We start from the raw sequence: 120,382 nt of genomic DNA, 5'->3' as shown, positions 1-120,382 counted from the left end.
CATACTAATAAGAATCAGCCACAGCCTTTTAATTGGAACGCCGGAACTCTGCCTTGTTTTACTAATATCTTAATAACACGTTTCTATGATGGACATGTTGGTTCCTTGTATTTAAAACGCGGCCACAAACTGAGGCGATAGCGATCACGTATATGCAGTCCCCGAATCGTCCAAGCCGAATAGGTTGCATGAAGTATCACTCAAAAAACATTTATTACCGTCGGTGTGTTGAGTGGTGACGGCCAGTGTGCGAATTCATTAATGGAAGTCGCGGGACCCCGAGCGGTTGGAGCCCTGCCACACCCCTCTGTCTGCGTTAAGACAACCTGACCCGACCTCTGGTGAATTGATGCGCAAAATGGCGGTTGCACGTCTGTTCCCCAACCCCGGCGCACAATCCTGAGGAAGGACGTCACGTCACCAGGGCAACGACGCTCCTGCGTAAAGGCCCGGCCCAGGGGAAAGTTCAGGGCGTCCCGGTTCTCGCCGCTCGTGCTTCTCCTAGGCCCAGTGGCAGACCAGAGCATGAGCAACTCCTGTCGTCCCTGGCCAGGCAAATGTTGGCCTAAGCTTGGCGCGAACGAAGCGCGCTATTTCCCTGCTTCCTTTAGGCCAAGCCTGCTGTACGACAGGGCCCGCCTCCGGAGCGAGCACAGACCGGGGCGGCGAGGCCAGCCGGGCGCCGGCCAGGTCCTGAGCGCGCACGCGCTCTGTTCAGCTCCGGGTGGCGATCGCCGGAGTTGACGTTAGCCATGGAAACCGAGAGCTGGCCCGGGCGGGGCCATAGTGAGCTCGTTGTTTGGACGCCCCAGCTTTTCTGCCTCCGCATTCGGGCAATAGCCAACCTCCCGGCGGGAGCGCCTAGCCCGGGTTTACCTGCAAAAATGCAGTCCCCGGGGTGCCTTCGCGTCTTCTCTTCCCTCGGTTGACTTGAGGTACGTTCGTTGTCCGATGTCCACCTTGGGACTTCTTCGGCGCTTTAATGTCCAAGCCTGTGCGGAGAACCAAGTTGTTCTTGGAGCATTCATTGCCACAAGAAACACATTTTTCGTTTTTAGTTACAAAACCTGTAAGTGCAATTATTGCGCTTGATGAACTCAGTCATTAGAGATAGTAATTCAGTGTGATTTTAACTTTACTTTGAAAGACTACTTTAGCCTGTTGAATTTGTAGCATTTTGTTTCTAAGAGACTCGTACGAAATGGAAAATGGCACAAACGGAGCTGTGTGCCTTAGATAGAACTGTACTCTCACGCCTTATCTCCCACTAAACCTCTTTTGTCCGAATTGTTCAACTCTTGGCCCCCTGAACGTGAAGTGCTCCTTCCCCCACTGATCTCGATCTCTGTCCCCACAACCTCCTGTCTGTCCAGGACCAGAATTTACTCCAGTGAATCGGAAGTTGTTTTTCATGCCGCTGAATTGGTTATCTGCTCTGTATCCATCATTTTTCACTTACTCATTTTTTACTACTTTTAGGTATTTGTTTTCTTCATTAAATCATTCCTGCAGTTAGGGCAAACACTATCCTTCATGTTATTTGGTATCCACCGCCACTCACGCCAAATCCCCAAACCTTTAGCATAGCATCCAGTTCAGATGTTGCCTTTTTATGAATTTAACTGTTTAGAGCATCTATTGGCTACTCCTAAACTTCCTACTTAAAGAGCTGCCTTCTAATTATTAACTGATGTGGAAAATATCAATCGGGGAACCTTTTCTTTTTCCTTTTTAAGAGCTTTATTGAGATGTAATTTACATTCAGTAGAGATCACCCATTTACAGAATTGTGCAACCCTTACCACAGTCAAGTTTAGAACATTTTCATCTCCCCAAAAAGAAACTACCCTCAGCAGTCACCACCTCCCTCCCCCATTAACCTTACCCCAGCAGCCATAAGCAATTACTAAGCTATTTTCCGTCCCCATAAATTTGCTTTTTTTGGACATTTCACAAAGATAGGATAATACAATATGTGGCCTTTTGTAACGGGCTTTCACTTCGTGTGTTTTCAAGGTTCAGCCATGTTGTAGAATGTATGAGTACATCATTTCTTTTCATAGCCTAGTTCCATTGTGTGGATATATCACATTTTATCCATTCATTGATGGACATTTGGGTCGTTTTCATTTTTTTTTTTTGGCTGTTAGTAATATTTCTTCTATGAATGTTTTGTGTACAGATTTTTGTGTAGACATATATGTTTTTATTTCTGTTGGGTGTATACCTAAGAGTAGAATTACTGGGTTATATGGTAACTCTATATTTAACCTCTTGAGGAACTGCCAGAGTGTTTTCCAAAGGAGCTGTATCATTTTACATAACTGCCAGATATGTTTGAGGGTTCTGATTTCTCCACAGTCTCATCAATACTTATTATTGTCTGCCATTTTTATTTTAGCCAGTCAAGAGGATTTGAAATGGTACCTAATTATGGTTTCAATTTGTGTTTTTCTAATGAATAATGATGTTGAGCATCATTTTATATTTTCTGTGCTTATTAACCGCTTGTGTATCATCTTTGAAGAAATGTCTATTCAGATCCTTTGATCAGTTTTTAAAGATTGGATTATTTGACTTCTCATTATTAAATTGTAAGAGTTCTTTATATAGTCCAGTTATAAGTCATATATATGTATATATATGATTTGCACAAATTTTCTTCCATACTATAGGTTGTTTTCACTTTCACAATGGTGAGGACCTTGTTTTTTAAACACTTTCTCACTTGTCACAGAGCACTGGATACCAATCCCCTCATGCTGGCTTAGCTATCAAAAGCTTCCCATTTTTACACTTTGTAGATTCCTCTTGGACCCAAACCCACTTTTCTCCAAAGAACCCTCTTCCCCCAAGTTATCCTTCCAGTTCTCTAGCTTCAAAATGAAATTCCCTTTCATTTGGCAATTGTTAGTCCAAACTGCACCATTTTGTAATTCCCCCCACCATTTTGCAGACCTTGGTCAAAGTAACACATTCCACGGCAGTTTGGGCTGTGAGAAACATCCTGCCTAACCACCTGACCACAATGCACAAGAACATCCTTATCATACCCTACTAAGCAAAGGCCCGACTGAAGGAACATCCCTATCATATCCTGCAACCGGAAAAAAGGGCCAAACTACCTGATCATAGGAACATCTTATCAATATCCTGCCGAGCAGTGAACCACACAGCCCAGACCCCTCCTGCCCATCCCTGTAAGTCCCCAGCCTGTGAACGGCGGTAGGCTCTGGCGTTAAGCTGCTCCCCCATCTCTGCAGGTTTTTGCAATATACCTGTGTTGCTGTAGAGCACCCCCCCCCCCCCCCCCCCCTTTTTACCCCCCCCCCCCCCTTTAAGAAAACCTAACAGCAATAGCATGGTATGATTCAAAAACTCATTCTGCCGCTAACTGACATTGTATCTTGGTTAAGTCACTTAATATCACTAGTTCTCAGTTTTTTTTGTAAAATTAATTAATTTATTTCTGGTAATTCATGTGAGTAGCAGACTTTCACCTGATACTTGATTTTAAAAGAAAAGTTTTTCAACCCAATTGAATTTGTAGTGGGTGTCAAGAAAAATGATGGGACAAGTCTCAATCATTTTAGATTTATTTGCCAAAGTTAAGGACATGCCCGGGAGACGAGCCTATGCCTTTCTCTGAAGATAATTTTGAGGTGTCCAAATTTAAAGGGGAACGGGCAGGATATTGAGAAGTACACAATTGTCATGTAAGAGGTAAGTAGGGGCAAATAGTCGTTTATGCCTTTGTCTGGCTCAGTGAATCTGCATTTTTTACATAAGATGACATAAAAGGGGCAGAGGAAAAAATGGGGGGAATCTGCATTTTACGTAAGATAACAGACAAAGTAGGGTAGGGGAACAATCAGATATGCATTTACGTCTGGTGGGCCAGGGGTAACTGCACCTGTAAGCTATCCATTGGCATTGCCATGATGAAATTTTAGCTCACTGGTAATTTCTTTGTGGGCAAAATACAGGGGAAGTGTGTAGCTTTTCATCTTGTAGCCATCCTGTTTAGAAACCAAAGGGGGAGACCCCTTTGGTTTGCATGACCCAGTTTCCAGCTTGATTTCTTCCCTTTGGCTAAATGAGTTTGGGGTCCCAAAATTTAATTTCCTTTCACATTTCCCTTCTTTTTTCTGTAAAATCTTTTGGAGAAAGCATTTTAAAAGGAATACGAGTTCCTGGCCTCTGGTTGGTTTTTCCTCCCTTTTTCAAGCTGCTTTCTTACTGCTAGGATGGTTTATTCCTAGCAGTTCAGGTCCCCAGTCTCTAGGAAGGCTCATTCCTAGAAAGTCATGTCCCATGAAGATTAAAAACAACAGGGAGAGGAAGGAAGTAAAAAAGGAAAGGGAAAAAAAAAGAGAGCGAAAATATCTAGGCCAGATTTATAGCAACAAAAGGAAATCATGCCTGGAAGCTGGGTTAGGCTATATTACTGCCTTCTCAATTAGAGCAATTCTCTAGGGAATCATTACCCTAGTCCTTTCAGTTGACATATTTGCAGGCACATCCCATAACAACACTGTAAGCAGAAACAGGACACAAATTATTATTCCTAATATAAGCAGTAAGTTTCTGCCACCAAGTTCCCCGGGATCCAAACCCACCACTCAACCAGTTGATTAACGAGGTTTTTGGGAGGACAAGGCGGGTAGATCGCCTGAGGTCAGGAGTTCAAGACCAGCTTGGTCAACATGGTGAAACCCTGTCTCTGCTAAAAATACAAAATTAGCTGAGCCTGGTGGTGCATACCTGCAATCCCAGCTACTCCAAAGGCTGAAGCAGGAGAATTCACTTGAACCCGAGAGGCAGAGGTTGCAGTGAGCCGAGATCATGCCATTGCACTCCAGCCTGGGTAACAAGAGTGAAACTCCGTCTCTTAAAGAAAAAAAAAAGTCTTTCAAAAGACTCCAGAATTTAGCTGTTTATCCACGGCATAGCATTCAGTTAAGATTCCATAGAGTATTTTCAGGATTATAATGGTAGCTATCTTTGCATCTCTGAATTCCTACTGGTACCCTCAACAGATAGCGCTTGGCTATCAAACAAACTTGATGTGTGCATACTTTTTAGAATTGCACTAGTAGTAGCAAGTGATTTTTATCCAGAGCAACTGAAAATCAAGTTCTTTCATATCATGCTTTTGAGTACTTAGGTGTGTAGGCCAGTTTGTTTTCTTTGCCAGGTATAAAGTTTTCTGTTTTCCAAATTGCAAAATGTGGTAATGCTTGGAAATGTAAAACTTTAGTATATTTCCTTGCAGATTTTGTAAAATACTTTTTAGGAACGTGGATGAATACATTGTATTTATTATTGAAAGTTTGTCTAATTTTTAAACAAGCAGAAATTAGTTTTTCTTGACAAGTTTAACTTTGTTTAATTTAGGTTATTTATAAATTAACTTTATGTTTCTTGCTTAATAATAAAAATGGAAAGAATTCCAGAATTGCTTCTACCAAAAACAGTTATTTGAAGGGAAAGTGATATTTGCTGTATTGTAACCTTTGGGTTAGAGAGAGCAGTATTATTACTGAGCACCTTGTAGGTGCTCAAAAGTTTTTAACTAGAAGTTTAAATTGTGAGAAGTAATAATTTATCTTTTAGCTGTTTCTTCATAGAATGAAGAGTAACACATTTGGCCTATATTTAACAACTATCAAAATTTAAATATTTAATCTTTTCTAGCATCTTCTAACAGTGCTTTAAGAAAAAGGTAATGGTCAGGTGCAGTGGCTCATGCCTGTAATCCCTAATTCCAGCACTTTAGGAGGCTGAGGCAGGCGGATCTCTTGAGGTTAGGAGTTTGAGATCAGCCTGGCCAATATAGTGAAACGCCATCTCTACTGGAAAAAAAAAAAAAATAGCCGGGGGTAGTGGCTCATGCCTTTAGTCCCGGCTACTTGGGAGGCTGAGGCATGAGAATCTCTTGAACCTAGGAGGCGGAGGTTACAGTGAGCCAAGATTGTGTTACTGCACTCCAGCCTAGGCGACAGACTGAGACTGTCTCAAAAAAGAAAAGGAAAGAAAAGGACAAGGTAACATAGGAAAAAAAGAAAACCGTCAGGTCAAAGAGTTAATTCCCTTCATACATGAAAAGTTCTTCCAAGTTCATAAGAAAAATGTTCAAAAATGATCACTTCAATAGAAAAATAGGCAAAGGACATGAGCCAATTTACAAACAAAAAGAAAATAGCATTTACTACACACACACACACACACACACACACGCCCAAACATATATACATACATGTAATTAATTTTTTTTTTTTTTATTTTTGAGATGGAGTTTCACTCTTGTTGCCTAGGCTGGAGTGCAGTCATGCCATCTTGGCTCACTACAACCTCCACCTCGTGGGTTCAAGTGATTCTCCTGCCTCAGCCTCCCAAGTAGCTGGAATTACAGGCACCCACCACCATGCTTGGCTAACCTTTGTATTTTTAGTAGAAATGGGGTTTGGCCACGTTGGCCACTGGTCTTGAACTCCTGATCTCAGGTGATCTGCCCGCCTCAGCCTCTCAAAGTGCTGGGATTACAGGCATGAGCCACCATGCCCTCCATAATTAATATTCTTAAACCATATTCATGAAACAATGATAGGATTTTGAGGACTCAGCTCTGATTTCTTAAATCTTGCCCAAATTCCTGTCTAAAGGGCCTAGAGAGTCATGCCCTACAAATCATAAATTCTCATCAGATGGGTTTTATTTAACCCGATATATCTTGACTTACTTTCCAGTCTGACTCTGGCATAACAAGGAAGAAAATCAAAATGTTTTACCCAAAAATATATTTCCTTGCCATACCTTGAAATTGCCCCGCAAAGTCTCTTGTGGGAAAAATCCACGTTCTTTAATGAGGATTTTTCCCCTTTCCCCTTTGTTTTCCTTCCTTCCTTGTCCAGTTCCAAGAGATAATCAGCTAAGAGCCAGGCACCCTTTTAAGTCTGATAAGAAACATTTTACCACCTGCTGTCTGAAGTCTGCTATCTGAGAGCTTCTTCTGCACAATAAAATTTAGTCTCCACAGTCCTTTATCTTCACCTGAACATTTCCTTTCTGTTGATCCCAGGTCTTCAGATAAACTCATCTTATTGTCAACCAGGAAATGTTTAAATTTACCTATAGTCTGGAAGCCCCTGCTTTGAGTTGTCCCGCCTTTCTAAACCAGACCAATGTATTTCTTAAATGTATTTGATGTCTTATGCCTCCCTAAAATATATATAACTAAGCTGTACCCCAACCACCTTGGGCACATGTTTTGAGGACCTCCTGAGGGTTGTGTCTGGGCTATGGTCACTCATATTTGGCTCAGAATAAATCTCTTAAAATATTTTACATAGTTTGACTTTTTTTACCAACAATTTCATAAAAAGGAACACTCAGATTAAAGAAGAGCTCTTAGAAGTTAAAAAAGTGAGCACAGATTTGATAAATTTCTACAGATCTGTTAGAAGATAGTCTCCTGGAAGTACAACAAAAATATAGTTAAGACAAGTGCCTCAGTGCAGAAGTACTCCTTACTGTCACCTCACCTGTTATGATGACTACTATCAAAAAGACAAAAGATGAGTGTTGGCGAGGATGTGGAGGAATTGGAACCCTTGTATGCTGGGTGGGAATGCAAAATTGTGCAGCCACTATGCCAAAACAGTATGGAGGTTTCTTAAAAAAAAAAAAATCTAGCAATTTTGCTTTTGGGTATTTATACAAAATAATTGAAATCAAGATAAAAGTGATACTTGCCCTCCCATGTTCATTGCAGCATTATTCAACTTAAATGTCCATCAACAGATAAATGGTTAAAGAAAATGTGATATAGACAGACAATGGAATATTATTCAGCCTTAAAAAAAGAAGGAAACCATGCCATATGTAACAACAGATGAACCTTGAAGGCATTATAAGTGAAGCCAGTCACAGAAGGACAACTACTACATTCCACTTACGTGAGCTATCTAAAATAGACAAACTCCAAATCAGTGAGTAGAATGGTGATTGCCAGAGAATTGGGGGAGGGAAAATGAGGAGTTGCTATTAAACAGGTATGAAGTTTTAATTATGCAAGATGAACAAGTTCTAGAGATCTGCTCTACAACATTGTGCCTGTAGCTGACAACACTATATTGTACACTTAAATGTTTAACAGTAGATCTCATTTTAGTGTTCCTACCACAATAAAAAGTCAAAATCCTAACAATACAGGAAGAAAGAGGGATTCAATAAATGAAATCAACCAATCAATAAAAATAACATGATAGATTAAAAAAAACTTTACTAAACAAAAATCAGTCACTACAACTTCTCAAAAATTTTTTGTTGAACTTAGAGAAATATATATTTAATCCAAAAATGTGGCCACTTTTGTTTTTTTTTTGTTTTGTTTAACAGATTTTTAATGTGGCGTTATATATGTCTGAGTTACATACAGTTTTGGTAACTAAGAATTCCTCTCAGTACATTGCCAAATTGATCTCTGTTTCTTATTCTTCTGAGTAATGCATAAGAAATACAACTCCCAAATAAAGCAACATTACTGTGGCTATTTTGTTGGCCCACTTTCAGAGTAGTATATGAAGAAAGCCTATGGCTTAAATCAGTGTTGCGATGTCATCTTTATCCCTTAAGTTCTCTTTTCATAGTTTTGTTTTTTTCCTAAGTCTTGAGCCATTTTTAATTTGAATATTGTAGAGATCCATACCAATGCATCAGTTCTTCTGGGAATTACTAGTCTTTCAGAACTATGTGCCAAATTCTCACTGGGGGAGTACGTTTTAGTTATTGTGAATTTGTTTTCTATGCTAGTAATTCAAGTTAGCGTTTAGAAGATTTCTCTATATAAATGAAACTGTTGTCTCCTACAAATAAAGTGTTTTCAAATTCTTAAATATTTTTAAATGTTCCAGGATCTGTAATTAAAATTAAATGTCAAAGGGTTCCAGTGAATCATAATTTTTGTCTTTATACTTCCTTAATGAGTTGTTAGTATCCGTCATGTAATCCTCTTTTATCCTAAAAAAGAAAATAGAAAGAAACACCCATGCTTTAAATCAGTCTTTAGATCTGATATGCTTGCTACCTGTCAAATTTCCCTGATAGTTTTTTGCTCGTGTACCTCTGTTCATGACATTCCTCCTTAACTGGCATACCCTTTCAGTTCTTGGTTTGGCTCAATCTTTAAGATCCTGTGGAATCCCAGGCCAGTGTTTCTTAAAGTAGTTTCGATAAAACAGTTACATGATCTGTTATTAGATATCATGGGAAAAGTGGGTTCCAAGGTCAAATGAATTTGGAAAACTCGACACATTTTAAGCAGACTTGCAGACGTGTTTTCTAATATCAAAGGTCTCAAAATCTTTAGTCTGCTAATATCCATTGTGACTCTTCAAGATGACAGTATAGTGTATAATTTTTCAAACTGCTTTGACTACGCTTTTCAAGATATATTCTGTGGGACATATGATCCTGTATCTTTCAGCCTTTTAAAAAGAGTTCACTCAAATCACCATACCAGTGTCCTCTCCCATGTTTCTTAGGCTTCTTGAGGGAACATACATTCTCTTTGTACTTCTTGGTCTGCTGTCGCTCAATTCTTGATTTCTCTCACTTTATTTTGCCCCATATGCCTACTGTTCTATGTCTGCCCTTCTTTCTCAGTATGAACTAGTTCCTCCTTTGCTGATGATGCAGGTTAAAGCATAGTATGGGACAGGGAGCAAATTAAAATTGGACTTCTGACATCTTAAAATTCTCCAGTCATTTCCTCCACAGGAGAAACCCAGCCATATATCTCCCTCAGGCTTATCCTGCTCTTGTGTTGCTTTGTGGTATATTGATCTAGGCAGAATCTTCCCTGAACCAGTAATACTATGAATAGATAGTATTATTTGCTCCATAAAAATAAGTAAAGATACTTTCCAAACATTTTAAAACTGAATAAACAGTTTATGGGCTTACTATTTTGAGTAGAGTAGGATATGCTGCAAGTTTTTGAAAATAGTAAATACGGCCGGGCGCGGTGGCTCACGCCTGTAATCCCAGTAGGTGGAGATTATGAGGTCAGGAGTTCGAGACCAGCCTGACCAACATGGTGAAACCCCGTCTCTACTAAAAATATAAAAATTAGCCAGGCGTGGTGGCACACACCTGTAATCCGAGCTACTCAGGAGGCTGAGGCAGGAGAATCGCTTGAACCTGGGAGGTGGAGATTGCAGTGTTCTGAGATCATACCACTGCATTCCAGCCTGGGTGATAGAGCAAGACTCCATCTCAAAAAAAAAAAAAAAAAAAAAAAGAAAGAAAATGGGAAATACTCCCAGCTTCCCTTTAAGACAGCAATATGACATATTTTCCAACTTTAATTGTCTTATTTAGGCTGTGTCATTAAAGTATTACATGCTTCTACATGGAAAGGTATTTTGCTAAATATGGGGAATCAAGAGTCTCAAGATGTGGCCTCTGTATTCATCCGTTTTCACACTACTGGTAAAGACATACCTGAGACTGGGTAATTTATAAAGAAAAAGAGGTTTAATATACTCACAATTTCTCATGGCTGAGAAGGCCTCACGATCATGGTGGAAGGTGAAAGGCATGTCTTACGTGGCAGCAGACGAGAGAAAATAAGAACTGAGTGAAAGGGGTTTCCCCTTATAAAACCATCACATCTCATGAGACTTATTCACTACCACAAGAACAGTATGGAGGAAACCACCCCCATGATTCAATTATCTCCCACAGGGTCCCTCCCACAACACATGGGAATTATGGGAGCTACAATTCAAGATGAGATTTGGGTGGGGAAACAGCCAAACCATATCAGCCCCTATGCCCAATAACATGTTAGTAGAGAAAATAAATAAACCTGAAAAGATAAAATGTAAAGAGGTGAACAATACAAGAAGTTACTCCAAGAATGCCGTATACTCATACATGTTATAAGATTGAGTATCCTTTATCCAAAATCCTTCAGACCAGAAGTGTTTTGGATTTGGGTTTTTTTTTTTTTTTTTTTTTCAGATTTTGGAATGTTTATATTATACCAATTATGCATCCCAAATCCAAAAATCAGAAATGCCCCGTTAAGCATCTCCTTTGAGCATCATGTTGGCACTTAAAAAGTTCCAACTTTTGGAGGATTTTGGATATTCAGATTTGTGATGTCCAACTTGTAGTATGTAGAACAAGCAGTGGTTTTGGTATACAGAGAGAGGAGATACTCAGCTACACCAAACTGCTCCTCAAAATTTTCAGAAATGTCTTAAAAGTTGTTTAAAGTTACTAATTAGGGAAGGCAGGAGAGGACATCATCCTAGGCAAAGGAGAGAGTATGGGCTCAGTGGTACCCAGGAAGAAAAACACAGAACGTATTTACAGGGTGTGAGGTTGAGAGTTCTAGATGACATTTGGTAATTTGAAGAGATGTTAAATGTTACATATAAAAGACACAGAGCTTAGTTAATATTCCTTCTGAAACTTTATATATGCAAACCATATACAGCAATCTATATATATAGATGTGTGTACTCTTTTTTGGATACAAACGGTATCAGTAGTGTGTTTATTTTACTTTTCAGTATATCGTGGGCATCTTTCCATGTTTCTATAATAATAACGCTTCAGATATTGCACTGTTTGGAATATGATCACAGATTATTTCGTCAAATGGATGAAAACATTTAAACAAAACCTTACAAAAGACCCAGAAATACTAACATGCAGATAGATAATCTGGTTTATAAAGTATCTTTACTTTCCCAGGAAGCCACCCTACCTTGTTCCGAGTTATCTCAGTAGAGCCAGAAGGGCCAACTTTTACCTAACTCCTTGGGGAAATTTCAGGCACATCCACATTCTTCAAACTCCAGGCCATCCATCCAAGTTCATTTTCCTGTCTGATGGCATCTTCCATGGATAACTTATGTCAGAATGTTTATTCCTTCCCACAGGAGTGTGACCTTCCTTACCCATTGGCTTCTATAAGACAAAGTGGAATATTGTACACTGAGCCTGATGTCAGTGCAGGAGACAAGCTCGTACAAAGGGGAAGGAGGCACTCTTTCCATTCCCTAAGATTGACCCGTAGACCACTAACGTTCAATTTGGCCCTGTAGTTCTATTATTTTGTGAGTAAAGCGTCCAGGACCTCTCTCAGATACCAGAATCCAAGGATGTTCAAGTCTCTGATATAAAATGGTATCGTATATGCATATAACCTATGCACTTCCTCCCTGTACTTTAAATCATTTCTAGATTACTTAAAATACCTAATACTATATAAATGCTATATAAATAGCTGTACTTTATTATTTAGGGAATAATGGAAAAAAAATCTGTACATTTTCAGTACAGATACAGTTATTTTCCTGACTATTTTGTCTGTGGTTGGTTGCACACGGATGCAGAACCCACAGACACAAAGGGCCAGCTGTACTTGCAGGGCTGTCCTGTGATTTAAAAGCTGCGATTCATTCTATGCAGAACTAAGACCAATGACTGAAAGATGTAAGAAGATAGATGTTTACAATTTTAAAAACTCCATAGCGGTATAACAAAGAGGTGATCTAAGGTACTAATTCTTAAAGGTGACCCCCCAAAGTTTTCATGCTGCCCCAAATTTCTCTCCAGAATTGATACTGGTTAGGTAGAACTGACTAGAGGAAAGATTATGTTTAAACTGACTGGAAGAAAGGCTATTTTAAGATGGCTTTAAATTTAATTTTTCCTTTCTAGCCTAACATGATCCACCAAAGTAATACTTTGCTAGCTGGTTTTGTGTAGGGTAACTGTTTTTCAGAATAAGCTGCAAGGAATAAGGAAAAGTTGAACTGAAGATAACTTATGTTATTTGATACTTACATTATATGGCTATTGAATAAAAGTAGCCTAAATTGATTTGAGTTGAAAGTATTGACATTTTGGACTTTCCATTGACCTCAGAATTTAAATATGTGAGTTAAAGTCTAATTCCAAATATTAGGTTATAAATTAATAAAGAATATGTTTTGTTTTTTTTGTTTTTTTTTTTTAAGAAATAAGGCTGAGCACAATGGCTCATGCCTGTAATCCCAGCACTTTGGTAGGCGAGGCAGGAGGATCACTTGAGCCCAGATACTCAAGACCAGCCTGGTGGGTAACATGGCAAAACCCCATCTCTACAAAAAATAAAAAGTTAGCCAGGCATAGGGGCATGTGCCTATAGTCCCAGCTACTCAGGAGGCTAATGTGGGAGGATCACTTGAGCTTGGGAGGTCAAGGCTGCAGTGAGCTGTGATCACGACAGTACTCTCCAGCTTAGGTGACAGAGTGATACCCTCTTTCAAAAAATAAAATAACTGAGCATATTTATTTTGTTTATAATATGTTATAAACAAACTAACACTAAGTTGCTATAAAACAAGTATGTGTCAGGAAGGGGTCTGAGAAGTACAATTATAAATCCTACCCTTGAAGAAAGTAAGGAGATGAAATAGTAGTGTGAGGTTTTTCCTCACAGGTTTTAAGGAAGACATTTTCAAACAGTGACTTTTTTTTAATTTTTATTTTTTAGAAACTGCTGTGTTACAGAAAAGCATGTGACTTTCAGAATAATCCCGAGTGAGGATGAGTCCAGATGTGCCTCTACTGAATGATTACAAGCAGGACTTCTTTCTGAAGCGCTTTCCACAGACTGTCCTTGGAGGCCCTCGATTCAAATTAGGCTATTGTGCCCCTCCTTACATATATGTTAATCAAATTATTCTTTTTCTAATGCCATGGGTTTGGGGCGGAGTCGGAACACTTTTGTACCAGTTAGGCATCCTGAAAGACTATTACACAGCAGCACTTTCAGGTGGATTAATGCTTTTTACTGCATTTGTCATCCAGTTCACAAGTTTATACGCCAGAAACAAATCAGCAACAGTAGAAAGAATATTAGCCACGGATATCTTAGCAGAGGAGGATGAGCATGAATTTACAAGTTGTGCTGGTGCTGAAACTGTCAAATTTCTCATTCCTGGCAAGAAATATGTAGTCAATACAGTTTTTCATTCTGTTCTTGCTGGATTAGCGTGTGGTCTTGGAACATGGTATCTGCTCCCAAATAGAATAACCTTGCTGTATGGCAGTACAGGAGGCACTGCTCTGCTATTCTTCTTTGGATGGATGACATTATGTATAGGAGAATATTCATTAATTGTAAACACAGCTACAGAGACTGCGACTTTCCAAACACAGGATACTTATGAAATTACTCCTCTTATGAGACCTCTTTATATTTTTTTCTTTGTTTCTGTGGATCTGGCACACAGGTAAAAACCTACCAAATACTTTGTAACTTGCGTTGTTTTTAAGTATACAGAGTAAGAGAGCTCTCCTTTTAGTGTTACAAAAAAATGAATCCATGGATTAAAAATAAACCATTGGATAACAGGTTATTTTGATAATTATTCTTTCAGGATTGATCTCTGTAAAACATACTAAAGCAATAGTTGAAACTTATTAAAGAGTTTTTTTAAAAACCCTTTTTGAGATGAAGGAACTTTTCAATTTTGTGTTTCACTTTAAATAAGGAGCTTTGAGTTTTTAGGATAGCCTGGCTGAAACCTGTGTAAGGAGATGGAACTTTCCTGTGGGGGGGAAAGGAAGAATTTAAAATTTATACACATAAGTATTATATAAAAATTGAGTGACTTTAAGACAAATAGAAAATGTATTTCTAATTTTGTGATAGCAACAATAGAAGTAATATTGATTTTTTAAAAACCAACTTGTTACAGAAGAAAAGTAGAAAGTAGTTTTTTTAACAAACATGGTTGTTCACAAAATTGTTTGATAACCCCTTTTACTTGCCTTTTCAAATTTGACTTTTCTTTCTCTGTCTCTATAGATTGCAGCTTTCTTTTCTTAGGTTAGTGTCCAGGTGGATATCTGTTCAGGCGTGTTATGGTCTGAATATTTGTGTCTCTCCAGAATTCATATATCACAGTCTTAAACCCCAATGTGACAGTATTTGGAGATGGGGCCTTTGGGAGGTAATCAGGTCATGAAGATGGGTCCCTGGTATGATGGGACTAGTCCCCTTATGAGAAGAGGTACCAGAGAGCTTGATCTCTCCCTCTCTGTGCCATCTAAGGGCACAGCAAGAAGGTGGCCACCTGCAAGCCAAAGAAAAGAGCTCTCACCAAAACCTGACCATACTGGCAGCCTGATCTTGGACTTCCAGCCTTCAGAACTGTGAGAAAATAAATTCTGTTCTTTAAGCTACTCAGCCTATGGCATTTTGTTATGGCAGCCCATGCTGATTAAGATTTTGCTACTAAGAAGTGGGATGCCTTTGTAACAAATACCTAAAGATGTGGAAATGGCTTTGTAACTGTTGGTAATGGGTAGAGGCTGAAAGAGATTTTTTTTGTTTCTTTGTTTTGTTTTGTTTGAAACGGAGTCTTTGCTCGGTCTCCCAGGCTGGAGTGCAGTGGCACAGTCTCAGCTCACTGCAACCTCCGCCTCCTGACTTCAAGTGATGCTCCTCCCTGAGCCTCCTGAACAGCTGCAATTACAGACATAGTGCCACCATGCCCAGCTAATTTTCGTATTTTTAGTAGAGACAGGGTTTCGCCATGTTGGCCAGGCTGGTCCCAAACTCCTGACCTCTAGTGATCCACCTGCCTCGGCCTCCCAAGTTCTGGGATTACAGACTTGAGCCGTCATGCCAAGCCAAGACTGGAAGAGTTTTGATGTGCATGCTAGAAATCTGGACATTAAGGGTGATTCTGATGAAGTCTGAAGTCCCCTGAACCCAGAGGAAAGGCAGTCCTTGTTACAAAGTATCAAAGAACTTAGCTGAACTGTGTCCTAGTGTTTTGTGGAAGGTAGAACTTTAGAGCCATGAAGTTGGATACCTACGTAAGGAGAGTTCAAAGCAGTGTTGAAAGGAGCAGTTGGCTTCTCCTGACTGTTTCTAGTAAAATGTGAAAGGAGAGAGATGAATTGAAGAAGGGATTGTTAAGCAAGAAAAGGAACCAGAACTTGAAGATTTGGAAAATTTTCAGCCTGGATTATCCATATTGTAAAACATGAGAAAGCATATTCTGAAGAGAATACCAAAAGTGTGGGGCTGGACTGTCACTCAGTAAAGAGCTTTTGGCATTATATGAGTAGAAACACTGCCAGTTTGAATGGAAGTGGTTGGAGACAGGAAGTAATGAAGGCCGACAGTTGAACTTCTTCGATTTGACAGGATGTAATGATAGAACTGTTCAGCTACAAACGTGCATTATTCTTCTAGAAAAGGAGAAAATGATGCCAAAGGTGATTTAAGGGTCTTGAGGGCTACCACCTCAGTTTCAACAAGTCAGATAGCCTCTACCCAAAGCCTTGGGAGCAGTACTGAACTTCAGAGCCACAGAAGCAGTACCCTCATCTAGAGCAGTGATGGTGACCTGCCACCCCAGTGGCCTGGATGGCAGAGTATGGAACCAAACAGAATTATTCTCAAGCTCTTAGATCTAATGGAATTTGCCTTGCTAGGTTTTGACTTCCTTGGGATCATCACCCTTTTTTTCCTGTTTCTCCTATTGGAGTGGGGATGTCTCTTCTATACCTGCCCTACCCTTAGATTTTGGAAGCACATAACTCATCTGGTTTCACAGGTTCACAGTTGGAGAGGAATTTTGCCTCAGGATGGATTATACCTAGGTCTCATCCATATCTGATTTAGATGAGACTTTGGACTTTAGCCATCAGAGTTAATGCTAGAATGAGTGAAGACTTTGGGGGATATGGGGATGGAATGAATGTATTTTGCATTTGAAAAGGACATGAGTTTTGAGGGGCCAGGGATGGAATGTTATAGACTAATTGTGTTCCCTCAAAAATGTTTACGTTGAAACCCTAACCCCCAATGTGATGGTATTTGGAGATGGGCCTCTGGAAGGTAGTTTATGAAGGTGAGACCCTAGTCTGATAGGATTAGTGCCCTTAGGAGAGACACCAAAGAGCTTGATGTCTCTCTTTTTTCCACATAAAGACACAGAAAAAAGGCAGCCATGTGTAAGCCAGGAAGAGAGTCCTCACCAGAACCTGACTATACTGGCAGCCTGATCTTGTACTTGTAGCCCCCAGAACTGTTAGAAAATAAATTTCTGTTGTTTAAGCCACTCAGTCTGTGGTATTTTGTTATGGCAGCCCAAGCTGATTTAAGACAAGGTATTTTAAAATATTAAGTCAGTTTGGGCACTGAAACTGACCTCTTCTTGGATGTCTGTTTGCAATTTCTTAACTTTTAATCTCCTCTAGTTATACTGCATTTATGAACCAGAGGGCGGTGTAATGCCCATGTAATTCTTCACCTAACCAAAAATGTAAGGGGAGGATTAATAAACAGGAAATCCATTTATAATTGGTTTCTTAATACCACTACCATTTACTGACTATAAAATATATTCCAGTTAAATACTTGGTTTTGAAAAGTTAGTAAAATTGAGTTTAAGTGTGTGTATACACATGATTGCTTTTAAAATATTTAAAATTTGTAAGGTGGTTATTTTCAGAATACAGATTCTTGAGTTACTGTCTCTGTATCCCATTTCTGAGATCAGAAATTGAATGCCTGATGTAATCTTTGGGTTCAAAATGATGTCATAAGTTCTTTAATTTTAAAAAAGAATCTTTTAATTTGGTTTTCCTGACATTCTGCATTACGCATTTCTAAAAGTACATAAAAGGTTTTTTACCAAAATCTTGTTGGATTTAATATACAGTTTTAATGTTTAAGATTTGATAATTACAAAGAGTTCTTTGTTTTTGTTTTTTTAACTGTAACTAAAAAGACAAAGCCAGTCCCCACATCTATTTTTAAAGAAGAAAATAACTATTTTATCCAGAAAAATTACCTCCGGTTTCACTTTTGATTCAGAAAATAATAGAATTGAGATCATCTCTAGACAATAGTTGTGATACTGCAGCCAAATGATGTATGAAATGCATGGACTCTTCAAATTTGGCCAGTTGACAGGTAAATTGTTTCTTAGTTTTATTTCAGAAGATACGAAAGGAAGCAGAAGATGTGAACCCCACAGCGTGGTAATCTTTTCCTTCCCTATTCTTTACCTAGTACAGTTGTGTAATAATACTTTTAAGTGACTTTTTCTGTGCATTTTAATTTTTATCAAAAACATTAAATCTACAGTGCTTAGCTCAGACACTCGGGAATTGTTTGAATGAATGATACACATGTACATCATCTTAGCCACTGTAGAAAACATCTTTTTTCTTGACATGTGGATCTTAGTGAGTATGCAGAATTTGAAACATTTTTATAGCTGTTAGGTTCCAAACTAAGTTGTCATCTTAAGGGCTAAGATTTTTTTTACCCTAGAACATTTTTATTACATTATCAGAAATATTATAATTTAATGTTTTTCCATATTAAAGAATTAACCACAATAATGATCCATTTGGAGCTAAGTCCTATATACAGGAAAATATTCACAATGTTTGATTACTTCAGTTATATTATCCTTGTATATAAATACTTTACTTTGCCATTGCTTATTGTTAAAGGACCAAAAGAGATTTAGGGGTAGAATCTAGTTTTGATAAAAGGTTTCATGAGTATACGTTCTTTTTACACAAATTATCCAATTCTTGATAGAGGAGTGTTGTCTTAGGGAAAAAAAAAAGACTGTACCAATCTCCATGTTTTCCTTGACCTTCCTGTGGCTTGCTATGTATGTATGGTTTGATTTTCTTGATTTTTTTATTACTTGAATGGTTTCTACTCAGAATGAAATGAATTTTATTTTATAAAAAAGTATTGTCCTCTAATTTAGTATCACATTGTTAATCTTGTGTTCATTAATTCTCTGCTTATAAAAACTTGAAGGGCATACATTATGAGGCAGAGCACATTAGTTGGCATAGTCCTGACATCTATGTGAGCAAACATACAATGCCATTACTATATTATATCCATAGTTGCTATACATTTGCTTTGGGACTGTCAGCATATGCTTAAGTGGATAATTATTTCAGAAATTGTCTTTCTTTATTGTTGTTATTTATTTATTTATTTATTTTTTTTTTTTTTGAGACAGAGTCTTGCTCTTGTTGCCCAGGCTGAAGTGCAATTGTGCGATCTTGGTTGACTAGAACCTCCGCCACCTGGGTTCAAGCAATTCTCCTGCCTCAGCCTCCCAAGTATCTGGGATTACAGGCACCCACCACCACACCCAGCTAATTTTTGTATTTTTAGTAGAGATGGGGTTTCTCCATGTTGGCCAGGCTGGTCTCGAACTCCTGACCTCAGGTGATCCACCCACCTTGGCCTCCCAAAGTGCTGGGATTACAAGTGTGAGCCACTGCGCCTGGCCCCAGAAATTGTCTTTCTCCTCAACTTGGATTCCCAGTAGTTCGGGTATTCAAGTACAATTATGCTATAAGTTTTGAGATTTTGTTGTCTTTTGAAAGTTATCTTTGGAACCCCAGAATTACTCTGACCTTATTGGTCTCTGGACACCGTGTTTGATTAGCGTTATTTTTTTTTTAATTCATAATATATTGATATTATGAATGATATATCAACATGATATATTGATAATATGTATAGTCCTGTGCTTTAAAATTAAATTATTTGAAGCAGTTTGATGATGGTACTTTTAACTGTTAAGTGCTGTGCCAAGTTTGAGTTTTTCCACTTAAGGTAGAGGTAGTCGCTACTTCATGAGGAGATTGTAATGTGCAAGTTTGTGTTCTCAAATTCATACCACTGCTTATGCAAAATGGAACAGTGCTGTAAATGCTAGTTAAGTTGTTAGATTAACCTGCAGAGATACAATCATAACCCGAGTTACTCATTTCTGATATTAACCATTCTAATGTTAACTTCTGGGTCCTGGGAGCGGGACAGTACAAGGCAGGGGAAGAGAGGAGCTTTCTCTTTTTTTTTTAGCTGCTAATGTATGAATGTGAGTAAGGCTTTGACTTTCCAAAGTTACTTGAAATTTTAAATTATAAAATTTTAAAACTCTGAAGAATCATTGGTAGAATTTCAGCAAATGTAGTAGTTTAGACATTTAGGGGAGAAATGTTTATGCTCTGGCCTCAGTTGTTCAGTTTTACAAATTCCTGTATTCAATATTCTTACTACTCAATGATGGCTTTTAATTACTTCCTCCTCCTTTGCACATTTGAGTTCACATATTCTCTAAATGCTAAGCTTGTACACAATTGTGTAGGGGTAGTTGCTGATGTAGAAGGACACTTGTCATAATTTGTATGTATTGATCATTTAAAAGTTGGGACTAAGACTTTGTGTGTGGTGTGTGTGTGTGGTTTTATTTTTTTTTTTGGAAAGGAGTGTGTTGTTATTCTGTGTTGCTTTGCTTTTCCTTAAAAGATCCTCTTCTATATATTTTGTGTGATTTAAATGTTCTTTTTTTTATAGGTTTATGGTAAATATGCCAGCTCTAGAACAAATGAATCAGATTTTACACATCTTGTTTGTATTCTTACCCTTTCTGTGGGCACTTGGGACTCTGCCCCCACCCGATGCACTTTTCTTATGGGCAATGGAGCAGATTTTAGAGTTCGGCCTTGGAGGCTCATCTATGTCAACCCACCTACGGTATTTATTTTTAAATATTGATGTTATATGTAACTTATTCTTAAAGAACATTTTTCTTTTCAAGTAAATCTTTTTTTCTTTTTTTTTCTCTACAGGTTATTAGTAATGTTCATCATGTCTGCTGGAACAGCTATAACATCATATTTCATTCCAAGCACTGTCGGTGTGGTTCTTTTCATGACTGGACTTGGTTTCTTGCTGAGTCTGAACTTAAGTGATGTGGGTCACAAAATTGGAACCAAATCTAAGAATTTACCCAGTGGTCCAGAAAAACATTTTTCATGGAAGGAATGCCTTTTCTACATCATTATATTAGTCTTCGCTCTTTTAGAAACTGGTTTGCTTCATCACTTTGCTGGCTTCTCACAGATTTCTAAGGGCAGTTCCCAGGCTATTGTGGGCTATGGTTTGATGATATTACTTACAATACTGTGGATACTTAGAGAAATTCAAAGCGTGTATATCATTGGAATTTTCCGAAATCCTTTTTATCCGAAGGATGCGCAAACTGTGACTGTATTCTTTGAGAAGCAAACTAGGCTCTTGAAGATTGGTATTGTCAGACGGATTTTGCTAACTTTAGGTAGGAAGATATAGTCTATTAACCTTGTGTTACAAATCATATCCTGGAAACATTCAAAAATATTACTGAATTCCCATATTTGTGTGGTATTATACCACATACAAGTGTTCTTTTATGTTTTGGTTTTTTGTTTATTAGCTTTTTTAGTTCATTGCTTAAATGTGCTCAGAAAAAATATATTTGCCAAAATAAGATATGGTAGAAGGAGCTGTTTTGCCTTAATTAAATTTCTCTTTGTTTTCTTTTAGTATCACCTTTTGCCATGATAGCATTTCTCTCATTGGACAGTTCCTTACAAGGGCTCCACTCAGTGTCTGTCTCTATTGGATTCACAAGAGCCTTTAGAATGGTAATCCTAATATGTGTTTAATAGTATTTTCCTATTGCTAAGTTTTATGGTAATTTTGTTTAATAGTTTACTTAGATTATCTAATCTAATTAATGAATAATTTGTATACTGCAGGTATGGCAGAATACAGAAAATGCTTTATTGGAGACAGTCATTGTGTCAACAGTACATTTGATCTCCAGTACAGACATATGGTGGAACAGAAACCTGGATACAGGAATCAGACTCTTACTGGTAAATGTGTCTTTTAACAGCTTTACTGAAGTATCTTTTACATAGTGTAATATTTATCCATTTAGTGGTGTATATTCAGTTTTGTAGTCATCGCTGCAGTCTAATTTTAGAACATTTTCACCATCCCAAAAAGAAACCTCAACTGTTATTTCCCATTCCCCCTCTCCATCTCACCTACTACCCACTGTAGTCCCAGAAGCCACTAATCTACTTTCTGTCTTTATGGGTTTGCATATTTTAGATATTTCCCATGAATGGAATTCTGCAGCATGTGATCTTTTGCATCTGGCTTCTTTCACTTTTATGTTTTCAAGGTTCATTCATGTTATAGCGTGTATCAGTGCAGTCATACACTGTATAAGGACGTTTTGGTCAATGACAGACCACATATACAACGGTGGTTTGATAAGATTATAATGGAGATGAAAAATTCCTATCACCTAGTGGCATAGCCCTTGTAGGGTAGCTCATTACTCACATGTTTGTGGTGATGCTGGTGTAAACAAACCTACTAGGCTGCCCGCCATATAAAAGTATAGCATATACAGTTGTGTACAGCATGTAATACTTGACAATAAGCAACTACAGTTTATATATTTAGTGTACTTTTTATCATTATTTTAGAGTATATTCCTATGTTTAAAAAAAAAAAAGTTGACTGTGAAACAGCCTCAGACAGGTCCTTCAGGAGGTATTCCAGAAGAATTCATTGTTATCGCAGGAGATGACAGCTCTATGTATGTTATTGCCCCTGAAGACTTTACAGTGGAACAAGATGTGGAGGTGGAAGACAGTGATATTAATGATCTGACCCTCTGTAGGCCTAGACTGATATGTGTTTTTGTATCTTCATTTTTGACAAAAAAGTTTTAAAAGTTAAAAATTTTTAAATAGAAAAAAGCTTACAGAATAGGGATATAAAGAAAAAATGTTGAGCAGCTGTACAACGTGTTTTAAGCTAAGTGTCATTACAAAAGAGTCAAAAAGTAAAGAAGTTTATAAAATAAAAACGTTATAGTAAGCTGAGGTTAATTTATTATTGAAGAATGAAAAATATTTTAAAAATAAATTTAGAGTAACCTAAGAGTACAGTGTTTTTAAAATCTATAGTAGTGTATGGTAATGACCTAGGACTTCACATTCATTCACCACTCACTCACTAACTTAGAGCAACTTCTAGTGCTGCAAGCCCCATTCATAGTAAGTGCCCTATTCCAGTGTACCATTTTTTATCTTTTATAATGTATTTTTACTGTACAATTTCAATGTTTAGATACAAAAATACTTACCATTGTGTCACAGTTGCCTACGGTATTCAGTACTGTAACATTTAGTACAGGTTTGTAGCCTATGAGCAATAGGTTATACCATATAGCCTATGTATATAGTAGGCTATATCACCTAGGTTTGTGTGTGTACACTGTATAATATTCACTCAATGATGAATCTCATTATTTGTGAGCATATGTTTTCATTTATCTTAGGTATATGTACCTAGGATTGGAATTTCTGGTCATATAAGAACTCCATGTTTAATACTTCAAGATACTGCAAAACACATTTCTTAGAACATATCCTTGTCTGGCTGGATGTGGTGGATCACGCCTTTAATCCCAGCACTTTGGGAGGCTGAGGAGGGAGGAGGGGTGTGTTTATCTAGATTTCTTTCCTTGTGATATCATTGCCTGGTTCATGTATCAGGGTAGTACCGATCCCCTGAAATGAGTTAGGAAATGTTCCATACTCTTCTATTTTCTGGTAGAAGTTGGTGAAGGATAGGTATTGATTATTCTTAAGTGTTCTGTAGTATTCAATATGTATCTGAAATGTTTTGTGGTATGTAATATTTTGTATTGAAGCCATCTGAGCCTCAGCTTCTCTCTGTGGGTAGTTTTTAAATTATTCAATATCTTTACTTTTTGTAGGTTATTCAGATTTTTTATTTCTTCTTGAGCCAGTTTTAGTAATTTGTGTCTTTCTAGGAATTTGTCCATTTCTGCATTATGTACTATGCGGCCCACAGTGGTTCAACCTTAAAACATAGTTAGTACACTGGCTGTTACTGTTTTTTTTTTTTTTTTTTAAGAAAGTCCAAACTTTAAAATGTAGTCTTGTTTATTAATTGTGAGTTTGGAGAAAGTTAACAAAGAATCAAAGAATAAGATCTATTTCTTCAAAAATATTGGGGCAATAATAAAATTACTGTATAGTCTTTCTTATGTGATCTTGAAATTTCATGAAAAATCTTTAAGGATAGATAAAAATGATTTTTACATTTCTACAGGTTGGTATCATACGTGATCGTTTGATCCGGTTCATCTCTAAATTGCAGTTTGCCATGACTGTACTTTTGACATCATGGACAGAGAAAAAACAACGTCGAAAAACAACTGCCACTTTATGTATACTCAACATTGTCTTTTCTCCATTCGTGTTGGTCATCATAATTTTTTCTACACTACTGTCTTCTCCCTTACTCCCCCTTTTCACCCTTCCTGTGTTCTTGGTGGGGTTTCCCCGACCTATTCAGAGTTGGCCAGGAGCAGCGGGCACCACAGCCTGTGTGTGTACAGATACAGTATACTACTACCAAATGGTGCCCAGGTTGACTGCTGTGCTGCAGACTGCAATGGCAGCTGGAAGTTTAGGTAAGTAAATGGGTTGTGCTCAAGAATTTCTCACTAATGTATTTAAAGTACAAAAAAATAACAAATAGGAAAGCAATCTTTTTATCCAACCATAAGATAGCATAGCAACCATAACAATTTGATGTGTAGTTTTATCCAACTGTAAGATAGCATAGCAACCATAACAATTTGATGTGTAGGCAGAAGGACTAAATATGAAATTAGAAGTTTTATCTCCTGCTCCTTGTTTTCATCTAAATTAAGTTACAAAATAAAAATACTCGGGGAAATTTTTATTAAGGTGATTTGATAATTTTTAAAATACATTTTCTTGAATAAATTCAGATTACGATTGCATCATTGAAACATGGAAACACCTTTCCCCCAGGATTTCCCTGAATTTATAATGAGTTCATGTCAAGTAGATGCAACAGCATACGTTCATAAAGTTTAGTGAAAACTAGCTTTACATAATATGCGCTTGAGAGCAGTGGGAATTTTGTTCATACTTTACAAGTTATAGAGACTTAAGCAGTCTGACAAGATAACTGGACAGGATAACAAGAACTTTGGTCAGTGATCAGCAGGTAAGGTAGCCTCCCAAAATGAAATGCTATGCAGTTATTAGCAAGAAAATAGGTTTTTGATGACAGTAAACTAATTTTATGAGTTCTAATGCTTTTGTCAAACACTAACTGTAAATTTTAACTGTATTGTACTTCTCAAGGTTGGTTTTAGATAAGGTATAAAATTGATGACACTAGTGTATCATCTCCTACCATGTGCTTTAACCCCTGAAACTTGCTTTTAAAATGACAGATAACTTTCTGACAAACTCATTCTAGGCAGAGTAGCAATTTAAGATTAGAGTTTTAATAAAATGCTTACTTGGGGTTGAACTTTTCTAATTATTATGTGAGATGATTTATGCGAAGAAAAATATTTTATCTTTGTAGTACAAATGTTCTATGAATAATCATTTTTCTTATAGAAAATAGTCTATACTTACAATACTTTTATCCAGTGCTAATTAATTTTCATTATGTAATGCTATTCTACTTTTTAAAACACCTGTGGGGTAAAACTCCCATCAGCAATAGTAATTAGATAAAAATTATACTTTATTATCAAACCAATTATATTCAACCAAGAAGTGTATTATAAAGTATTTTCTGGTGGGGAAAAAAGGAATGAGATAATATTTCATATACATCAGAGTGGCAAAAATGTAAACAATTTGACACTACCAAGTATTGGCTAGGGCATGGGGAATAAGAACTTTCAGACCTTTCTGGAAGGAAATGTAAATTTCTACAACCACTTTGAAGAGTTAAATGGTAGTCTGTAATAAAGATGTACATATCCCATGGCTGAGGGATTCCAATTTCTGATTCCATGATTTAGTGATTCCAATTCTAGGGAAATTCTAGTACATGTGTTTTGGGGGTCCTCAAGACTACCCCAGGTTTGATGGTCCACTAGGAGAACTCACGGCTAAGATTTATTATAGCAAAAGGATGCAGAGCAAAATCAGCAAAGGGGAAAATCACAAGGAGTAAAAGAGACCAGGTGCAAGTCTCCAGGAGTTGCACAGAGTCACACAGAATGTGCTTAATTCCCTGGCAACAAGTTGTGATGTGTTGACTTCCAGAGAAGCTCATTTGAGACTCAATGCCCAGGGCTTTTATTGCAGGCTGGTCATGCAGGCACTGTCTGCCTAGCACATACCAATACTCCAGAATCCCAAAAGGAGAGCAGGTGTTCGTTGTATACTGTATTGTTTGCACAGTTAGACACAATGGGAGACTCTTACCAGGTAGCGGGTTCCCAGATGCCAGGCAAGGACCAACCATATAAGCAGACCTTTTGAAGAATAGTAGTCGGTTCTGGTATGTTAACACTGTTCTGAACCACATGTTGTACAAGCAGACTTGCACAAAGGTAATTTCTGCAACATTACTTATAATAGTGAAAAGTTGGAAACATCTGAAAAGTTTATCAATGAGGAAATGAATACTCAAATTCAATTAAATTGATGCAGTGTATTTTCGACAGCAGTTATAATAAATTTTAGCTGTTTGCCATAGATGTAGGCAAATTTCATCAATAAAAGAGAAAAACTAAATTTAAAAAGTATTTGTACAGTGTGGTAGCATTTTATGTACATTTTTTAAACCATAAAACACTTTTATATGTTCATATGCATGTATATAAAAATGTCAAAGATATTTTAAGTCATGACTGTCAAGCTGACTTTTATAGACTCAATACTTTTCCTAATATAATTGACATGTATTTAAGATTTTATACAACAAGTTCTAATTTGTTTTTCTGGAAAATCCTTGAATTTTTATGTATTATCACCTGCAGATTGTCTGTTCCAGCTGCTCTTGTAAAGAGTTAATTTAATGCCTCTTGAAATGCAGTGAGTAGTTATTTCTGTTCATGACCTAATGAGAGGGTAGGAGTCGTGAATCAGTTCTAGATGTCTTTTCAGTTTTGAAGATTCACATGGCAAAATAAAAGAAGCTTGAAAAATGATTTTCTTTTTTTTTTTTCTAATTTGTTGTAGGTCTCCTCCTACCTGGATCTCATTACTTGGGCCGTTTTCAGGATCGTTTAATATGGATAATGATTCTGGAATGTGGCTATACTTACTGCTATATTAACATTAAGGTCAGTGTGCATTTAAAACATCGCTAGTATTTTTATAGTTCATGTGTAAAATTTTACTTGTTATGTTCACATCAAACACTCAGTTTCAAAGAAGAATATCTTTTCAATTACCTGTGAAAACACCTAGGGATTTTTAAAGTATATTTCGATGAGCACACGTTGATAGGTGGACTAATGTTAATTGTATAATAGAGCATGGTAACAAAATATACCTGCTTCCATTCCTTCCGGTCCTATTCTTGTTACCTCTGTCTAGCTGAGCATCTCAAAAGTGTGAATCAGTAACGTTTTTTAACTCCTATATCATTTAAGTATTCTCAATAAAAACTGTATTCTAATCCTACTGCCCCTACCTGCTATACTCGATTTCTCTCCTTCCTTGAAGAGCAAATGGCCTTATCAGAGCTGTTTATAGTTGTATCTCCAATTTAATTTCTTCCATTCTATCTTCAACTTACTCTAGGTTTTTGACCCTGCTACTCCACCCGACCTGCTGTTGTCAAGGTCGCCAGTGCCTGGCACATTGCTAACTCCAGTGATCAACTCTCAGAACGAGTCTTATTTGAACCATCAGCAGCATTTTACACAGCTGTTCTCTTCTCTTCACTTGTTTCATGGGTTCCTTCTCTACTTTGTGGTTCCTTCTCTTTTCTTTGACCTTTTAACACCAGAGTGTCCCAGAGCCCAGCAGTCCTTGATGACAACTCTGTCCTTCTGGTTGTTCAGGCCAGAAATACTAGAGTCATGTTTGACTCCTTTTTCACTTGTATACTCCCACACCCAGTCCAACAAGAAATCCTGTGGGCTCCACCTTTAAACCATATGCTGTATCCCATCTCTTTTTACCACCTTGGTCCCAGCTACCTTGATCCCTTACCTGAATAATTGAAATAACCTCCTAATTGGTTGTCCTGCTTCCACCTATGTGCCCCTACAGTATCCTGTCAACCAGAATGATCTTTAAAATCTAAGTCAAACCATGTCACTTCTGTACTCAAAACCTTGCAGTGGATCTCTTCTTTCATTCAGAGTAAAAGCCAGGCTCTAAATGGCCAGGCTTCCTATTCCCTCTTTGGCCTTCTCTATTACTTTAACCCTCTCACTCTATTCCAGCCTACTGGCTATTCCCTCTGCCTGAAACACTCTGCTTTCAGATAATCATCTAACTCCCTCCCTCACCACTTTCAGGTCTTTGCTCAAATGTCACCTCCTCAGTGAGATCTCCTATGGCCATCATATTTAAAATTACACTCCCACTCTTATCCCAGCACTCCCAATCCCCCTTGCCTTGCTTTACTTTTTCCTTATTTTTATAGTACTTATACCTTCTCATAAACTATATAATTTACTTATTAGTTTTACTGTTGATTACCCATGTCCCTCACTTTATAAGTATCACAAGCACAGGGATCTCTTGTTTTTATTCAGGAATACATCCTAAGCCCCCAAAACAGTGCCTGGCACAGAATAGGCCTTTAACAAAAAAAAAAAAAATTTTTAATGAATAGTTAAGTTAATATTTTGTACTAGCACAGATTGGATAAAATCGCTAGTGACTAAAAAGCTGTCTCTTTATTCCAGTGGTTCTCAAAATGCAGTGCCCAGACTAGTATTAGTAATACTTCCTGAGAACTTGTTAGAAGTGGAAATTCTTGAGCCCTACCCTGAACCTGCTAAGTTAGAAACTCTGGGGGTGGGCTCAGCAATCTGTATTTCAAAGAGCACTCTCAAGTGATGCTGACTCACCTACAGATTGAGAACCTCTGTTCTAGTCTAACCCATACGAGAAGACAAAAAATACTGAGGACATTTTGATTACTTATTTTTATTCTATTTAAAAATGATATGGTTTAATAATACGTAATAATGTTCATCGATCCTTTGTGCTCTGTGACAAGTGTGGTTTAAAAATATACTTTTTCTTGGTACTCTTTTTTTCTGTCCTTTCTTGACGCAAGCTGGGTTAGGCCATGCCATCTATTAACAATTAATACTTTAAAATTTACAAAGCATGCAGCTGTCACAACCATATGCACTAGGATTATTTTCCTTTGAAACAGAGGAAAAAGGAATCTCAGAGAGGGTAGGTGACCTGCTCAAGTTGTGTGCCAGCCACCTGGTAGAGCTGTGACTTAACAAGTTCTGAAGGCACTGACAGCTTTGTAAAAATATATAAATTAGCAATAGCAATTATAATAGTAAATAGTGACCTGATACATCCTTTTCAAGTGATTCCTTCTAAGGAGGTAATCAAAATGTGTTTAAAATTTATGTAAGAATATATTGATAATATTCATTCACTCAGCATATATTTGTTGCATACCCACTGTGTACCAGATACTGGTTTAGGCACTACTGACATAGCAGTAACCAAAGTAATCAAAGAAGTAAATCTGCATTGTGATGTTAGAAATCTGTAACAGGAGAATGATAAATTCTGGCACATCCGTGCATTGAATAATGCTGTTAGTCTCATAAAGTGGGATGGAAAGGGTATACTACTGTATATACTGTATAATTCTAATTTTGCTTTTTTCTCCTCCAGGATTATAATTTAAAAATTTTTACTGTGTGGCTTACTCTTAACTATGGATACAGTCTTTTAAAATTATATTCATACCTAATAAATTTGCCCAATTTCTAGTAGAATTTCCATAATATTTTCAAAAAAATAGTAGCATTATTTTTAATCCTATCCAGAATCAAATATGTTAAGTGCCGTTAACTTTTAAGTCAGGATGTTGCTCTTGAGTTAAAGAAATTGTTTTTGTCATTTTCCATATTTTTGTGATGAGAATCTATGGGCATTTACAAGACTAGTTGCTGTATTCTATGTAATAAATGATTATAAACTCAAGTACTTTTTATTTCTTCTTTAGGGGTTAGAATTGCAGGAAACATCCTGTCATACTGCAGAAGCTCGCAGAGTTGATGAAGTTTTTGAAGATGCTTTTGAGCAAGAATACACAGGAGTATGTTCCCTTAATGAACACTTTGGAAATGTCTTGACACCCTGTACTGTTTTGCCTGTGAAATTATATTCTGATGCCAGGAATGTTCTATCAGGCATAATTGATTCTCATGAAAACTTAAAAGAATTTAAAGGTGACCTCGTTAAAGTACTCGTGTGGATACTTGTTCAATACTGCTCCAAAAGGCCTGGCATGAAAGAGAATGTTCACAACACTGAAAATAAAGGGAAAGCACCTCTAATCTTGCCTGCTTTGAACACTTCGCCACCTCCCAAATCCCCAGAAGACATAGATAGTTTAAATTCAGAAACTTTTGATGACTGGTCTGATGACAGTATTTTTGATGATGAGCCAACTATCAAAAAAGTAATAGAAGAAAAACATCAGTTGAAAGATTTGCCAGGTACAAATTTGTTTATTCCAGGATCAGTAGAATCACAGAGGGTTGGTGATCATTCTACAGGCACTGTTCCTGAAAATGATCTTTACAAAGCAGTTCTATTAGGATACCCTGCTGTTGACAAAGGAAAACAAGAGGACATGCCATATATTCCTCTCATGGAATTCAGTTGTTCACATTCTCACTTAGTATGCTTACCTGCAGAGTGGAGGACTAGCTGTATGCCCAATTCCAAAATGAAGGAGATGAGCTCGTTATTTCCAGAAGACTGGTACCAATTTGTTTTAAGGCAATTGGAATGTTTTCATTCAGAAGAAAAGGCCTCAAATGTATTGGAAGAAATTGCCAACGACAAAGTTTTAAAAGACTTTTATGTTCATACAGTAATGACTTGTTATTTTAGTTTTTTTGGAATAGACAATATGGCTCCTAGTCCTGGTCATATATTGAGAGTTTACAGTGGTGTTTTGCCTTGGTCTGTTGCTTTGGACTGGCTCACAGAAAAGCCAGAGCTGTTTCAACTAGCACTGAAAGCATTCAGGTAACTCATTTAGATCATATGTAAGATATAACATTGGTGGAAAAATATTGATTTTTCTAAATCACATACAAGAAGACATTTCTTCGTTTCTAGTTTTTAAAAATCTACTTTCTTCAAAATGAGAAAAATGTTTCATGTGTAGTGTGATTATATCAAGAGTACGCTTTAATTTGTGCTTCCTTTGGTTTTGTTTATATGGAAAACCTGTTTTTTTAATGGCTTACTGATATCTTCACCTTAACTGCATCATTTCTCCCTCCACTTTTTATCTGAGATAGATATGATTTCAGTTCAATGTCTTAAAATATTGATTTAACAAAATCTATTTGAGCCATAAAGTTGACAACAAATATTCTAAAATTCTTCGGTTCTCCATTTTTTAGGTATACTCTGAAACTAATGATTGATAAAGCAAGTTTAGGTCCAATAGAAGACTTCAGAGAACTGATTAAATACCTTGAAGAATATGAATGTGACTGGTACATTGGTTTGGTATCTGATGAAAAGTGGAAGGAAGCAATTTTACAAGAAAAGCCATACTTGTTTTCTCTGGGGTATGATTCTAATATGGTAAGGTTAAAAAATTTTTAAGCGTATATATACTAAGAGAATGGATGTCAATTATAAAGTATTTGAACTAAGTGATAAATGATATATAACGTTATAGTTGTGATATATTATAGTTTTAAGGCATTTGTAATCATGACTTTATGGCGAAGCTAGACGAACTCTAGCTGATTTCTCTACTTTTGCCAACTGAAGAGGAGCCAATTAAAAATGTTGTGTAGCCATAGTGCAATACCTGACCTATAAGAGAGCCAAGTATGTGTAGTATGCCATAATGTATTTGACTAAATGGATTGTATTCCTATGTTCAATGTATGAATTATCACTTGGATTTGACTCCTAGAAACATTTATTTGTAAGTGGCAAAGTATTTTGCTGACATTTATACTGTAATGAAGCAAACAACCTGTGAAAATCCAGACTTAAAATAGGGGATGACTCTTTAAGATTTAGTACTTGTTCTTATCGCATTTAAAATGTCATCAAGTCTACACAATATGAAAGATTCAATGTTATGAGCTTATTGTGGTTTTGTCTGTCTGGCATTATGGTTTGAGGAGCTCTGCAAATGCACTCCCCAGTGAAACTGATGAAAATTATATTTTTTTAAAATAACCATTTAAATCTTAGAAAGTCTCCTAAGGGCATACAGCAAATGAACACAAATGTATTCAAAAAAATCTGCTAAAACCCAGTGAGAATAGTAAGAGACTGCAGTATTTGAACCAAAACCTACCCTACCTGAACCTCAGCAAGATGGAATCTCCCCTCAGACTGGTACAACCCAGAACATAGGCTCTCTTCTCTGTGAACTCCCAGTTGGAGGACTGTTTTCCTAGGAAGGGCAGGAGTTCAACATTTTTAATCCTGTCCCAGCTACCTGTTGCTGAGGCTAGATTCCAGGCATGTGAAGTCCAAGTAAAGATTCCCTTCTGGCCCACTACACTTATGGGATGGAGACTTTATCTTGGGTGTGGTGCCACAGAAAATACTGGGGCCTTGATCACTCTTGCCCACTCATAATGTGGAGGTCCTATGCCGGGAGAGGCAAGCTGGAAAGACCTGAGGCTACTCCTTCCCTCCACCAAGTGCTTATCTCCTAAAGCAGAAGGATCACTCAAGAGAGAAGCATGCTATCGCCCAGAACTCTGGCTCAGAGATTTTGCCCAGTGGAAGAAGCAAATTATTATTAACAACAACAAAAGCTCTGAATCTCTTCTTCCCAGAGGAACTGATTTATCTGCAACAGAGTGTAGACACATTGAAGCCCAAAATGTTCTTAAAAACAGTGGAGGACTTGCTGTTTTATGATAGTGTCAAAAATAGAAAACAACATAAACGATGGAGGTTGTGGTGAGAACTAATTTCTAGGAGACTGGTAGGTTCATTAAGCTAAACTGTAAACTGGCTAGATTTTTTTCAGGGGAAGAAACAGCAAAGAGCCTTCCTGGGATCAAACACATGAAAAGCTATTCCTTTCAAGGAGTTCACATTTAATTGGATCAGTCTGTGGAGCAATGTATGCCCCAGGTCTTTTGTTGAAAACAGAGTAACCAGCTGGCAATCAGTGGAGCTTAATAGCTGGGTGTGAACACTCAACAGACAAGATAGCTCTGCCAAAACCATCCCAAGGTAACTGTATGCATTCGGTTTGACTGTACTCTATGAGAGGCCGTATCTGAGACTTCAGACTGGGCAGGGGATGGTAGGGAGCAGACAGGGATTGACTTCACTACAGTAAGCCAGCCAATCACTAAACAAGTACATCATAATAACAAGCCCTGGAGTTAGGAATGAAGAGGACCAGCACCCAGAATTTCTACAGTGTTACCTGGAATATCTGATTTTCAACAAAAAGTTGAAATATGCAAAGAAATGGGAAAGTCTAACCCGTATACCGGGGGAAAAAGTGGACAACCGGGCTTGCCTGTAAGAGGGAACAGATGTCAGATTTAATAAAGATTTCATAGTAGTCATTATAAAAATGTCCAGAGAACCAAAGGAAACCATGGTTGAAGATATAAAGGACAATATGGTGACAATCTCACATCAAATAGAGAATGTATGTAGAGATAGAAATTATAAAAAAGAAACAAATGAAAAATTCACTAGAGGGGCTCAACAATAGGTTTGAACTGGCAGAAGAAATAATTAGTGAACTTGAAGATTCTAGATCAATAGAGATTATGCAATCCAAAGAGAAAAGAATGAATGAAAAGGAAGAGAGCTTCAGAGAAATGTGGGACACCATTACCTGCTGCAACATATACTTAATACCAGAAGGAGAGAGAAGGGAGAAAAAAATTATTTGGTGAAATAATGGCTGAAACTTCTTAAATTTATTGTAAAACATTAATCTACACATGCAGGAACTTCAGTGAACTTTAGAATAAATGCAAAGAGATCCACCAGCAGATAATATCATGGTAAAAATGTGGAAATCCAAAGACCAGGAGAAAACCTTGAAAGCACCAAGTAAAAACTACTTGTGCATTTTAAGGAAAGTCATATAAAATTAACAACTGACTTGTCATTAGAAACAATGGAGGCCATTAGAAACAATGCCCCCTTAACCCCAAAACGGAAAGCTTAACCAAGGACCCTGTATCTAACAAAGGGATCTTTCAAAAATGAAAGCAAAATAAAGAAATTCCCAGATCAGCAATAACAGAATTTGTTTCTACCAGACCCACCTTACAAGAAATACTAGAGTTCTTCAGACGGAAGGTAAGTGACCACAGCCAATAATTCAAATTCACACACAAAAACAAAGAGCACCAATAAAAGTAACTGTGTAATTATAAAAAATAGTAAAAAGGCATATTTCTTCTCTTAACTGATTTGAAAATCAATTCTATAAAATAATATGTATTCACGTATTATTGGGCCTATAATATATAGGAATGTAATTTGCTAATAATTGCACAAAGGAAGTCAGTAGGGGCAAAGCTGTACTAGATAAAGAAAATGAATCCAGATGATTCATTTCTAGATTCTTGAATCTACAGAAAGAAAGAGAAATAGCATTTTTTTTAAAGGGTAACATAAGGCTGGGTGCAGTGGTTCACGCCTGTAATCCCAGCACTTTGGGAGGCCAAGGCAGGCGGATCATCTGAGGTCAGGTGTTCGAGACCAGCCTGGCGAACATGGTGAAACCCTTTCTCTTCTAAAACTACAAAAAAAATTAGCTGGGTATGGTGATGGGTGCCTGTAATCCCAGCTACTCGGGCACCTGTAATCCCAGCTACTTGGGAGGCTGAAGCAAGAGAATCTCTTGAACCCAGAAGGCGGAGTTTGCAGTGAGCCAAGATCGCACCACTGCACTGCACTCCAGCCTAGGCAACAAGAGTGAGACTCCATCTCAAAAAAAGAAAAAAAAAAAAAAAAAGGCTAACATAACAATGCTGGGCATGGTAATTTAGGACTATAATCCCAGCAAGTTGGGAGGCCAGGGCGGAGGATTGCTTTGAGACCAGGAGTTTGAGACCAGCCTGGCCAACATAGCAAGATCCTATCTCTACAAAAAATAAAAATTAGCCAGGTATGGTGGTGTGCATTTGTAGTTGTAGCTACCACTTGAGAGGCTGAGGTGGGAGGAATACTTGAGCCAGATGTTCAGATTATAGTGAGCTGTGATTGCACCACTGCACTCTATCCTAGATGATGGAGCAAGACCCTGTCTCTAAAAACATAAAAATAATTAATATAACAATAAATGCATACTTGCTCCCTTTTCTCTTTCTTTCTTTTAAAGGCATAAAATTATATAAAGTGATAATTAAAACAATGTACTGTTAGAGTTGTAATGTTTGTAATGTGATATGTATAACAATACCACAGAAGGGAAGAAAAGGGACTGGAACTTTGTAAGAGTAATATTTCTGCTTCACCACAGTTAGTATAAATCTGAGACTGACTCTTGTAACACAGAGATTGTAAGCTTTAGTCAACCACCGAGGAAATAACTGAGGAAAAATGTGAAAACAGTCATTAAAGAAATTTAAATGGCATGTTACAAAATAGTCACTTAATACAAGAGAAAGTCAAGAAAGAATAGAGGGATAAAAAAGATATGAGACGGGAGGCTGAGGCAGAATGGCGTGAACCCAGGAGGTGGAGCTTGCAGTGAGCCGAGATCGCGCCACTGCACTCCAGCCTGGGCAACAGAGCGAGACTCTGTCTCAAAAAAAGAAAAAGATATGAGACAAAACAGAAAGGAAAATGACAGACAAAGTTCAGCTATTTCAGTAATAAAATTAATGGGAATGGATTAAATAATCCAGATGAAAGGCAGAGATTATCAGACTGGATTTAAGAATATCCTGTAATCCCAGCACTTTGGGAGGCCAAGACAGGTGAATCACTTAAGTCCAGGAGTTCAAGACCAGCTTGGGCAACGCAGTGAGACCTTGTCTCTAAAAAAAATAAACAAAATTATCCATACATGGTGGTGTGTTCCTGTAGTCCCAGCTACTCTGGAGGCTGAGGTGGGAAGATTGCTTGAGCACAGGAAGCGCTATGATATATAAACTATATGATATTTTATTAATATAAATATGTAATATATAAAATATATAAATAAAAGACACAAACCATATGATCATCTCAGTAGATATAAAAAAACTAACAAAATCCCTCACCCTTTCATAGTAAAAACAAACTAGGAAAGAAGGGAACTTCTTCAACCTGAACATCTATGAAAAACTCACAGTGAACATCATAATTATTGGTGAAAGATTGGATGCTTACCCCTAAGTTCAAGAAGACAAGAATGTCTACTCTTACCACTTTTATTAACCATTGTTCTAGAACTTCTAGCCAGGTGGTATGGACTGAATGTTTACACCCCAAATTTATATGTTGAAGCCTAACCACCAATGTGATGGTAGTAGGAGGTGGCGCCTTTGGGAGGTAATTATGGTTATATGAGATCATGAGCATGGAGCCCTGTGATGGGATTAGTGCCCTTATAGGAAGAGGAAGAGACACTCACAGCTTCCTGTCTTTTTGCTGTAGAGCAGAATAAGAAGATGGCTATCCACAAGCCAGGAAGATAGCCCTCATCAGAACCCAGACATGAAACCACCCAGATGTTGGACTTCCCAGCCTCCAGAACTATGAGAAATAAATGTCTCTTCTTTAAGTCACTTAGTCTATGGTATTTAGTTATAGCAGCCTAAGCTAAGACACCAGAGTAATTAGGCAAGAAAAAGAAATAAAAGGCATTCAGATTAGGAAGAAGTAAAAGTATCTCTATTCACAGATGACATGATCTTGATGATGTATAGAATATCTAAGGAATCAACTAAAAAGCTTAGAACTGATTAACAAATTCAGGATGGTTGCAAGATACAAGATCAACATAAAAAACATCTGGTGAATTTCTATACACTAGCAATGAGCAAACCAAAAATGAAGTTAAGGAAATCCCACTTAAAATAACATCAAAAATAAAAAAATACTTAGGGAAAATGGAACAGTAGTAGTACAAAGCTTATACTCTGAAAACTACAAAACATTGTTAAAAGAGGAAGTTAAATATCTAAATAAATAAACATCTAGTGTTCATAAATCAAGATAACGTTGTTAAGATGGCAATACTCTCCAAATTTATCTACAGATTCAACACAGTCCTTTTCAGAATTCCAATTGGCTTCTTCGTGGAAATTGAACAAGCTGATTTTCTAAAATTTATATGGAATTTCAAGAGACCCTGAATAGCCAGAACAATCTTGAAAAAGAAAATTGGCCGACTCATACTTCCAAGTTTCAAAACTTACATGAAACAATAATCAAAATAGTGTGGTACAGGCATAATGATAGATATATAAATCAGTGGAATTGAATTGAGGATCCAGAAATAAATCCATGGGTCTTTAGCCAACTAATTTTCAACAAGGATGCCAAGACCATTCACTGGGGAAATCATCTTTTGGTAGCAACTTTCAAAAGAATAATGTTGGATTACTAGTATTAGTTTCCCAGGACTGCTGTAGCAATTATTACCACAAACTGGGTGACTTTTTAAAAAACGGAAATGTATTCTCTCATCATAGTTTTAAAGGTGAGAAGGCTGAAGTCAAGGTGCCAGTAGAGCCACGCTTCCTCTAACGGCTCTAGGAAAGAATCTTTCCTGGCCTCTTCCAGCTTCTGGTGGCCCTTAACATTCCTTGGCTATGGCTGAGTAACTCCAGTCTCTGTCTCCGTATTTACATGGCCTTATTCTCTATACTCTTGTGTTAATTCTCCTACTCCTTTCTTTTGTAAGGATGTCAGTCACTGGCTTTAAGACCCACCTAAATCCAGGATGATCTCATCTCTAAATTTTTAATTACATCTGCAAAGTACCCATTCCAAATAAGGTCACATTCACAGGTAACTTCAAAGAGATGCTATTCAACCCACTACAGACCTTAGTTTATATACCATATTTTTAAAATATCTCAAAAATATATCAAAGACCTAAACGTAAGAGCCATAAAAATGTTAGAAGGAAACATAAGGGTAAATCTTCATGACCTTAAACTTGGCAATAGATTCTTAGATATGACACCAAAAGCATGAGAAACAAAAGAAAAATAGGTAAATATGACTTCATCAAAAGTAAAAACTTTTGTTCCTCAAAGCACACCATCAAAAAAGTAGACAACTCACAGAATGGGGAAAATATTTGCACATATCTGTTAAGGGACTGTTAACTAGAATATATAAAAGAACTCTTACAACTCTATAATAAAAAGATAAATAGATTTTAATGTGGACAAAGGATCTATATAGATATTTCTTTAAAGAGGATGTACAAGTTGCCAATAAGTTCATGAGAAGTGCTCCATATAATTAGTCATCAAGGAAGTGCAAATCAAAACTACAATAAAATAACACTTCACACACACAGGATGGCTAAAATCAAAGGTCTGAAAATAAGTGTTAACAAGATATGGAGAAATTGGAACCCTCTTCTGCTCTTGGGAATGTAAAATGGTACAGCCACTTTGGAAAACATTCTGGCAGTTTCTCAAATAGTTAAGCATAGAGTTAACATACGACCTAGCAGTTCTATCCCTAAGTATATATACCTAAGAGAAATAAAAACATAAATCCACATGAAACCTTGTACATGAATGTTTATAGCAACATTATTCTTAATTGCTATAAGGTGGAAACAAACCAACTGTATATCAATTGCTGAAAACAAATTTTAGTATATCCATATGATGGAATATTATTCTGCCATAAAAAGGAATAAGGTACTGATACATGTACAACATAGATGAACCTTGCAAATACGCTAAGTGAAAGAAATCGGTCACAAAAGACCACATACAAGTGAAATTTACAGAAAAGTTTATAAAGATAGAAAATATGTTAGTGGTTACTTAGGGAAGGGTCAATGAGGAGATAGGATGGTGATAACTAAAGAGTACAAGGATACTTCCTGAGGTTGTGATGTTTTAAAACTTAACTGTGGTGATAGTTGCACGTATCTGCGACTATCATAAAAACCATTGAATTGCATACAGTAAGTAAATAGATTGTATGGAATGTGAATTATATCTCAACAAAGCTGTTTCTTTAAAAAGAGCCTATTGTATCATTCACCACCAAATAGTATTTATGACTATGCGTCGCTGAGGCAACAGATCAGAGAAGGAAGACAAAGAGAAGTGACTAAGATTTTGCCTAATGGTGATTGAGATGGCTGCCAGGAAACTTTCTTTTATTTAAAGAACAAAGGAAGTAGAGGTAATTCTTGATTCTGAATACAAGCAACTCATTGTGTACATTTTAAAACACTACTTTCTGTTTTTTGAACTTGGGAAAAGTTTGCCTAATTAGAATGCAATTTTTCTATAAGTTTATAAATAAAATATGAAGACCTAAATGTAATCTCTTTTCTTTTTCTCCTCCTACCCTTTTTACTATAAAGGGAATTTACACTGGAAGAGTACTTAGCCTTCAAGAATTATTGATCCAAGTGGGAAAGTTGAATGCTGAAGCTGTTAGAGGTCAGTGGGCCAATCTTTCGTGGGAATTACTTTATGCCACAAACGATGATGAAGAACGTTATAGTATACAAGCTCATCCACTACTTTTAAGAAATCTTACAGTACAAGCAGCAGATCCTCCCCTGGGATATCCGATTTATTCTTCAAAACCTCTCCATATACATTTGTATTAGAGCTCATTTTGACTGTAATGTCATCAAATGCAATGTTTTTATTTTTTCATCTTAAAAAAGTAACTGTGATTCTTGTAACTTCAGGACTTCTCCCCACCCTCATTCAGATGCCTGAGAACAGCTAAGCTCCATAAAGTTGGTTCTCTTAGCCATCTTAATGGTTTTAAAAAACAACAAAAACATATTTAACGTAAAAGTTAGAACTATTTGGCCAATACTGGTGCCCTCTGGACTTTAGTAGACTTTGGTAAATATGAGAAAACATTTGTGTAATTATTATATAATGAATTTTGTAATGCTTTCTTAAATGTGTAATAGGTGAATTGCCATATAAAGTTAACAGCTATGTAATTTTTACATACTTAAGATAGACGTATCAGTGTTCTAAGTAGTGATAATGGATCCTGTTGAAGGTTAATATGATTTATAGTATTTTCAAATGTGCTGTTTTAACATCTAATATTATCTGAATGTTTTTATATAGTTTTCATAGACTTCAATTCGCAAACTTTAAAAAACTTTTAATAAAATATTTTCCTTCCTTTTCAAATATCCTTTTGATATATGTGAAAGAAGCAGGGTTCATCCCATTCATCATGTGAATATTCACAGAAAGAGCAATGTTAGGGTAATCTGCATATGACTACTAAAGCATAGATCTGACTCATTATATATTTATTCCAACTGAATTTACTGCTTCTGAAAAATGATTTACCCAACAGGACTACCAGTTACTAATGTCTTAAGGTATATGAACTAAAGAGGAGATAGGAAGAAAATTTTTATATGATCTGAATTTTATTTTCATTCTCTTCTTGCTTAGGAACATTTTACAGATACATGTAAGGGGAATTAACAGTGAATCCACATCAGTTGAGAGATCAGTTTACTTCTTACTTAATTTCCAATGAAATCAGTAGGAGCCCCCTAGATTTATAATAATGTATTCTCTTTAGAAACATTGAAATTATATGAAATGTACCAGTTAAGCTGCTATTAATATTCCATTTATTTAGTATGTGGATCAGTTCACTCTAACAATGTTAAAGGATAACTTTTTGGACCAATTTTCAGTTAATGAATTCAAGAGATTTGTATGTTTATCTTTTTATTGGAGGTAATATAGTACAGTTACTAAGATAAGATTTTATATTACTCTTGAGTTCACATCTCAGATTTATGATTTAATTTACATGATTGAGATTTACTAGCTATACACCTTTATATCTTTGTCATGTAGAAATATTTTCTCATGTCATTAAAAGTACTTTGTAATTATCAGCTTTTTTTTTTTTTTTTTTTTCCGAGATAGTCTCACTCTGTTGCCCAAGCTGGAGTGCAGTGGCACGATCTCGGCTCACTGCAACCTCCGCCTCCCTGGTTCAAGCAATTCTGCTGGCTCAGCCTCCTGAGTAGCTGGGATTAAAGGCACGCACCACCACACTGGCTAATTTTTGTATTTTTAGTAGAGATGGGGTTTCACCATGTTGGCCAGGATGGTCTCAAACTCCTGACCTTATTCACCTGCCTCAGCCTCCCAAAGTACTGGGATTACAGGCGTGAGCCACCGTGTCTGGCCTTAATTATCACTTTTAATGACAGCATAAAATTCCATTGATATTATTTATTAGATTACTATCCCCCAAATAATGTGAATTTTCAGTTGTTTAGAGATTTTCACTATAATAATAATACCAAGCTATGCCTTCCCTTAACCTTGCATCCTCCTCAAACTATTCTCATATCTCCATTTCATTCATGGCCAAGTTTTCTCTTTCATTTACTTGTCAAACCATTCCAATCTGGATCCCATCTCCATAACTCCCCCAAATTTTTTTTAAAAAAAGTTTTTATTAAGGTCACTATCGACCTTTTTATTGTCAAACCAGCTAGTAGTAATTAACACATTTGACTATTCCTTGAATCAGCTTTTGTGTTTTCTTTTGGACTTTCCTGATACTACATTATCTTTGTTTTCTTCTTATCTTCCTAGCAACTCGTCAGACATCTTTGCTGCCTTTCCTCTTCTACCTGACCTCTAAATTTTAGTATTTCTCACCAATTGGTTCTAGGCCCCCCTTTGTATTTCTGCGATCACCATAATCTCATCTACTTCAAGACTTGAAATAGCATCAATAAATTGATGATGATCAAATGTATGTACCTAACCCAACGTCTCTTCTTACACTGAACCTGTATATATCACTTATTTGATACCTTCACTTAGTATATTAAAAACTGACTGTTAGATTTTGAAGGGAAGGTGAGGGTTAAAGAAAGACACATGCAGAAAGAGTACAGCTTGACAGCAAATGCAGGCTTTACGTCCAGCATAAAACCTACAGAAGTGGGGGACCAGCTTAATGCCAGAGCCTACCACTGCTTACAGGCTGGGCGTACTTATAGGCATGGGTGGGAGGGGTCTGGGCAGTATGACTTGCTGCCCAGCAGGATATTGATAAGATGCTCCCATGATGAGGTGGTTCTGGCCCTTGTTCTAGCAGGATGTCATCGTGGTATTCCTTGGAACTTTGCCCAGCAAGATACAGGGATATTTCTTAGGTTGGGCCTTTTCCCACCTTGTGATCAGGTAGTTAGGCAGGATGTTTCTCACTGCCCGAACCCCTGTGAAATGTTTCACTTTGATTAAGGTCTGCAAAATAGGGGGGAGCTTACAGAATGGTGCAGTTTGGACTAACACTAACCTTACTGAATTTTCCCTAAAACCTTTTCTACTTCCAAATTTTAGTGGTGCATTCATACCAACTATTTCAGAGAGCTAGAAAAACCAAGCAAAATAGTATTTTAAAATCTGCTTAAAGGCATTAGAAAACCAAAAGACAGTGAAGAATAACATCACCAAGATCTAAGACAGAATGAAACTTAGAGACCTGAGCCCAGCATTTGGGCTGCTTTTCTTAGAGGAGATATGCCGATTCAGGATAAGGTGGTTGTGAGTCTGAGACGCTAAGTAACACTTATGACAGCCTTGCTGCTGAGTTAGAGGGACAAAAACTGGAGACCAAGGCTCTCCAAGGAAGTAGGGGAGGGGAAAGGAACCCTAGTTAACTGACCATACATTGGGTTGTGACCCCAAGGACCATATTCCAAATCGTAAGGGTGAAGAAAAACCAGATGCAGTTAGGATCTCCTCACTTCCCAAAACTGGATTAAGGTGACCCTTTGTCCGCTACCCAGAGCAAATGTAAATCCTCTCTGATCTTTTGAGTTATTTTTATAACTTTTCACGTTCAGTGTTGGAAAGTTATTTGAGGTATCTGAGGAAACAAGGCAACATGATCAGAATCCGAAAGAAGCAACGGATGATAGGACTGAGCTACAGGGGACCCAGATAATGAGCTACACAACACAGGGTCTAAAATTACTATCTTTAGTGTGTTTGAAGATCTAAAACACAAGATTGAGAATTTCAGCAGAAAATCAGAAACTATAGAAGAATCAATCAAGTCCCCAACTTAAAAGTACTTTAATCAAGTTTAAGAATTCAGTGAATAGTCCGGGCGCGGTGGCTCACGCCTGTAATCCCAGCACTTTGGGAGGCCAAGGCGGGTGGATCACAAGGTCAGGAGATCAAGACCATCCTGGCTAACTCAGTGAAACCCCATCTATACAAAAAAAAAAAAAAAAAAAAAAAAACCGAGCGTGGTGGCGGGTGCTTATAGTCCCAGCTGCTCAGGAGGCTGAGGCAGGAGAATCACTTGAACCCAGGAGGCAGAGGTTGCAGTGATCCAAGATCATGCCACTGCACTCCAGCCTGGGTGACAGAGCAAGACTCAAAATAAATAAATAAAAGGATTCAGTGAATAGATTTGAAAGAAACTGGATACAGTGAAGTAAGAATTCGTGAACTAGAAGTTATGTCAGAAGTAAATACCGGGTGTGAAAAACTAAGATACAAAAGAATGGAAGATACAGTAGAGAGAATAAGAGACATGGAGTTAACATGAGGAGATATAACATACACATAACTGGATTTCCAGAAGGAGAAGAGAGAATATGACAGAAGCAACCTATGAGGAGATAATGACTGAGAATTTTCCAAATTTTTAAAAGACATGAAGACCTGCAAGATCAAAGCATGATAAATAAAAACAAAATTACACCTTAGCACACCCTAAGAAAAAACACAAAAAGAAAATCATTAAAGGAGCCAGTGACAAAAGACATTACTTTTAAAGGAGCCACAATTTTATTAAACTGACAGCTAACTTCTCAACAGAAAATATGGGAACCAGAAATCAATGGAATGATATTTTCAAGTTACTGAGAGAAAATATCTGCAATTTTAGAATTCAATACCCAGCCTTTCCCCAAAAACAATTCTTGAAGAATGAAGGCAAAGACACGTTCAAACACAACAAATTTAATAGCAGATTGTCATTAAAGGTAATAGTAAAGGGGATTCTTCAGACAGAAGGAATATGATCCCAGAAAAGGGTTAGGGATAAAGGTAGGAATGAACAGTAATTTTAAAAAATAATATACAGTTTAAGGAATATTAACTGTATAAAATAGTCTTCAAGGTTAAAATAAATAATGTTAAAACATAATAATATATACATTTGGTGCAGGAATTCTAAAGTCCTTACAATTATCAGAAAGAAGATTATAAGTAATATTAGACTGCTGTGTCATCTATAGGGTAACCACTAAACAGCAAAAGGCAAAATAAATCATATAACTACAAAGCTAATACGGGGTGAAAGTGGAATAATAAGGCAAAAAGGGAGAGAAAATATAGAACAAATAGGACAAATAGAAATTAGGAGGTTTAAATCTAAATATCAGTTACAACATTCACATGAATAGACAGTGTACCAATTAAATGCAAAGATTATCAAAGTGAATAGAAAACCCACAAAGTACCTTTATGCAAGAGATGCCTTAAGTATAGGAGTACAAGGGTTGGAAGTAAACAAGAATGGAAAAAGTTACAGTATGAAATACAAAAAACAAAAACGATAGGGCAGGAGGCTATGGTGGCTATTGCAACATTATTTAATGTTGACCTTAAGGTGAAAAGTATAAAGAGAGACAGTTTGTAATGATAAAAGATTTGATTCACCAGAAAGTTTCAACAGGTCTAATATTTTAATGATTTAGCAATATAACCTCAAATATATAAGCATAAATGAACAGAACTAAAATGAGAAAAGACAAATCTGCATTCCCAGATTTTAATACACTCAGTAACAGAACAGCAGCCATGCAAAAATACATAAATATGTAAAGATTGGAATAATATTTTAAAACTTAACCTACTTGGCATATATAAAACAGAATAACCCCCCCAACAACTGCAAAATACACATTATTTTCAAATGCAGGTGGAATATTTATCAAAACTGACCATATTCTAAATCATAGGGATGGAATATATTCTTTGGCCATGTGTCATTCACTTAGAAGTCAATAATAATTTCAAAAATAGAAAAATTCTATTAAGTTCATAAATTAAGAAATACATTTCTAAATAACTCATGGATCAGACAATAAATTACAATGAAAATTAGAATATATTTGAACTGAATAGTAAAAGTGCTACATGTCAAAACTTATGATAGACACCTAAAGCCATGCTTCGAAGGAAATTTACAGTCTTAAACACACATTAAAAAAAAAAAAAGATTGAAAATGAACCTAGTAGTTATCTCAAAAAATTCTAAGAATAGCAAATTAAACCTGAAGAAAATAAAGGAAATAAAATAATAAAGAACAATAATTAATAGAGTAGAAAATGAAGATAAAGTTGGATCGACTAAACCAAAAGTTGATTCTTTGAAAGGATAATTGATAAGTGTCTGGTAGACTGAAAAAGGAAGAAACCAATATCAGGAATGAAAGGATATTACAAATCCTATGGTCATTTGACAAAATATATGCATGACTTCAGGACAATAAATTGGAAATTTTAAATGAAGTGAACAAATTTTTTAAAATATGTTACAGCCAAAATTGACAAATGAAAAAATAGAAAATTTGAGTAGTTCCCTATCTGCTAAAGAAATGGAACCTATAGTTACTTTATTTGCTTTTCCATAGTGAAACAACAAGCCTAGATGGATTGATTCATCAATGGAAAAACAATCTTAAATTCTTACAAAGGGCAGCAGAAATGCAGGAATCCTCCCCAACTCATTTTATGATGCCAGAAAACCTAGATACCAAAACCTGGCAGAGACTTCGTGAGAAAGGGACCTATTTCATTCCCCCCAACATCAATGCAAAAGTCCCAAACAAAATATTAGCAAACTAAACTACACACATACACACACACCTACACACACGGAATAATAAATCACAATCAAGTTGGGTTTCTTCCTGAAAAAGTGAGGTTGGTGTGATGGTTGCAAATCAATCAATATAATTCAATACATTAACAGAATGAAAGGAGAAAAATAATATTTCAGTAGATCCAGAAAAAGTATTTGATAAACCAGTATCCACTCATAAAAAGTTTGCTTTTTAATATTCATCTTTATTATTCTTATCCTGAGTATGCACATAAGATGTTCTAGGTCAGAGATAGATTTCTTATTACTCAGAGTAAATAAGTGCACCTGCCCACCTTCACACTAGTCCATATCCCCCAGAGCAACCTGATAAGAACTCATGGGATTTTGGCTGTGTTAGTGGCCAAATACTGCCTAGGCAAGGGACAGGGAAAATTAATTTTCCCTACTTATAAAGACAAAAGAGGCAGCTGTCCTTTTCCCTGCCTGAAAGGGTCTCCTTTTACTCTAGTCTTGTGGTAGACAGACAAAGTCTCTCCAAAAGCCAGATAGGCAGCCCCATGTGTCTCCTCGAGGTGTCTCCTACATCCCTAGGAAGATAGCATATTAGAAATGAGGAAAGATCTCAGCACAATAACCTAAGTTCCCACCACAAGAAACAAGAAAAAGAATAGCAAAATAAACCTGAAACAGGCAAAAGAAAGGAAATAACAAAAAGCAGAAATATATGAAACTGAAAATAGAAAAATACATTAAAAACTGGTTCTTCGGAAAAAAATCAAGAAAATCCATAGTAGAAAGACTGACAAAAAGAAAAAAATGCAAATCATTATTATCAAGAATGAAATGGCGAATATCACTACAAATCAGGCAGTCATTAAAAAGATAATGAGAAAATATTGTAACTTTCAGCTTATACTTGACAACTTAGAATAAATAATCCGATTCTTGAAAACCACAAACTACTAAAACTCAACCAAGATGAAATAATCTGAATATCCTATAACCATTAAAGAATTAAATTCATAATTTAAAATCTCCTGATAAAAGAAATCTCCAGACCCAGATGCCCTGGCTTCTTTGAGGTTCTTCCATGTTGTTGCATGTATCAATAATTCATTATTTTTTATTGCTGAGTAGTGCTGCACTGTATAGAATGTAACACAGTTTGTTTATACCATTCACCTGTTGGTGGACATTTGTTGGTTCCAGTTTTGGGCTATTATATAAAGCTACTATGAGTATTCATTTACAAGTCTTTATGTGGCCATAAGCTTTCATTTCTCTTGGGCAAATACCTAGGACTGGGCTGGCTAAATCATATGATAGGTGTATATTTAAATGTTTAAGGAACTGCTGAGAGTCTTTTTCAAATTAATTGTACCATTTGACATTCCCGCCAGCCGTTTATGTGTGCAAAGTGTGTAATTACCTTTATGTAAAACTAGAAAATGCAAACTAATCCATAATAATGCAAGCACATCATTGGTTGCCTGGAATGGGGTGGGTGAGGAGAAATGATTACAAAAGGGCGAAGGGAAACTTCTGGGGCTGACACATGTGTTTACGCTCTTGATTGTGGTTATGGTTCACAAGTGTAGCCATATGACAAAACTTACCAAATTGTACACTTTAAATATGTGGCATTTATCATACATCAATTATACCTCAGTAAAGGTGTCAGAAATAACAGGATATTTATATTTAAATCTGCCTTTGAATTACTGATTGTGACTGAGGTCTCATGTGGCTTACTGGTGAATCCAGTAGTTGAGCAGACTAAAGCTGTCACTTCTGCTAATTCTTTTACCAACTCACCTACTGTCACCTTACACAACCCCAACTTGTTTCAGCTTTGGACTAATGAACACACCATTTTCTTCCTACTTAAAAAGACCACTCAGGATAATGATTAAGAAATACATCGATGGTGAATAATAAATACTTTCAGAAAAGTTAAATGTGAACATTTGGCTTTCATAGCTCTTGACTGTCTTTGACAAACCTTGACATAAAGCTGCCTTTTCCATCTTGGGCTGTTGACAAAAAGGCCTAAGAAGGAAAGAGGGTGTGTACAGAAAATTACATGCCATAGAAAAATACCATACACAGGCCAGGAGTGGTGGCACTTTGGGAGGCCAGGGCAGGTGGATCATTTGAGGTCAGGAGTTTGAGACCAGCCTGGCCAACACAGTGAAACTCCATCTCTACTAAAAATACAAAACTTAACCGGGCATGGTGGTGCATACCTGCAGCCCCAACTACTTGGGAAGTTGAGGCAGGAGAATCGCTTGAACTCGGGAGGCAGATATTGCAGTGAGCTGAGATGGTGCCACTGTACTCCAGCCTGGGCAAGAGTAAGACTGCATCTCCAAAAAAAAAAAAATCCATACAGATGAATCTTTAAAGATTTTAATATGTATATGTCTTCTACCATGCATTGGCTGGAGTAGTTGAACAGACATCGGCAGGCACGATGCTAGGCAGGCACCAGAGATTCAGTGATGAATAAAACAAAACTGACCTGGAATCTGGCTTCCTGAAGCTTCTCTTCATCTATCTAAATTCCTTTCTTTCAAGGCCCAGTGCAATTGACACCTTCATCAGAAAGAGCTTCCACACTCTTCTATCTGCAAATCTCCCTTTTCTGAACTATTATGCTTGTAGTCTGTACCAGGCCACATGACATATGTTATTTTGTGGCATTCTAGAATTATTCCAATCTTTTCATTTTTATAACTGGTGTTTTGCATTCAATAAATAATGTTGTTATTCCAATTTTCATCACTGGTCACGCAAGAGTCCTCTCTTTATTATATTTTGTCCCCATAGTGCACCCCCCGTTTCCTCCCCATCCTAAGTAACCATTACAATACCTAAATATGTATCTAATTAGGTTGTATGTTTTCTTGCAAAATGAGCACTATCTTCTATGCACATTTGTGTATGTGAACAGTATTGTGTTAGCGTTGCTTCTCTATTTCTTCACTCTTTACCATGCCTCTAGTACATATCCATGTTGTTATGTATGCATTTATTCCATTGCTTCTACCAGCTATACCTCATGGTGTACCTCTACCACATGTCGTCTTCCCCTTTTTCCAAGGACAGCCACTTGGGTGGCTTCCAACTTGCCCAACAATAATAATTCTAGTTATTTTATGTATGTCACTTTGGCTGCAGCTCAGTTGTGAACTGCTTGTAGATAGGGACCATGTTTTTCTTTACCTGTTACGCCTGCTGATTTTCTATTAGTGCCTGTGCATGTTTTCTGCTGTAAGGTGTTAAACATTAAAGTAAAACTAATTATAGAAGTAAGAAGTTGCCAGTGGAATCTTCCTGAGCTGAATCTAATCATGGCTTTACCCCTTACTAGCTTTGTGACCTTGACCTTGGAAAAGTAAAACATTGTTGCTCTTTCTTCATCTATAAAGGTAGATAATACCATCTATCTTAGTGTGCCGTTATGAGGAATGAGTTAATTAACTAATACTAAGCACTCCCAGTACAGCAGAAGACATACAAAGTGTGTTTAATAAATAATAGGTGCAATGAATCCTACCTACTGCTTCAAATTACAGCCATCTCTACCTGTCAACTTTTCTAAGAATATAAGCATCCTGGAGGTAAGGTAATTTCAAATACTTCTTTATATCTGCTCATTACCCAGCACTCTGCTTTGTGTGAAATATTCTATACATTTATGTTGCTATGGTTTGGATGTTTTTGTCCCCTCCAAAATTCATGTTGAAACTTAATCCCCAAGGCAACAGTATAAAAGGATGTGGCCTTTAAGAGGTGACTGAGTAATGAATGGGATTAAATGATCTTTTAAACGCATTTTTGCCCTCTTTCCCTTCTGTCCCTTCCACCATGTGAGGACACGCATTCCTTCACTGTGGAGGATGCAGCAGTGAGGTGCCATGTTGGAAGCAGAGATCAGCCTTCACTAGACACTAATTCTGCTGATGCCTTAGTCTTGGAATTCCCAGCCTCAAGAGCCACGAGAAACAGATTTTTCTATTGTTTATAAAGTACCAAATCTGTGGTATTTTGTTACAGCAGCACAAACGGACTAAGACAAATCTGTTAACTTAGATTTTAAGCATATGTGCTAAAGTATTTTAAAAGGTTATTTTATCCAAGAATATAGTATGAGTTAATACCTTTTTTGTAAGATTCATGGCAATCTTTTAAATTATTTATTTTTTATTTCATTACATGTTGAAAACAAAATCATATCTATTAAAAAGTAAAATCACAAGTTAGTCTTTGATTATTCAGAAGCATAAGAAGATTGCTGTTTTCATGTTTTCCATTTCTCCCTCCAGTGGCTTGAAAAATACAGGAGCTCTTTTCAGTCACGTTTTGTCTTAAAGATTTTAAAATAAGAAGAGTCTGCATCCTGTAAAAGAGGGACAGAAACATGAATCAGTACCTACTCCTATTTACCCCAGTTTTTAACATTTTAAGTCCTTCTGTTTTGAGGAGCTGTATCATTATGGTTCACTATTAAGAATCTTCACAAAATTTGAGAAACTGCTTAAATTAGAATTAAAAAATCATAGCCAAAATTTTAGATGCACACAAAAGTACCTCTAATGAGTTTAGCATCATCTCTGGTTTAGAGGAGGCATAAATAGCATTGGACTGTAATGCTAAATTCTCCATAATGACTTTTATGGATCAGCATATCATACCTACACTGCCTTGCCCTAATAAATAAAAACAATAAGTCAGATTATGTAGAATTGAAATATATGGGAGATAACGCTTTAAAATTATTTGTAGCTGGGCAGGCACTGTGGCTCAGCTTGTAATCCCAGCACCTTGGGAGGCCAGGGTGGGCGGATCACCTGAGGTCAGGAGTTCAAGACCAGCCTGGCCAACATGGTGAAACCCCATCTCTACTAAAAATAAAAAATCAGCTGGGCGTGGTGGTGTGTGCCTGTAATCCCAGCTACTCGGGAGGCTGAGGCAGGAGAATTGCTTGAACCCGGGAAGCGGAGGTTGCAGTGAGCTGAGACGGCGCCATTGCACTCCAGCCTGGCCAACAAGAGGGAAACTCTGTCTCAAAAAAAAGAAAAATGAAAAAAAATTATTTGTGAACTTTTTGTATATTGCTTAAGGAATAAAACAAGGCAACTTGATAATCCCCAAGATGTGATGTTTCTTTTGGGAAGATATGCATTTACCACTTCCAAAACTTTGCACTAAGAAAGACAAAATAATAATGATAATACAAAAGTCAGTGTAGCCACTGTTATTGATCCCTAAAAATAATAAAGATTCATAAAAACAAAGTTCCAGACATAATGTTCTTAGACTAAAGAAGCAAATTCTAGTTAACAACAAGTACTATTAGCTTGAAATAAGTTATACTAGCATTTTCTTAGATGCTTATCAATAAGAAAATATATATATACACATATATGTAAAATATAAAATAATGGGAGCGAGGAAGAGTATAAACTATAAAGAATGAGGTGTTATGTCCTACAAATTGCTTTGGGAGATGACAGAATGCCCAGCTTATCATAATAAAGAGCAACAAAGTAGTAAGACTATATAATAAGCAATATTTCAAAGATGGTGGTAGGAAGAAAAAGGCTGTTATTTTTTTTTTAGAAAAGCCCAGGTGTAAAAAAAATGTGAGATTTGCTAAATGCTGTTTATATTTTACAGTTAGATGTTCTCTAAACAAAACAAAATACCCTTCATATGGACATTTCTGGAAATACTATTACAGTGGGACTGAAATTCTCTAGTCCCTGGTCCCTCTCTGAAAAAATCACTTCCATAATATATTCTTTATCTGCCCTATTACTTTAATTGAGAATGTGAACCAGTACCCACATTATGGAAAATATGGAAATTCCTCAAAAAATTGAAAATAGAATTACCATCTGATCCAGCAATTCCACTTATGGATATAAATCTAAAGGAAGTGAAACCTTGAAGTGATATCTACACTCCCATGTTCATTTTAGCATTACTTATAATAGCCAAGATATGGAAACAACCTAAGTGTCCATTAGTGAATGAATGGATAAAGAAAATGTGTGTGTGTGTGTGTGTGTGTGTGTGTTTATGGAATACTGTTCCACAATGGAATATTTTTCAGCCATAAAACGATGGAACTCCTGGCATTTGTGAAAACATGGATAATTAATGAACATTAATGCTAAGTGAGAGAAGCAAGATACAGAAAAACAAGTACTATGTGATTTAACTTATGTGGAATCTAAAAAGTCATACTGAAAGGCAGAGTAGAATGATGGTTGCCAGGAGCCAGAAGATGGGGGAAATGGGGAGATCGTGGTCAAAAGGTATACATTTTGGCCAGGCACAGTGACTCACACCTATGATCCCAACACTTTGGGAGGCCAAGGCAGGTGGATCGCCTGAGCCCAGGAGTTCAAGACTAGCCTGGGCAACATGGCAAAAACCCGTCTCTACCCAAACCACAAAACCTAGCCAGGCATGGTGGTGTGCGCCTGTAGCCTCAGCTACTCAGGAGGCTAGGGTGGAAGGATTGCTTGAGCCTGGGAGGTGGAGATTGCAGTGAGCCATGATCACGCCACTGCAGACTCCAGCCTGGGCAAGTGGGCAAGACCCTGTCTCAAAGGAAAAAACTATTAGAAATTTTCAGTTATAAGATAAATAACTTATGTTATTATAACTTACAAATTCTAAGGATCTAATATACAGCATGGTGACTATAGTTAATAATACTGTATTGCATATTTGAAATTTGCTAAAAAAGTAGATTTTAAGTGTTCTCACCATAACAATAAAAAGATAACTGTGGGTGACAGATGTGTTAATTAGTTTGATCGTGGTAATTATTTTACAGTGTATTAGATCATCATAATGTATACCTTAAATATATATAATTTTATGTGTCAATTATAATGAAAATTTTTGATCATTAAGGAAGTTGAATATCCTGCTATATCTAACTCAAGATGAGAAGGGGAAAAAAAGCACAATAGCTAACACTTAGAACACTCCAAGTTGTGTTTTAAGTGCTTTTCATATATTAAATTCATGTAATTCCATACGATCCTGTGACTGGGCACTATTATCACTAATCTCCATCTTATATTAATAGATGGGGAGACTGAGTGATAGAGAAGTAACCTGCTTTAAGGGCGTGGGGCACAGCTGGGATTTGAACCCAGGTAGCCTAGCACCAGGCTGCATGCTCTTTGCCAGGAGACTGTGCTTCCTCTGTAGTAAAGTGGCCTGTCCCTCTCAACTCTTTCCATCACTGGGCACAAAGCTACTGCATCAGCTGTCCTCCATGTTTAAAACTCAGGTTTAATCTTTGATGAAGCTTTACCTTTAGAGCTTCTACCCACACTACCAAGTCCCAACAATACCAAAACACTCGCAAGCGATTTGGCCCAAAGCAAACTGTTCCACATTACTACTTGGTAGAAAATGAAAAGCTCCTTTGTGATTGTTCACACTCTGGACATTTTAGTTCATGACCCAATCTGATAACCTTTTATGTCTCTTAAGCATTTTGTTGTGTTTGTAACTTTTTACCCCCAATTCATTTTCACTGCCCTGCAAAGAGTTGGAATAAATTAAATGTCTAACAATTAGTGGATTACTTAAATATTTGCAGGTATGTATAGTATGATCCCGTTTTATAATTCTTTTTTTATCTATCAAACCCTATTGATTCATTTCTAAAAGAAGGTGGTAACAAAGTATATCAAAGGCTAACAATAAAAACCATCCTCAGCAATAATCTTTTGCTGCATAATCTACAATTTTTTGTTTGCTTCATCACATTTCCTGTACTGTCTATAAATTAAATTCTTTTGACGGTCACAATTTCTCAGAAATGGTTAATAGTATTCCCCAACTAATTGCTATAAAGAATGAGTGCTGAAAGAATGATCATCAGCATATTTCCTTAGACAGGGGAATAGGCACATCTTAGATGTGCTGAGTACTTCAGGAATGAGGTAAAAGCGCATGCATCTGTTTTAACAACGCAGTAAGTGCTTTGACAGGAAAGCACAAGGGCTGAGGTGCATCTGGTCCTGGGGAGAAGTGGGAGGGAAAGCCAGGTACCATTCCAAGGAGGTGACATGGGAGTTGAGACTGGTAGGTTGGGTAGGAGTTGGTGGGGAGAAACAGTAAGGAAAGAACATTTTGACACACACACTGGTCAAGCAGTATGTACAGAAGAAAAAAATGGCAATCTTTGATTTGATTTTACCTTGTAAAAAACCTTCTCTCTCCAAGACTAGTAATTTATACTAAACCAAAAGATAAGCATGGAAATAAAATATTTTTTATTTATTTTTCCTTATATCATGAGACTGGTGGAAGGTTAGAAAGGTTTTTTTGTTTTTGAAACAAAGTCTCACTCTATCACCCGGGCTGGAGTGCAGTGGCACCATCCTGGCTCACTGCAACCTCTGCCTCCCGGGTTCAAGCAATTCTCATGCCTCAGCCTCCCAAGTAGCTGGCATTACAGGCGTGCACCACCATGCCCGGCTACTTTTTGTATTTTTAATAGAGACGGGGTTTTGCTATGTTGGCCAGGCTGGTCTTGAACTCCTGGCCTCAAGTGATCTGCCTTGGCCTCCCAAAGTGCTGGGATTACAGACATAAGCCACTGTACCCAGCCAGAAAGTTTTTTAAACACTGGAAAATTCTGTACCTTCCTGCAAGATTGATACATATTAGTAAGAAACTTAGAAATTGGTCTTACCACACCACTCTTAAAGTTCTCAATCCTTTTCTTCCCCATCTTGCTGGTTATCCACCAGGCCCAGGTTGGCATGTATTGCCACAAATATGTTACTAACAAGAAAGGTTGTTGTGAGATCCAAACTTCTTTCAAATCATTGGCCATGCTGATTAACATCAGCCGCACACAACGACTGGTTGTCATCTTGTGGGACTGGTCTCCATTATTGGCTATAGTCTAAGAAAATTTAAAAATTAAGTGAATTTATCCAAGCAATTTCACAGAACTTTAAGGTGGAAAGGACTCAAATGCCATCTAGGTGAGTGGTTCCTTTAATGGAGCTTTATGCCCCTTAGGAGTCTCCATAAGTACTAATGGGAGTTTATAAACTATTTGTAATATTTCAAAAAGCCTAACAGAAACCATATGCTTACTAGATAATTCAGCACAGGCTAACTAAAAGGTGAAGATTCTTTGCTTTTAATTAGAATTGCATCACCCTAATGTGCTTAAAGACAATTACTACTTTTGTAATAAAAATCAAACTATTAAGACAATGCATTTAGCAAATGAAATTCCATAAACAATTTTCATAATGGCAGAAGTTGTTTTGTGAATAATTCACACAAAAGCAGTTCTAAGACAAAAACTCTGATATACAGTGATACAACACTAATATATAATGCCAATATGTAACTAGTAAACATTCTAATTATTCCCAACCAGAAATTTTTACCTTTGTGACTTCTCCAGCTAGGGAATTCTCCACAATATTTGATTGCACAGGTCCTGGGCAAATGTTAGAAACTATTATACCTGGGTATGCGGCAAGTTCTGTTCGAAGGCCATTAAAAAAACCCTAACAGGCAAAAAAAAAAAAAAAAAGGAGGAAAAGACGGCAAATAAATACAGACACGTATCTCATGATTTATCAAAATATGTTCTAAAATGTGTGAGTAAAGAACAGGGAGTGTGATCATGCAAGCTTATTAGGCACTTATAACTGTAGACTGGAGACAACTGTAGACTGTAGACTGTAGACTGTAGACTGGAGGCACTTAAAACTGTAGACTGGAGACAATCTAGAACAGACATTCTCAGCTCTTTCCAGGTATAAATGGTTCACCCCCTTTGATAGTGATGGGTCTTGCCATCAATGATTTTTATGGTAGGCATGCACTGGATAGGTAAAAAAACTACCCTGAAGATTCTGATACACCCTTTTCATACCAGTCCTCCTCTCCCCACTCCAAAAGGGGTGTATGTCCTCCACTGAGAATCACTTAGGTCGAGTTTCTATTTATTCCCCAAAGTAGTCTAAAGTGCAAATGTTTGGGACAAAGGTGAGGAAGATGGGATTAGTACTTCGCAGAAACTATCACAAAGAATGATTTCCACTTTTCCCATGTATATTGCTATTTTAACAGAATTAATTCATTTCTGCAAACATTTATCTTTTGGGGTAATAAGAGGGTACATGGCTAATTAAAAATGTAATATGATTGCCTACTGAATGACTTGTGTAAAACAGACTAGACCTTCTAGACTTAAAGATACTGACCATTTCTAAACCAATGGGGAGTAAACAGAAATCTACTGCCTCTCATCTCTTCCTAAATTAGGAAATCTTCCAAGATTACATTGTTATAAGGCTGGGTTAGCTATTGAAAAGCCTAAACAGCTAACCCACAGTACATCTGTATATGATCCAAAAATGTTAAACAACTATCAGCCCTGAATGCTGACCCCAACAAACAGAGGGGCTATGAGGGTTTATGATCAGAGACCAATACAGTCCCTGACTCAGAGATGAACTAAAAACAAAAAACAAAAAAAAAAAGCCTTGGTAAATTAATGGAAAACTCCCATAACTTTAACCTTCTGCCTCTCTGTAGCAAAAGAGGAGAGAGGATACCAAGCAAGCCAATACATCAAACACTAAAACCTCTCCTTGTTTGAAATCACATCTAGTATTGTGTGTAAACTTTTCAATGATAAACAAGTTAATTCTGTAGCTTACTGAGAATCTGAGAAGGAAATGTGCTCTTCAAAAAGAGTTTCCTGGTAACTACAGTCTCAACCTGCCACATTTTATCATAGGATCAAATCCAGTAATAAAATAATGAGTCTTGCAGGGCAGGCCAGACAGCTCATCTGTGTTTACTGAAAGCAGCCGGCATATCTTATGAGATACATGGTGCCAAACAGATGGGTGGCCGCCCTCCCCCATCTGCCTGCCTGAGGCTTGCCCAACTGCTCTCCAGGAAGTGACTGATGCCTGTTACTAAATATGAGGAAATCATCAGTGTAGCATTGTGCTTCATCACTGTCTGCAGTTGTCTACACTTTGCAGCAGAAAAAAAGATGTCCTAAAGAATCAAAGCTTCAAATTTGCATGAAACCATGATGACCATGTAGCTATTGCATCTCCTTATTCCAACAGTGAAACATTCTACTTAAACTGACTTCAACAGCATTAAATATAAATTTTGTGTCTTCTTTAATCATTCTTTTCCTATTGGCCTTATAATTTCTTTATATCCAGTCTTAAGCCATCATTAAAAATTCATCCATTTCTAATATCTATACCTTATAACTTATGCAATCCAAATCAAGCTTTTCTCCTTGCCTCTGCCTTGACTAGATTTTCTTCTTCCAATGAAACCAGAGTGAATACAGTCAAAATTTTTCCCAGTAAGGATATGAGACCAGGAATAATCATCCTGTGGGAAGTACCTATTTCTGACATGCGTATATAATTAGACCAGGCAAAACACACACCAACTGTAAGGGGCAAAGAAAAGAAGTCACAGAAATGGGGAGGAAAAAGTACATCCTGAAGTGTATGTAGAAGAAAGGAAAAGTGGACCCCCAATTTTCCACGAAGATGTGGTAGGAATAAGGACAAGGTAAAGAGTGATGTGTTAACTAGATGATACACATTTTCAGGGCAGAGACCCCATCTTACTATCTTTATATCCCCAGGGTCTGTTGTACTGCATGGCACAATGCAGTGCTTGATACATATTTATTTGTTCAACAAGTTAGAGGCATGTGTGGATCAAGTCTTTTTTAGCATCTACTGGGGGTGTCCTCTACCAAAGGTCTCCTTGGGTCTCTCTATCTCCCCACATCACTTCCCAGTTCCAAGGACCTCACATGGCGATGGCCATATCTCCCACATACACATTTAAGTCAGTTCTATCAGAGTTGAGTTTGAGCAGCCTTACCCGGAGAGCATGCTTGCTAGCACAGTATCCAGTGGAAAGAGGTGCAGATATGATACCCAGGATGCTATTCACAGTTACAATCTTTCCTTGCTTCCTCTCGATCATGTGAGGCAGAACACATTTTGTCAAGGACACCGTCCCTAAGTAGTTAAGCTCTATTAGCTTTCTGTAGACATCCAAGCTGGTATCCATGCACAAAGAACGCTGGGATATTCCACCATTGTTGACCAGAATATCGATCTAGTTAAATAAAATCAGAAAAGGGGTGTTTGGGGGATGTCCTGTGGATAGACTGATGGAATTCTTACAGATGGTTGGTTATATTGTTAACTTCAAGAATCAGTGGAACAACGGTATATTTCCAGAAGTCAGAAATTAAAAAGATAAAACCCCGAATTTACCTGTGGAATTAAATTCCCATTTTAGGTGACCTTTTATGAAAGTTAATAATTGTCATAAAAATAAATAAAAGCAGCCAGCCAGGCGCAGTAGCCTGTAATCCCTGCACTTAGGGAGGCCAAGGAGGGTGGATCATGAGGTCAGGAGTTTACGACCGCCTGACCAACATGGGGAAACCCTGCCTCTACTAAAAAATAACCAAAATTAGCTGGGCATGATGGTGCATGCCTGCAATCCCAGCTACTCAGGAGGCTGAGGCAGGAGAATCACTTAAATCCGGGAGGAGGAGATTGCAGTGAGTCAATATCACACCACTGCAGTCCAGCCTGGGCAACAGAGCAAGACTTCGTCTCAAAAAAAATTAAATAAAAGCAGCTGTGAATTTTTAGCTTCTGTTGTTCTACATGGAGGAATGTGTACTTGTTAAAACATGAAAAGTACTAATTCCATAACGCCAAAGACTCAAGAGATTAAGGGGCCCAACTCATGGGCCCGATCTCACTGCATGGACCCCACTTGCCTAAAGCCCTTTGTATGACAGCACCACGGATGGGAATCTCTTCTGCAGTTACTTCAAAGCAAGACTGTATCAATATAAGATGCTACTTACTCTACCAAACTCCTGGAGAACAGCTTCGGTAGCCGCTTCATGGGAACCAGTGTCAGTCAGATCAAGGGGCAAAACAAGTATATCTTTTTCTTTTAAATTGCCGTTCTCTAAATAAAGACAAAAATTTGTGTGGAAGTCATACCATAGTTCAATCAAGCTCCTTGCTACTCCCACTAACATCCACCCTGCAACAGGAGTTGGCAACAAACTCATTTCCGGGTGGCCCTGTGAAAGTTCCTCTCGGTGGTCAGGAAGAGGACTAGTGGTTAAATGATAATGTCTTACCAGACAAAATGCTGGCTGGCCTCACAGGAAATAGAATGGCAACTTGAATATGCAGTTTAACTTTACAACTTGATTTCTGGCAGAAATCAAGATTATACTACAAACTGCAAACTAGAAAAGAGCAAAAATTTTGGAGCAATTTCTTTAGAAGTACAGAGGTACCTTTGTTTTGTGATAGGCTCACAAAGATGAGTTGCTCTTCTAACCCAAAACAGCTATTTGTGCTTAAAATCAGTAAGAAGCTTAGAGTCCTACAGTCAAACGACACATAGAAGCTTCTCTCCAGAGGCTAAGGATTCCTGGAATTAAACAGGGAAAAGGACACATGCCTGAAATTCCCATCCAAGAAACATGCTGCTGAGTTGTGATTGGCTCTTTCTGTTCATCAAAAGAACAACTGAAACTAATTTTCCTGGACTCTAACCTTGAAATACAAGTAACATCAGTAAGAAAAACAAGCAAGTATAGAAAATATAAGAGGTAAAAAGACTTCATGGGCAAAGGAGTTAATTGTGAAACATCAACTGTATTAAATGAAAAAGTGGGCACTACAGATCTGCAAGATAAAAGGAAACCGCCTTGTGCCAGGTAAGAAATGCTGACCTGGTTCATCTACTCCACCAGTACAGGACTTGCAAGTCACAGCAGCAGAGGAACAACTACCAAAAGAAGTGGCCCAGTGCAAAAACACAAGAGGCCTTTGAAAGAAGTATCATGAAAGAGGCCCATGGCCCTGCTGAGCACTACTGTGGCAACTCACTCATTTCTGGGTGATTAGCTCGATCAGCAAAGTTAAATATTTAAAAGAATGACAGGTAGAGAGATGGCCCAAAAAATGGTCTGTTGGAAAATTCAAAATCATCTCAGTTTAGGTACTATTAATAAATGTTCCATGAAAAATAATAACTTTCCTGTTCTATGAAAAAAATAACTTAGGTACTATTAATAAATGTTGCATTAAAATAATAACTTGAGGTTGCTTTCAATGTGAACATAATGGCTGGGCGCGGTGGCTCACACCTGTAATCCCACCATTTTGGGAGGCCGAGGCAGGCAGATCACCTGAGGTCAGAAGGTCGAGACAAGCATGGCCAACATGGCGAAACCCCGTCTCCACTAAAAATACAAAAATTAGCTGGGTGTGGTGGTGCACGTCTGTGGTCCCAGCTACTTAGGAGGCTGAGACACAAGAAACACTTGAACCCGCGAGGCGGAAGTTGCAATGAGCCAAGATCACACCATTGTACTCCAGCCTGGGCAACAAAGTGAGACTCCATCTCAAAAAGAAAAAAGTGAACATAACTACACCAAAACTCAAACAAAAATATTAACACTGTTGCCCTTTATGTGAACATGAAAGTATTACCTCAAGTTGTATTTTTTAAACCTAATTCCATTCCTGTTCTTTTATCCTATATAATAAAAGTCTTATCCCATATGATTTTAATATCTGATACGTTAATATCATTCATGTTAATAAAATGAATGAAGATTCTTCCTAATTTCTGTGATCAGATACACATATGTCATGGATAAGAACCCAATTGTTTTTTGTCTAAGACAAAAATCTAAGTCACTTGGTCACTAAAAATCCACCAGCATTTGATACAATTGTTGGTCACTCCCTAATGCCAAGAGTCAGTGCAAAAAAAGCATAGAAAGGTGGCAGAAAAGAAGAAAAGGCAAGGGCAGCCAATTAAGACAAAAAGGAGAGGATCTGAGACGAAGCACTTAGAGCATTTGGAGCCATGGGGAAATCTCACTCCTCTCTGAAAGTCCCAAAACTGTATTTCAGTTTGGATTCTGATTTATTTCTAGGAAGCACCACTGCTATTTCAGATCTGCTTACCTAGACATCTTCTTTTCACCCTTTCCAGCTCATGCACTCTTCTGGCTGACAGCACAAGAGAAACTCCTAGTTTAGACAACTGGTAAGCCAGCTCCTCACCAATTCCACTCGAGGCTCCAGTCACCCACACCACCATATCAGTCAGCTCCCATTCTATGGAAGGAATGACAATGGAAGGAAGAAAATAAGCAATGAATTACAATAGAAAATCAAAGATTAGAAAAAAGAAAAGAGAGCCTTAAACAATACCACTAAATATGAAGGCATGATGTATGGAGCTTAAAATTTGAAATATTCTAAGAAAGCGTCTCCTTAACTAAAAAAAAAGCATTAATACAAATCATACTAACAACAGTTATCAACATAGTATTCCTAGACTACAGAACCTTCATGACTCTTCCAGACTTTACTTCAAGGTAAGCCTTGTAACCCCATGGTTTCACCCCAAGGCTCTATTTATGACAAACAGATAAGATAAATATGATAGATAAGATAAACAGGCTAACTAAATAGGAAATCACTGCCTGGACTCACTTTCCTTAGCCATTAAATGAGGCATTCAGATTAGATGATGGCTGAAGGTCCCATCCAGTTTTTAATTACATGATTCTAATACTTTGCAGTGGAGGTTGATGAAGAATCTAAATATACCAAGTTCTGTGCTGTTGATGGAAACATCCTAGATTTTTAAAGTAATATTTTCCCCATTTGCCAATCATGCCCGATGCCTATCAGCTCAAGGTCATTTTGTAAAAATGCTCCCCAGATGCCTGAGCTTTCATCTTAGGAAAATATAGTAATTCACCCAAGAACAAATGCATATTACAGAGAGATGAAATACTGTACTCTGCTTCTCCAATTATGTTCCTCTTAACAACTAAAAATGTTATAGTACTAAAGCAATGACAAATGGTTTATTCTTTTCTCCAATGAAGAACTTGTTAGCACTGCAGGAGATGATATTCACTGTCTCTCTGAACTCGTAAAGTCACTTTTATGCAAAGTTCCTGTGTACCTTATTTAATAAAATAGATGTTATCAAAAATATTAAACAAGGTATCACTTAACATCATATTTCTTATTTTAGATCAGAAAAGTTAAAATCAGGAAATGATTGCAGTGTTTTAAACAGCTCTAAATCCTAACTGTGATGTTAACAGTACCATCCCTGGAGACTGCCAGGGTTCAAATGCCAGCTCCAACACACACAGCACTGAAATGTTCCCAGGTAAGAACTCGGTGCCTTAATTTTCCACAACTGAAAATGTAATGAATAAGAACACATCCTTCATGTGATTGTTGAGTAATGAGTTAAAACATAGAAAGCACTCAGGGCAGGATATATCCAGTACATACTAAGTGTTTAATAAACATCAATTATAATTATTGCTCAAGTTTTTTAATAGATGGACTTCACTACAGCAAAACATAGAACAGTCGCTTAATAACCTATGTCTCCTAACTTCTCCAGCCAGGGAAACGGGGTTACAAATTCTAATGGCTTAACATTTTTACATTACTTCCTATGTACTTAACACATTATCTATTAAAAGCCTCACCAGAACTGTATGAAAAGGTATTATTATCTCAGTTTTACAGAAAAGGTAACTGAGGTTTACAGAGATTAATTTGTCCCCCCTGGTCAGTAGATTCCATTAAGGGTAGAACCTTGTCTTCCTTGTTCATTGGTGTGGCCTCAGTGCCTAGCAAGGACTGGAATATTGAAAAGGCTCCATAAATAACTCCTGAATAAACAAACACCCAAGAATCCTGGCAAAGCCGGGATATAAGCCCAAGTATATCTAGCTCCAAAGCCCACACCGTCCACTATTTCATGATATACATTTAAATATGATCAATAATTTAAAACCAAAATGTTTCTTAGACATTCAAGAAAATACCACTTGTCCTTAGGAAAAAGGTTTCATGTAAATATCTCAACTAAGGACAGGTACGTTGGCTCACACCTGTAATCCCAGCACTTGCCTGGAGGCCAAGGCAGGCAGACTACTTGAGGCCAGGATTTCAAGACCAGCCTGGCCAACATGATGAAACCTGTTCTCTACAAAAAATACAAAAATTAGCCAGGTGTGGTGACGCATCTCTGTAATCCCAACTACTCAGGAGGCTGAGGTACGAGAATCACTTGAACCTGGGAGGCAGATGTTGCAGTGAGCCAAGATTGCTCCACTGCACTCCAGCATGGGTGACAGAGTGAGACTCTGTCTCAAAAACAAACAAACAAAAAAAAATCTCAGCAACGGATGGGAACATCCCAAATACTATGTCTGGGCTACAATGCTTTCCTGTCATATAATGTGCTTTCGTAAAAGGCACAATTGGGCAACCTTCCTATAGGACTTTATCAAGAACAATATAACATCTATTCAGATAATCATTATTCATTCATTGACTACTTGTCGTTCTCAAGTTCTGCAATCATCAGACTCTAAAGTGAATATTATTTGTTTTAGAAACACAGGATTTACTAACCAGCCTCGAGCTAACGAAGACTTCTTGATGTTTACACAACTAAGCAAATATTTAAAGCTGATGGTGTAAACCTTTAATACAATCACAGTTCTGGCCTCTTCCTCCCACCCTAAAGAAACTTTTTTATCTAGCACCATTTGTTTCCCGATTCCACAGAATCTGGTATACATAATGGTCTCCCTTTAAGAGCCCCTGAAAGTAGATTCTTAGAGTTGAAAGGAAAGTGACAGTGCAACTCCCACTCCAGTTTGAGAATTCTCTTCTCAAGCCCTTGACCCATCTCTAATTCCCTCACAGGATGAGGAAGCTAATTATCTCTGAAGCTTCAGCTCCTTTTTTGGGGAAGTCTAATCATTCAAGGGATCTATTTTATACTGATGTGATAAGCTTGTAAATGCTATCAACTGGTAGCAGTGTGCAGTAATCCTGCCTTGTGGTTTGACAAAGAAGAAGTCAAACTTCTGGTGTCGGTGGGTCCAAGTGTCCGGCCTGAGGCATCCTCCCCATCCCTCCCTCTCCCAGTGTCTCAAACATTCATCAAGGATTTTGTATCTAAGGCCCAGAAGTTTGTTACCCAAAAGGACAAATATTGACATGGATGCAGTTGATGCTGAAAATCATTTGGAACTGGAGGAAAAAACACAGCTTATTAATCAAGTGTTGGAACTCCAACATACACTTGAAGATCTGTCAGGGGAGATGCAGTTATAGAAGAAAATCTCAAGCTAACATCAGAAAACCAAGTTCTTGGACAATACACAGACAATTTCACGTCAGTTTCTAGTGTTTCTCAAACAACTGACACAAAAAGCAAAAGAAATATAGAATTGAAGCCCTTCTGTTTTATGGAATTGTGGCTGATCTTTCTTTATATATTGGACAGATTTCAAACGTGATAGTACCTTTGTTTGTGGTTTCATTGAATATTTATAAAGCTAATGTCAGATGTAGACAACATTCATAGCATAACAGGAGACTTCCATAAGTTTGTGTATTATGTTAGTCTATGGGAATGTGCAGATGTATTGGAGATGTGATTTAGAATAGTACACATTTATGAAACTTAAAGATGAATGTTTTATAAAATTTGCTCTGATTTGTGGGTTTAGCCCTGTCTTTTATTACAGGCTTAGTAAGATATACAAGAAAATTACCATCATGCTGTGAAAAAGTGACCCAAATCAGGTACTGACTGTACAGCTTCATGTACCCTATCCACCTTCTTGGGCCCCTTCTCCACTGGCTTCTTCTTTCCTATCTCCCCTCCCCTAGGGAAAAATTGTTTTCACATTTGTAAAAGCAATTTTAATACTTAATCATCTCTGAGAGTAACCTGAACTTTAATTGTTGAAACTTAACCAAATGAAGACATTTTCTCAGCTAGGGCTTCTCATTTGTGATATTTAATACTAAGATAGAATTGCTAGTTTCTCTTTAATCTATTGAAAACAAAAAGAGGCTATAAAAGTGAAGATTTTTCATTGAAACTGAATTGTCAATCTGGGAAGATAATTTTTTGTTGTCAAAAACTTCTTTTTGGCCGGGTGCAGTGGCTCACGCCTGTAATCCCAGCACATTGGGAGGCCGAGGCAGGAGGATCACCTGAAGTCAGGAGTTCAAGACCAGCCTGGCCAACATGGCGAAACCCCGTCTCTACCAAAAATACAAAAATTAGCTGGGCATGGTGGTGGGCGCCTATAATCCCAGCTACTTGGGAGGCTGAGGCAGGGAGAATTGCTTGAACCTCTAGGAGGTGGAGGTTGCAGTGAGCCGAGATAGTACCACTGCACTCCAGCCTGGGCAACAAAGCAAGACTCTATCTTAAAAATATATATATATATATATATATATATCTTTTCTTTACAAAATTACCTACTTGGTATCTGAAAAGATATAAATTATGGTCATGTATGTTTAAAATAGAAAAGCTTAAGGGAAAATAGAAATAGGGTAGAAAAGTACTGGTAAAATACTAGTAACCAACTCCAAATATTTCACTCCAGATTTGTGTTATCTCTGGCACAGAGTAGATCTTTTGGGAAATATATGAGAGTAAATTAAGCTCAACTAAGCTTTTTTTTTGGCGGGGGTTGGGGGGCATGGGGGGGGAGGTGGGGGAGGGGACAAGGTCTGACTCTGTCACCCAAGCTGGAGTGCAGTGGCATGATCTTGGCTCCCTGCAACCTCCACGGCTCAGGCTCAAGCCAACGTCCCACCTGAGCCTCCCAAGTAGCTGGGACTACAGGCGTGCACCATCACGCCCGGCTAATTTTTTTGTGTGTATTTTTTTGTAGATACAGGGTTTTGCATGTTGCCCAGGCTGGTCTCGAACTTGTGAGCTCTAGCGATTTGCCCACCTCAGCTTCCCAAAGTGCTGGGATTACAGGCGTGAGCCACCGCGCCTGGCCAACTTTGACTAATCTTAATATACCACATCTGGAAGAGAACAGTTACAAAGAGTTTGGTCTTAAGGTTTATTTCTCCTCAGCAGATTAACTTTTGCAAAATTCCTTAAGAATATATTAGTATCAGAATTGTGAAAAATGGGAGAGTTTCAGATGCATATTTATTGAAAATCTTGCTCAGTTTTATCCTGCTTGTTCTCCCAGAATTTTCTGTAAACTGAACGACTCCGTTTACAGAGTTTTAGTCACCTTTAACAATTTTTAAAAATTCAGTTTGTAGACTCCATTTGTTAAGGGAATCAATATCAGAAGTAATACTAAAATGTTATATTAGGAAAAGGGATCCACTAATATAGCTTATGGTTATCAGAGCTGGGCTACTTTTAATTTATGGAAGTATCTTACGTATAGGTGTAAGAATGACTCACTATATGAATACATACTAATCATACTGCAAACATTTTGCATCTCTTTTGTGACCTACACAGACACTTAAATTGTGTTGCAATTCTGCTGTCTTGTTTTACAAAAAGCTGTTTAGGGAAGAAAAGAAAAGAAATCAAAACTGTCTTCCAAATAACAATCCTTCACAGTTGTTAGGGAAGACAGCCATTATGTCTTCCCTAAGTCCTTTCATCTCTTACTCCTCTAAGGCTAAATAAACCTATCCAGTTCCTCCACTTTCCCTTACATGACATGGTATCAGGTTTCCTCGCTCTTACTGCTTACGCCCACCTGCATCAATTCTAGTTGGTCAATGTTCCTGTTTATTAAAGGGTACTGTCTAGGGCAGGACACATGATTCGGTAGGGTCTGGGCAGTGCAGAGCAGGATGAGATGACAAAAATCACTTCCCTTGTCCCCCAGAAGGTAGGGTCTATGAGGGCCTGGACTGTGGCCGATTCAGTCACTGCAGTGTCCCCAGTGCCCAGCACAGAGGCCGGCACATACAAGCAGCTAGTCAGGAGACATCTGTTGTTTGCAGCTGTTGCTTCAGACACTGAAGTCTACAAATGCAACCCAATGTTGCCTAATCTTTTCTGCCAGCCACTTCACAGTTGACTCCTATTGAGGTTACTGTTAACAAAAACTTGAGTTTTGCTCACATGTGCTGTTGCTGAAATTTTTCCTCCTCTAGACTTCTGCCATGGATTTTTCTGGACCATTTTAATGTCTAAAATTAGTCACCCTTAAATTTCGCCATGTGTGGCTGGGCTTGATGGCTCACATCTGTTATCCTAGCACTTTGAGAGGCCAAGGCAGAAGGATCACTTGAGGCCAGGAGTTCAAGACCAGCCTGGAACACAGTGAGAGCCTGTTTCTACAAAAAGTTTAAAAATATCCAGGTGTGGTGGTTTGTACCTGTAGTCCTAGCTACTGGGGAAGCTGAGGTGGGAGGATTGCCTGATCCCAGGGGTTTGAGGCTGCAATGAGCTATGATCATGCCACAGCACTTCAGGTTGGGTGACAAAGCAAGACCTTGTCTATCAAATATATATATATATATATCACCATGTGAGATATATGCTTGGAAATGCACAGAATTTCTCTAGACTGATACAGCAGAGGCAGGAAATGGTGGCTGCCTCCAGAGAGGCATACTAGGTAGCTAGGGCACAAGGGTCAGAGAAAGCTCTTTACTTTTTACTATATATCTTTTTGTATTTTTTACTTTTGTATTACGTAACTGTGCTATTTTTTTTAAGGGACAAAATATAATAAACCTACAGAGAAGTCAAGAAGGATACTTTTTTTTTCTTTTTCCATCTTGATAGAGTCTGCTCATCTCTCCAGTCTGAGCTGTTTTGGGAATCTGAGTCTATTTCAATTTTCCTTTAATCTTTTCTTCTTTTTCACTCCCTACCTCCACCAGGAATCTTTTTAGACTTTTTTTCCCCCTAAAACTCTCCTGTGAAATGTTAATTCTACAGATACACTGTATATCATTTATGTACTGTACATATATCTGTGCTTTATACATAAAAGGAGTTCTGTAAAGTTTACTTCTGCCAGGCATGGTGGCTAATGCCTGTGTTCCCAACACTTTGGGAGACCGAATGGGGTGGATCACCTGAGGTCAGGGGTTTCAGACCAGCCTGGCCAACATGGCGAAAACCCAGCTCTACCAAAAATACAAAACTTAGCCAGACATGGTGGTATGTACCTGTAATCCCAGCTACTAGGGAGGCTGAAGCAGGGTAATCACTTGAACTCAGGAGACAGAGGTTGCAGTGAGCCAAGATCACACCACTACACTCCAGCCTGGCCAACAGAGCAAGACTGTATCTCAAAAAAAAAAGAAAAAGAAAGAAAGCTTACTCCTTGGTTAATAAGCATATGACTAAATTTTAAGATTAAGTTAAACGTTAAATTAAAATTTAAAAGTTATTAACACCTAACTTTATAACTATATTTGCTGAAAAACATTTTTATGGTTTTTGAGACAGTGTCTCACTATGCTGCCCAGGCTGGTCTTGAACTCCTGGACTCAAATGACCCTCCCACCTTAGCCTCCAGAGTAGCTGGGATTGCAGGTACATGCCTCCATGCCAGATTTTTGCTAAATAACTTTTATGTAACTTATTTACTTAGATAAATAGCAATTTATCAAACTACATGTGCAAATTTGCAAATTATATAACTACATAATAATAACAATGTAATTAAATTTAAAATCCTTCAAACTGTTCTTTTCCAGCAAAAGATAACCGAAAATATTAAATGAATTTCTTAAAATTATCAATGATCTTAACTTTTAACTTTTCCTTAATATAAGAAAATAACTTTTAGTAGCTTAGAGATATTCATTCAGATGTTGTCAATAATTTTCCTTTTTAGCACTTGACATAATTTGATGGGTTGAATATTTTTGTAGGATTAAATTATAAAATATAATCTATTTTCATTTAATTCTTCAAGTCCAAGTGAACACAAAAGCACTAAGGATCAAACACAAACAACGTCTGCAAGGCAGCCAATGGCAGCCAATAGGCACACATATTCCCCCACTGGGATGGAACAATCAATCAAGAGAAAGCCCTTGGTTAATGAAGTTGTGCAGTATTTGGGATTCCGGCTTTAAAAGGAGAAAGCCCAATCACTTGCCATAGTTTCTTAGCACTGCTGTCGCGTCTATGTTGTGCATTTTTCGTGAACTCAATGTCAGTGCTGCACATGCTATACCCAAGAAAACACAACCAGAAAAATGAAATACTAAGGAATAACATTTTCTCGGGTAGGGTTAAGCTTTGGAGGGGCACAAACCACTGTATTACCAGAATTTTTTTTTTTTTTTTTTTTTTTTGGTCCACAAGAAGCAATTCTCACCTTGGGATAAATATCACCCCCCTCAACGCCCAACCCATAGTGCCCCCACAACATAGTCTATCTTTTGAGCTACTATCTTTTCCAAGCAAACTTTGTAACATGCTTTGAGTATTTTTACACCAGAAACTTGGTCCAGGAAAACCCCACTTCCCCAAGTCCTTAAGGATCGAAAGCCTAGCTTTTGGTAAGTCATTTAATTTCTCTGAACATCAGTTTCCCTATCTGGAAAATAAGACTAATAATGCCTACCTTGTAAGAGTTGTAAACGTTAAAGGTTATGGGTGTAAAGCGCTGAGCACAGAGCCTACATATAGCAAACAAACACAATGTCAAATATGAAGCAAGACACAGATAAAGTGAGATAGGCAGTATGCCAACAATCATCTCACTCCAGCAAACTGCCATTTCAATTCTTTCTAGTGTTCAACTTTCATCCCAACAAGTAGGTAGGTGAGTGACTTCGGATTATCTCAGATTTTATTTCAAAACAGCAGGAGTGAGAAGTGGACGCTAGACAACTCCAGGTAGTAGAATGACGGGGCTTCCAGTACTTACGAAGGAGGTTCCCTTACAAACGCAGGGGGACACTCACTGTTTCTCAGAGTATTGTCCTCTGAGACAACACTAGAATCCCTTGAGTCTTGAGTAAGGTGTCAGAGTCCTCAGGGACCCCGCCGACTCCAGTGCCCTCTTATAGTTTGGCACTCCCTGGAGAGGTTTCCTAGCCTGAATGGCAAGTCCGTGTCATCTTCCGACCAGAAGACAAAGGGGCTTTTCAGCCCTCGCGTCTTCCTTCCCAACCCGCAGCCCCGCGTAAGGCGCAGCCAGGCCTTCGGGAAGCTCCATGCAACCCGCAAAGGATCCGGGATCACCGCGGAACCCCTGGAGACCCGGACATGCCTCGGCAGCTCCGAGCCCGGCCTCCCAGTCGGTAGCGGCTTTGGCAGTTCCTCACCTGGGCGTCGTCCCTGCCACTCGGCCCATAGTAGCGTCAGGTCGCCGTCAGCCCGCAGAAAGCGCAGCAGCTGCACCACGAGCAGGAGCAACGCGCACAGCGCCAGCAGCCAGAGCAGCAGCTCCCAGTTCATCGCGGCCGCGCACGCCCAGCTCCAGGGGAAGAAGACAGCCCGCACCAGAGTCGCGTCGCTGCCCTGCGGGATCGCAGCGCCACCCTTTCAGCCAGCCCAGAGCGGCACCGCCCCGGCTCTGCCCAGGGAGCAGGCCGGGAGGAGGAGCCGCTCGGGCGCCCGGGGCTCAGCACTCGCGGCCGCACTCGCCTCCCTGGGGCGGCCCGCGCCCTCTTGCGCCACACCCAGCGGGGCAGGCAGATTGCTTGAATTCAGGTTTCCGAGACCAGCCTGGGCAACATGGGGAAACCCTGTCTCTACCAAAAATAAACAAATAAAATTCCAGTATTTTTAAAAAAGCTGATTCAAATATAAGCTACATATTATATACTACATTATTTCCTCTCTGTACAGGAAAACTAGCAACAGCCAGGAGACAAAGAATCATTCTTGCTTAGCCCCTCTTCTCCATTCCTATTCAGAAAGAACATCCCCTTTTCAAGTTTCAGTATCTTTTCATGAGGTCCAGAGAGTGCTGAAGAGTGTGGCTATCATTCAAGACCCCACAAGTCAAGGCAATGGTCCCTCCATGGGGACAAGGACCTTTTACAATTAGAGAAAAAAAGACTGAAGCCATGTGCTGTGTTGGCACCTTACAACCTGATTCTGACCACACACAAACTTACTCTCAGCTAAAGTGTCTGTTTGGCAACCAAAGCCTAGCTTGGTACCAGATCCTCCCTTTACCCAAGCCATGATTCACATCCTAATATAAACAGCAAATAAAAACAGAGAACGTAATGAAAACACCAAGGTCTTGCCTACTCTAATACACAAAAGAGTAAACTACTGTTCTTGATTAATTTCCGTTTGAAATGAGCTTCAAAACATTTCATTACTTCCCACTAAATACCTACATGTGTTTAAGGCATTAACAGTAGCATCTTTCTTGTTTTCAAGTATTTGAAAGCAAGAGGGCTTTCCATTCACAAGCCTCAGAGGGACCCAGTTAGAGTGCATAGATACTAGGCCATGTATGAGAACGACCTGTGACCAAATGGAGAAAGTTCTGGACGTTGATGCAGTAGAACTTTCATCCTCTTTATTTCCTAGAATACCTTGTATGCTCTGATGTCAAAGGCTGTTCCTTAGCTGAAACTAAATATGACTTTAAAACAGTCATGGAAATAAAAGAAGCAGTGACTTCCTTCCCCAATGTTGCTTTCTTTTTCCAGTCTTGCGTGCCAAACTTTTGTTTTTCTTCAAATGTTTTGAAGAATGTTACTTGCAGTAATAAAATTTCCTTAGACAGCTCTTCCTTCTCTTTTTTTTAATCCTATTATAAACCTCCGCACCCTCATCCTTCTCAAAAAAGCTTTTTGGAGTTATCTGGACTCACAGTCATCTCCACCCTAATCTCACCTCTTTCCACAATTACTTCTGAACTATGTCTGAAATTGTTTTTTAATTATTTTCGGGGTTAATAGATTATTGTTGCAATAGAACTTTAGAATCCTTGAAATAGAGTAGCAAATCTGATGCTTCTTTTGAAGAGTCTGCAATACATAGCTTAGTGTTGACATGAAAAACAGTAAGCCCACATTGATTGAATTCTCCTTTCCTTGAAATTTAAACCTCCTTCAGAGAGAGTAGAAGGATAGTTACCAGAGGCTGAGAAGAGTAGTGAGAGGGTTGGGGGGAAGTGGAGATGGTTAATGGGTACAATTATAGTTAGAAAGAATGAATAAGACCTAGTATTTGATAGCGCAATGGGGTGCCTATAGTCAATAATAATTTAGTTGTATGTTTTAAAATAACCAGAAGAGTAAAATTGGATTGCTTGTAACACAAAGGATAAATGCTTGAGGGGATGGATACCCCATTTACCATGAGTGATTATTACACATTGTATACCTGTATCAAAGTATCTCACATACTCCATAAATATATACACCTGCTATGTACCCACAAAAATTAAAAATTAAATTTCAATTTTTTAAAACCTCCTTGAAGTTTCGAAGTCAATGTTAAAATGAGAGTTGCTAGCATTAAATATGTCAGTCTTCTCTGAGTATTATTAAAATGCTTTGAATAAAGTCCCAACCAAGGGGTCCCAAAGTCTTTCTATAACAGGTAACCTTCATTTTTAATTGCAGATGTAATAGAATGCTACCCCGCCTTCCCTCCTTTTAGTAATGGCCGCTTTTGATGGTCTGGGCTCAGGCCCATCCATGGCAGCTAAGGCCCATTCAGGTCAGCTAAGATGAAGGCAGCTGTGCGTAAGCAATTGCCGCCTTCCATAACAAAAGAATTACACAAAAATCACTTTAAAAATCCAGATCCTCCAAGATTGGCAGTCCCTGGGCGGGGGAAAAAGAAAAAGTGAGTGGAAGCTGTGAGTGGAAACAGGAACCGAGGAAGTCTAGGGAGGGAATATTTTTCCTCAAGAACAAGAAGGGGTTTGTGGTTTTTGATTGAGGGTGCTTTCACATCCCTTAGATGCTTTTGGAAATGTGTTGGATGAACAGTTGCCATAGTGCCAGCTACCCAGGGTGCCATCAGAATGCTAAAGGTCTGGGCACTATGTAAAGACATACCCAACAAAGAATTGCCCTGCCCCAAACACTCACAGCACCCTTACTCAGAAATCCTGCAACCTGGCTGGCCACAGTGGAGAGGAGCTCTGCAATCTATTAGCTGCCTCCCTCCACATGCTCCGGCTTACACCTGCCTGGCTATACCCTAGGTACAAGCATTCAGGTCATTGTCTAGTTTTCTGATATTCTTCAGGCAGACAAGGTCTTATAGAGTCTTATTTATAAGAAAATATAAGTTATTTTCTTATCTCATGGGATCCCTCAATAGGAATATCTCACTCCACTATTCACCACAAGCAGTTCGCCATATCAGTGCATCGATTGTTTGTTTAGATTAGCCAATTTCCACAGTATCCTGAGACTCTTCAACATAAGCAGTTTATGGCTCTCACTCTCTCTCTCTCTTAAATGCCGCGTTTCAAACTTCCCTTTATATATCTTGGTATATGATTTAGTAGTGGTGGTGGTTATTCAAATCTAGAACTTCAAACACTCGTACACACATGAGTACATGCAAAGCTGGTGAAATTTGAATGAGGTCTGTGGATTTTGCCAATACCAATCCCCTGGTTCTGTTATTGTTTTAAAATTATGTAAAATTACTAGTAGGGGGAACGGGGTACAGGGTACACATCTGTTCCATCTTGGCAACTTCCTGTGAATCTATAATAATTTTAAAGTAAAAAGTTAAAAAAATTAGGTTAAATTTCTTAAAATATGCAAATATTTTCTTAAAATTCCAAAACTGCTCAATGCTTTTCTCTCTTTTTTCTCCCCCATCTCCAGCCAGGACCAGCCTTGGAGATAAGCAGAGTGAACAGAAATTTATGCTCTTAGATTTAAGAAAAACAAGATTCTTTCTTGCTTCTTAAATCATACTCCATCCCATCGACTTGCAAACATGCTGACACTTCTCATAATTTCACTCTTCATAAACCAAAGCGTAAGGTCAGAGGAGAACTTGACATGTTAGAAGACTTAGGCATTGAAAGTGGTTAGTCTAACTAACCCATTGAGGTTTTGGAGAACCTGGGACTCAAATTTTGGAAGATGTGACAGATGATATGTTAAAATACATTGCACCAAGGCTGAAGTGGGAGGATCGCTTGAGACTGCCTGGAAGGCAGATGTTGCAGTGAGCCGAGACTGACGGTGCCACTGCACTCCAGCCTAGGCAACAGAGCAAGACCCTGTCTCAAAAAAACAAAACAAACAAACAAACAAAACCAAAAAACGAAAAAGCCATTGCACCAAGTAACAGTCAACTTTTCAGCAGAGGTGAGTAATCAGTTAAGGCTTTCTGGAATGCCAGCCCACCTCAAGGCCTTGTACATCTTGTTCTCTCTACATAGAGGGATGGCCAGAAATCCCCCAGACGGATCCATGAATGCTCACCTCCTGTGTGCAAACCACCATGTATTTCCCTCCCATGTTGTATCAGGGTTGGTCACTGCAACCAGTAGAATGCTGCAGAAATGATGAGTGTGTGACTCCCAAGGACAGGTCATAGAAGATATTGCAGCTTCTACCTCTTGCTCTCTCTTGTTTATACCTTTACTAAAGTATAATTCGAGTACAAGAAACTGCACATATTTAAGGTATACAATTTGATGAGTTTGTCAAATATATACACCTGTGAAACCATCACCACAATCAAGGTAAACATTTCCATCAACCCCAAAAGGGGTGACCCTTTGAAATCCACCCCTCCTCCACCTTTTCCCTAGCCAGCCACTGGTCTATTCTCTGTCACTGTATGGAAACATACAGGAAACCTGTTTCCTCTGTGGGATGTAAAGTCCCATTTCTGGATCCTTTCAGGTCCCTGTCTAATGTCTATTCTATTTTGCCTTGCCCTTACTTTTGTTCAGACCAAATTTAGCCTTAGCGGGGAATTTGGTTTTGTGATTCCGAACCCTAAGCAGTCTTGGATTGCTGTCTGCTGAGATGGTGCATGAGAGCAGTGAGGAGCATGATCTGTTTTAACAAAGCTGTATGCTGTTCCCAGCTATCTAAGACCAAGGCTCATCTCTTTCTAGTAGGATCTTGGCAGGAGCCACAAGAAGTAACCAACACAACAGGAGTTAACCTGTCCATATGCTTTCTAAGTGCCAGGCCTATTCTAAGTTCTTTATATATATTAAATCCCTTAATCCTCACAATAATCCAGTTAGTTGGGTACTATTTTAATTCCCATTTCCCTGATGAGGAAGCTTAATTGTGATTAAGTAACTTGCCTTAGGTCACACAGCTAGGAGATAGGGTCTTTGAACCCAGGTAGTCCAATTTCAGTCTTTGCTCTTAAACCACCATATGATACTGCCTCTCACACCAGAGCAGCCTAACTTTGTTCTGCTGGATTCCCTGAAGCTTCCATCTTAGCAGGTACAGGTCTGAATCCCAAAGAAACTACAATAACATCTTAATGAGCTGCTTTATTACCATATCATAAAGACTGCCCACTTCCCACCCAGGGATGGAGGGAGATGGAGAGAGCCTCACTGCGTCCTACCCCACCTTGACACAACAGTTCACATTTTAGTATCTTTCATTTCTAGCACTCTACTTCTGGGTACTAATGTCTCAATCAGTCAGTACTCTTAACTGCAAATGGCAGAGACCCACTCAAATTAGCTTACGAGAAATGTTAAGGAATGTATTGGTGCCCCCATAGGTAAACCCCCTACCCTAAAGATGTGGCCTGCCTCTGCACCCACCCTGAGGTCCAAGTGAAAACCACTAACCTGAGGGCCAGGAACCCAAGCACAGCACTGAGGCCTGTTACTTGGAGACAGAAGTGCTCAGGCAAAGTCCAGGGTCATTACCCTCATTCGGTAAGAATTTTGATGTTGATTTCTAGTGTCGAGAGACCTCAATATCCAAAATAAACATTACTACATTAATTTGCTAGGGCCGCCATAACAAAGTATCACAGACTGGATGGCTTAAACAGCAGAAATTTATTTTCTCACAGTGCTGGAGGCTAGAAGTTCAAGGTCAAGGTGCTGACAGGGCTGGTTTCCTCTGAGATCCTCCTCCTTGACTTGAAGTAAGGAAGACCACCCCTCTCTCCTTGTGTCATACCTCAGAAAAAGAAAGAGGAAGCAAAAGTTACAGAAAGGCAAAAATAAGATCAATAGTCAGATAGCCCAGCGCAGCACCTCCATCCTGGTGTTAAAAATCAACCCCTGACCTAGCTGCTTGTATCATCCATAGATTCCAGGCATTGTGTGAAGAAGCATTGCGAAATTTTCTGTTCTGTTCTGTTCTGTCTTGATTACCAGTGCATGCAGCCCCAGTCATGTACCCCATACTTGCTCAATCGATCATGACCCTCACATAGACCCCCTTAGAGTTGTAAGCCCTTAAAAGGGGCAGGAATTTCTCTCTCGGGGAGCTCGGCTTTTAAGATGCAAGTCTGTGGAAGCTCCTGGCTGAATAAAGCTCCTTCCTTCTTTAACCCAATATCTAAGGAGTTTTGTCTGTGGCTCGTCCTGCGATAGTGGGTGGCCATCTTCCTCCTGTCTTCTCATAGTCTTTTATCTGTGTGCATCTGTGTCCTAATCTCCTCTTCTTAAAAGTACATCGTCAATCATATTGGATCAGGGCCCACTGACATGACCTTGTTTTACCTTAACCACCTCTTTAACAACCTCATCCCCAAATACAGTCTCATTCTGAGGTACTAGGAGTTAAAACTTCAACATATTAATTTCAGGGGAACACAATTCAGACCATCACAATAAACAAAAAATAAAGCTGAATTTATTGCTTGGTTATATAAGGGAGAGCTATGCTGACCAGGCCCAGTCTCTCTAAGCAAATCAGGGAACTGGTCTTAATACGGTTCTGCAGAAGCATGGAGTTTGGTGACTGGCAGAGTAGGTCAATGTCAGCTGAAGAACTGTAGTTACTTGAGTGAGACTTTAGTAGATTCGTTGGCACTCAGTGGTATGTTCCTTGAAGCAGTCCATTCCCAGGTGGTTTGCTTTCACAAGCAAGGGGTTGTTGCTGCTGGAATGGCTTCCAGAAGCATGCTTGTAGAGGTGAGTTGTTGACTGATTAAGTAGATTTAAAATCATTTCTGGTGATTGATCTTGTATACTGGCTGTAAATCTTTCCTAGGAGTGTGGGAGCTTTTAAAAATTTTCACTGGTGTCAAAAATAATACTTAAGTTGGGCATGGTGGCTCACACCTCTCATCCCAGCACTTTGGGAGGCAGAGGTGGGAAGATCACTTGAGCTCATAAATTTGAGACCAGCCTGGACAACATAGCAAGATCTCATCTCTATTAAAAATCTTCCCTGTGTGAACTGTCACCTACCACAGTAGGCTAACCATAGCTCAGAGCCTGGGATGAGCCTTCCTACAACGTTCCCTTTCTCATATAAACATTCTCAAATATTATAATGAATTTTATGAACTTTCCATTTTATTAGATTTAAAAATGATCAAATACCAGCAATATCCCTGTGGTTTTTTGGTTGAACTTATAAAAACAGTATTGTATTATACACTTCACACTGAGACTTGCCTTTCCAGTTTACCAATATCATGAACATCCCTCCAGATAGATTCAGTAGATTTGACACTTTCTTTTTAATCACTGTTCACTGCTCCATTGAATAGATATATCACAATTATTCAATCATATCCATTACTGATGGGCATTAAAACTCTTTTCTTTTCGCATTAAATAACTACAACCAATGGTTTGTATCCTTGTGTATGTGTGTTCCTTCTATACTGATGCTGTTACTTCTATGAGCTGAATTTCTATGAGATGAATTCCTAAGAGTAAAATTGCCGAATTAAGAGTGTATTTAGATATGTTTAGATACACAAATACTTACCATTGTGTTATAATTGCCTACAGTATTCAGTGCAGTAACATGCTACACAGGTTTGTAGCCTAGGGTATAGTATCTATCCTAGATGTGTGGTAAGCTATACCATCTAGGTTTGTGTAAGTACACTCTATGATGTTCCCACAATGACAGAATCACCTAACAACCCATTTCTCAGAATGTATTCCCACCATTAAGCAACACATGGCTGTATTGTTCCTTTGTACTCAATATTACTTCATGCTATTTCAAATTTTATGTTCTTTTAAATTATGTTTTCTAGTTGCTTGCTGCTGGTATATGAATATGAAATTAACTATTATAAATTGCTTCTATAACAAGGCACTGTGCTAAATTCTACTATTTCTAAATTCTCCTATTTTTAAATTCTATATGTTCTCTATATAATTAAACCTATTATTTATAATATAATTATAGTCTAATTTCTTTTTCCCAACTCTTATATCTTGATTTCTTTTTTTTTTTTTTTTTTTTTTTTTGCACACTGTCAGGAATTTCTAATACAATGTTGACCTGAAGTTATAAAATGGGTAACATTGCCTAGTCTCTCCTGCGGGACAGAGAGTGAAGGAAGTTGGATGCTGGCATCTGGTTGGTTTCTGGGGAGGCCTCAGGAAACTTACAATCATGACAGGAGGCAAAGGAAGAGTAGGTATGTCACATGGCCTGAGCAGGAGCGAGAGAGAGCAAGAGGGGAGAGGAGGTGCTACATACTTTTAAACAACCAGATTTTGCAAGAATTCACCCACTATCACAAGAACAGCACCAAGGAGATGGTGCTAAACCATTCATGAGAAATCCACCTTCATGATTCAATCACCTCCCATCAGGCCCTAAGTATGACCTGTCACCCTCTACATTCTCTTCTGGTGAAAGAGCTTTTCAAGTTGAATATGCTATGAAGGCTGTGGGAAATAGTATAGTGATTGAAATAATATATAAACATAGCATTGCTTTTGGGGTCTAAAAAAATTAGTGCTTTCAAAACTTTGTGAAGGAGTTTCCAACAAACAACTTATTAATGTTGATCAGCACATTGGATCGGAATGTTGGAATGCTGGCAGCAGGTTTGTTGGCAGTTGCTTGCTCTTTAGCAGACATAGCAAGAGAAGAAGTTTCCAACTTTAAATCTAACTTTTGCTATAACACTCCACTAAAACATCTTGCAAACACAGTGGACATGTATATACATGCATATACACTCTACAGTGCTGTTAGATCTTTTGCCTTCAGTTTCATGTTAGGGTCTTACAGTATGAATGACAGTGCACAATTTTCCATGATTGACTCATCAGGTGTTTTATATGGTTATTGGGGCTGTACCATGGGCAAAGCCAGGCAAGCTGTAAAACAGAAATAGAAAAGCTTCCAATGAAAGCAATGACCTGCTATGACACTGTTAAAGAAGTTGCTCAAGTGATTTACATAGTACATGATGATGTTAAGGATAAAGCTTAAGAACTCAGCTGGGTTAGTGGTTTAACTAAAGGAAGACATGACATTGTTTCAAAAGGCATAAGGAAATAAGCAGATAAATATGCTAAAGAATCTTTGAATGAAGAAGACAAGTCAGATGATGATAATATGTAACATTTACTCCAGCATCTATTCTATTTTAAATTCCTACCACAATCCCATGTAACTATATAGCCCTGCGGATTACACATACTCACTGACCAATTTTTATTAAATTTTCATCTTGTAAAAGACAAAACAGAAACAATAACAAGATAATCTTAAAAATTAAAAATATTACCCCACTACTTTCTGGCCTCCATGATTTCTAATGAGGAACCCATCAACAGTCTTATTAAAGATCACTTGTACATAATGAGTTGCTTCCCCATCTTTGTCTTTTGATAATTTGATTATGTGTCCTGGCATGATTCTTTTTGCATTTATCCTTCTTGGAGTTCATTGAGCTCCTTAAATGTTTAGATTCATGTTTTAATTTTTAAAAATCAAATTCAGGAAATTTTTAGCCATTATTTGTTCAAATATTTTTTTCTGACCACTTTGTCCTCTCCTCTCCTTCTGGGATTCACAGTATGTGTATTTGGTTTGTTTAATGGCATCCCATGGGTCTCTCAGGCACTGTTTGTTTTTCTGCATTCCTTGACTGAATAATTTCAATGGACCTATCATCATGTTTGCTAATCTTTCTATCACCATGCTCAAATATGCTATTAAAATTCTCTAGAGAAATTTTTATTTCAGTTACTCTACTTTTTAGGTCCAAAATTTCTGTCTGGTTTCTTTATATAATTTCTATTTTTTATTGATATTTTCTATTTAATTATCATTTTCCTGATTTTCTCTCACATTTTGTCCGCGGTTTCCTTTAGCTCTTTGAGCATATTTAAGACAGTTTGACTAGGTAGTCCAATGTCTGCTGTGCTTTCTCAGAGATAGTTTTTGTTCATTTCTTCTGTGAATGGGCCATACTTTCTTGTTTCTTGGAGTGCTTTATAATTTTTTGTCAAAAATTGAAACTTAAAAGCAAGATAAAGAACAGTATTATAATGTTTATTTAATAAACCCTTATATAGCCAGGTATTTTTCTGAAGGTTTTACAAATATGAAATAATTTCATCTTCTGAACAATCCTGTGAGATAGTGTTATTATTATGTTCATTTTACAAGTGAAAAAACTGAAGGATATAGAAGTTAATGTCATGCAGCTAGTAAATGGCAGGGCCAGGATTTGTAGGAGGTGGAACTCTAGAATCTGTGATTTTTATCACTATGCTATATTTCATCTCTGTAGCTAGAGATTACTCTTTTTTTCCATCTATTCTTTATCATGGTAAAATATACATAATAAACTTTAACATTTTAACTATCTTTAAATATACAATTCAATGGCCTTAAGTATAATCAAATTGTTGTGCAAATGTGATCCAAATTTGGAAAAATTTTTTCATTATCTCAAACTGAAACTCTGTATCCATTAAACAATAACTCCCTATCCTCTTCCCCTGGCCCTGGTAACCATTATTCTACTTTCTTTCTCTATGAATTTGAGTATTCCAGTTACCTCATATATATGAAATCATATAATATTTGTCTTTTGATGTCTAGCTTATTTCATTTAGCATAATATCCTCGAGGTTCATCCATGTCATAGCATGTTTTGGAATTTCATTGCCTTTTAAAGGCTGAATAATGTTCCTCTGTATGTATATGCTACATTTCGTTTATCCATTCTTTTGTCAATAGAAATCTGGGTGATTTCCACCTTTTAATGAATAATACTATGAATATTGGTGAATATTTGTGTGAGAGAAAGATAGATATTGTATACTCTTAGTCATATGTGGGAGTCAGAAAAGTAAGCTCATAGGAGTAGAGAGTAGAATTACGGTTCTTAGAGACTGGGGAGGGTAGGGGCAAGAGAAGGATAAAGAGAGGTCAGTTAACAGACACAAAATTACAGCTAGATAGGAGGAATAAATTATCATGCTCTATAGTACTATAAGAACTATAGTCTGAATATAGTTAATAATAATGTATTAATTATTCACAAAGCTAGAAGAGAGGATTTCAAATATTCCCCACACACAAAAAATATAAATGTTTGAGGTGATGGATATATTAATTACCCTGATTTGATCAATGCACATTGCATACATGTATAAAATATTACTCTGTATCCCATAAATATGTAAAATTACTACATGTCAACTAAAAAGGAAAAATATTTGTGTAAGTTTCTGCTTTCGATTCTTTTGGGTATAGACCCAGAAGTGTAATTACTGGATTATATTATAATTCTATGCTTAACTTTTTGAAGAACCGTTATGTTGTATTTCACAGTGGCTATTATGAGCAACACATAAGGGTTTCAATATCTCTACATTATTAGCGACACTTGTTATTGTCTAAGTTTTGATAGTAACCATCCTAATGAATATAACACGGTATCTCATTATGGTTTTGATTTGCATTTTTCTAATAGTTAGTGATGTTGAGCATCTTTTCATGTGTTTATTGCCCATTTCTACATCTGCTTTGAAGAAATGCTGTTTCAAGTCCTTTGCCCATATTTGAGCTATTTTGTGTGTATGCTGTTGTTGCTGTTGTTTTGCTATTGTGAAGTTATAAGAATTCTTTGTATATTTTGAATATTAATCCATTATCAGATATATGATTTGCAAATATTTTCTTCCATTTGCTAGTTACATTTTTACTCTCTTTGATAACTTACCACTTTTAGTTCCCTTTTTCTTCATTCAGTATTCACTTTTGGAGCTGTACTTTTTTTTTGTCTGTTTTAAGGAATTCTTAATCAACAAAGTTGATTCTGAGAGTTTTTGCTTGAGTTTTTGATTTTTCTGTAGAGAGACATGCTCTGGGAGCTACCTACTCTACCATTTTTGCTGACATTACTCTATCTTCCTTTTTCTATAAATAAAGTTTTATAGGAACACATCTTTGCCCACTCATTGTTATACTGTCCATGGTTGCTGTGTCAGGTATCTCCTGACATGGATCCCTCTCCCTTAGTATTCACATCCTTATGCAATTCTCCTGTTTGAATGGGGACTGGATCTAGTCACTTGCTTCTAAAAAATACAATAGAGCAAAAGTGATGGGAAACTGGATATTGCTGCATGCATCTATAGTCCCAGCTGCTGAGGAGGCTGAGGTGGGAGGATTTCTTGAGCCAGGTAGTTCGAAGCTATAGTGCACTATGATAACACCACTGAATAGCCACTACACTTCAGCCTGGGAAACATAACAAGACCCCATCTCGGAAAAAAAAAAATGATGGAGAGTCATTTCTGTGGTTCAATTTGGAAAGACTGTGACCTCTTCTTGCTGTTATTCTCTCACTCTTGCCTTCTCAGCTTGCAAGCATGGATGCAGCAAGCTGCCATGTGTGCAAAGCCCACAGGCAAGGAACTGAAAGTGGCCTCTGCCAACAAGGAATCGAGGCTCTCAGTCAAACACTCTATGAATCCAATCAACAACCATGTAAGTGAGCTTCAAATTAGATCTTCTCCCAGTTGAGCCTCCGTAAGAGACCATACCACTGGCCTACACCTTAATTATAGCCTTGTGAGAGACCATGAAGCAGAGAACCCTGTGAGTTCATGCCAGGATTTTGTCCAACAGAAACTGAGGTAATGTGTGCTGCTTTAAGTCACTGAATTTTGGGTAAATTGTTACAAGATATAGACAAATGATACAGTTATTTTTGCACAACACTAGAATTGGTTATTGTGACAGGGACCATATGATTCACAAAGAATAATATATTTACTATCTGGCTTTTTACAGAAAAAGTTCTGTGTGAGAATGCAAGCAAGGAGGCTGGCAAGTATAGTCTTCCATGACTCAGTAAGGAGGGAAGAACCAGCTCCATGAGCACTCGTAACTAGATGAGCTACATGAGCACTAGATAATTCTTGCCCTCTGATGTCCTGATGTACGTCAAGTGTCTATCTTGAACTCAAACTGTTTTCTTGGTATGACATCAGAAGTTCTTCTTAAGTATATAAAGGTTGAAGTCTCAGGAGAGCCAGTGATATGTGCGTTCTCTCACACCACTTACAATCTAGTCCCCTTTATTTCCTGGAAAGTCCTGCAAAGGCTTTGGAATGAGACTACTTCAGTGATTCTGATGATGAGTGAGGATTGGAAATTACCCCTTCAAACTTCCCCAGAAAATCTCTTTTACAGAATTAATATACTTCACATACTGGTTCATAGAATAAGTGCTTCTTAAAGCAAATGGGAATTTACCCTCTATCTGGGCCAAATGTGTCATTTTCTAGGTGAGGAAAATGAGGCTCGGAGAGCTTAAAAGGCTATCTAAAGGCCACAGAGCCCCAGGTTTAGAGGAAAAGTGAAAGCGGATTCATTAATTCTCAGCCCAGGGCTTTTAAAAACTATTATTTAATTTAGTCTTTGAGCAAATTATTACAAGATCTGATTCAATTAAATGTTAATTAATATGATTTTACTGTATTAAGAATCATCTGATCTGCATGTTGGCTGAACAATTTACATCTAGAAAAGTCTTTTATTACTTAATTTGCATTTTCTACTGAAGGCACCCATAAGTAAGTCAGCATTGCCCTCTACTGGATGATTCGTATTTATTACTCAATAGTTGTGTCCAACATGATTTACGAAGAATTTTGGATGTTTATTCTTAACTTCAATGAAAGGTACATGAAAACCAGGACATTCTAGCTGTTTGGATATTCCCCTATGCCTATTAATCCTGTCAAATAACATTTTCCTCTTCCAAAAGAGGCCTTGATTTTCTAGTTTTGAGAATTATAAGTTTAAACAATAAATTCCAACGTGTTAACAAAGAAGGAAAATACAGAGTCAGAGAAACCAAGAGATGGAGATAGAGATGAGGAAAAGCTAGAGAGAGAGATATAGAAGAGAGGGTCAGTTCTGGTCAGAGTGAAAGCAGACTGTTTTTCTACTCTGGCAGCTTCAAAAATAAACTCAAATAAATGCTTTCTTTGTGGCATCACCAGCTGCAGGTTTTATAATGCATATGCTAGTTCTAGCTCATGGGATAAACTTTTTATCTTCTTGAGACCACATTTAAGCTGTGAGCTGGGTTGACTACAATGATCGGTTCTTCTGCCTGTGAAAATAGTATGCTCCTATCAAAGCAGATTAAATTGTGGTTGGTTGGGAGTCAGCCAGCAAACTGTTAATAGCATTAAAACGGACTGAATTATGGCTTGAATTTTGACTTACAAGGTAAGAAAAAATAAACAATAATAAAAAGATACCACTGCACAATTAGCTCTTATATTACAAAAAAAGAAGAAAGAATAGTATAAATTAAATTATGTGATGTAAATTACTATGACAAGAACATCTAGACGCAATTGTAACAAGGCAAATGCAAATGCAGAGTGAGTCATCATTTCTGGCTTAAGTATCCCCAAACCAGACTCTTCAGCCCTGACCTCTATTATCTAGCCCAGAAGCAGCTTCAGATCCTGGAAAGAATATGGGCTTTGGCATAGACACACCTGCATTCAAATTGCAGCTCTGCCACTGTATGGCCTTGAGAAAAGCCTTGCTTTCCTTATCTGTAAGGTAGAGATAATTGTATATAATTCATACAGTTTGGGAAAAAGTAAATGAAATAAAACATAGAAATCATTTAATACAGTATCTGCCATATATGGCTACTACACAACTCCAGGTGACACACATAGGCCATCATTTCCAAGCAACACATCCAAAACTCTCTCTCTCTACCTCTTCATCCCTAATTACTACCCCCACTATTCACGTGGTTGCCCAAGCCATAAGTTTAAGCATCACCCTAGGTTCCATGTTCCCGCTCACCTCCATATATGCTTGCAAAACGTCTACTCTGTCTTCAAGACAGTTCAGGTGTCACCTCTCCTGGGAGAGGAGTTCTGGATTTCTTTGCCCCTCACAGACTAAGTTCTTGTTCTACTCTCATGTTCCCAAACGCCCCATATATATGTCTATTAGACAGCTAGTTACACCATGTTGTTGTGACTTGTTTCTCTTTCCTACTGGGCTGTAAGTACTTTTAGAGCAGAGAATTATATATGATTCAAAGTTTTATCCCTAAGTTATATCATTGTACCTGCCACATGAAAATGCTGGAAAGCATTTGTAGTAAAAATGAATCAATGACCACATAAACGTGTTGGAGTTTCTTTTGTTTTATTTTAGCTGTATTTACATATTTGTTATTTATTTTTTAGAGACAGGGTCTTGCTGTGTCACTGGGCTGGAGTGCAGTGGCCTCATCGTAATTCACTGCAGCCTGGAACTCCTGGGTTCAAGCCATTCTCCCAGGTCAGCCTTCCCAGCAGCTGGGACTATAGGAGTGTGTTACTACTCTCCGCTAATTATGTAAAAAAATTTTTTTAGCAACAGGATCTCACTACTTTGCCCAGGCAGGTCTCAAACTCCTGGCCTCCAATCCTCCTACTTCGGCTTCCAAAAGCACTGGCATTACAGGCGTGTGTCTTAGTGCCTGGCTTGGAGTTTCTTAAATGTTCATCTCACCTCTTTCCTCTATAGATTCTGAACCAATTGAACAACAGTCAGGAATGATATGAAGAATGCTACATGGGCTGGGCAAGATGGCTCATGCCTGTAATTCCAGCACTTTGGGAGGCTGAGGCAGGAGGATCACTTGAGGTCAGGAGTTTGAGACCAGCCTGGCCATCATGGTGAAACCCCGTCTTTACTAAAAATACAAAAATTAGCTGGGCATGGTGACAGACACCTGTAATCCCAACTACTTGGGAGGCTGAGGCATGAGAATCACTTGAACCTGGGAGAAGGAGGTTGCAGTGAGCAGAGAGCACACCACTGCACTCCAGCCTGGGTGATAGAGCAAGACTCCATCAGAAAGAAAGAAAGAAAGAAAGAAAGAAAGAGAGAGAGAGAGAGAGAGAGAGAGACAGAGAGAGAAAGAAAGAAAGAAAGAAAGAAAGAAAGAAAGAAAGAAAGAAAGAAAGAAAGAAAGAAAGAAAGAAAGAGACCTTTTTCTTGCTACACGGACCTTCAGGCAAGACCAAGCTTCCTATTCCTTCCCCCAGGTCTAGATTTCTTGACCCTGTAAATCAGCTAAGATTTGCTCAGCAGCCACCTTCCCACTAGGGAAACAGCTACCTGCCTCATGTCTACTAGCATGGAATAAAAAACAAGCCCGCCTCTGGAAGCCTGTCATTGGATCTTGATCCAGGTGTGATTACCCCATAGAATCAGGAACAGAGGAAAAAATATGCCCTTTGCAGGCAGGGCAGTTCTGAAAATGAGAATGCCTACGTCAATGTGGGTTGTTCCCTGCACAGGGTGCCAGCCAAGGAGCAGGTGGGGATTGAAATCCAGCCCATATTTCACTAGCCAAGCTATACTCACTGGTTTGAATCTATGTTACATAGATACCATCTGTCCATCAAGCCTTGTGGACAGAGGGCTGTGTCCACCCAGAGGGAGCCCTTTTGTGTCATCTGTACAAAAGCTCCATGTGAACTCATGGGGCTCTTTTCCCCAAATCTCACCAATCAAATCTTTTCTACTCCCTTGTAGAGGAATATCATAGATGGAAGTAAGGCCAGAACTTCCCTTCCGAATACTTGCAAAAGAGTCCAAGTTTTATTTTTATGAACTAGGAAAGGAAGGGAAGAGTTCTACCTAAGAGAGATAAGCAGGGAGAAGAGAATTGGCATTAATTGAACATATACTGTATGCCGGGCATTGGAGAGCATGTGATATGGATAAGCCATTTCATATTATTTGACCAAGTGTGTTAAGATTGATATCTTCATATGAGCGTCCTGAAGATTACATTAAAGAAGACCACACATCCAAAAATGATGACACTTGAATCCAAAGTCCATCATCTTACTACCACTCTGTGGTACTTTGTACTCTTTCAACAAAAGGTCCTACTGGCAATGACTATTCTTTAAGATTTCTAGGAGCTGAGGAGCATGAAGTTGAACCATACAGACACAAATGTTATCCCACGATCTGCAATGAGAAACAAAAGCCAGGCAGGACCAAGTTTTTAGACAGGTGTGTTCCAAAAGTTCACTCCAAGATTAATGCTTAGCAAGTATTTTTTCTAAGTTATAAGTAAAGATTAGTTTTCTGAGTTAGCTCAAAAAATTGTTTTTAGTGTAGTTTGGACCCTTAACCCCTGAGATAGAGCTTCCTTGATTCTCCCTGATCATTGAGTCCCACTGGGTGCCTTTGTGAGCCAGTAAACTCCCAGGTGTACTAGCTGTCTAAAAGTGGGAGCTTGTAAAGCAAGCAACATAAAATTAAGGGTCTGTGTAAAAAGTTCTACAAATATAGCTTTGCAAATCTCTATTGCAGGGTTTCTCAAACTCAGCACTGTTAACATTTTGGGCCAGATAATTCTTGGTTGTAGGGGGCTGTCTAGTACATTATAAGATGTTTAGCAGCCTCCCTGGACTTAACCCATTAAATGTCAGTAACAACCTCCCACCATCACAAGTTATGATAATCAAAAATGCCTCCAGACATTGCCAAATGTCCTGTGTGGGACCAAAATAGCACTCCGTTGAGACTTTGGAGTGCAATGGCTTCTGAGCAATGGCTTGTAACCATTTAGGTATTCCGAAACTCTCGAAGGCTTAAAACCCATGTTCTGTGACTAAATTCACTAATGTGTAAAAAAGCATAACATCTTAAAAAGTAAAACACAATTTTAAGGGTTGTGAAGGCTATTTAAAAATTTTTAAGGATTTAATACCTCTGAATATCTAGACATTTTTAATTTGTAGAAAGATTTAATACTTTTTCTCATATAAAGGATGACTGAAGATGGTTTTTCAATCTCAAATAAAATATAATGTTCCCCAGACAGTGTAAGACATTTTAGATTAAGAATTAATTAAGAATTATGATACTCTTGTTTTCAGGTGGTGATTTAGTATCAACAGCAGGCCTTTTCTTTGGCTATAAACAGAAAAATGTGGGTGTGGACATAATGAAGCAATTGCACAGTTTCAAACAGTGAATAACTCACATCCCTCATAGAGAAAGGGTCATGCTACCTTCACAATGCAGGCCAAGAAAATTCCCATGATCTAAGCCACATAGAAGAGTTTCAGATTCCACAAAATACTTTGAGCCCCTCCTTTATTCTCTCATCCCACTATTCTCTGTTTTTGAATGATCAAAAAGTGAAGTTTCCTTCACTTTTGGGCTAATGCCCAAATGCCCCTGGGAAAGTTCAACTTCTCTTTTATTTGAAAATTAAAATTCTTATCTGATGAACTTCAAAATTTCCATCCAAAGATGAATACAGAGGTTGTGAGTTGCTCTAGCTCTCTAAGTGCCACACAAAACAGACGAAGGAATAGAATTCCAGGACTATGCCTTCCCAGTTTGCTATAGACATTATTATAAATTCTCTAACTGAAAGCCAAATTCCAGGAGCTAGCTGTTACTTAAACTGACTTCTCATCCCTATTTTCTAATACCAACACTTTCAAAAAGAATTGAAAACATTGTATATAGGCAGGGTATAGTGGCTGGCATGCTGGCACCCAAAGACTTCGATACAGAATCTTGGATCTGCCACTTACTAGCTTGTGACCTTGAGACCCTCCACCTCAACCTCTGTCTGCCTGTTTCCTCTTCTATCCAGTGGGGATAATAAAAGGGTTCATGCCTTAAGGTGGTTATAAGGAATAAGTGAGTTAATATTTGTAAAGTGTATAGATTGGTGTCTAACACATAGTAAGTGCTAAAAAGGTGTCTGTTAAACAAAATTGTACAATAAACAGAGCAACACAAGGCCTTTGTCCTATTATTACAATCATGAAATGCTCTAGGGGTAAAATGAGAAAATAGGCTTTTTGTTTTTGCTACTGGCACCTCCTTCTTCCAGTCCCTTCTTCCTTTTTCTGTGTCCATCTTATGGCTTCTTTCCAGGTTCCTACCAGGGTCTTAGCAGAGAACAACTGGTGATGCTTCAGGTGCCAGTCTAAGCTGCCTTCACAGAGGGACCTTTGAATTTCCCCTGGAGACTCTGAAACACTAAAATGTCCACAGAACTTAAAGAAGTGAATCTGTATCCCTGCAGCATCAGTGAGCAGTTGTATTTTCAGAGAGGAGGACCCTCCAGGCCTGGTCTGCACACTCCTCAGGCTGGCCCTGGGGAGAAAAGTAATGCAAATTCATACCTTTAAGCTAAAAAATTAAATTTAAAAAATAAGCAACCTCAAGTTTATGCATTCCAGCATATGGCAAATGTGGCACTGTCTTGAAATGAGTCATCTTAAGCCCAAGTTAGAAGCAGACATAATTTCCAGATGTCAAAAAAAATATTTCTCCCTAAACAGAAAAGCAAGCAAGATGGAGTGCAGTTTTCAAAACTGCTTATTTTACTAGCTGTTAATGTTTACTCACTTCTGATTTTCTCAAGATTATCCGCTTGTAAGCTGTGGCCTAAATGCATTTAAATTGCCTTTGAATGTCCCAAGCAATCCTTACTACCATGGAAACAGAACCAAGGATATGCAAGATGACTCCTCTGGGGCATTATTTGGTGCTCTAGATAGTTTTGATTGGTTGTTCCCTGCTCTGTCACCTCTTCTCTGAAATGTAATCATGTTGGTTGGATTTATTTTTATTGTCCACAGGAGCACACAATTCACCAAGTAGTGGAAAATGCCATTCATTCATCAAAGTCCTTCCAGAGAGACATGGGAGGCATTAGCGAGCAAATCCTTATGTGTCAGAAAACACCGGCAGATTGCTCCAGAAGGATTTGGGCCTTTTCCCAACAGTCTAGGAGGTTACTTGCATCTTTAAAATTTTTATTGGTGTAGGAGAAAGGACTATAGATTGGTGCCCCAAAGAATGCTGCCTAATGCCCTGGCTCTGGAGAATGTAAGTGGGTAATTGTATACTTCTGTATAAACGGTATATGAAATAGTAATAATAAGGGACCAAAACAGAAATATCCAATTCTTGACTTTGTTGTTAAGGCATTTATAACCTTGATAAAATTACTTAGCTCTGCTTTTTTATGTAAAATGGCCATTTGTAGAGTGGAGTGGAGAAATAGGGCTTGGGTTCAATTTGAGGTCAATGTTTGTAAACTAATGAATCCTTTGGATGAAGGATCTAGGCATAGAGAACAAATAGTATTTCCCTTGCCTTTCTCATCAATCCACAATGAAGATGAGAGAAAGATGTCAAGGTCAAGTCTGTTGTTTTTGTTTAAAAAATACCATCTGAGACAAGAGCATCTATCTTAGTCACTTGAAGGGATAATGTCCTTATGCTTCCTACAAAACTTGATTCATGTAATGTGCACAAACACAAAACAAACAAATACTTGTGATTTTTGGATTCGTATTTCCTTCTCTTTCTGGAGTAACTTGAAATTATCTGGGCATATGTCAATGCAGGGGAACAGAGACCAGCTGCTTCTTGGAATAAACAATATCACAGCAATGAAAAAATGCAAAGGCCAGAGTAGGACGAACTGAGCCTACCTGACCTTCACTCTGCACAGAAATGATTGTGGCATTTAGATGTTGATAGATGTTGAAAGATTAAAACATTGGCAACCAAGTTTCAGCTCTATAGTACAGAAAAGTTCCTGTATATTTCTAAGAAATACATTAATAAATACATTTACAGATATTTCTAATAGAAAAATTGGCAAAGAAGGTGGACTGATAGTTTATGTAAATGAATATAAAATTAGTTCATTAAAAACTTGAGGGGAAATATAATTAGTAATCAGAAAAATGAAAAAAAAACCCTATTTTATAACTGATTCGCAAAAACAATCATTTAATGCTGGCAGAGTTATGGAAAGTGAGGCAGACATATGTCATGTTTGTGGCCAACAGCATCTTTTGAATAATATTCTTATATTTGGAGAAGTTCTTGTGAGTTCTGCCTCTTAAGGAAAAATAAATAACTTATTTTCCCAACCTCCTTTGCAACAGATACATAGACATGTAACCTAGGCCCCACCAATAAAATATAGCCAATCGAGATTTTCTTAGAGAAGAAGGAAAAGAGAGGGTGCAGATGCTGTACAGAATTTATTTTCAGATGGAAATGACAGCAGAGTTCCTGGCATCAGCCAGTGCCCAGACTCAGCAGATAAGCTGTAGTGGTATTTCCTGATGACAGCAGCACAGTTTTCTCCAAAGCAGTCCTGGAGAGTGACGTGAGCATTCTTCAAGGCTGTGTAGTCTTCCAAGACTTACTCTCTGAACATCTGGAAGGACCAATTATTTCCTTAGCTTTTGACTAAGGACACTGGTTAAATACAGTATGTTAATTTGTACATCCTGGGTGCAAATATAAATAGGAATGCCACTTTAGTATTGTGTATCAAGTTCCAGAAAAAAAATTATCTTGCATTTATTAAGCCTTTTTATAAAAATGTATGCCAAGGAAGTAGCCCAAAAGAAGAAAAATGGCAATGTGAATGGACAATTTAAAATTTCAAAGGATTAGAAACAACCTGCAGGCTCACCAACAGGGTAGGAGTTAGGTCAGTCATGGCATACTCTTGGTAGTCAGTAGAATGCCAGCATTTCTACGTGGTAGGGGCTTGGGGTACACTCTTTTGTAAGACGGAGGACCAGGGGCTTAAATCTGCATTTAGATAGAGTAAATGCTCTTTCTACTTAGACGGAATATTTATTTGGAGTTGCTTGTGGGTAACGAAGAATAGGATTGGAGGGCATTAAAACCTGCCCCAACCGTCTCTCTACTGACAAACTATTACATAGTGAATAAAATAACTACTAGGAAGTGTTTGGGTTTTTTTAAGTTTTTAATTTTGGGGGTACATTGTAGGTGTATATTTATAGGTTACTTAAGATATTTTGAAACAGGCATGCAATGCTTAATAATTATATCAGGGTAAATGGGGTATCCATCACTTCAAGCATTTATCCCTTGTGTCACAAACAATCCAATTATACACTTTAGTTATTTTTAAGTTTATGATTAATTTTTATTGACTATAGTCATCCTGTTTTGATAGCAAATACTAAGTCTTATTCATTCATTCTATTTTTTGTACCTCTTAACCATTTCCACTTTCCCCCTTCTGACATTCCAGTACCCTACCCAGCCTCTGGTAACCATCCTTTTACTGTCTATCTCCATAAGTTCAATCGTTTTCAATTTTAGTTCCTACAAATAAGTGAGAACACGTGAAGTTTGTCTTTCTGTGCCTGGCTCATTTCACTTAACATAATGACCTCTAGCTTCATTCATGTCGTTGCAAATGACAGAATCTCATTCTATTTTATGACTGAATAGTACTCCATTGTGTATATGTACCACATTTTCTTTATTTGTTCAACTGCTAATGGACACTTAGGTCCAAATGTTGGCTATTGTGAATAGTACTGCAATAAACATGGGAGGGCAGATATCTCTAATGTACTGATTTCCTTACTTTTGGGTGTATACCTGGCATTGGGATTGCTGGATCATATTGGTAGTTCTATTTTTAGTTTTTTTAGGACCTCCAAACTGTTCTCCATAGTGGTTGTACTAATTTACATTCCCACCAACAATGTACAAGTGTTCCATTTTCTCTACATCCTCTCCGACATTCATTATTGCCTGATATAATGAATAAAAGTCTTTTGGCTTAAAGCCGTTTTAATTGGGGTGAGATGATATATCATTGTAGTTTTGATTTGCAAGGAAGTTTTTGTAGGAATGTAGAAAAATATTCATATCTTGTTAAAGGAATAGCACAAAACACAAAATTATATCTATGATGTGACCCCTACTCTTATGTAAAAAAATTGAAATAGTTTTCTGCCAAGGTTTTTCGATGCAATGAATATTTCTGTGCTTTGCAAAATTATTGTAAGTGTTCAAAATTGTATCTTCTCTTTGGCAATGTCTCACTGATGTTATGGTTTTATGGCTACCTGCTCAGTGAGGATGCCTTTGACACCTACTGTCTTTTGGCAGAGTTAGACTCAATCTGGGCCTTAGGTAATATGGCTTCCTTAGGCATTCATGGATCCACAGGGCCAAAGGGAAGAGAAATCACTATGTAAAATCTCAAGCCACATAGGCGTTTCCACCAGAATTGTAAACATGCTCCTGCTCACATGGGGAATGGGGGACTGCTGGAGGGGGAGCAAATTGGCAAACCTCTTTGGCATTCTCTAATAAAGTTGGAGCTATCCATACCTTATCACCCAGAAATGCCACTCCTAGATATTTATCTTGGAGAAACTATTGGCACAATGCATCAGTAAGTATGCCCAAGAATGTTTATAACAGCACTATTCCTATTCAACAAAAACTTAAAACAACTTAAATGTTTGTCACTAGTAGGATGGATAAAAATGGGTAAATATATAGTGTAATCATGTAATGCTATACAAAAATGAGTGTATATATAAACTACACTTAGACTCAACTAAATGGAGGAGGCTCAGAAATATAACGATGAATGAAGGCAGCAAGATATATGGTATGATTCCATTTGTAAAAAGTTTAAAAACAGGCAAAATTAAGCTACGCTATTAAGGTACGAATATACAATTGGCGAAACTATAAAGTAGGAAAATGATGATCACAAATGTCAACATAGTGGGTACCTCTGAGGAGGGAAAGAAAGAGGGAGCTGTGTTTGGAAAGGGGCACACTGGGGCTTCTGGCCTGGCAATATTCTTTCTTGATTAGACAAGGTTGCTTGTTTGTTTGTGTTTTCACATGTTTGTCATTTTGCATTAAACAGTGGGACAGTTGTATTTTATACATTTTTATGTGTATATTATAGTTTTGTTGTTGTTGTTGAGACAGAGTCTCACTCTGTCACCCAGGCTGGAGTGCAATGGCGTGATCTCAGCTCACTGCAACTTCCACCTCCTGGGTTCAAGCAATTCTCCTGCCTCAGCCTCCTGAGCAGCTGGGATTACAGATGAATGTCACCATGCCTGGCTAATTTTTATATTTTTAGTTGAGAAGGGGTTTCACCATGTTGGCCAGGCTGGTCTCAAACTCCTGACCTCAGGTGATCCACCCGCCTAAGCCTCCCAAAGTGATGGGATTACAGGTGTGAGCCACCACGCCCAGCCTACAGTTTATTTTTTAAAAATAAAAAAAGGAGACTCTAACAAAAAGGTCTGTATGTCAGGAGTTAGGCAGTGGAGAAATCACATTTCTAGAAACAAAAACCCTCTTCAGGTCACTGAAGTGGGAGTTGAAGAAGTTAGTTTAAGATCTTGATTAATAAAGCAGAGCCACCTCGGGGATTTGGTTATCAATGAGGAGAAGGGTTCAGAAGCACTACTTAATGAATAAATATGATCTTTTTAATTCTTCCATGGGAAGTCTAGATCACCAGGAATTGTGCCTTTGAAAGGCTCCAGGGCAGTGGAAAGGAGAGCTCTGTGGGTTGTGGAGGCTGGTGCATGGGAAGGAGTCCTCGCTTAGTTTATTCCTGTATCCTCTCCGGCTTCTGCCTCTTCATCTCATGCAGTGTTGACTGACAAACTCAAGAGGGAGGCATGGACCTGCCAATAGAGAAGTCAAGGTTACGGTTTTTAGATCCACATTAGGGTTGTCTATCCCTGTCATAAAGTCATGAACACAGGGGTGTTTATTAACTGGCCAATCCACACTGGGCATGGTGGCCCATGAGAGGGCTCTGAAATGAGGGGGAAAAGCATTTCAGGGACTGTTAGACTGAAAGCATGACTCCAACAATCTTAAACGGAACCCAGAATAGCATAGTAGTGAAGAGTGGAGAGTACTACTACATTGACTCACTCTCCTGCTTATAAACTGCTGCCCAGGAAAGTTTCAAGCTAAGTCTTATCAAGCCCTCTTCAAACTGACATGGATAGCAAAATATCTAGCAATTGTTCAGTTGATTGATCAACCTGGGCAGTCCGCCCCATACTAAACATTTTACCAAGAACCAAAAGATTGTACTGATTACCTGTGAATTTGAAATCTATCATTTACAGCTCAAGACCTGAGGATTCTCACTGGTTTAAGTTTAGTGTTGTGTTCCTGGCACACTATTAAACTGGAAACTTGGAAAGAAACAAAAGAGATTACTTGGTGCTCTTGCAATGTAGTGCTGAGCTTAACTTTGTATTGACTTGGTTATTTTACAACTCTGTGGGGGTAGAAGTGAACTTAAAAGTTCTCATCTAGTAGAGATGCAGATAATTTCTTTCTGATAGAAGAGATAACCAAGAAAGTTATAGTCATGGCCCTACTGGACATTAACCAGTTTTGTATATAACCCAGCAATGTTATGCTAGCACTGTCAAAGACACCTAGTTTCTCAAATGCTCTTTACACGGATTTGAAACTCAACTTGACATCCATAGGCTAAGAAAAGTCCTTTCCTTTGTGAAAGACTATGTGAATAACAAAGAATATGAAGACGATAAACAGACAAGCTACAGACTGGGAGAAAAATATTTGCACACTACATATGTAACAAATTAAAACTCAAAACCTAATACTAAAAAAGATAAACAAACAATTCAATTAGAACATGGACCAAAAGCATGAACAGACACTTCTCTGAAGATGGAAGATAAGCCCATGAAAAGATGTTGAACGTCACTAGCTATCAGGGAAATTAAAATTAAAACCACAGTGAGTAATCACTCTATACCTAACAGAAGGGGAAAATTAAAAAAAAAAAAAAAAAAGGTAACAGTACCAAAATGAAGATAACTGAATCACTCATACATTGTTGGTGGGAATATAAAATGGTACAGCCACTTTGGAAAATACTTTGGTAGTTTCTCTAGAAGCAAAACACACAAATACTCACATGATCCAGGAACTGTACTCTTGGGCATTTATCCCAGAGAAATGAACTTATACCCACACCAAATGCTGCACACAAATGTTCATATCAACTTTATTCATAATAGCCAAAACCGGAAACAGTCCAGAGGACTTTCAATGGACGAATGGTTAAATAAACTGTGACATATCTATACCATGAAATACTACTTAGCAATCAAAAGAAAGAAACTATTGATATGTACAATAATGTGGATGAATCTCCAGGGAATTATGATGAGTGGGGAAAAAGTCAATCCTAAAGAGTTACATACTATATGATTCTACTGTATTTCTTTAACAACAGTTCAATGTTAACATTTAACATACTTCAACATTTTGAGCATTTAATATTCCTTTATTTAACATTCAATATTTAAAATTATTTAACAAATTTAAGCACATATTTAACATAAAATTTCAGAAGTGGAGAACAGGCTAGTGGTTTCCTGAGTTAAGAACCAAAGTTGGAAAGTGGGACAAGAGAGAGGAGAGAGGCAGAGTAAGATGGTCAGATAGAACCTTCCAGTAATCATCCCCCCAGCAGGAACATCAAATTGAATAACTATCCACAGAAGAAAGCACCTTCATAAGGACCAAAAATCAAGTCAATAATCACAGTACCTAGTTTTAACACCATATCAAGGAAAGAGGCACTGAAGAGGGCGTGAAAGACAGCCTTAAATTATCAATACCACCCCTCCCCAATCCTCAGCAGCAGCTACATAGCGCTGAGAGAGAATCTGTGCATTTGGGGGAGGGAGCACAAAGTGATTGTGGGATTTTGCATTTGAACTCAGTGCTGCTCTGTCACAGAGGAAAGCAACATGAGGCAGAATTCACCTGGAGCCCAGGCAGAGAGCGTTCAAATCAGCCTTAGCCAGAGGAGAGTTGCCCATCTGAACAGTTGGAATTTGAGTTCCAGCAAGCTCTGCCAGCATGGATTAAAGTGCTCTGGGGTCCTACATAAACTTGAAAGGCCATCTATGTCTACAATTTCTGAGCAAGTCCTGTTGCTGTGCTGGGCTTGAAATCAGTTCTCTGGGCGTGCATATAACCTAGTGAGACAGCCGCCAGGGTGGCCAAGGGAGTGCTCACACCACCCTTCCCCCAACCCCAGGCACTGCAACTTGCAAATCCAGGAGAGACTACTTCCTTCTGTGTGAGAAGAAGAAGGAGTAAAGACTTGGTCTTACAACTTGGATACCAGCTCAGGCACAGAAGAATAGGGCACCAGAAAGAGTCCTGATGCCTCCATTGCAGGCTCTGGCTCTTGGATGACAATTCTAGACACATTCTGGGCCAAAAGAAATCTGCTGTTTTGAACAGAAGGACCCAGTTCTGGCAGGATGTGTCACCTGTTAACTAAACAGCCCTTGGGCCCTGAGTAATCAGCAGTGGTACCCAGGCAGTTCTCACCGTAGGCCTTGGGTGAGACTCAGAGCTGTGCTGGCTTCAAGTGTGACCCATCACATTCCCATGTGTGGTGGTCACAGGGACAGACTCATTCTGCCTGAGAAAAGGAGACGAAATAACAAAGGGGACTTTGTCTAGCAGCTTGGGTATCAGCTTGACCACATTGGATTACAGCAACAAGCAGGCTCCTGGAGTCCCAGATTCTAGGCCTTGGCTCCTGGACAGCATTTCTGCACCTGCCCTGGTAAGAGACCCAGGCCTGGCAGCATTCATCACAAGCTGACCACAGAGCCCTTGGACCTTGAGTGAATATTGATGATAGTCAGGCAGTATTCGCCGGGGGCTCCTTCTGGTTGAAGAAAGAAGAAGAAGGATTGTGAAAGACTTTGTCTTGTGGCTTAAATGACAGTTTGGCTGCAGTAAGATAAAGCAGCAAGTAAATTTCAAGGCTCCTGGCTCCATGCTATGGCTCCTAGATGGCATTTCTCAGCCCACCCTAGGCTAGAGGGTGGGAGCTCACTGACCTGAAAGCAAGGACACATACCTAGCTGGACTCACCATCTGCTGACTGAAGAGCTCTTAAGCCTTGAGTGAACATTGGCAGCAGCCAGGCAGTGGTTGCTGCTGGTGTTGAGTAAGACCCAGTGCTGTGCTGGCTTCAGGTCTGACCCAACATGCCCCCAGTGGCAGTGGTCACAGGGGGGCTTGTGTCACCCCTCTCCCAGCTCCAGGAAGCTCAGCACAGACACAGAGAGAGACTCAATTTGTTTGGGGGAAAGTAAGGGAAAAGAGCAAGAGTCTCTGCCTAGTAATCTGGGGAATTCTCTCAGATCTAACCCAAGACCACCAAGGCAGTACCTCTATAACGTTGCAAGAGTCACAACTTTACTGGGCTTGGCGGGAGGCCCTAATGCAGATACAATTGCAGTGACCAAAGACTTACATCACAGTAGTCAATTCTCTTTGAATACTTGGAGAACCTTTCCAAGAAGAATAGGTACAAACAAGCCAAGACTGTGAAAACTACAATAAATGCCTAACTTTTCAATGCCCAGACACTGACAAACATCAAGAAGCATAAAAACCATCCAGGAAGACATGACCTCACCAGATGAACTAAATAAGGCACCAATGACCAATCCTAGAGTAACAGAGATATGTGATCTTTCAGATAGAGAATTCAATATAGCTGTTTTGAGGGAGCTAAAAAAATTCAAAATAACACAGAGAAGGAATTCAGAATCCTATCACATACATTTAACAAAGACATTGAAATAAAATTTAAAAGTCAAGCAGAAATTCTGGAGCTAAAAAATGCAATTGACGTATTAAAGAATGCAGCAGAGTCTCTCAACAGAATTGATCAAACTGAAGAAACCATTAGTGAACTCGAAGATGGGGTACTTGAAAATACATAGTCAGGCCAGGCACAGTGGCTCATGCCTGTAATCCCAACAATTTGGGAGGCCAAGGCAAGAGTATTGCTTGAGGTCAGAAGTTCGAGATCAGCCTGGGCAGCATAGTGAGACCCCACTTTTACAAAAATATTTTAAAATTGTCTGAGTATTGCAGCACATGCTCATAGTTCTAGCTACTTGGGAGGCTGAAGTGGGAGGATCATTAGGGTCTAGGAGTTTGAGGTTACAGTGAGCTATGATTGTGCCATTGCTCTCTATCCTAGGCGGCAGAGCAAGACCTCATCTCAAAAAAAAAGTTTAAAGGGGAAAAAAAAGAAGCAAAATACACTGTCAGAGGAGACAAAAGAAAAAGGAATAACAGAGAATGAAGCATGTTTATGAGAGCTAGAAAATAGCCTCAAAAGGGCAAATCTACGAGTTATTGGCTTGAAAGAGGAGGTAGAGAGAGAGATAGGGGTAGAAAGTTCATACAAAAGGATAGTAACAGAGAACTTTCCAAACCTAGGGAAATATATCAATATTCAAGTACAACAATGTTATAGAATACCAAAAAGATTTGACCCAAATAAGATTACCTCAAGACATTTAATAATCAAACTCCCAAAAGCCAACAATAAAGAAAGAATCCCAAAAGCAGCAAGAGAAAAGAAACAATAACATACAAAGGAGCTCCAATAGGTGTGACAGCAGACGTCTCAGTGGGAACCTTATAGGCCAGGAGAGAATGGCACGGCATGACAAATTTAAAGTTCTCAAGGGAAAAATATTTTATCTTAGAATAGTGTATCCAGTAAAAGTATTCTTTGAACATGAAGGAGAAATAAAGACTTTCTGAGACAAGCAAAAGCTGAGGGATTTTATGAACACCAGACCTATCCTATAAGAAATGCTAACAGTTCCTCAATCTGAAAGAAAAGGATGTTAACCATTTGCTTGGTAGATCTTCCTCCATCCCTTTATTTTGAGCCTATGTGTGTCTCTGCATGTGAGATGGGTCTCCTGAATACAGCAAACAAAAAAAGCAGGGGTTGCAATCCTAGTCTCTGATAAAACAGACTTTAAACCACCAAATATCAAAAGAGAAAAAGAAGGCCATTATATAATGGTAAAGGGATCAATTCATCAGGAAGAGCTAACTATCCTAAATATATATGCACCCAATACAAGAGCACCCAGATTCATAAAGCAAGTCCTTAGAGACTTACAAAGAGACTTAGACTCCCATACAATAATAATGGGAGACTTTAACACCCCACTATCAACATTAGATCAACGAGACAGAAAGTTAACAAAGATATCCAGGAATTGAACTCAACTCTGCACCAAGCAGATGACCTAATAGACATCTACAGAACTTTCCACCCCAAATCAACAGAATATACATTCTTCTCAGCACCATATCGCACGTATTCCAAAATTGACCACATAGTTGGAAGTAAAGCACTCCTCAGCAAATGTAAAACAACAGAAATTATAACAAACTGTCTCTCAGACCACAGTGCAATCAAACTAGAACTCAGGACTAAGAAACTCAATCGAAACCGCTCAACTACATGGAAACTGAACAACCTGCTCCTGAATGACTACTGGGTACATAACGAAATGAAGGCAGAAATAAAGATGTTCTTTGAAACCAATGAGAAGAAAGATACAACATACCAGAATCTCTGGGACACATTTAAAGCAGTGTGTAGAGGGAAATTTATAGCATTAAATGCCCACAAGAGAAAGCAGGAAAGATCTAAAATTGACACCCTAACATCACAATTAAAAGAACTGGAGAAGCAAGAGCAAACACATTCAAAAGCTAGCAGAAGGCAAGAAATAACTAAGATCAGAGCAGAATTGAAGAAGATAGAGACACAAAAAATCAATGAATCCAGGAGCTGGTTTTTGGAAAAGATCAACAAAATTGATAGACTGCTAGCAAGACTAATAAAGAAGAAAAGAGAGAAGAATCAAATAGACACAATAAAAAATGATAAAGGGGATATCACCACCAACCCCACAGAAATGCAAACTACCATCAGAGAATACTATAAACACTTCTATGCAAATAAACTAGAAAACCTAGAAGAAATGGATAATTTCCTGGACACTTACACTCTCCCAAGACTAAATCAGGAAGAAGTTGAATCCCTGAATAGACCATAGCAGGCTCTGAAATTGAGGCAATAATTAATAGCCTACCAAACAAAAAAGGTCCAGGACCAGACGAATTCACAGCCAAATTCTACCAGAGGTACAAGGGGGAGCTGGTACCATTCCTTCTGAAACTCTTCCAGTCAATAGAAAAAGAGGGAATCCTCCCTAACTCATTCCATGAGGCCAACATCAACCTGATACCAAAGCCTGGCAGAGACACAACAAAAAAAGAGAATTTTAGATCAATATCCCTGATGAACATCTATGCAAAAGTCCTCAATAAAATACTGGCAAAGCAAATCCAGCAGCACTTCAAAAAGCTTCTCCACCACGATCAAGTGGGCTTCATCCCTGGGATGCAAGGCTGGTTCAATATACACAAATCAATAAACGTAATCCAGCATATAAACAGAACCAAAGACAAAAACCACATGATTATCTCAATAGATGCAGAAAAGGCCTTTGACAAAATTCAACAGCCCTTCATGCTAAAAACTGTCAATAAACTAGGTATTGATGGGATGTATCTCAAAATAATAAGAGCTATTTATGACAAACCCACAGCCAATATCATACTGAATGGTCAAAAACTGGAAGCATTCCCTTTGAAAACTGGCACAAGACACCGATGCCCTCTCTCACCACTCCTTTCAACATAGTGTTGGAAGTTCTGGCTAGGGCAATCAGGCAAGAGAAAGAAATAAAGGGTATTCAGTTAGGAAAAGAAGAAGTCAAATTGTCCCTGTTTGCAGATGACATGATTGTATATTTAGAAAACCCCACTGTCTCAGCCCAAAATCTCCTTAAGCTGATAAGCAACTTCAGCAAAGTCTCAGGATACAAAATCAATGTGCAAAAATCACAAGCATTCTTACACACCAGTAACAGACAAACAGAGAGCCAAATCATGAATGAACTCCCATTCACAACAGCTTCAAAGAGAATAAAATACCTAGGAATCCAACTTACAAGGGATATAAAGAACTTCTTCAAGGAGAACTACAAACCACTGCTCAGTGAAATAAAAAAGGACAAAAACAAATGGAAGAACATTCCATGCTCATGGATAGGAAGAATCAATATTGTGAAAATGGCCGTACTGCCCAAGGTAATTTATAGATTCAATGCCATCCCCATTAAGCTACTAATGACTTTCTTCACAGAATTGGAAAAAACTACTTTAAAGTTCATGTGGAACCAAAAAATACCCCGCATTGTCAAGACAATCCTAAGCCAAAAGAACAGAGCTGGAGTCATCATGCTACCTGACTTCAAACTATACTACAAGGCTACAGTAACCAAAACAGCATGGTATGGATACCAAAACAGAGATACAGACCAATGGAACAGAACAGAGCCCTCAGAAATAATACCACACATCTACAGCCATTTGATCTTTGACAAACCTGACAAAAACAAGAAATGGGGAAAGGATTCCCTATTTAATAAATGGTGCTGGGAAAATTGGCTAGCCATAAGTAGAAAGCTGAACTGGATCATTTCCTTACTCCTTATACAAAAATTAATTCAAGATGGATTAGAGACTTAAATGTTAGACCTAAAACCATAAAAACCCTAGAAGAAAACCTAGGTAATACCATTCAGGATATAGGCATGGGCAAGGACTTCATGTCTAAAACACCAAAAGCAATGGCAACAAAAGTCAAAATTGACAAATGGGATTTAATTAAACTGAAGAGCTTCTGCACAGCAAAAAAAACTACAGAATGGGAGAAAATTTTTGCAATCTACTCATCTGACAAAGGGCTAATATCCAGGACCTACAAAGAACTCAAACAAAGTTACAAGAAAAAAACAAACAACCCCGTCAAAAAGTGGTCAAAGGATATGAACAGACACTTCTCAAAAGAAGACTTTCATACAGCCAACAGATACATAAGAAAATGCTCATCATCACTTGCCATTAGAGAAATGCAAATCAAAACCACAATGAGATACCACCTCACACCAGTTAGAATGGCAATCATTAAAAAATCAGGAAACAACAGGTGCTGGAGAGGATGTGGAGAAATAGGAACACTTTTACACTGTTGGTGGGACTGTCAACTAGTTCAACCATTGTGGAAAACAGTGTGGCGATTCCTCAAGGATCTAGAACTAGAAATACCATTTGACCCAGACATCCCATTACTGGGGATATACCCAAAGGATTATAAGTCATGCTGCTATAAAGACACATGCACACGGATGTTTACTGCGGCACTATTCACAATAGCAAAGACTTGCAATCAACCCAAATGTCCATCAGTGACAAACTGGATTAAGAAAATGTGGCACATATACACCATGGAATACTATGCAGCCATAAAAAAGGATGAGTTCATGTCCTTTGTAGGGACATGGATGCAACTGGAAACCATCATTCTCAGCAAACTATCGCAAAGACACAACACCAAACACCACGTGTTCTCACTTATAGGTGGGAATTGAACAATGAGATCACTTGGACAGAGGAAGGGGATCATCACACACTGGGTCCTATTGTGGGGAGGGGGTAGGGGGGAGGGGTAGCATTAGGAGATATACCTAATGTAAATGACCAGTTAATGAGTGCAGCACACCAACATGGCACATGTATACATGTGTAACAAACCTGCATGTTGTGCACACGTACCCTAGAACTTAAAGTATAATAATTAAAAAGAAAAGAAAAGGATGTTAATGAGCAATAAGAAATCATCTAGGCCGGGCATGGTGGCTTACGCCTGTAATCCCAGCACTTTGGGAGGCCAAGGTGGGAGGATCACCTGATGGTGGGAGTTTGCAACCAGACTGGCCAACATAGTGAAATCCTGCCTCTACTAAAAATACAAAAATTAGCTGGGTATGGTGGCAGCATCTGTAATCCCAGCTACTCAGGAGGCTGAGGCAGAAGAATCACTCAAACTCAGAGGCAGAGGTTGCAGTGAGCCTAGACTGCACCACTGCACTGCAGCCTGGGCAACATAAGTAGACGCTGTCTCGACAGCAACAAAAACAGAAATCACCTGAAGATACAATAGTAACTTGCAATGGTTAGTAAAAAGACAAAAACACAGAATATTATGTCACTAATTGTCGTGTGGAAACTACTCCTATATTGAGTATAAAGACTAAAAGATGAACCTATCAAAAATAACTACAACAACTTTTCAAAACATAGACACTATAATAAGATATAAATAGAAACAGCAAAATGTTAACAAGTGAAGGAATGAAATTAAAATATAGAGTTTTATTAGTTTTCTCCTCACTTGTTTATCTTTGCAATGAGAGTTAAGTTGTCATCAGTTTAAAATATTGGGTTATAAGATGTGATTTGCAAGCCTCATGGTAGCCTCAAGTCAAAAGACCTACAACAGATACATCAAAAATGAAAAGCAAGAAATTAAAACATACCACCAGAGAAAATCATTTTCACTAAAGGAAGACAAAATGGAAGAAAGAGAAGATTATAAAGTGACCAGAAAACAAATAACAAAATGGGAGGAATAACTCCCTACTTATCAACAATAATATTGAATGTAAATGGACTAAATACTCTAATAAAAAGACAGAGTGGCTGAATGGATTTTTAAAAAATAAGATCCAATGATCTGTTGCCTGCAAAAACACACTTCACCTATAAAGACACACATAGACAAATGAAAGGATGAAAGAAATTATTCCATGCAAAGGGAAACCAAAAAAGAGTAGGAGTAGCTACTCTTTTGAGACAAAAGAGATTTCAAGACAAAAACTATAAAAAGAGACAAAGAAGGTCACTGTGTAATTACAAAGGGGTCAGTTCAGCAATAGGATATAACAATTGTAAATATATATGCACCCAACACTGGAGCACCCAGATATAAAGCATATATTATTAGAGTTAAATAAAGAGAGTTTACCAGTTAAAGAGAGAGAGACGTCCCAATACAATAATAGATGGGGACTTCGACACTCCACTTTGAACATTGGACAGATCATTCAGACAGAAAGTCAACAAAGAAACATTGGACTTAGTCTGTGCTATAGATCAAATGAACCTAACAGATATATACAGAATATTTCATCCAATAGCACATTCTTCTCCTCAATACATGGATTATTCTCTAGAATAGGTCAAATATGAAATCACAAAACAAGTGTTAAAACAGTCAAAAAATTGAAATAATATCAAGTATCTTCTCTGGCCACAATGGAATAAAACTAGAAATCAATAACAAGAGAAATTGGAATTGGAAACTATACAAACATATGGAAATTAAACAATATATTCTGAATGATCAGTAGGTCCATGAAGAAATTAAGAAGGAAATTGAAATATTTCTTGAAACAAATGATAATGTAAACACAATATTCCAAAACCTAAGGTATACAGTAAAAGCACTACTAAGTGGTAAGTTTTTAGTGATAAGCACCTACATTGAAGTAGAAAAACTTCAAATAAACAACATAATGATTCTGTTTAAAGAAGTAGAAAAGCAAGAGCAAAACAAACTCAAAATTAGTAGAAGAAATAATAAAGATCAGAGCAAAAATAAGTGAAATTGAAATGAAAAATATATAAAAGATAAATGAAGTGAAAAATTGGGTTTTTGAAAAGAAAAACAAAATTGGTGAACCTTTAAACAGACTAAGAATAAAAGAGAAAACACAAATAAATAAAATGAGAAATGAAAAAGGATACATTACAATGGATACTGCAGAAATTCAAAGGATCATTAGAGACTACCATGAGTAACTACATGCCAATAAATAGGAAAACCTAAAAAAAGGATAAATTATACCTACCAAGATTTAACTACAAAGAAATCCAAAACCTGAATAGATGAATAACAAGTAATGAGATCAAGTAATAAAAAGTCTCCCAGCAAAGAAAATTCCAGGACCCAGTGGCTTCACTGCTGAATTTTACCAAAGATTTAGAAAGGAACTAATACCAATCCCAATCAAACTAATCCAAAAAATAGAGAATGGAAGAATACTTCTAAACTCATTCTACAAGGGCAGTACTACCCTGATACCAAAACCAGACAAAGACACATCAAAAAAAAAAAAAAAAAAAAAGGAAAGAAAAAAGAAAACTACAAGCCAATATCCCTGATGAGCATTGATGCAAAAATCCTCAAAAAAATACTATCAAACTGAATTCCACAACACATTAAAAAGATCATGACCATATGGGATTTATCCCAGGGATGCAAGAATGGTTCAACATTTCTAATCAATCAACACTATACATCTTCTCAACAGAATGAAAGACAAAAACATATGATCATTTCAGTTGATGCTAAAAAGAACTTGATAAAAATCAACATTCCTTCATAATAAAAAAAACTCCAAAAAAACTGGATATAGAAGGAACATATCTCAACACAATGTAAGTTATATACAACAGACTCACAGTTAGTATAACATTGAATGGGGGAAAACTGAAAGCTTTTTCTCTAAGACCTGGAACACGGTAAGGATGCCCACTTTCACCAATGTTATTCAACATAATACCAGAGTCCTAGCTAGAGCAATCAGGTAAGGGAAAGAAATAAAGTGCATCCAAATCAGAAAGGAAGTCAAATTATTCCTGTTTGCACATTATATAATCTTACATTTGGAAAACCTAAAGACTCCACCAAAAAACTATTCAAACTGATAACCAAATTCAGTAAAGTTGCCAGATACAAAATAAACATACAAAAATCAGTAGCATTTCTATATGCCAACATCGAACAATCTGAAAAAGAAATCAAGAAAGTAATCACATTTATGATAACTACAAATAAAATAAAATACCTAGTAATTAACCAAAGAAGTGAAAGATCTCTACAATGAAAACCATAAAACATTGATAAAAGAAATTGAAGAGGACACACAAAAAAATGAAAAGATGTTCCATGTTCATGGATTGAAAGAATCAATATTGTTAAAACGTCCATACTACCCAAAGCAATCTACAGATTCAATGCAATCCCTACCAAAATACCAATGGTGTTCTCTACAGAAAGAGAAAAAACAATCCTAAAACTTATATTGAACCACAAAAGACCCAGAATAGCCAAAGCCATCCTAAGCATAAAGTGCAAAATTTGAAGAATCACTTTACCTGGTTTCAAGTTATACTACAAAGCTATAGTAATCACAACAGCATGGTACTGACATAAAAACAGACACAAAGACCAATGTGACATAATAGAGAACCCAAAAATAAGTTCACGTATCTACAGTCAACTCATTCAACAAAGGTGCCGAGAGCATATGCTGGGAAAGGACAGTCTCTTTAATAAATGGTACTGGCAAGCTGGATATCCATATGCAAAAGAAGGAAACTAGACTCCTATCTCTTGTCATATACAAAATCAAATCAAAATGAATTAAAGACAAATCTAAAACCTCAAGCTATGAAACTACTAAAAGAAAACTTCAGGGAGACTCTCCAGGACATCGGTCTTGGCAAAGATTTCTTGGGTAATATCCCACCAGCCCAGGCAACCAAAGCAAAAATGGAAAAATGGGGTCACATCAGGTTAAAAAGCTTCTGTACAGCAAAGAAAACAATCAACAAAGAGACAACCCACAGAATGGGTTAAACAGCTGCAAACAAATATTTATCCCTTCATTTCACAAGGGATTAATACCCAGAATATATAAGGAGTTCAAACTCCTCAATAGGAAAAAATGTGGTAATAATCTAAACATGACAAAAATAGGCAGAAGCTCTGAAAAGATATTTCTCAAAAGAAGGCATACAAATGGCAAACAGGTATATGAAAAGATGCTCAACATTATTGATCATTTGAGAAATTGCTCAAAACTACAATGAGATATCATCTCACCCCAGTTAAAAATGGCTTTTATCCAAAATGCAGGCAATAATGAATGCCGGAGAGGACGTGGGGGAAAAGGAACCTTCATATGCTGTTGGTGGTAACGTAAATTAGCATAACCACTGTAGAGAACAGTATGGTGTTTCCTCAATAACTAAAAATAGAACTACCATGTGATTCAGCAGTCCCACTGCTAGGTATACATCCACAAGGAAGGAAATCAGTATATTGAAGAAAAGTCTGAAGAAATAAGCTCCCATGTCTATTGCAGCACTATTCACAATAGCCAAGATTTGGAAGCAACCTAAGTGTTCAACAACAGGCATACAGATAAAGAAAATGTGGTACATATACATAATGGACTACTATTCTGCCATAAAAAATAATGAGATCCCGTCATTTGCAACAACATGGATGGAACTGGAGGTAATTATGTTAAGTGATATAAGCCAGGCACAGAAAGACAAACTTCACATGTTATCTCCCATTTGTGGGAGTTAAAAATTAAAACACCTGAACCCATGGAGATAGAGAGTAGAATGATGGTTACTAGAGGCTGGGAAGGATCATTGAAGTCAGGATGGTTAATGAGTGTAAAAATATAGTTAGATGGAATGAATAAGAGCTAGTATTTGATAACATAACAGAGTGATTACAGTCAACAATAATTCATTGTACATTTTTAAATAACTAAAAGGATATAATTGGAATGATTGTAACACAAAGAAATGATAAATGTTTGGTGATGGATATTCCATTTACCAGATGTGATTGTTATGCATTGTATGCCTGTTGCAAAATATCTCATGTACCCCATAAATACGTATAACTTCTATTAATGTGTATCCATAAAAATTAAAAATTTAAAGAAGTGGGAGGTAGGTGAGGGTATAAAGGCAACAGGAGAGGTCTTTCTTATGGTAAAGGAACTAACTGGTCTATATCTTGCCTATGCTGGTGAATACCCAAATCTACAGATGTGATAAAATTGTACAGAACTAAACACACACCCATACACAAATGAGTACAAGTAAAGCTTGGGAAATCTGAATAAGACATACAGATTGAATCAATGCCAATATCGTGGTTGTGATATCATAATATAGTTTTGCAAGATATAACCATTGGGGGAACCCAGATAATGGGTACACAGATCTCTATTATTGTTTACAATGACATGTAAATCTATAATTGTCTCAATTAAAATTTTAACTGAAATGATAATGCATGCTGTCTATAAAAAAAATAAAAAATAAAGAAAAAAATGAAGAAAATCAAAATAGTCCTCAATTTCACCACTTAGAAATAAGCAACTGCTAAGACTTATTCTTTCATCCCTTTAAGAATTCGTATTTTAAAATACTGGTATTGAACTGTTTTATACGCCAGTTTGTTTTTTAACATGGTATACTCTGTTAAGTTTTCCACGTCATTAAATAAACTTTTTTTTTTAGAAGCAAGGTCTAGCACTGCCACTCAGGCTAGAGTGCATTGGCATGACCACAGCTCACTGCAGCATCAAACTCCTAGGCTTAAGAAATCCTTCTGCCTCAGCCTCCCAAGTACCTGAGACTACAGGTGTGCACCACCATGTCTGGCTTTTTTTTTTTTTTTGGTAGAGATGGGGGTCTCACTATGTTGCCTAGGTTGGTCTTGAACTCCTGGCCTAAAGCTCTCCTCCTGCTTTGGCCTCCAAAAGTGCAGGGATTACAGGCATGAGCCACCATTCCCAACCAGAAACATTGTTTTTAGTGACTGTATATTATTCCTTCATATGGAAAATCCAATCTATTTACCCAATCCTTTGTTTTGTTGTATTTTTTCCTACTATGAGAAATGTTCAGTGAGTATCTTTACAGATAAGCCTTTGGCCAGATTCCCGATTATTTTCTTCCAACTAATTTTAAGAAGTGGAATTATTATTCAAAGGCTATAAGCATTTTTAAGACTTTTGACACACCACTAAAATACTCTGAAGAAATGTTGTAGCAAAACACACTATTAACAGTACCTGAAAATATCCATTCCCCAAACTCTCGCAAATACTGAGGATTATAATTCACTAAAAGTTGTAAATTTGTTAAGAGAGATATAGTATCTCATTTTTAAACTGCATTCCTTTAAATATTAATCTAACTGAAATTTCTTATTTGATTTTGGTCATTAAATGTCTTTTGGGAATTTACCTTCCATGTTCTTTACCCATTTCCCTGTCTCAGTGAGCATCATATTTTCTAACTGATTTATAAATGAGCTTTATCAAGTAATGCTCTTGATCCCATATGCAATTTTTCCCCAGTTCTTTTACTTTTTAATATACAGAATTTTAATAATTTTACATATTAAAGTCTATTTAGCTGTTTCTTTATGGCTTATCCTTTGATTTCAAGTTAAGTCCTTCCTTTCCCTGATAGCTGATTATAGTTATCTTTATACTCTATCCTTACTTTTCATCCTTTCATAATTTTATCATGTTTTTACATTTAGCCTTTTTCCACCTGTAACTTAGTTTGGTATAAATTATAAAAAAACAGATCTGATGACTTTTCCAAATGTTTCACCATTTGTCTTACCACTATTTATTGGGTGGCTCAATTTTTTTCCCCAAATTTCAAATGTCAATCTTGTTAGTACTAAATTCATGTGTGTGTTTGGGGTTGCTTTTAGAGATTTCTATTCTGTTCCATTGTTCTGTTTACTGTTGGCTACAGTCTCATTTTATTTCACTGATTGTACTGATGGGTGGTATAAAAGATAGTAATGCCTGGAAATGCAAGTCTTCATTTTATCATTGTTCTTTTTAAGTTTTCCTGACTATTCTCACCGATACATCTAACATATTTTTTACTGACGTGAGCATCCAACAAAATACATATGTAGCTGTGACCTATACTTTCATTTCTTCAACTGCTAATTACATGAGGGACACCTATCGGGTGTTTACTTTGTGCCAGTCTCTGTTCTAAATGTTTTATATGCATCAACTCATTTAATGCTAGAAGCAATCCTGTAAGGTGGATACCTTTATTGCTCATGTTTTATGAAAGAGGAAACGCAGGCATGGAGAGGCAAGGTTAATTTGCCCAAGGTCACACAGCTGGCGTGTGGCTAAGCTAGCCGTTGCATGTGAATTAGACTGCCTGCCCACTCATCCCAGGCAATCTGATTCCAGAGCTCACTGTCTCTCAAGCAGTATGGCAGGGGTTAATACTATTTTGATTTTTTGCTTTAAACTGGAGATACTGTGATTTAATAATCCTTTGATATGCCAAAGTGACTACAAGCACTGTTCAAATCAGCTTTTTACACACATTCTATAGCAATATAGTACTTTTTCTCTTTAAAGTATTGAAGGATGAAATTTTCTTCAAATTATAAAATACCACTAAGATTGTTAAATTCCAATGAAGAAGCAAAAGAAGGCAAAAAACTATTGCCACAAGAGCCCTGGATTAGGCAACAGGGAAACAAAAGTTCTGGTCCTTGTTTTGTTGCTAACTAGCTTGCTGCTTCCACCCCCACTCCAACACATACACCCACCAAAATATTGTCCTTATTAGTCTGTAATCCTGGCTAAAATTACAGTATTACAGATTCATTTCTCCAGGTTAACTCTTTCTGAGATGTGACTACTTGTCAGAGTATTGATTATTTGCACTGTTTTGAGATTTTAATTCCTCTTAACCAGGAACCTTGCCCTGCCACGATAGGAGTTGTCATGGTTCAGCAGGGAGCCGGGAATAGAAAGCAATGTTATTCTGGAGCCTGAAAGGCTGTGAGAGGTATGTGTGGTGAGGGACCACAGCTGACAGAAACAGGCTCTGGGGAGTAGCTTGGGTATCTCAGGTGACAGAGAGTGGTGAGAGGGGAAGCTGAGAGGAGGAAGATGGTCCTGCAGAGGGAATATAGGTAGAGCCTCCTCTACTTGAAGTTTTCCCAGGGCTGGTGCTGGGAGCAGCCAAGGATTCTAAAAGAAGGCCTTCCTCTGGGGATCAGGAAGGGAGAGAGGGAATATGAAAAGACTTTGCCCCCTTGACACTGACCCAGAGTCTCCGCGAGTCATTGGAAAAGATGCATGAGAAGCTGTGTCTAAGGGTATGCAAACATATACACACAACACCATAAAAGGAGAAAGCTTTTTAGGCTTTCCTCAAATCATCAGGCTTGTGAATTTCTTTAACAAAAATCTCGGAACATCATGGCTCTACCAAACCTTTGCCTATTTGTCATTGCCACAGTGATGCTGACTTTCAATTCCAGTACCAGGGGAAAAAGATGTGTGTGTGGTGGGGGGAGGAGGGCAGTAGTATAACTTTTTTATAAATTCTTATTTGTTCAACAAATACTTTCATTTTTTTGTTTTATGGGGTGTGGGTGGAAAAGTTTCTGTATTTTTACTAATTATAGACGCTATGGATGCTTACTGTGAAAAAAAAATCAATGACACAAAGAAGAGAAATTCTGTCACCCTACCACATTGTAGTGTGTCTCTTCCAGGTTTTTTTTTCAAAATTGGATCACACTGTTCTGCAATTGGCATTTTAACTTAACATATACAATAAATGTAGTATTCCATCTTATTTATTAATGTCCATAATATTCCATTATATTTATATACCATAATTTATTCAACAAACCAAGCTGATAAACATTTAGGTCATGATAATTTTTTTATTATATATCATCATTGTATTAATTGTTCCCAATGTATCATAATTTCCTAAGAGAAGAGTAACTAAATGACACATGCATAAAATTTTACTATACATTTTCCTATTTCTATGGTTTATTTATATCTTTTGTCATGTCTCTTGCTGGTATCCAGCTCTTTTGTAGAAACCTCTTAAACTTGTCCTTTGTTCTTTGTTCCACTTCACAATTGGTAGAACACGGGTCGATAGGGAGCTCAAAGATTCTCAAATTTGGGGCATCGTGTAATCTTTAGACCTTAAAGAAATCTTTCTAGGAGTAGCAGATATCAAGCTACTGGCAAATGAAAATTCTATGTGAAAAGACTACCTCTACAAAGGAGTAAAGTTCTATGTCCTCGGTGTTCTGTCATATAATTACACTTTCATGATGATTGTTCTGGTAAAAATGAGTCAGGGAGAAAAGTGTACTGTTTTAGGCTTGATTACCTAGGATCACATGAGAGTACCTGGGAAGGAGTTGCTGAGACCAATGACTACCCTTTGAACCAAACAATATATAAAAAGATCAAAGCTTGGGTGTAATCTCTTCCTGGGCCACTTAGCTGCATTTTTCTTCCTCAGCACATATTGTTCCCTGCCAGAATTAATACATGAGAGCTGAGATTATGAGAAGCCCAACCAAGACCATGTGCATGACATCAGGGCAGATCTATTGGCACCACTCAAAGGGCGGAGCACAGCGCTCGCGCAGATTAGAATTCATTACACTTAGTGCATAGACTGCAGGCTGCACTGAGAATCGGGCCATAGTGCCTATTGGAAGGTCAATGGGAGAAGAAATAAAAAGAAAGAAAGAAATAGAAAATATGCTGAATCAGGGCAGAAGGGTCTTCCGAATCTCCTAAACTGGGGTCATGGTCATGCATGACAAGATTGGGGTGTCGCTGCCGAAGAAAGCACAAATTCAACTGATGGGAACTCAATAAAATATGTGCCCAGCATCGACTGAGTCTTTTCTCTTCCTCAGCAGAACTTGTGCTTATATCCTGTGGGCTTTCCACAGAATTCCTGTCAGGGACTTTCTTAGACCTTCTCCAACCCCCACTGAGGCTCCAAATCTGCACATCTTTGTGTTCTTGTTCTCTCTCTCTCTCTTCCCTTCCCCCGTTTCTCTTTTCTCTTGCTTCTTCCCTTTCCTCCCTTCATTCTCCTCATCCCGGTTGCTAGAAATCCATTGGCAAATGAGACCTCTATTACTTCTTTCTTTGAATGCCTTCTCTGTTGCCTACAAACTGTCTGAAGTATTTCTTCCTTCAACTATGTTCTAGTTAAAACTGTCTTAGTATCTACTCACTTTATCACTCTTGTTTCTCAGTGAGGTTTCAAAGATTAGAAGGTGGCTAGTGTGTATGTGTATGAGTGTGTGTGTGAGAGAGAGAATGAGTGCATGTGTATACAGGAACCATTGGCTTTACGCAATATAGATGGGAACTTCCCTATGACTTGAAATGGGACCTTAGGCTCTAAGGCAGGGGTTCTCGGCCGCAGCTGCTCATTAGAATCACTAGAGCAGTTTTTAAAAATTCCCGTGCTTAGACTGAATCCCACACCAATTAAATCAGAATCTCTGGGTGTGGGACCTGGAATCAGTCCTTTTTAACAGCTCCATAGCAATTCCAAGGTGCAGGCAAGTTGAAAGCCTCTTCTCTAGGAGAAGTTAATGTATTAGTTAACCTGCTAGAATTAACAACCTCTCACTCATTGTTATCATTATCAGATGGGAGCCTTGATGGTTTATGCCAAAGCCCCCACCAATAGAAATGTGGTAAAATTCCGACACTGCTGGATCTGAACCAGTGGCTTTCTCAGCCCCAGGTAAACCATCTTGCCAATGTAAACCTAATTCTGTTAGACAACTGGATTTTACCGCCGGTGCTGTAAACAGCTCATTCCCTGCTAAAGTGGAAAAGGTCTTGTGTCACAGAAGTTACATGGACCCCTTGGGCTGTCAGGGCTCTCCACTGTCCAGATTCTTGTGTCACAGTTGTGTGTGCGCGCACATGTATGTGTGCTTGCATGTGTGTGTGTGTGTTTTCATGTTCTTTCTTTTCAAAGTGGTTATTACCAAATTTGACCCAAAAAAGGAAGAGGTGATGGAGTGTGGCCATGTAGTGTTGTCTGTTTCTATTTGCCTTAATAATTTTTTGATGGCATCATGTCACTTAATAGGCACTTATTTTCTAAGCTATAAAGATATTATCTTGCTCAATTTCAACATTTCTATGAGATAAGTATTATTTCCATACTACAGTTGAGAAAACTGAGGAGCATGGAGATTAAACTTGCCTGAAGGCAAACAGCTAAAAAGTGATAGAACCAGAATTTGAATTCAAGTTGATCTGACTTCAGAGTCCAGGCTTGTAGACACATTATATTGACAGTTAGAGTATTTTTTGTGATCGTCCACATGCCCTTTATCCAACGGCAAGTATTAGTAAAATGTACTTTTTACCTTAAGGAATTCCAGATTTATTTTTACTGATCAGACCCATAATTATGAGTTATTGATCTCCACAAATGCACAGTGGTCAAGGTTGCTAAGGTAGTGCTATGCCCAAGTTGAGTGCCTAATAAATGTTTACTGAAGAATAGATGGATGGATGGATGAATGAATGGAAAAGTCAATGCAGGAGTGGATAAATAAATAAATGAATGAGGTATCTAATGATAATCTACATTATCTTCCCCATTAGATTAGGCTCCTTGAGGGGAGGGGATAGGTCTTGTTAACTACTGCATCTGTGCCTAACATAGTGCCTGACACTTACCAGATGTTCATGTAAGTACAGAAAGCAGTGGAAAAATAAATAGCAGTACAGGCCACTGGACCAAAAATTACTCTGTTGATAGAATTTGAAGCAAATAAATTGTATCTCAGTATCTTTCCATAGAGTAAAAAGGTCTAAATTCAGGAAAATAAGGATACCAAAGAAGTAGCAGAAAACTGAAAAATGTTGGAAATTCTTCGTGTTGTCTCTAAAAACAAGAATCTATACATTTCCATATATTTGGAAAATATAAATTTTAAAATATCTTTTCCAGTTTGATTATATTTCTCAGTGTTGTGTATGTAAAGCTTCAGGGTTATACTCACCCACACATAAGAGCTATAATCACAGTGTACTTCATGTGTAGAAAGGAAAGTGGTATTCTCTCAGTACAAAGAGCTTCGAAATCTGATAAGCACCATACCCCTCAGGGTTGAGAAGTAGAAGTGTTCTGTTTGTTGTTCTCCAGAGCCACTTTCAGATATTCCTCCTCATTCCACTTTCTTATAAAAACCTCTTCTCCTCTTAGGCTTGCACTGTATGGACTACACCACGCCCCATCCACCACGGAATAACAAATTGCTGATCACCCTTTTGCTTCCTACTCAGACTCACTGAAGAGCCTGATTGACAGCCATCTTCTCCACATGGCGCCTGATATTACCCTTGAAGCTCATCCAGCAACCTTGCATCTCAGTTCCCTACCCTTCTAATTCGTGATTATCTCCATTCCTGCACAGCTACCCATGGCCATGGTCACCCCCTTGTGCTTTTCACCCCAGAAATTCATCACATCAAAACCCAAAGGGATTTTTTTGTTAAATTTATGGAGTACAAGTGCAATATTGTTACATGCATAGATTGCATAGTGGTGAAGTCAGGGCCTTCAGGTATCCATCACCCAATTCACATAAATTGTACCCATTAGGGAATTTCTCATCATTCATCTTCCTCCCACTGAGATTCTCTTCTGAGTCTCCATTGTCTATCATTCCACACTCTAAGTCCATGTGTAAACATTATTTAGCTCCCACATATGAGTGAGAACATGTGATATTTATTATTCTGTGTCTTGTTTCACTGAAGATAATGGTGACAAGAATGTACACTGGGAAAAGAACATCCTTTTCACTGAATGGTGCTGGTAAAATTGGATTCCAATATATAGAAGAATGAAACTGGACTCCCATCTCTCACCAAATAAAAAAATCAGCTCAAGATATGTTAAAAATTTAAATGTAAGACCTGAAACTTTAAAAATATTGGAAGAATACCTAGAGAAAACTCTTCTGGACATTAGTCAAAGAATTCATGACTAAGACCTAAAAAGCACAGGCAAGAAAATCAAAAATAGGCAAATGGGACTTAGACTAAAAGGTTTAAGTTTCTTCTGCACAGCAAAAGAAATAATCAACAAAGTGAACAGACAACTTGCAGAATGGGAGAAAATATTTGCAAACCATGCATCTGACAGGGGACTAATATCCAGAATTTGCAAGGAACTCAAACAACTCAACAACAACAAATACAAATAATTCCATTAAAAAGTAGGCAAAGGGCAGGAACAGACATTTTTAAAACAAATCGTAAATTCAGACATCCCATTTGTCATTGTACTAGTCTGTCTTCATGCTGCTGATAAAGACATACCCAAGACTGGGTAATTTATAAAGAAAAAGAGGTTTAATGGACTCACCATTCCACATGGCTAGGGAGGCCTCGCAATCCCGATGGAAGGCAAGGAGGAGCAAAGTCATGTCTCACATGGCAGCAGGCAAGAGAGAATAGTGAGAGCCAAGCGAAAGGGTAAACCCCTTATAAAATCATCAGATCTTGTAGGAGTTATTCACTACCAGGAGAACAGTATGGGGGAAACCACCCCCATGATTCAATTATCTCCCACAACAGGGTCACTCCTACAACATGCGGGAATTATGGGAGCTACAATTCAAGATGAAATTTAGGTGTGGACACAGCCAAACCATATCAGTCATCCATTATCTCTTCCTTCCAGCTTTCCTGCTTAGTTTTGTTAGATTTTTTTTTTTCTTTTTTTGAGAGAAGGTCTCACTTTGTTGCCCAGGGTAGAGTGCAGTGATGTCATCATGGCTCACTGCAATCTTGAACTCCTGGGCTCAAGCTATCCTCCCACCTCAGCCTCACAAGCAACTGGGACTACAGGTGCATGCCATCATGCCAACTAATTTTTTTTTTGGTAGAGATGGAGGTATTGCCATAACTCCCAAGCTGGTTTTAAACTCCCAGGCTCAAATGATCTTCCTACCTCACCCTTCCAAAGCGCTGGCATTACAGGCATGAGCCACTGTGCCTGGCTCAGGTTTTTTGATCTATGATCCTTTCCACTTTTTTGCCATCATGCCCTTTTGCCTTCCCTTCTCCCACACAGGCTTAGATTCCTGAGCCCATCATTATAATCATCCTATCACAAATATGCTAGGCTTAATTGACTTTTTCTCCTTTCACAGCATGTGCCTACAGAACCCCCAGTCCTCCCCTGTGTCAATGCCTAAGCAGCTGAGCATGGCCGTAAAAATCACAAAACCAATCCAGATTTCTATCACAATAAAATCTTAATTATAGGTATCAGCAGGTGGTCTACATGGCCCAGCAATCTTACCTTTGTTCTCTAGAAAGCTTGAGCTCCCATTCTCTGCCACTGCTATTTCTCTGACTCACCCTGAGAAGACTACCTATTGCAGATACTGTAGAATTGTCTTTGTTTACAGAATCCTAATTTTATTTGAGTGATGCAGAATGAAGTTTGGGCTAAACCAGCATTTTTTAACCTGTGTTATGTGAACTCCCAGTGGAACACAAAGACTTTCCAAGGGAATATGGGCACAAATACTCAACTACCTTTTGCAAAATTTAAAACAATTTAGTACATTTTTATAAACCTATCCACCTGAAAATGCACCTGCCAGTTTTTGGTTCTTATCTTCCTTTTCACAATTACCCTTTTCCACCTTACAGAAGAAATTCATACATTTCTCCCTTCTTAAATCTTACTGTGGTACATTGTACATTAATGTAAAGCTCTGATGTACTAAATCAAGGGAGTCTGTGTGTGTGTGTGTGTGTGTGTATGACAGGGTCTCACTCTGTTACCCAGGCTGGAGTGCAATGATGTGATCTTGGCTCACTGCAGCCTCAACCTTCTGGGCTTAAGCAATGTTTCCACCTCAGCCTCCTGAGTAGCTGGGATCATAGGCATGTGTCGCCACACCTGGCTTATTGTTTGTATTTTTTGTTGCTCAGGCTGTTGCTCAGGCTGGTCTCGAACTCCTGAGTGCAAGTGATCTGCCCACCTGAGCCTCCCAAAGTGTTGGGATGACAAATATGAGCCACTGCATTTGGCCTAAATCAAGGGATATTTCTAACTATTGATAGCAGAGAAGAATTGGGAAAGTTAGGCACCTCCTCACATATTTTTAAATCAACATCTAACCACTTTTATCAGAAGTTTGAATAGTTAATAAAAACGTAATCACTGATAAAATTTAAATTACTATTAAATAATAAAACTCTTGTACCACTCTTTCAAATGTAGCTAGTAGAACAAAAATACCGTAGTGATTTAATACCCACTGTTATTCATTTAAAAAATAAACAGGTTCTTCTTTAATAATTGGATACTTCGCTCATTATTTTTCTTCTTGAATAAGAAGAAAAATTTGTTTCAGTAAGGATCATCTCAATGTGGCAGGGAGAGCTCATGTATGAGTTAATCTGACTATGTGCTCTGTAAGTCTGGTAACACATTTTATGTGCTTTGTTCACCTAGATATGCTCAATGACCAGCGAATCTATATCTAAACCGTTAAGCTCAGCATTAATCTCTGTTTACTTTTAAGTATGTGCAGCAAAAATTCAGCACGCTTTTTGGGCCACTGACCCCATGTTCAGCCCCACTGCTTGGCCTGGGCACACCCAACAACTCCCCCACCGAAATGTCGGAATGGTACACTCTGCTTCTGTAAAGTGACATCTTTCAGATGCCCGGTGGCTTTTTGTATGTGCATATGCCTGATGGCCTGGGCAATTTCATGAGTGTTCTGAAAGTGAACACAAAGATTTGAACCTCTTGATTTGCATAATTTTGTGGGATTTTCTGGGTCAAGTGAATAGTGAACTATTTTCACAGATCACCTCAGGTCACTTAGGGGAAGAGCAATCTCATCATATTTAACTTCTTAGCTGCACTTGACACTGTTAACTACTAACCAATTATCAAACCACTCTCTTCCTTTGGACCCTATGAGACCATGCACTATAAGTTTCCTACCACTCCGTGGCCTCAGACTCCTGTTCTGATCCCTTCTTCTCAAGCCACATCTGAATGTTGGGGCTCCTCATGGCTCTGTCCTGAGCTCAATCCTTTCCTCGTGCTCTGTTTTGTCATTCCAGGATGATCGCATTTACATAGGCTGCTGATTCAAATATATATCTCTAATCTAGTCTCCTTGCGGAGCTCCAGGTTTGCATAGCTAATTGATAACCTGAATTCTCTATTTGGAGGTCTCACAGGCATCTCAGATTTAAGATTTACAAAACCAAATTCTTAATCCTTGCCTGCTCAAATGTGCTTTCCTTTGGTCTTCTACATCAATAAATAACATTTTCATCTACTCAGATGCTTTAGCATGAATACTCGGTGTGTCATCCTTGATATAGCCTTTACCTTCAGTCTCACCTCCCTCCTTCAATCCCACCTTCAATTCTAACTAAGCCATCACTGAGTCCCATAGATATATCTATCTAAAATATTCCCTGGAATCCACTTATCTTTGTTTCTGCTCTCACCACAATCCAAGCCATCAGACTTTTACAATAGCTTCTTAACTGGTTTTCCTCCATGTTTTGTCTTGTTTTGTTTTTTCTTTCTTTCTTTCTTTCTTTCTTTCTTTCTTTCTTTCTTTCTTT

The 120,382-nt window shown here is 38.0% G+C and overlaps 2 protein-coding genes, 1 long non-coding RNA gene and 1 pseudogene across 8 annotated transcripts in view; 2 read left to right on the top strand and 2 right to left on the bottom strand.

Annotated features, from left to right (window-relative positions):
• The first annotated feature begins 350 nt into the window (after nucleotides 1-350).
• Nucleotides 351-40,292, top strand: PCNX4 (pecanex 4). Of its 6 annotated transcripts, XM_023231710.3 has the most exons (12): nucleotides 351-935; nucleotides 3,594-3,723; nucleotides 13,559-14,300; nucleotides 20,435-20,614; nucleotides 20,710-21,197; nucleotides 21,446-21,546; nucleotides 21,661-21,780; nucleotides 24,065-24,428; nucleotides 26,980-27,083; nucleotides 29,963-30,996; nucleotides 31,380-31,566; nucleotides 39,491-40,292. In XM_023231710.3, exons 3-12 carry the CDS (start codon nucleotides 13,612-13,614, stop codon nucleotides 39,740-39,742), a joined length of 3,519 nt encoding a protein of 1,172 aa, XP_023087478.2. In that variant the 5' UTR covers nucleotides 351-935; nucleotides 3,594-3,723; nucleotides 13,559-13,611; the 3' UTR covers nucleotides 39,743-40,292. The 6 variants fall into 6 exon arrangements, with proteins under 6 accessions (XP_023087478.2, XP_023087470.2, XP_023087502.2 ...); XM_023231702.3 differs by lacking the exon at nucleotides 3,594-3,723; XM_023231723.2 differs by lacking the exons at nucleotides 351-935; nucleotides 3,594-3,723 and adding an exon at nucleotides 976-1,069.
• Nucleotides 40,293-50,171: 9,879 nt separating this feature from the next.
• Nucleotides 50,172-70,689, bottom strand: DHRS7 (dehydrogenase/reductase 7). The gene is made up of 7 exons (XM_023231742.2): nucleotides 70,266-70,689; nucleotides 61,086-61,238; nucleotides 58,952-59,058; nucleotides 57,943-58,182; nucleotides 55,449-55,571; nucleotides 54,734-54,949; nucleotides 50,172-50,401 (listed from the first exon to the last, which is right to left on the bottom strand). Exons 1-7 carry the CDS (start codon nucleotides 70,396-70,398, stop codon nucleotides 50,354-50,356), a joined length of 1,020 nt encoding a protein of 339 aa, XP_023087510.1. The 5' UTR covers nucleotides 70,399-70,689; the 3' UTR covers nucleotides 50,172-50,353.
• A 1,883-nt stretch (nucleotides 70,690-72,572) lies between these two features.
• Nucleotides 72,573-79,433, top strand: LOC111554859 (annotated as a pseudogene).
• A 12,030-nt stretch (nucleotides 79,434-91,463) lies between these two features.
• The window catches only part of LOC111554442, a 29,553-nt gene continuing 634 nt past the window's right edge, over nucleotides 91,464-120,382 (bottom strand). The window contains exons 2-3 of the long non-coding RNA XR_002735252.2: nucleotides 94,708-94,879; nucleotides 91,464-91,596 (exon numbers count right to left, since the gene is read on the bottom strand). This is a non-coding gene — a long non-coding RNA (uncharacterized LOC111554442). The remainder of the gene's footprint in view (nucleotides 91,597-94,707; nucleotides 94,880-120,382) is intronic.

Source organism: Piliocolobus tephrosceles, chromosome 6 (assembly GCF_002776525.5).
Source record: "Piliocolobus tephrosceles isolate RC106 chromosome 6, ASM277652v3, whole genome shotgun sequence".
Taxonomy (NCBI): domain Eukaryota; kingdom Metazoa; phylum Chordata; class Mammalia; order Primates; family Cercopithecidae; genus Piliocolobus; species Piliocolobus tephrosceles.
This window is presented reverse-complemented; position numbering and strand designations above follow the sequence as displayed.

Bases quoted from the DNA above. Each gene is read 5' to 3' on its own strand.
- PCNX4 (XM_023231702.3), top strand. From the start codon at position 13,612: ATGAGTCCAGATGTGCCTCTACTGAATGATTACAAGCAGGACTTCTTT. The intron at 24,429-26,979 runs GTAAGTAAATGG...AATTTGTTGTAG, and splicing joins AATGGCAGCTGGAAGTTTAG to GTCTCCTCCTACCTGGATCT. The intron at 30,997-31,379 runs GTAACTCATTTA...TCCATTTTTTAG, and splicing joins CTAGCACTGAAAGCATTCAG to GTATACTCTGAAACTAATGA.
- DHRS7 (XM_023231742.2), bottom strand. From the start codon at position 70,398: ATGAACTGGGAGCTGCTGCTCTGGCTGCTGGCGCTGTGCGCGTTGCTC. The intron at 61,239-70,265 runs GTGAGGAACTGC...TTCCTTCCATAG, and splicing joins GTGGCAGGGACGACGCCCAG to AATGGGAGCTGACTGATATG. The intron at 55,572-57,942 runs GTAAGGCTGCTC...TTTGCCTGTTAG, and splicing joins CTAGCAAGCATGCTCTCCGG to GGTTTTTTTAATGGCCTTCG.